The sequence below is a fragment of the Sturnus vulgaris genome, chromosome Z, assembly GCF_052056855.1.
Source record: "Sturnus vulgaris isolate bStuVul1 chromosome Z, bStuVul1.hap1, whole genome shotgun sequence".
In the NCBI taxonomy this organism is placed as follows: domain Eukaryota; kingdom Metazoa; phylum Chordata; class Aves; order Passeriformes; family Sturnidae; genus Sturnus; species Sturnus vulgaris.
Genome location: NC_142283.1, coordinates 58,585,848 through 58,730,026, shown reverse-complemented (window position 1 = coordinate 58,730,026; position 144,179 = coordinate 58,585,848). Strand labels below are relative to the sequence as shown.

At 40.2% G+C, this 144,179-nt stretch overlaps 3 protein-coding genes and 1 long non-coding RNA gene across 8 annotated transcripts in view; 2 read left to right on the top strand and 2 right to left on the bottom strand.

The window, feature by feature from the left end:
• The window catches only part of OTP (orthopedia homeobox), a 5,828-nt gene extending 5,030 nt beyond the window's left edge, over nt 1-798 (top strand). The window contains exon 3 of the mRNA XM_014894436.2: nt 264-798. Within this exon, the coding sequence (XP_014749922.1) occupies nt 264-794 (531 nt within the window). The 3' untranslated portion in view covers nt 795-798. The remainder of the gene's footprint in view (nt 1-263) is intronic.
• Nucleotides 799-29,793: 28,995 nt separating this feature from the next.
• Nucleotides 29,794-43,576, bottom strand: LOC148219861 (uncharacterized). Its single transcript, XR_015799430.1, has 3 exons — nt 43,330-43,576; nt 35,697-35,763; nt 29,794-29,882 (listed from the first exon to the last, which is right to left on the bottom strand). It is a non-coding gene; the product is annotated as an uncharacterized LOC148219861 (long non-coding RNA).
• A 1,769-nt stretch (nt 43,577-45,345) lies between these two features.
• On the top strand, nt 45,346-82,643 carry WDR41 (WD repeat domain 41). 4 transcript variants are annotated; one of them, XR_015799427.1, is made up of 14 exons: nt 45,346-45,492; nt 49,530-49,645; nt 52,484-52,532; nt 54,351-54,482; nt 54,847-54,909; nt 55,360-55,471; nt 56,839-56,901; nt 58,621-58,731; nt 60,018-60,202; nt 61,201-61,322; nt 62,328-62,416; nt 67,402-67,535; nt 78,323-78,387; nt 82,592-82,643. XR_015799427.1 is itself a non-coding variant. In XM_014889277.2 (13 exons), exons 1-13 carry the CDS (start codon nt 45,442-45,444, stop codon nt 69,444-69,446), a joined length of 1,380 nt encoding a protein of 459 aa, XP_014744763.1. In that variant the 5' UTR covers nt 45,346-45,441; the 3' UTR covers nt 69,447-72,527. The 4 variants fall into 4 exon arrangements, 1 of the variants encoding a protein (XP_014744763.1); XR_015799428.1 differs by having other exon boundaries at nt 82,466-82,643; XR_015799429.1 differs by lacking the exon at nt 82,592-82,643 and adding an exon at nt 80,770-81,606.
• PDE8B (phosphodiesterase 8B) lies at nt 73,947-142,776 on the bottom strand. 2 transcript variants are annotated; one of them, XM_014889169.2, is made up of 22 exons: nt 142,430-142,776; nt 113,276-113,335; nt 108,766-108,956; nt 107,399-107,458; nt 105,428-105,485; nt 101,097-101,185; nt 98,387-98,465; nt 97,742-97,882; nt 96,272-96,360; nt 95,798-95,858; nt 89,469-89,520; nt 86,514-86,591; nt 85,602-85,678; nt 83,901-84,065; nt 83,096-83,141; nt 82,530-82,665; nt 81,127-81,325; nt 80,036-80,253; nt 78,933-79,068; nt 76,609-76,776; nt 74,940-75,069; nt 73,947-74,421 (listed from the first exon to the last, which is right to left on the bottom strand). In XM_014889169.2, the coding sequence occupies exons 1-22, from the start codon at nt 142,739-142,741 to the stop codon at nt 74,306-74,308; spliced, it is 2,661 nt and encodes an 886-aa protein (XP_014744655.1). In that variant the 5' UTR covers nt 142,742-142,776; the 3' UTR covers nt 73,947-74,305. The 2 variants fall into 2 exon arrangements, with proteins under 2 accessions (XP_014744655.1, XP_088012501.1); XM_088156375.1 differs by having other exon boundaries at nt 113,276-113,332.
• Nucleotides 142,777-144,179: the final 1,403 nt, after the last annotated feature.

The following is a 144,179-nucleotide window of genomic DNA, read 5'->3' as shown; positions in this document are numbered from 1 at the left end:
TTTTTTTATTTTTTCCGTGGGAAGGCCAGTCTCTTCTCCCTCCCTGGACGGCAAATCGATCACTTTCGTTATAAAAAGTTCAAGCTGTTTCGTCAGCCCGTGACGGGGACTGGCGCGGGGCTGCGGGACGCTGTCAAGAGCTACCGCGGTCGGTGGGGCGAGGCCGGAGGGGGCGGCGGGAGCCGGGGCGGGGGTCCCGCCGGGGCCCCGGCCGCGGGGGGTGGTGGTGCCTAACGGAGCGTGTCGCTGCCCGCCGCCCGCAGGTCTGGTTCCAGAACCGCCGCGCCAAGTGGAAGAAGCGCAAGAAGACCACGAACGTGTTCCGCGCCCCGGGCACGCTGCTGCCGACGCCGGGGCTGCCGCAGTTCCCCTCGGCCGCCGCCGCCGCCGCCGCCGCCATGGGGGACAGCCTGTGCTCCTTCCACGCCAACGACACGCGCTGGGCCGCCGCCGCCATGCCCGGCGTGTCGCAGCTGCCGCTGCCGCCGGCGCTGGGCCGGCAGCAGGCCATGGCGCAGTCCCTGTCCCAGTGCAGCCTGGCGGCCGGCCCGCCGCCCAACTCCATGGGCCTCTCCAACAGCCTGGCGGGCTCCAACGGCGCCGGGCTGCAGTCCCACCTCTACCAGCCCGCCTTTCCCGGCATGGTGCCCGCCTCCCTGCCCGGCCCCAGCAACGTGACGGGCTCGCCCCAGCTCTGCAGCTCCCCGGACAGCAGCGACGTGTGGCGGGGAACCAGCATCGCCTCCCTCCGCCGCAAAGCACTAGAGCACACAGTCTCCATGAGTTTCACCTAATGGCCGGCGCCTCGCCCCGCGCCGCCGCCGCCGCCGCCTCCCCCCGCGCCCCCGCCTCGCCCCGCGCCCCCGCCTTCCCCCACCCGACTTACCAGGGAGTCGACTCAGGATCTGAAATCAGACACCAACAGACTGGTTTGTGGGCCGAGAAACACCCCCGACCCTCCCCAAGCCCCCTCCGCCCCCGCGCATCCCCCGCGCACCCCTGTGCCCCGAGGTCCACCCCGTCCGGCGGCGGGAGGACTCGCGGCCGCCCTGAACCCGGCTCTGCCTCCCTCCGTCGCCACGACCCGGCTGTCCCGCCGTCTGCCTGTCCGGCTTTAGCTTTGCAAAGAAATGCATTTGTTCTGTTTCCGTAATTTTTATGGTTTATTTAGGAGCGGCGACCTGCCGCCGGCTCCTTCCGCTGCGAGGGCGCCGTCGGGGGCCGGCCGGGCGGGTTCGCGAAAAGGCACGGAGACCCCAGAGAGAATCAAATCCATTTTGATTAAGCATTGATGAGCGACAGCGAATGTGATGGGGTAAAAAAAAGAAAAAAATTAAAAGCTTCTTTTTGTAAAAAACAAAGGGGATAAAAGGGGGAAGAAAAAAAGCGCGCAAGAGCGCTTCCCTTTTTCGGATCTTTGATTTCGTGACAGTTGAGTTGCCGATCCTCCCTACCTTTATTTACGCATTTATTTACGTTCCTGCTGCTATTGTCCCTCCGCAGCGCCGGCGGAGGCGCCGCCGCGCCCCCTGCCCCGCCTGGCCTGGCTCGGCCCGGCCCGGCTCGGCCCCGCGGCCCGCCCGCCTGCATGTGCCGGTCACCCCGCCGCAGGGCAGGGCCGCTGGAGGAATGAACAAACGATGTGAAATAGGATGTTTTGTGTAGATAAAGCATTCTTGTTACATACTGGTCGATTCGTGATATGTTTTAACTTATTGTCTGTGCTTATTTATTGAATTTTGGGTTACTTAATAAATGTTTGAGCTAATATAAAACATATTACTTGACTTTTCCGGACACGTTTATATCAAGTTAATGTGAATGGATAAATAAAATCATTTTCAGTATGTGATACGAAGAATTATAGATTTTGATGTGGCGTGTGAGATATGAGAGGTGTCTTCAACTGCAGGCAAAAAAAAAAAAAAGACAGGACTTCCTTCTGTGGTATTCACTGAGTCCTTTGTCACAAGTTTGGGGATAGTTTGCTTGCTTAACTTTGCATTGATGCCTTTCACTTGTCACAATTTTAATACTTCATGATTAATAAACTTTTGTTAATCTTTCTGTGTGGTTGGCCTTTAAACTGCGAGTAACAAGAAGTTCTGTGGTGAAGCAGGGCAGGGGCAAGGGATGAAGGAGAGTGGGTCAGCGGGAGGCCGGGGCAGGCAGACAGTGGAGGGATGATTCGTTTTTTCGGAATGTGAAATGAGGACACGGCTACTGGCAAAGCGAGCTCCACGGAAGAGAGAACTCTTGCTTTACTCACATGCAAACTTTGATATGGTGGGAAAAAGAAATGCAGTACATTGCCAGCATCATACAGTGAGGTTTGGGCTTTTTTTTTTCTTCTTCCCGCCTTGCCATTGCCTTTTATGCAATACACTGAGATCTCTTCTCCTTGTACATCAATTACATACCTCTTAATTACACACCTGAGAGTGCCCGACTCCATAGGCACCCGCAGAAGGGTCCTTGCCCGCTCCAAAGTGCATATTACATATGCATATTTAATTTAAAAGAGAAATAAAAGCAGAATAAATTATTGGTGATCCAGACCACAAGTGAGTCCTCTGGGAGTCACCTGAGGAAACAGCCCTGCTGCAGGAGTCTGCTCCTTCAGGTGCTGAAACAACCGAAGGATGCTCCACCTGAGGTAGTCGAAGATTGGCAAGACAGGTCCCATATCACAATCCATACCACGGTAGCACTTGGGAAAAGACGTCACCATGTTCTGTCTCTCCTTCCAGCCTTCCCTCTTGTGCCTAGCCCAGACTTGGGCAAAGCAGCTGCCCCGCTGCCCCTCTGCGCCCAGGCTTGGCTCTGAGATTTTAGTCCGTGTTCAGTTCAGTCATCAAAGACATGGGCACACAGGGTGCTTGGAGCAGAGCCGGTTAGGATACCTCCAGCTTCCCTATCCAAGGGTGACCCTGCAAGGGGCCAAGGGGAGTGGCAGCCAGCTGGGATGTCCCTTGGTCTTCCCAGTTGCACGGTGTTCTCTTCCCCATAGTGTGGCCTGCCAGGAGGGCAAAAGGTCTCCACTTACATGCAGAAGAGTGCAAATCTCACTCTACTTCTTCCAAATGTATGGAAGGTTGTTTACAAGCACATAATTTTTACAGCTGCTTTATATTGCTATAAGAAGACAGCTTTATGATGTAGGAATGTCGTAAAGTGTGGTATGGAAGATCTTAAAAAAATATGTGCTTTTTAATGGTGGAGAAAAATGCTCTCTCTGGCTGGGAGCAGGGGATTGAGACACAACCTGTAAGATTCAACTCTTGACACTGAACATTGCAGCTCTGTGAAAGGGGCCTTACAAAGGTCCTTCAGCTTAATGCTTGCTCCTAAAACATCCATCATTTCCTCCATATTCTAATGCAACTGTAGTCCTGGTTATGAGCAAAGCTTTTTGATCCTACACCACTTTGATACAAATTTGATTTGTTTCCATAGCAATAGATCCTTGTGTTTTGAGTCCTGGAGATTTTTGAAATTATATGTGCCCTTAGCACCCGCTGAAGCTTTGCAGCATAAAACATCTAAGCTGATGCTCTTATGTGTTTAATGTAGGTGGAAGGAAGGAGACCACAGGCTTCACTCACGTTTGCTACCTGCTTTGTCTGAATTATTTTACTGTAAAGTCTCAATCTTGCTGATGTTAAAAGATAAAAATTAAATAGCACGAACCAGTTCTATCTAACAACATGAACAGCTTTGCTTCATTCACGTAAAGTGATCAAAATAAATGAGTGAATTCCATATAAATTGAGAGGGAATAGTTATGCTGAATAACAATTAGCCTGTTACTGACTAAGTAGGTAATACCAGGCACTGGGGCTGTTACAGGCTGGGCTTATTTGCTTATGCTAAGGTGCATTTTAGCCTTAAGCTGTTCCACCCAGTGTATAAGTAGACTGAGATTTATGTTCTTATGTATGGATTCATTTCCACGTCGGCACATATTCATGTAATTCTACTTTCCTCTAAACACAACATCACCCCTAATGTCTAAGGAATATACATAAAGATAATGTCACTGAACCTTTCATTTGCTCTCTTGATGAAATGCTTTGACACTCTCTCTCTCTCTCCTCTCTTCCTTGCTTAAATCCCCATGGAAGGCTGAATCTGCTCTTACCCGCTGCTGGAGATTGCAATCACTGAGCAATTACTAATATGGGAAGAAAGTTTGTGCAAGGCAAGGGATCAGGTAACATTGCAGCATGGATTATATTATTGTACTAGCAGTAATGATCCCTGCTCTTAGAAATGAAAATGTGGTTTAATTTGTGTTGTGGTATTTAAATTTTCATTTTTCAGAATAAAAATCTCTGCACATGAAAATGTATCTTGCAGTAATGGAGGTATGGCAGTTAACCTGTCAGTTGAAAGTATGTAACCTTCCTTTTCTCCTTTTCATGACAAAGGTAATCTCATCTGAGGGCATTTATGTGAAGAAATAACAGCATGGCATGGTGAAACCACTGGCTCATTAATCCTGGCATCTACTTCCTGCAGGGCTTCTTGATTAGTTAGATTCATTCATCAGGTATTTCAGAGTTTTTGATTTCTCACCACTGGCTAGGTTCACTGAGTTCAGGCTAAATTGAGCCAGAAGCAATGTTTATTAGTAATTTTGTAATACAGACTACTCTAATAATTCACTACAAATATTTCATCTGAAATATATCCATTCACTCTAACACCTAATGCGGTTTGCAGCTGTGTTCAGAGAGAATAGAGAGAACGCAGTGATTTGGCATGTATTTTCTAAATTAACATGAGAGCTAATAATAAGATCTTCTTAATTTCCAGTGCTAGAATTTAGATTCCTTTCATTCTAAAGCAAGCTCTGGCAGGGAGATGACCACCTCTTACCTGCTGTTAAGGCTGAGCTCAGGGTGGTTGGTCTGGGAAGAATGGACTTTCAGCACAAGGATGAAAGGGAGAACAAAGGAATTTTAGATTTTCCCTCATGTGTGTTATGAACATAGGAAAAATCCAAGTGCCACAGAAGGTAATGGGAGAGGAATCCTTGGAAATTAGCAACCTGTAAAGTCACAGATATATTCACTTTCATATATATTTCAGTTTGATAGCTGAAATAGAGTTTCTGCTTGGACAATGGAGACAAAGAAGCCAAGACCCTTATCCTGCAGCCTTTAGAGCCCACACTGACCTGACAGTGAATTCAGCAGATGCATGTGTGCACATTTGCGGGGTCAGGGCTCAAAACTGCTCTGCCACTCAGCTATCTCACAGGGAAAAACTTCCTTTTCTGAAAGAGATAGGGGGGACCACACGTGAATCACGTTTGAGTGTCTGACCACACCCCATGCCACATCAGCTCATCCAGTCATGGAGGAGGTAAGACCCAGGGCTTGGGAGCCAGTTTGACTTCATGAATGCATGTGATATGCCCAAAATTTACTGAACAGCTGATAGCCATGTCTTAACTCAGAGCAGCAGATGTAGAACCCACTGGCTCCTTTTAAACATCATGGACCAATGATTACCCATGCACTGATGGAACTGGGAAAGAATAGCAGAGGCGGCTGTGGTGGTGGAGGGGCACAGTAGGTACAACAGTTTTAATTTTTCACCTGATGGCGAAGTGAATAGAAGCAGGAGTGAAAGGGGATGGTGTTGCCTGAGATATGGCAGGTGATGCTGCTTGATTGACCAGCATCCTTGCATTTAAGCTGTGCTTGAGGGGCTTTATGAAAAGTCATATAAGGCCTTCTGTGAGATTTACTTCTATTCCTCAGATGAAAACTGGTAGGAGGATGTCTCCCTTCCTACTCTTCTCAAATTTGGGGCTCATGCACAGATGACTCTGTCTTTGTCTTTCACCTGGGATGTTGTACAGTGGTATGGGTGAGAGGTCACCTCTCTTGTTTGCCAATAAATTGTGTCTGTTTCAGCTTCTCCCATGACTGTCTTTGAGGATCAAGAGTGCTGCTTCACCTTTATGTTGCATCATTCATCAATGCAAACGCTTAAATACATTTTTCAGAGCTAAAATTATGCTTTTAGAGGCATTGAAATCTGCCAGAGGAGAATCCCTCCCCAGGAGCAAGGAATCCAGGGGCATTTGTGCAGAATTTGTGTTTGGAGGTTATATAACAATTCTGCAGAGATCCTTACCCTCCTTCGAAGGTCGAGAGGAAAAATGCAGAATATGCTTAATACACTGTCTCTGAGGGTGACGGTCTCTCCTGACCCCCATAGACAGTTTGTGCCTTGGAGTATGAAGTTTGATTAGCCTTTTTTCTCAGCACTGGAAGCATCATGGTAGTGATCCAAAAAGTGCTTTGGGAAAAAACAAACTATGGACTTTCTTTCACTGACCTCCTGCTACAGTGAATTTCATAAGCTGACAATGCACCCTGTAAGGACACATTTCTTTTTTACTGGTTTCAATTTATTGCCCTTTAATATAATTTAAGTGGCAGCTATGATTCCCTGTGGCTCCTCTACAAGCTTTTAAGGTTTATTTTTTTGCTAACTTTTTAAAGAGCATTTCTGAATGGCTCTGAGCATCCTCTCCTGGTTTTGGTGTCTAATAATTGACAGGGAGCACCAGTCTCTGTTTCAAGGCATAAACCTTACTTTATAATGAAATTTCTATGTGATGGAAGGCTGTGATCTTGAGCTTCCTGCCTTATACCAAAGTCCAGGCAAAACTTGGTTTGTCTGTAACATAAAGACTCCCTGTGCCATTGAATCTGAGGGATTTGGTTTTGCCATAATCACAGTGCATGTGAGTCAATGGTACACTGGGAGACTAGAAGACACAAGAAGAAGACAGAGTGATCCAGCTGTTTGCCATGGCTAAAGCCATTATAGGGTACTTTTCACTGTCCCCTGGGCCCTAGAGAACAGGATGAACTCCACTCAGGGTGTCTCTGGGAAGGAATAGGCTCTCATTTCATAACATTACCCAGCTTACAGGCTTGTGTGGCTAGGGAGGTATCTACTGAATTCAGATTTATAAACAAGTCCAAGTGTAAAAAGGTATTTCAGCCTCTGCATGGCTACAAAATGTCACCAGAAATTAACCAGCTTTGCTCTTTCAACTGGAGAACAAAATGAGGAGTCTACAGAAGGTCAGACATATAAAAATGCATTGAAATGAAAAGGGAGGAATATTAAATTACTAAATAAAGAATTATACTTGGTACAGTTTGTGGCTCTAATCTTTTTGTCTATTTTAGGCAGTAATTAACACCCACAACTGTATTCCTTGTCAGCTTGTGATTTTCAGGTCTTGGTAGCAAATAAATGACTCATACTTCTCATACTTTATTCTTTAAATTTTAATTACTGTAAGAAATACTTGAAGATAATTCCACTATATTTTATATTATTGTCATTTTGCCCTTTCTGCTTTAACTGTTCTTCAATTTTAAGCTTGTGTTTGCTCAAACTGTGACTGGATAGATCCCTGCCAGTGTGGGAAATGCTGCTGGGCTCTGGGGCACCCTGTCTAGGCAGAGACATCTACAAGGGAGATATTTTCTAAAGGATGCAGGACCCTGTGTTATTAGCTAATTGCTCTGGCCTGCCCTCGTATCTCACACAGGAACCTGCTGCCTCTGGTCCACTCATCACGTGCTTTGTATCCTCACTTCAGTCAGAGCTTTCTCATTTCATTTGAAGACGATTCTCGTCCTGTCTACAATGAATTGCTCCAAGAGTTGTTCAATCATTATCACATCCTCTCGGCTCTTCAGTAGGGTGTAAATCTATAGATTACACCCATGGATTTTATAGTCAATCAATTACATCCAAACCACAAAGTCAGCCATTTTCTTGTTGATGCCTTCCACAGGCATCCTCCTTAGTGCTGTAACTCTGAGGGCACTTGGTTACACTGCTACCTTCTACAGGAAAGCATCCAATGTTGCAGGCACTTGTTTGAAAAACATCTTAAGCGTTTTGGTACCTAAGTCTCCTCTCCAAAGTAAAGTAGGCCGCTAAATTTCATCAGTTTTAATGCTCTTTTTATTTCCACTAGCTTCTTATCAACCACAACTGGTTCATGACTTCTTTCTTTATCAAATAATGTCCTCCCTACTTGCTGTACCTATAATCTATATGAATACACAAATCTTTGCTTTCCATTAACCACAACTGGCCACCTTTAACATTGCAGTTGTCCAGTCATTCCAGAGGTTTTTTCTACCAAGCCACAAAGCCCCATCTGATGTTTAAATCTCATTTTGACCCTTGTATTCTGCCTCTAGCTTCAGACTAAGCTACCAATGCAAAGCACAGCACTGTGAGAGTTTCTGTGGGAAAATGAACTCTGTCAGCCAGACCCACTACAGACCTAAAAGCAGTTTATGACTCCCTGTGTGAAAGATTATCTACCAGCCTACTCCTGCTTTCACTGCTGCCTCTAGGATTTTGACACATCACATACTCTTGTGACTACCTTTGTGAATCACTCCAGGTCAAAAGCAATTTGAAGCACCATTCCTGGCTATGCCTTTTGCCCTCACCTTCAGCTGTCATCATGGGTACCACTCAACTGGTGCATCTCCATGAAATGACTTTGATATATCTAGGTTACATCTAGGTCTTCTCATTTCCAAATTGGCAGAAAAAATTCAAACCATCTGGCACTTGACTCATCAGCAAATTGTTTAGTGGCGAAAGCCTTCCTCCTTCAACTTACTCAGGGCAATTTTAATTGGTCCTGTCTTGTATCAGAATCTGTGCAGCAGTGGAAAATCCCCAAGATGTCCTGTTTGCCTCAGCACATTCTCTAGAGGCTCCCAGGGAAGCAGTTTGACTGGCAAAGGCAGTTGGAGTCCCACCTGCACACAGGTGAGATGTGCTGGACAGAGTAGCTGTGCACAGGGCCAGGCCACGGCTTCCTCAGATTCTGAGAGATGAACATTGTCAGGGAGTGTCTCCATGGGTTGCCTCTGTTTGCTTCTGAATCTGCCCTGCCATGTGCAAGAAAGCAACACATGAAATTTTCTCTCTGCATTCCTGTGGGGGAATATCCATAATGCAACATGCTGCATTTAAGCACAGACAGCTAACATATTGCTTTGACTATTCTTTACAACATTATCTTACAGAACAAGTGGTTCTCACTTACCAAGGCTTTACCAAGGATTATAGCAGCATTCCTACATTTGTAAAAGGCAAGTTTGCCTTTGCACAAATTCACAGTTTATTTGGGTGCCTGCATCAATACAGTTGGGGTTGATTTTTGAGGCAGTGGTTGCTGAAACTCTTCAAGCTGGAGTTATTGGTGCCCAGGCTCTCTGAATATTAGATTTTCAGAGAATATTGTATTCTCAGAAAATCAGAATAGCAGATTGTTACATGAGTCATTGGACCTGGAAAGCATGTAGAAAATCTTCTGATACTCCTAAGTTCATTCTTATGAGCTGAATTTAGACTGTAGTTTATAGACTTTTGGGTAGAGGACAATAGGCACAAGAGGTGGGCAATAGCTTTCACAGCAAGGTGAGGAAAACTTGTTCCTCACAATTTCCTGAGTGGGGGACTAGGCTGCAGCAGCCTTGCTGACTTCAATTTAGGTAGCACAGCACATTCAAATGTCCTAAAGTTCAGCAGTACCCATGCACTCACTCCGGGTGTATCTCTGAGGACTCTAAGGAGTGACAAGGATAAGCCAATAAGAAATAAAACCCACCGTGTTTACACGATGAATTTGGGTTGTCTGTAGACATCTGTGTGTGGCTCAGGCACTGCTATAGGACTTTGTCTTGCCTATTAGGTATCAGTGTTAGGGTTTGGAGTCCAAAATGCAACCCCCTGACATGATTCACTGGCCCAGAGTTGTACTTGGTGAGAAATAATATCAATTGCAGAATCCTACTATGGTTTATTTACTGGTCATATCAGCATATGAACTGATTTACACTGCCACAGAAAACCCTTGCTTGCATATGAATGTTATTACGCTATCAACTGCTTCTGATACCTCACAGATTTTTTTCTATTTTCTCCCTCTTAATCTATTTTTTTAGGCCAACAACCCTGCTTCAATGCCAGCATCTGCCTTTCTAATAATGTAACTATTTACTGCATCGTTGTGCTCTACTCTCATTTCATGTTGTCACACTCTCCATGACAGTATTTGAAAATTGTCAAAACCCTCAGTGAGAAATTTGTACCAGAGGGAAAATGAGAAACACAAGTGGTGCAGCCAGGTTATCATGAAAAGGCACGGAGGCTGTCGTCACGCCATGCCTCTCTTGTGTGACCCCCTTCTGGACTCAGGCTGAGACACTCAGACTGCCTTTGCTAGAAAAACTGATGCTTCATTTATTTTTGGTGTGCTTTCACTAGAAATGCTCTGAGTCCCTCTGGACAGCTCTGTGCTGTGCTTACATCAACATTCTTTGTGTTCTTCAGTCAACAGAGTTCACTACTTTCTTCAGCAACAAACGCCTATGCAGCAATCACTGAATTATTATTAAAACAGGAATTGCTTGTATCGAGTTATATCTTCAAGACTGAGTGAGCCTGACTTAGGCTAAGAAACATTAACTGAAGCAAATGTGCTGGATAAAGGAGAAGCAAAAACAGCTGAGTGAATGCTTGTTATCATCAGGCATCAAATGTTTTCCTGAGCTCAGTCCCCAAGTAACTCTACCTATATATGTCACTGTGGTCCTCAGAAAAAAGAGATCCCTGGGTTTTCCATGCCTTGTCAAAGCCTCCCAGTGTGTGGCTTCTGCAGACTGTGGCAGCCCAGGGTGCACAACAGTCATCATGCTCACAGTAGGGAAAAGAAGGCACTTTAGGAAGAAAGGTACATTTGGGCAATAAAGTGTTTGGGACAGCGTGGCTACACGTTAGTTTGTCTGCACTATGTTGTGCTCTATTTTCATTCTGCTTTTCAACTGCCATCACACATGGCCTGGAGCTCCACCAAAGTTATCTGTGAGTCAGGTGGTGACTGTCCAGCTGCCCCAGTGCAGAGGGATGTACCTGGCATCCACACACCTCCTGCCTCCCCCAGTGCCAGCATGTATCTCAATCTTCGTGAGTGAATGGAAACACTGGTGTTATCCCAGTCCACCCCAGAGGTAAGAAACACTCCTCTTCATGTGTTACACCAGAGTCCTCTGCTTTGTAGGCAGGGATTAACAAGCTACTGCAGAAGATGCTCCCAAGAAGGAGGCAGCTCAACCATTGCCAGGCTGGCTGACACTTGATAGTGTCTGTTTCTCTGGTTAGCTTGTTTGTAGAAATGTGCAATCTCTTTTTCCTTGTCCATGTGCTAGTAGTACATGACACCTCTTCTGTAGCTGGTGGAACAAGGGGTCTCCAAATCAAGATATCCAGAGGTCTACTTTATAACCAAACAATTTAAGAGTGATCCAGACAGAATGTTCCTCATCTGTCCTGCAAGTTTCTGTGTAAAACAAGGTCATTTATTTCTGGAACAAATATCAGAAGGAATGAAGGCTATCTGCTTTTTTTTTTTTTTTTTTTTTTTTTTTTTTAAGAAGTATTTACAGTCTCTTCTCGATAAAGAAGCCAAATACAAAAGAGTACTTAAAAAAAAAAATCACTGTAGACTTACAAGGCACAGAACTTCAGGATGTCTGCATGTCTTACTTCATATAATAAATGTGATACTGTGTCACGCTTTATTTCCTGTGGTTTGAAAACCCACTGTGAAATTATATATTGCCCTATACACACAACATGGTAGTATAGAAGGCCCTTCCCAATGGTGGTAACATGAACATATGCTATTAAAAACAGCACATACACACAAATCCAAACAGAAATACACATTGAGTTACCATAATTTTCAGTCAAAGCAATTATCAGAATGCTTTCAGAATAAAGCTGGTTCTGTTTTCCCAGTTTTGTTTGGCTAGTCCAATGAGGTACAAAATACCACCAAGTATTACGGATGTGAAGTCAAAAAGCTTTCTTTCAGTTCAGCTGTACTGAATGGCAATTACACATTCTGAACAATCATACAACTTCTTTAATCAAATGAAGTAATATGAAATTGGCTAGATTTTCCTCAATACTTTCAACTTCAGTGAAAAATACGATAATTAAACTCTCGGTACAATGACTTTCAAACCTCTGTGCACTCTCAGCCCCCTCTCTTCTTCTCTTTCTGGATAATAAATCCTTATGAAAGCTGCCACCACGACTGAGACAGGTTGTGAAATTGTTTAATAATGTTGATTCAAGCAGTGACATCATTTGGAGACTCTTGCTTGTCTTGCAACATCTTTAAAGACACCTGGAAGCTGGTGGATGTTACAGACCAGACACAGCCCCCTGCAGTAGGAAGGAAGGTGGTTGCTGCAGGGGGAGCTCTATATACCCCATGGGATTGAGGTGAGCCGACTTTAGGGGAGAAAACCCCAGCATTGTCCTCTTCATCCCTTCCTGGTGGTCCTACAAGCCCTTCTTTGAAATCCTTCTCTTGGGAGGGGGACAGACAAGTTAATGCCTCATATTTTGAAGGCCAGGGAGGGTGCCTAAGCAACTTTGTCACCCCAAGCAAAATATTTTAATGTGCCTGGAGAATAAAAAGCCTCAGCTGGAAAGTAAATTCCACAGAGCCAATTGCTCTCCCTGTTCTGAGAAGATCCTGCTGCATCAGATCCTGGCTACTTTCTGAACATGTGTGGGGTCAGCAGTTGGATTCCAGGAACATCTGCTTTACAAAACTGGTAATTTCATCAGGAAAACACAAATCTATTTTAAGAAGAAGAAGAAAAAGAAGATAACTGTGAGGTTTCTTCCCACTGTCAAACGTTTTCATCTGCAAATAACAGTAGCCTAACTCCAGTGAAAATTATCAGGCAGTACACTGGGGGAAAGATCACTTTTGTTGCTCCCTGTATGGGAGGTGTTGTCAATTGGAGCACCCTGGCTCTGGTGTGAGAACCACATCACGTTTCAAAAGGCAGTTCAGCCCCCAGAAAATGTCATAAAATAATAACAAACTTCCCAAATACGTTCTGGTTTTAAAATTAGGTATATATGAAACTTGAACATTATGTGTTTGAATGGATGTAAAATGTCTGTCTTTCAAAAACTAGGCTGCAATTCTAAGGATGCCATGGAAAGAAAAAAAAAATACTAGCTCTAGTAACAGATGTGAAATTACATTAGATAAATATAATCATTAGTTTCAGTCTCACCCTGGTTAATTTGTTTGTGGAAATGTGCAACCCATTATTCATTAGGTAATTTTTCACACATTGATTAGAAAGCCATGTCGAATTGTGACCCCGCACATTGGGGTTTGCCTACCTTGCAGTGAACTATATCGCTTACAATAGTGGAAATGGGGGACAAAATGTTTATCTCAGGCTGATTTTGTGCCAATAAGTAAAGTAAATCAATAGCCAGTGAAGTGTGAACGACATTTCTCTGCTGTATAATATGGTTTTGGGGGCAATTTGACATGCTACAAGGGGAAACAAGGGTCTTGAACAGAAAGGTAATAAAAGCAAATCATGCTGGTAGCTGTTACTGAAGTCTTGTGTTTTTCTCTACATGGGCAGCTTTAAGATGAGAAAAATAATGCATGTAGGAGCTCAAGAACAGAGACACTCCCCAGATTTGTAAACACTGGAGATCAAATCCAGATGTGGTTGAGAGAGGCTCTGTGTTTAGGCAGGCCCCTGGGCTGTGCTGGCAGTGCTGTTCCTTCCCCAGCAGCACTTGCCTCTGCTGACATCTTTCTTCTGGCAGCTTCCTGTCGAGGGGGTTAAATTCTGAGGCTATAAATAGTTTTGCATCAAATCACAGAAGCAGGTATTCCCACATCCCCATGAGACCACTGCAGCATGTAGGCAGCTTATTTTAAGTAGCATTTGCTGCTACTGTAAACCAGCAGAACTTCATCAGCTTCAGATTCTTTATTTGCACAGCAAAGAAGATGAACAGACTCTTCCCAACTGTTAAGTTTGGTGTTTTGCCTTTGTGAATTGCAGATAAGTTAAAGAAAGGAAGAAGGGAAAGTGATGTATTTATGGTTGCTGCTATCAGGTCTGTCTTTTATATCCCTGCACAATTTATTCTTCCCAGAAGACAATTTGGGCAACATAGGTACATGATCAGTGATTTTACACGAGCACTCATTGTGGGATACCTTGTTTCAACCCACTGCTTCTTGAGTCAACCAAAAGTTAATGGGAATAATTTTTTTTTCTTTTTTCGTTGGCATTTCTGCCGCATCACCTGCAATGCCTTGAAAAGACCATCATGGCATTTGCAATGATGCAAAAAAATTTGCAAAATACAGTAATAAATTAGGCCAGGAGAAAAAGCAGTGTAACATAGCCATCCATCCCCGGACAGGAGCCCTTGGGCACTCCTCTGCCCATGACAATTACATCCATTACAATGAATTTTGGCCAGAGCAAGCAGCTATGAAGATGTTGTTCACCCACACATCAAAAAAGTTTGTGCTTTCTAGTTTCTCTCATCCCCATCACCTCAGTCTTGGGAGTGGAAAGTCTTTTTAGGGCCTGGGACAAGCTGGCAGAAAAACTGCTGCAGTAATGAGGTCTTTTTGCCCAGGTGCTCAGTAGTTTAAGGGAAGGCGAGGTGTTTGAGCAGAAGGTTGCAGGAGGGAGACAGGTTGCTCTCGAGAAGCCATTCACATTGAGAAGCTGCCAATCCTATTTCCCTCAGGGTGCTGGAAGTGGCATGTGGCATGGCCCCTCTGAGAATGACTGTTCGAGCATCTGCCTACCACAGAGGGGGCAACACAAAGGCGTTCCTATCCATCTAGGAGTAAAATCCTTCAGTCAAATCACACACTCTGTCGGCTGGAATTAGAAAGACTCCTGATTTATTTTAAAATAAAAAGAAATAATTGATGTAATTTAAAAAATGTATCTTAATATCACTCAGACTTGGCTATTAGTACTGCATTTGGGTTTGCATAAAAATAAGATTAAATTGTCTGAAAGAGACCTGAAAGTCTGAAAAATAATAGAACAACACCTCTATTAAACCCATAGGAGTCTCTTCTAACACCAAAGGGGCAAAAGCAATATATATCTGTCAATTTATAAGGTACCTCTGCCTGGCATTCTAAGCCTCAGATGTGTTCTTTAAAATACAGATTAAAATAACTTGCGTTTTTCCACATAATGCATACTGCATTAAGGCAATTAACATTTAATTAACAGCAGGTTTTCCTCGGCAGGTCAGATTGCAAAGGGCTCACTGTTGTTGCCATAGAAAGTGAAAGGCTGGGCTGTTTGGTTTCCAGAAAAGGAGCAGCTGTTTTTGAGCTATGACCATCTGAAATCATCCTGAGCAGTCTATAATGCTCCAAAGGACAAGGAAAGCAGGAGGAGGTGGCTGCTGGTGGTGTCAGAGAGACCACCTCAGGCTGCTGGGGAATGTCATCTGCTTTATAAATCAGTGTGTGCTGTGTTAGAGTATGTTTTTAATTGAGCTGGCAGTAGAGCTTTAAAACTCCTGTATGCACTCAGTGAGCTAATTTAACTGTTTTTCTCCAATGTGCTTTTCAATTGTGTGAGCAAAGAAGTGCAATTATTTCTCACGCTTTTGCTTTTCATCTATCCTTTTTGTTGTTTCTCTCCTTTCCAGATTCTTCACTCTTCCTCTGGGTAGCCATTTGGGGCTTATTGTGAATATTATCCAAGGATACACATATGCACAAATTTCATTAAGAAATCACATCTGAATTGCTCTGAATTGAAAGCTGGTATCAAGATGGTGAAAGTAGTACTTGTAAAGGGATCTTTTAAAAGGACAGAAATACTGAAATGAAGATAAGATAGATGTAGTAAATCTGTAATAACACAGACTAAGGTCTCCTGGGGAAAATAAAAAAAACCAACAAACCTAAACCAAACAGTCTCAAAGAGAACTTGGAAGAGCATGGGGGCTCCCAGAAGGTGATGGAGTTTGTCTTTTCTCCTCAGTAGGTGTAAGACAAGGCTCTAAATCATAACATCAGTGAAATACAATAGCAACAACAACCAACTGTCATTTTCAATAGTACGATTGAAGGCTTCATGTTGGGGAAGGAGGTTATCTTGGTATGCTCCCAGGCTTTGGTAATTGCAGGCAGAACTGTTCTTACAGTTCAAGGCGGTTTGAGAGAGAATGATTCAGACTAAAAAACATTCAGGAATGGTTTTAGCTTTGATTTTCTTCCTCATTTATTTCAAGAGGAGAGCAAAAGAACAGCTTTCCTTCTTTTGTTAGGTAACAGATTTTTACCATCAAAAATAATCCGTCAGTCCTGGTAAATCTGTCAATCCCCATACTTGCATATGTTTGATAGAGAGATGAACAGGAGAACGGTGGTGCAAGGACAGACTTCAGGGAAAATGTGACACCAGGAATAATATGTACATATATATGCGTGTGTGTATGTAAGTATGATGAATATAGTATATGTATACTCCTAGCAAAGGGTGTGAAACTGGATAACCATTTAAAAACTTGACTCTGTGGATTCTGTTCTTCAGATTATGGAGGATACAGAGACACAAAATACATGAAAGAAACTACTCTGCTGGTGGCACAGGCACGAGCAGCAGCTCTGCCTGCTGTGGGTGCCATGTCCAGCCTGCCCCAGCAGGACTCTCCAACGCTGTTAGCCACCACTGTGGCTACACTGGCCCAGGAAGCCCAAGGCACCTGTCTTAAATAAAGCCAGATGAGAAACCCAGAGATGGAAAGAAGCTGGTGCTCTCTGCCTTCCCGTGCTGATTACAGCAGTGAGGAACTAAACCCAGAGTATGTGGATCCTTTAGGACTGCCCCTCCTTGGGAGCTCTGGGGATCCCTGCAGTGCTGTGGGCTCCAGAGGTGCAGCTCAGAGTCTGGGCAGGAACATTACTGCATTCCTGGAAGGTCTCCAGCTCTTGTCTCTCTGCCTGGGTGGTTCTGTTTGGTGAAAAATACCTCAGTAAAGTAAAGGAGGACCAAAGTGATTTAACACTAAATTTGTCATTAGAAAAAGCATGGGACTTAGGGCAGTTAAGGGTGGTGGTGTCTCTGAGTGCCAGCAAGGATAGGGCTCTCAAACCATGCAAGGAGTACAATGCAGAGAGGGGGATGCAGTAGGTTTATTTTGGTTGTTACTGGGGTAACTGAAAGAAAGCGGGAACCTCTCTTCTTGGGAAAAACAGTGCAAAGTCAGCAGGGAAAGAGTTTCTGGAGCCATAGCTCTCCAATGATCTGTTAGAATATGGACTAGTGCAAGGAAAATATCTTTGATTGCTGTTTGGACAAGGCAAATTATGCCAAAACTACCCCCTTATGGAAACATCCTGTCCAAGGAGGAGCAGGATCAGGGAGGCTTCCTGATAGTTAGATTGCTTAGTCAGAGCAGCACAGGACTTTATGACAGCCTCAGAGGATGCACTCTTGCCTGGGGGCAAACCACTGCAAAAAGAGCAAACTGCTCCTGGACAGGTTGTGCTGCTGCTGAGTTGACTGTGTAGGGCCCAGATGTTGTAAATTGGTTGCCATGCCTTGTCTCCCACCTTCCCATTTTTCTTTTGTTTCACCATTATTATAAAAAATTGCTAGATGGCTAATATTACAAGTCCAGGGCAAAACTACTCATACGTTTAGTGTACGGACATTTAAATATTTAAAGCAGATGGTTCCCAATGACCTTACATGTCTCCTTTATAAATGTATGTACTGTCTTATAGAACCATCTGCATCCCAATATGCAGCTCATATGTTTCCAAGTGTTTCCTCGTTAACCGGCAGAAAACTTCATCTTCCATCTGACGTGAGATAAAGGTTCAAGCTCAGTAACAGTCGTGAAAATCAGCACTCCAGGTGGGAGCAGCATTTACCCCAGGGCAGTGAGGTGTTGGAGCCTTGCATTTTGCATTCCAGGTGGATCAACAAGGCTAGAATTTGCAGGATGCAGGCAAGCTTCCTCACATGACCTAAGCCTGGGAAGTCCGACAGATAATTTGCAAAAGCACAGCCACTGACCATGACAGGCATACATCTTGCCTGATGCACCTGCATCACCTCAGCAAGGCTATCTGTGAAATGCAAACCAGTGCAGAGCAATGCATGATTTCCTTTCCCCCTAGATCAGCCTTGCTCCCCGGTCTTTTCTTGTACAGAAGAGCAGAGCTAAACTAGTAAAAGCAATTTTCCATTCTCCGAGAGACCCAGGGGAAATGAGCTCTGATCTTGTGCTCGTCTCACACTCCCTTGATTCCCTCAACTGGCAGCTTTCCTGTGCTAGTCTCCACTGTGCAGAGCTTCTCTGTCATTAGAGCAGTATGGTTGCCTCACTCCTTTCAAAGACAAATCCTTTAATTTTTAGGACTCACTCTGTGACTGGTCGTGTGCTACCTGCACTTTTTTTTTGGTAGGAAATAATCTAAAAGAATTGTTCATAAAACATATATAAGTGGCAGGTAGATGGAAAGTGGCATGCCTCTAATTTAAATTTCGATTAGAAAAAAATACAGAAATGTATTACATGAGATACTGCTAAGAGTTGTATGGAATATTGTGTTTTAAGACCTACTGTAGATCTATGTCGGTGCCTGTGAAAGAGAGGATAATTAGTGCCCGTACTCTCAGTCATATCAGACTAAAGGTAATGGGGTGTAAGAAATGGTTCATTAGGCTCTCTCAAGTACTTTTACTGTGTCCATACTATTTATACCAGCAGAAAAAATTCAATGTCTTTAAAATCAAGTCAAAGCATTCGCCTTAGATTCCTCAGTTTAAGAAATAACATTGAATGATGATCTCTTAAAGTCAAATGGAAAAAAAATGTTCATAGAAAAAACCCTTAAACCGGTTTTATTAGCATTCTGTGTCACTCCAAGGCAGTCTACATGCCTATGCAAATCCTGCCTCCTTCATTTGTGTTCCCCTCTGTATGCTTAGCCTGCAAGGGGGAAAATTTGTGGCTGGAGGAGCCAAGCAAACAAAAGCATAGCATTTATTTTCAAGAGAAACATGCATTTAGAATACCCTTTGCTTTCTTGTCTGAACAAAAGAGCAAACTGTGTGGAGAAGAGCAACAAATGTGGGTGAGGGAATGGAAAGAATGGCTGAAAAAAAGGGGTTAAACTCACAAAATACATGTAGCTTGACTACACAAGGGAAGAACAGGATGGCATGCCACAAACGTTTGAAGGGTACAGCTATCAAATGAGAGGGGGACAGCTATTTAGGCTGACAAAACAGATATAAGTAGGAGTAATACAGTGAAGTTAACAAACAACAATTTTAGGTTGAAAAATCAGGAAAAACTTCCTGAGAGCAAAATCTATAATACAGCTCTGGAGCAATTTCTCACGGGAAGTAGAGAAGCTCCATCACATGAAGCCCTATGCATTTAAACCTAAATTGAAAAAAGCATGAGAAAATGTAAGGAGAATAAAATATAAGGTACTTTTCTGTGCACTGGAGTCTGGGGTGAATCACCAGGGCTGCTCCCCTGCCCTCTCTTTCCACTTTTTTCTAGTTCTTTGCTAACAATGTGCCACTTGTACTTTCTAGAAAAGTAACTAACACAGCAAGGGTAAATTTGGGAGTCAGTCTATTAGCATAAATTACACTATATATCTACAAGATAATAAGGGCATAGCAAAGACACATTGTACTAATACTGCATACAATTCTGAGTGCACTTCTGAACATACCTTATTCTTTGGTTTGCAGTCTTGGGCACCTCCATTTTGAGAGTTTGGCCCTGGGTAAGTGCTTAACTTGGTGCCTTTGCAGTCTGGCAAGGATTAAATGAGCTGTGTTCACTGTGTAGGTGAAATGGGTGACTTGGCTAACACCAGATGTGGAGCACCCACAGCTCCCACGGTGGCAGATGCTTCCCATGGCTTTTGGGTCAGTGTCTGGTTTTGCACAGGGCTATGGAAATGCAAGCCTAGCAACTTGACCTTGGCATGGCAGGAAAACGTTTCACAGGAAAGAGTAAGTGGGAGTGCAGGACACTACAGTGACCTAAACTTGTGTCCTTTTGCTTTTGGGCACCAGAAAAGAGCAGCATAAATCATTCCAGTTCCCTTGGTTTAATATGCTTTTCAACTGACCTGTCTAGGGCACACACTGGCCCCGTGGCCATATTGTATAAGGACAGGTAGGACACTCAACTCTTTAACATACAGACAATGAACACCAGCACCCAGAGAGAATACACAATTAAGGCATCCTGATTCATCTGATATCACAGAACAGACATACAACAGGAGTAGGCATACCTGAAAGAGGTAAGGAGTAATTACCTACCTATGTAAAATATATGCCATGTACATTTAAGTGCCAACTTCAGCTTGCACTATTGCCACCTGTTCTACAACTGCCGCATGAAAATGTCAGCTTCTAACTCTAAAATACTGTTGGGAGGTTTAGTTACAGTAGCATCGTAATTTATCTTTTCCTACATTTTAGGAAGTGCAGTGCTTGGTCTTAGAAGATTATTTCTTTTTCTTCACATAAAGCTTCTCCAAATTGGCTGAAAATAGTTTGATGTGAAAAAGGGATTATCTCAGAGGTGTTTGTCTTTACGTATACACAAATTGTTGCTAACTTGCAGCCTCTACAAACAAAAGTGTTCATGATTACCTGTGAAAGCACAGGAAACAGCTCACATGTGTCAGATCACCCTGTTCTCCAGAGCTTTTTTGGTGACAGTGACCACCACAAGCATATGTTGGCATTTGTGATGAGGAAGCTCAGTGTGTTTCAGCATTGACCTGGTCTTCCATAGAAAGAATTTTTGTTTATTCTGAGAATTTAGATTTGTTAAAATCAGCCTCTGCAGTCCTTAGGGAAACAGAAGAAATGCTCAAAAGCCACTCGACTTCATCATTAGTTGGATTTCTCTTTCCTGCACTACGACTGCAGGACTGCTCCATAACTACTTTGTGAGCCAAATGCTGAGCTTATAGCTCTCCCTACATCTGATGTTTGCTCCAAGAAGGCAGGCTGAAAAATTTTCTGTATTTGTTTAGAAAGCATCTCTTCAACACAGAATGAAATCTGCCCTCATGTGTTAGCATGAAAAACATATATCAAGTATTTGGTGAAATTCCAGTGTATACTTGCTTTAGCTCAAAAACATTCTATAAATCACTCTGAATTTCAATTAATTTTATGAAAACTACCCGCCTAAATGTGGAAGCATTTAGGAGACCCACAACGAGCCATGATGCTGCCATGCCAGACCCCATGCCAACAGAGAGCTGGAAGATTATGTCTGTATGGAGGAGTTGACACTCTTTACATGTGAGAGTTCTAAATCGTATTACCATTGCATTTACTGCACAGGTTTGGAAACTCTGGGCTAATTCTTGCTGGCACCAGGTTTGGCAAAAGTATGTCAGGTCCCCAGCAAGCTGCAAAAGCAGGGGAAATACCAATTCAGATGCTGCACCCTGTGTGGAGGCACAGCACTTCCCAGGAAACTGCAAGGAGGGCAGCTCTTTTGTGGTCATGTACAGCTGCAACATTACAGGCATCTTCCTCACTCTTCCACAATTCATTTCAGTAAAGCAAGGTACTTCTGCACAAAACCACTTTTTGTAGTAAACTTTCAGACCATTACACAATTTCACACAAGACACCTTTGAAAATAAATCGCTCTTCATCATCTACTTTGTGGCTTTCTCTACTTACATTACCCCACGCCCTCCAAAATTCAGGGGAATTCCAGAACATTTTGCAATTAGTTAAGGATTATATTTCCTTATTTTTATTAATTTTGTGTAAAGTGGGATTTATCAGTGGAGCATTCATTGACACTGACTTCAATTTATTCTGATGAAACTGACTGACATCTGTGTGTGCTGTTCATCAGTCATAATTTAAACCATTCTTAATTGCATTAAATGTAAATTAAGACATTCAATTTCAGCCATTATTTTTCATAAAACACTGTGAACTGAATTTTAGTGGGTCACGAGATCTTACATTCAAAATAAATAGGGTAAATTTGAAACTTACCATTGATGTTCATATTTCACCCTTTGTCGGCTGTATTTCTTTGGTAGCTTACTAGATTGGAACAATTAATTTTCTCTATGAAGGGAACATGAATGGCTAAAGATGATGTAGCTGAGTTTTTTAACAAATTGCTTTATCATTTCTAGAGCTTGCTTGTTACTACAATATATTAAATATATTAAGAGAAAACGCAATTAACCTTTCATCTAAAGCAAATGACAAATTAAAACAGAAAATGTAAACCATGCCAGAATCAGCCCTCTGATTTTGAATTCAGAAGGCTATGCCAATGGATTTATTTGCTGAGCTTCCTCAAGGAGGTTTTGCAAATCAAAATCTGTTCAGCAATGAGGGCTTGGGTCAGCTCATGTTGGAAATAAAGGGAAGACATGCAATGCTGTCTTCACTGTAAAGGAGAGGAATGTTCAGTGAGTGCATTGGGACACTGTCCAGGAAAGGTCAGGTATTCATTTTTGCAAGTTAAAACCAAAGCTCCTGTTTAATCCAGTGGATCTGGTCTCAAATATCTGACACAGCAACTAGCAAAACCCAATGGTGAGGAAGTGAGTTTTTAAAAATTATGTATGTTTTGCTGCAGAATGAGGGATGAACTGAATACTGTGGCTTAGTGGGGAGAACATCCAAGCCAAGCTAACTCCTTCTTTGAGTGCAGCAGAACAGCGTGTCTCCAGCCTAACATACTGACCTTGGCTCATGCCAGGGAAAGCCGTGGTTGCCCTTGGAGCAGCCCTGCCTAGCCCAGCCTGTGCTGGACGGGGCAACCCTCATCCAAGAGGCAGCTTGTGTCCATGGGGCTCACCCTGAGAGGGGCTGGGAGGCCAGTCCTGGTACCTGTGCTGCTGAACTGGCTGGCAGTGTGGGAAAGGCTCTTAGGGAACAGCTGGAGGGATTCTTTCTCTGGTTCCTTGCTGTGGGTTTGGATGCTCAGTTCCCTGCGCGTTTGCCACTTTGCATTCCAGGACTGCTGGTCTGGGAATGGGCGGCTCGTTGGTGTAACTGGAATGTCCACAGTGGCTTAAACCAATGATAGACCCATCTGAGAACTCTCTCCAGCTCAGCTTTAGCATCTGCCTTGTCTCTGCTCTAGACCACTCCATGGAAGGTGCTGGTGTGACGCAGTGCTTACCCCACTTGGAGCCAGCTTTCCTCCCAGCCCCCTGCTAAAGATGTCCCTATTACATGTCCAAAGCTCTGATGTACCCCAAATCAGAACTCTGTTCTGATATTCATCCTTACAATTCACTGAATAAAGGCTACTCCTGTGGCTACAGCACTTCAGGATGATATGCAAAACTTGGCCAACAAAGGGAGAACCACAGGCCTATCCTTACACATGTAGGAAAAATTTATATAAATATTGCTATGACATTTACATTCCCATGCCAGTTCTACTCCTGGAGAATGAAGTGTTACAATAAGTCTGGAGATGGGTAGTGATGCAATCATTCTCCCAGTTTCTTGCTATTAATATATGTCTCTTACTCATTTTTAAAGATAGAGTAAATGAGAGTACTGAATATAAATGGCCTTTGTAAGTCATTGAGGTCAGTGAAGCATGTCATTGTTTGCAACTTGAATTCCATGAAAGCACTGGCTGGCTGAGAGGCACACTATATCCTTTTTTTTTCCTCATAAATAAAAACCACAAACAATATTCAGTATGTGTAATGATAATTATAAAATAATACTGTGTACAATGAGTTTCCAAAGCCAGAACTAGTTGTGAGTGCTTGATAATGTGACCTTACAGTGTCATCTTTAGTGTACGTGATGCCTATAAGCCAGCAATGTATAAATTATTTCTCTGGCTGTACGTTAGCAAACATTTGATTATGATTTATTTTGGGGTTCTCTGAAAGATGAAGTAAGTTCTTTAATATTAGCATTACTAATGATTTTAATGAGGCATTAAAATGTTGCAGTATTGTAGGAACATTTTTCTTTTTTAATATTATTTCATTAATAGTTTACATGAATGTTAATGTTAAATTGATTATGGAACCTGAAAGACTAATCCACAAAATGTCAAAGTGCCATTAGCACAGTGAAAGAGCCCTCCAAAGGCTGGGATCTGGTAAGAGCTAATGAGATATCTCTGTACCACATAACACTGAAGCAGCTTTTTCTAAAATTAAGTCTGAAAATTAGGTTTTAATATCCTTCACTTTGGGACTCTCCAGCCATTTGAGCGACTGAGTGCTCAGCCTCATGCACGCAAAAAGACAGATCAGGCTGTGGGCCCAGAAATTCCCTCAGAATTTGGTCTTACACATGTAAGCCCCAGTTAAAAATCTCAAAAAGCCAACGGCAAAAATATTAAGAAGAAGAAAAAGGTGTTTCATAGGATGAGGTGACTGCATTATCCCTCTATTGACAGCTCTGCAGAGTGGGTCATCCATAGAATCTGCGGTTCACATTCACTATGTACTGTACATGTCACTGTTAAGTTGAACAAGAAAGAGCATGTTGAACTCTTTCTGTAAGTTTTGCAAAGCAAGTTTTTAGATAATGTCCTATTTTCTCAAAATACCAGAGGGCAGGTGTGTTCAGAGGAGTGCTTGGAAATATGCTGCATTAGAAAGCCTAAATGGCAGCAGAGAAGAAGGAGGGCTGGTAAAGGCTCTGACACACACATGTGGGATTCTCTTCTGATTCACAAATTTGGGAGGTAGGAATATTTCAAGAGTATTGTTCCACAGCAGCTCTGCCTTAAACAGCTGGCACTTATGCAGCAGATGAACCAAGGTCTTGCTGACCTTCATAGCTTTACAGGAAAAAGTTAATGTAAAGGTGAAACATTCTCAAATAATGTTATTCACCTGTTAGGTAAATCCATGCTGTCACATGATGTGCATATAGGTCTTGAATTTCCAATGACAATTTTATTGTGGCAAAAAACATTTACATCTTGGAACTGTTATCTTCTTATACCATAAGAATAATGAAGAGGTGAACTAAGTAATTTTATTGTTCCCCTCTAACTTAGTTCCATACTAGGGAATAGATGAGTATCCAGTATTTGTGCAAAACCATCATGTGCACAGCAAAGCAAATATTATCTTTTAAGTATGACCACCAATACACATGCCTGCCTGCAGTCTCCCATCAGCCTGTCAGCAGCTGTGATATTCCACACTACACCTTGACTACTGATGTCCAAGCCTTTCTTGCTGCAGCATTTCCAAGATCCCAATTTTGCCACCAGGACAAACCTTCTCTCAGCACCGCTTAAGCAGACATGTCCAGAAATCCAGGTATGGGGGTCTTGGAACCATGGAGAGAGCCCCAGGGCAAGGTGCAAGGTGCAGGGGAGGACGCACTAGTGTCTTCACAAGTGAGATCCAGGCTTTGGCACAACACAGTACACTTTAACCTACTTGAACTGCATTCTAAGCCCTCTTCTCATGGCAGACGAGACTGAAGAATTGAACTTCTTTCCATGTCTGAGTTTATGCAGAGAGGAGGAATGCAGTGGTCTGGGGTTGCCAGATACTGGCTCCCTTACGGGTGGTGGAGGGAGCTGTGTGCCCAGCTGCAATCTGTGTGTAGGCAGGGGGCCAGCCTGGCAGCTCTGGGCAGTGTATGAATTTACAGCTCCAGGTGTCCCTCTCAAGGTCTTCCAAACCACCACAGTGCTTGAATGAACCCAGGCAGCAGCAGGTGCTGGATGGAAAGCATGGTCCTCCACAGCCTAAAACTGTACTGTGTCACCCTCATGCCTCCAAGACATCTTCCTCTGAGCCAAGGCTCAGGCTGAGGCTCAAGACAGAGCTCAGCCTTAGGTGGACTGCTAGCTTCTCACTCTTGCCCAGATAAGACTTGTTGTAGCCTGATAATGGCAATTAATTAGCACAACAAGACCCTTAGGAACAGAACTTCTCTGTCACAGATGAGGAAACTGAGCCTATGGCCTATAGCCTGGTCCTGCTTGGCCTCTGGCTGTAAAAACCAGTGAAAGTACATTCATGGGCCACATGAGAGGACTATGGGTCCTCTTCTATAGGTCTTTCCCTATAGGCAAAACTCAGTAATGAGAGTACTCATTATTGCTGGAAAAAAAAGGGCTTGGAGAAAATGACAAGAAATCCGTGTATTAAAAAAATTCTATAGTGGATGTTACTCCTTCTACCTTCCCCATAAAAATTCCTTGGTTGATTGAATAATTTATATACTCATAATACATTAATTCAACATCATAGCTTTGCTTGGGTTTTTTTTGTTTGTTTGTTTGTTTTCCATAAGCAAGGGAACTGGATTGAAAAATTACTTGAATAATTTTCTTTTGCTATGGCTTTTTTATACCCCTTTGGTCAAAAAAGTGATTAAATGGTTTCACCCAGAACATAGACTGAAATCAGCAAAGCTGGTCCTGAGCATCACTCCATAGCTAAAGCGCTCCCAGATTACAATTACCCCTTGCTTTTCCATGGGGCAATGGGCAGCAAAATGCACTTTTGAGTAGTCTTGAGAATGCTCTTAACTGTCAAGAGACAGAACAAGGAAGCATGGACCTTTTCCTTTCATCTCCCACCTTAGACATTAGTGATGGCAACTTTACTGATTAAGCCAACAACTTTAAAAAGCAGTTAAGTAGTTAAAATCTAGATAATTTTCCAATTATAAGGAGAGAGGTGATCAGCTGAGAGAGACACACACAGTTCTGGCTTATCAGCAGTATTCCTCATTCCACCTCAAGTCCATTCAAAGTTCTTAATTTTTATTTCACTCAGGGTTCCTTTGCAGAAAATTATGGTGTGATCTGGTTCATTATACTTAAGAGGGCAAGCATTTATTATCCCATTTGTTTGTGTTATCTGAATATTCCAGCTTGTATCTAATATATGGAAACTATAGTGGAGTTCCCCAGGAATTCCTGAGTGTAAGAAATAAATTTCTCCTGAAATACATTTATTTAAGACCTGTTTTGTTAAAAATAAACTGTAAGATTAATATGAGACTAAATAAATACGTAAATAAATAAATAAAATATGAGACTTGCATTACTCCTTATAAGGGGAAGGTTGAGGCAAATAGCCCTTCTCCTCACTCATAGTCAAAGAAACTTCCATCAGTAGGAGATTTTTCCTACACGGTTAGCGTTGTCTTGGCCCTTCATCCAGTCCTAACTTTAGTGAATAAGCAAAGAGTTAATCTGGGATCCTTTGCCATCTGCAATCCAGTGTGCTGGTTTCCTGTGAGGCAGAGCTCAGGGTGAATTCATTCTCAGCTGAATATGTCATTAAGGAACAGGATTTATTAATGACTTATTAATGCAGACAGAGTCAAACTGAACTCTGGTACAAATCCTCTGGTATTCAAAGGAAATAACTGCTTATGAGAAGATGGGCTGCATAGAGCTAGTTCCTGTCTTCAGACGTGAATATATAGGCAATATTAAGTATGCTGTTTAATACTGTACACTTATATTCATTATCACTCAGAATAATAAAAACTTCTCATTTTACAGTGACATTTATTTACTGCTGAACATCAGCTCAGGTGAAAGAACTCCCAGTTCACTCCTGTATATAATCTCAGGTTCTGTCATTCACATGTAGAAAACTCAGCTCTCTATTTAGCACAGTGTTGGTGAAAGATAGACATTTACAGGGCCCCTCTGCCCTTGAGCTGTTCCATTAGTGCATGGAAAGCACCTTGCAGCCTGTGACAAGCGCAGCAGATCGGCACTAAATCAAAAATCAGTGCCAGCCAGGGATCTAAGCCACCATGAAGGTCACAGCCATCAGCTGCATGCCATCTCAATCCAAACAAAACACACTGGATACAGGGGGATTTTCACTACTCACAATAGGAGACAAACACATCATGTTAGAGTAATCTCCTGATAGCAGCAAAATGGGTAACTGACCTTTTAAATACTTTTGAGTATTTAATAAAAGTTTGAAGACAGGGATAAGAGGTATTGGTGATTTTTGGGTGCTTTCTGTAGTGTAACTGAAACATTGGCTCTGTGCCACAGTAACCCAAAATATTAATGAAGAATTTATTTCCCAGAACTGGGAGAGCTCATATGTATTAACAAGCTCATGAATTAATACTCTCTATTATTTTTCCCCTAAATAAATTCTCTTTATTCTAGTGAATGCAAAGAAACTTACTCAAGTAACCTTAAACAGTAGATTAATCAGCAAGAGATTTTAAGTGGAGATAAGTCGTTCACAACATCTTTTTTGAAATTGTGACCTAAAGTGATGTCCAGAGTTGCATACTCTAACAGCAGCACAAAGATACATGAATAACAAATGGAGGGATTGTAGATTAAGGGGTTTAAATAGGGCAGTCAAAACATTGTCCACTGTCAAAGTTGAAAGGAGATGAGGTGAGCTCAAACAGTAGGGCATAAACTGGCCAAGCCATGTGCCATCTCTCAGCCATGCTGTGTGTCCAGGCGAGCTACACATGGACACCCAAACTGGCATGGGCATTTACAGGTCCACTTGGAAATAAAATGACCTGAAGGGGGAAGGTAAAACTGCTTCCCTTTGGAAATCTCCACCTCCTGCTTTGGGAAGGACCATTCCTGATAGAAACATAAGAAAAAAGAAAGGCTCGGAACGGGTAGTATAGAAATAACATTTATGTAATCTACTTGAAGAGATCTATTGATGTGTCATAGCTTATTTTAGTTATGGTATCCAGGCTCTGTCAGACTAATTGACTGCGTCATTAATTATAGAGAAAGCTAATTTAAATAAGATACAAACCAATGCACTAGGTCAGGCTATGGGTTAATCAGTGCCCAGCAGTGGATACATTTTCTTATAAGACTGTAAGAAGCAGGGCACATACAGAAGTAATCCCCCCCATATCACACTTCCATGGCTCATGTACTCTCATGCTTTAATACCAACAATGGACCTACCTTTCAATGACACTGCCTATTTCTTTCTTGACTATTGCAATGTATATTCCTAAATAAAGATGGAAGACTTGCCAACTTGTTTTTGGGACATGAAGATTTCTCTTTGAGGAGAATATCTGTAAATATGAAAAACAGGTTTACATTGTATTGCTGTTCTAAATGCTCATTTTGCTATTAAAAAACCATGCATATCCTCGTACATGTGAGTGATTCATAGATAATTTTATACAGTTTATGTACCTCTGGTTTTGTGTCAAAATTACACTGTATACTTGCAAACACAAACACAAGAGCACGACAACATATTGCCGGGTGTTCCTACTATCAGGTGCCGACTGAAGGCAGCGTATTTGAAAGCCAGCTGCTAAGAGGCCATTGCGAAGTGAAGGAAACCCGGCAGAACTTTCTCCCAGCCCGAGAATTTTCCCGCGAAGGCTGAAAGAAGGAAAAAGCCAGTCCAAAATACGCCTTGGAAATGTGCGTTGTGGGCGGCTGCCACCTGCTGGCACCGGGACGAGCCCGCCGTGGGGACCGGTCCCCGGCTCCGGCCGCGGGCTCCCGCTCCTTCTGCTCACTCCCAGGGTCAGAATTTTGTCTTCCGCGTGCCAGAGCCTTCTGTAAAGCCATGCACATATCTGAATCGAATTATTTTATTTAAATTCCCCTTAATGGCAGTTTTGCACGCTGAAGTACTTGAAAGGACTCGGCATGAAGTGTCCTTCTTTTTCTTTTTCTTTTTCTTTTTCTTTTTCTTTTTCTTTTTCTTTTTCTTTTTCTTTTTCTTTTTCTTTTTCTTTTTCTTTTTCTTTTTCTTTTTCTTTTTCTTTTTCTTTTTCTTTTTCTTTTTCTTTTTCTTTTTCTTTTTCTTTTCATTTTCCTTTTTTTCCTTGATAGTTAATAAAGTTTTTGTATTCATCAATCATCGGGAGTCAGCCTGGGAGTGTGCTCTGTTTAAATGCTCTGGCTTTTCACTTAATGCATCCCATCTGTTTCTGAAATAAATTGCAATAATCCGTGTTTAATGTTAATCAATGTATTACTAAATATGCAAATTATATTAAAAGACGTGGTTTGAAAAAGCTTTCATTTGTAAATATCGTAGCTGAAAACAGGAAGCATATCTAAAAGCCATTTAGATACAGTAGCCTAACTCTAACAGTGTGGCTGATTTATAAAGCGGTTTGCAAGTTGATCTTTCTCCCACAAGGGGATATGTAAAACTGTTGCATATCAGATTTTGTTAACATCTGATGGGTTACTGCTAACAGTGTAAAGGCCTAATATTCACAACCATGTCTCTTATTTAAATTAAAGCAATCTTATTCCAGCTTTCTAATTTTTGTGCTCATCTTAACCTATGAATTTACATGAAGAGTTTATGAATCACAGTGAATGCAATTTGAACAAGCTTTTCAATCAGTGTTACATCTTACTGCCTGATTTAGATAATTCATTGTCTGAGGGCCTCTCATTCTGCCTTCCAGGGGCTCAGTCTATGAAGCTGGCTGTCCCTGCTGGTGTGGCCGTAGTCCCTCCACTCCGGTGGCCCCTTTGCAGGAGGCTCCTGTGCAGGGCCCCGTGGTGCTGCTGCCATCACCAGTGTGGCTCCACACCCCGGCTCACAGAGGCCTTGTGGCATCTCTTGTGCCACTGTGCTAGACAGAGAGGGCCATTTGCACTTGATGACTTTCCACGGGGCAGTGGAAAAGCAAAACAGAGGTGGCTCTTTGTGGTCTCAGCCTAAGGTTACCCACTGCCTCTCGTGCCTCTTTTTTACTTTGTTTTTCTGTTCATGCTCCTGCTACCCTCCGGATGGATTGGGTAATATAACCAACTCTTGCTCATGATGAAGCAGACCTACCTGCAGGACCCAGGTACCACAGGCCAGGTACTACAGGCAAAGGTGGGTAGGAGAGGAGGCTGTGATCACTGCAGCAGTTGCTCATGAAGCAGAGGGGAAGCCCAGGAAGTGATGAAAATGTAAACCATCTTTTGAGATAGTAAGTATCCCTTGGCAGACAGTGTTTTCTCAAGTGTGTGTTTAGTTTGACAGCACTCCTTTCTTTTCCCATGCTGTGTTGTAGAATATCCTTGATGTTTCAGGATGTCAGGATGTAAGGTAAGCTCTAAACAGGATTATTTGAAAGGCAGTTTACTCCTTACCCTGGAGAAGGTCAAGTCATAACCGCTTGAGAGGTAGTTTGTGGTTTGCCTTTCTTTTATATTCTTCTTTTATTTCTTTTCCTTATTGCAGCTTCCTATGAGGCACCCAGTGAAATTTACTGAAATGTACCAGAGTAGAAGGACCAGGAAACTGATCTATCATTAAACTTGTCTGGGCTCAATGTGGATCTCCTGTGTCCTTACATATTTGCTCTAATACACACACCTTTGGGAAATGGGCCAAAATTTTTAATTAATTTTCGAATAAAAAGGACCAAACATGGGGCAGTTTTGACTGTGCCTCTTTCAAATGACCATTTGATTGCATATTATTAAATGTGATGGCTTTGCCACAGTTTCCATGAGAAGGTGAATTAAGTTTTACTCCGACATATTAGATATCCTGAAAATCAAACCTGGTCTACGTGTGTGAACAAACCTCCCAGGAGCTAGAAGTGGGAGCAAGGTTAGCAGAACCCCCGTGAACTGAAACTGCTGGGTTCCACATGGCTCTATATGTGATCAGTGCCAGAGTTCAATAGCCCTGCAACACCACCTATCAGCCAAAGAAAGTGTGAGAACTACTGATGTACTGTCATGCATTTACATTCAAACATATGCAAGCATTTCCTTTTTTTGCCCTATAAACTTAATAGAACTGTTTTGTGAATTCAAAACATGAAACATAAATAAAACCCCCTCATTTACCCTGAAGAAGAGATAGGAGGAACAAGGTTACAAGCAAGGTTTCATGTAGATGTAAGGTTGTAACAGCTGTTGTTCAGTACTGTCCTTGTCTTCATGGCATGGATCTTTGAGAGAAGGCTAAGCTGATGAACTAATTGAGATTTTCCTGTTGGTTCCTTGTGTGTGGTGCTTAGGGGATTGATAACACACAGGTCTAGGTACTCCCACAGATGAGAAAGGTGATAACAGTGTCCTTCATCCCTCTTGATGGGTGGAGGCTTTGCATGAGCTTATCCCAGGAGGCATTTCTCACTGCCACAACCCTAGGAACTGAGTCCCCACTTGTGGATCTGATGTAGCACCTTGGTTTGACTTCTCCTTTGCAAAGTCGTGCTCTTCCCTTATGTCACAAAGCCCTAGAGGTTTGCCCTCAGCACTCTGGGGATTTTGGTGATGGCACTGTGTTTGGTGACTGAGATTGCCCTTATGGAATATTTTTCAATCTTGTCGAGTCAAATCAAAAAAGTGAAAGTAACAACAAGGTCTGGAGTGAAGATTCTGATTCATAGAGGATTTATTGACAGTACCTTTGAAAATACTGTTTAATATGCAAGGTAAACAAATTAAAAATCCCGGCTTGTGGTCCAAGGGCATTCACAAATTAGAAATGACCCCCTGCCTGCCGTGAGAGTGCTAATGAGGTGAAAGCTGAAAGGAAGTGAATCCTCTTGGGAGAAGAGAGTGGGTCAGAGGGGCTTTCGTAATCTACCAATCTGTTTGGCTTTGACAGGCTCTTTGTCTAACATGGGAGATGACAAGAGGAGCTGAAGCGTCTGGCAAAGATGGGAATGTCTGCCTACAAGCTTTATGTATTTTTCATTTTGTCTTCACTCAGTTGTCAGTATGTCTTAGTTGCCTGAACCCAGGGAAAACACTTCCCCTTGCCTGCAGCTAAGGGGAGAGAGCAGCAAGAGCCTCAGTCACCATCACGGAGTATAACGCAACATGGGGTTTAAATCACAGACCCAGTAATTTAGTTTTGTTTCACACCTGATTTAATCACAAAAGGTGCCTTTAATCCAGATCAGAGAGCAAAAAGGTATCCCCAATACCCTGAGTCCAAATCTCACTCCTGGGCTGACGTGGAGAACGGAGAGCGGGTGGTGACAGTGCTTGTATCAACTGCAGCAGCTCATGGGTGTGGTCTGAAGGCAGAGTTGGTGTTAACAAGGACCACGCCTAGGAACCAGTCTTATATACGCACACTGACCCTTAGGAATTCTAATACCTTGCATAAGAAAGCAGAGCTCTGTCTCCAAGGTTGTATACACAATTTTCCTTGACTCTGTGAAGAATCTGAGTGAAGTTCTAAGCCCACTAAAATGAAAAAAAAATTAAAAAAAGAAAGAAAAAAATGCCATGTCATCACCTTCAGATAATGCTAAAATGGATATCCAGATGCATACACAGGTGGATATGCATGGAAGTCCAGATGGATATCTAGCAAATGCAGGCGGGAGATCCTGACTGTTCTTTGGCTATGAAGAAAAATATATCTCTCTGTTGAGAGATACTTTTTGTTTTGCTTAAATAAGCAAGTTTTAAGCAGAATGGGTAACTCAGAATCATAATACTGTGTGATTCAATCTGCTGTTTGCTTGGCTCTACTTGCCCAGCATGAGCAGCTGGATTTGCTGGAGCTCTGGGCTGCAAGCTGTGAACTTTCACCCAGATATGCTGAAGAGAGTTGGTTTGCTTGGTGGCTGGTATGGTGATGTGTTTGGTCTTTAGTTTGGGAAGAATATCAATAACACACTGATGTTTAGTTGTTGCTAAATGGTTTTTATCCCAAGTTTAGGCCTTTTTTCATTACTATGTCCTGACTGATCTAGTGCACAAGAAACAAAAACCAGAAGACAAGGACCTGGCTATGGGGAGACAGAGAAAGAATCCAATAAGGTGTTAGAAGATTCCCAGCTCAAAAATCGCCATTGGACTTGAAATCACATGAAGAGTGTGTGAGGCAAGTGTATAAATCACCAGGGTCTAATTGCCCGGAGGTTTTTTCTTCTGGGTCAGTTTAAGCTGATCTGTTGCCAGATCACTCTATTAAATTATTTATTTTGATAAATCTGATACCATAGGATTCTGCTGCAGAAAACCCAAGACAGAGCTGAAGGAGGAAGTGCACCTGAGAATGAACGTGTGTGCAAGGACTTGAACAGACTCCAGTCCTAGCAGGGAAAGCCTGGGTGGTGTGTGTGACACTCCCTGAATGGTGAGAGAATTCTTGGGCTGTGGCCTCTCCTTTAACAACCTCATCCTTTTCCTTTGCTTCTCTTGAATTCTCACTTGAGCACAGAATTGATGCAGCAAAGGTACCATTTGGATATATACACAGGTACAAGAAAAAAGGGGGTGGTGGTTCCAAGCCCATATTAACAAATAAGCACTTGCAGAAATGGCCATGCTATTTATTCAGCAAGCAAGTCTGTTTTTAAAAGCTGGTGCTGGAGAAGACCTGGATGGCAGTGTAGCAAGCTGCCTGATTAGTGGCACAGCTGCTTCAGCTGCCTTGGAAGTTTACACATTTCAAAAGCTGTTCCTGATTTTTGGCTGTTTAGAACCCCTTGAGTTGTGTTTCCCAGAGGCAGCAAGCACTGATAGCTGCGGGCAGCCTTCCTTTGGTGGGCAGCACTCAGCACTTCTGAAAATGGACCTTAATCCTGGCACTCCCTACCAAAACACCCCTAAATGTGGTCATTCAAGATAGAAGATACTGAGATTTATTCTTCAAAGGTCCTCTGGCACATTTAGACCCAAGGTAGCTCTTGATGGGAAATGTATTTAACGTGTTTCTAGACCAAAGATTTTCCTTTTTCAACTCGTGACCAAGTGAGTCCTTGCCAATTCAGTCTCACCTCCACCCTTCCCCAGCTCATACTCAGGAGGTTATACTTGAGCCTGCCAGGGTGCAGAACATGGTGAAAGCTGCTGGGTCACAGCACCACATCATTTTACCTATTCAAGAGCACCAACTCTTTCTCCATCATTTTTGAAGGTACTCAGAGGCAGGAGAGGAGCAATGGGCCTGGTGTTTCCCCATTCCCTCACATAAGGCAGGAGCTGTGGTTAGCCCCAGGGTAGGAAAATGTATTTTTTGTCCCCTAATTTTTTCAGACAGGCTGAGGCTGCCTATCTGGTGGCTCCTTATAAAAAGCAGCTCTTGCCTGTGAAAAGCAATAACTGGACGTTTTGTCTCTTCAACTGCACGCTGAACGACAAAATGCTAAAATCATCTGTTCTCAAAGCCTACATTTCAGTCGTATCAGAAATTTCAGTTTTTACTTATGCAGGTTCTCTCAATCCTCTCACAAAATTACACATGGTCTCTGGTAGAATCCTCTGATTCTTTATTTAATTAAAGATAAGTAGTGAGAGAAGGTGAGACTATGCCACAGAGTTTGCAGTCTCACAAGTCTATGGACCAAAGAAGAGGTATGAATGGGTTTGCAACCTCACATTGGTATAATAAGGTCAGGAAAGAGACCCCAGACGCTGAGGTGGAGAGCAAGATTGTATCTGGGAAAGAAGGAAAAAGAACAGTTCAGAAGGACAGAAAAGTACATAGGAATACTTTGTTTCTCACTTTGCTGACTTGTCTGGGAATGAACAGATCAGCTATTGAAATCTGGCAGAAAAATACATACCATGATACTTGTCATTGGATGTCACAGTCAGAAAAAAAATCAATATGTTTTTAAACAATTTTAAATAGTGCGGTGAATCCAGCCCTGAAGTAGCTGGACAACATGTGAGCCAGATTTGGTCATGTGAAATCCCTACATGGAGATCATATGCCTTTATGAGGATATGCTGCAGCTGGTGTGGAAACTTGCTATAGAAATGGTTTGGTGAAGTGCTCTGGTTTGTGTTACATGGAAGATATGACTTACCAAACACATTAAGTGGCTCTTTCTGGCTTATTTATTTCTGAAGTGACAGACTTGTTTGGAAGAATGCCTGGCAGAAAAGAAGAGAAAATGTTTAGAAAGGTCTTAAAGCTTATTAAAATACCCCTCAAGCCAGGACACAGTGGTGACAATTCACTACTCAATAAAGTAGTATTGAAAAAGAAGAGACAACTTTGGCCAATGTTGGTATCAACACAGCCTGTCCTATTCTAAGAGGAAGAGGAGACAGGAGGTGTAGTGTAATTTTGAGAGTCCCTGTTTAGTCAGAGAATCCAATTCTCTGAAATCCGTGTTGCTTTTACTCCAGCTTGTTCTGTTCATCAAGGTTCCCGCTATCACTGGCCACTCATTTTAACAGCTTTTGTGCCCTTTTTTACCCTTGCTGTCATGAAAGGTATAAGAGAACAGGCTCTTGTGAATAATTTACACACCTAATGGAAGATTGAAGGTCTCACCCAAATTTTCTTGTTGTCTAGATGCAGCATGTGCTTGTACTTGCTCTGGAAAACAACCACAGCAAGTTTTATCTGGAAGGAGGCAAGGAAAGCCACACAGCAACAGGACAAATGATACAGCTGGTTAGCAGACAGTCAGACACTCAATGCTACATCATCCAGATTCTTCTGCCACAAAATTAGCCTTGAGAACATAATTTCTAAGCTTCTAGCTATACACCGTGCAAGGATTTAACAGATCAATGCCAAAAAAATGGGGACCTCTCCTGACTTACCATACACATTACTTCAAGGGGGAATTTGTATGAAAAGGCAGCAAAGAATACAGCTTATACCACTGCCTTCTTGTTGCATTTCAGTAGTTTCATACAAAGAATGGAGTCAAAATTGGAAAATCATTATACTTACTGACACAGTGTGAATTAGCATAGTAATATTTTTTAACCATGGTATGCATAGAAAGGAACTTTTCCCTAGCTAATCTTCTAAATTATTATGGCTCATCAATTAAAATTTTTGTTTGAACTTATTATGTAAACTTGAATTACATTTTATGGCAAACCCTGCAGGCTGAAATGTGAAAGAAAAAAATCTCAATATCTGGTACGTGTAATCTGTACTTCAGTGTATTTCTTAACTGGAGGCTGGACTTTTGTCTTTTATGACTGAGCCTTTACTACTTCAGATATTTAATGGCCTAATTCCCAGTAAGTTACTTGGAATAAATTAGTAAAATAATATGCTCAAGGATTTAGCTTTATTCTTTTAATCTGAACAGGAAGATTTCTCTTGAATAAGAGAAAGGGTATGAATTCCAGTTATCAGCATGTGGCCCACATAGTGTTCAGGCAGTACTCTAACACACAGACTTTTCAATATTTTGGTGACAATTTTTGGTGACAATTCAGATACTATATATAGCAAATGTGATGGAAATATTTTGCTAGATTGGATCTTGTGAAATGCTAAAATTTCCCTATCACCACCATGTTCAATTCAGAGATCAGAACAAGGTATATGCATCTTTGATACTCATCTAATTATACGTCCCTGCTAGGTACCCTGGCTTTCTGCCAGCCTGGTGCATGATGACAGGACCACAGGAAGGGATTTTCCAGGAAAAACACCACTTCTGTGCATATAGCCCCTTTCTCAGGCTGCCTGTGTGCCATTGTTCAACCCTGTAAGAGCTTCTCTGGCCACAACCTTGCTTTTGACTAAAAATCGTTCCCAATTCCCAGCCTCCTTCTAGTGTCTCCATGATACACAAGGAAGTGCTGCTGTCCCCTTTTCTCTCGTGTTTGGTTGAGCTGAATTTCTGGTGTCATATGATATGATGAGCCTTGGGGTTAAGGTGACTGCTCTGTGCTTATGTGTGAGTGTGAATTAGTGTTCTCCGAGTGGAGAACCAGACTTGCAGCTGACATCAGATCAGGTGCATCAGATCGTGTCTAGCATCCTGTAGGTTGGTCTTTATAAATCTGTACTAGCAGTATCTCACCATTGTAGCTGCAGACATTAGCTGATTTGCATCACACAGCCAGTGTACTCACATGGCCAGGAACTGAGTGTCACCCCAAGGGAATTAAAAAATTGACAGTAGAGGACATTCAATAACTTCTTTGGCAAGATAAGAAGTGACCCATCTTCTCATTGTGATTACTTAATGTGCTGTAGGCATTGAAGGTATTTTGCTGTAGCAGCCAGAGTATTCACTACAGCTAAGACAGTGATGCTTCTTCCATTTTGGACCTCTTTCCTATAGGCATGATACTTTACTGTCATCGGCTGTCAGGCTTTACCTCTCAAGGAGAATTTATTTTTATTTAATTTTTAAAAATTATTAATTTTTTAAAAATTTATTTATTTTTAATTTTTTTTTTTCTTTTCGTGAGGGCAAAGGATTCCCTCAAGCATTTCTGAATTAGGGAAGAAGAGAATATTCTGTGATAAATTTTGGATGTACTGTGAAGGGGACAAGGTGTTAAAATTTTAAGTGTACCCATAGCACTTAAACATATCCATACCTTTATGTCACTAGAAAACTTAGGATGAAAAAATGTGTTTGACAAATGTGAAAATAACTAAACAGAAATGTACAATGTGCACAGTGTAAGACAGCCCAAAATAAGCCTTAGTGAACAAACATACATGGCTTTGTATCAAAATCCATTTGAACTCAAGAAGTTTTACATTTGTCCAGTCCAAAGCCCAGAGATACCACCTGCAAGATGGTATCTTCTATAAATTAAGGCTTGGTCCTTATACTGAAAAATGTACTGGAATAACTTTTCAGAAGGATTGTTGAGAGCTTTAGGGATGAAACACAGCAAAGACAGATGAAGTTTGAATTTAAAATATTCCTTCTGTGCCTTCTGGCTACTTAGAGTCTTACAGTGTGGTAGCAATTTGGGTTTTGTTGCTTTAGGAACTGTGATTGATGATACTCCAACTTAGTGACTCCTCCTAAAGTGCACTCTGAAAGATATTCAGGGCAGCGTGTAGGTCGATTTTTATTTATGACCTATTACATACCGATATATTTTAAGCAGTAATTTAAATTAGCTCAATTTGCTTTATTAAATATGATTACCGTGTATTTGTGCTCCGTATCCCACTGGAATCCTAAAGAAGGACAAAGATTCCATTTGTCCAAGTGTTGCATAAATACAAGTTAAACCACTCTGCCTTTCAAAGAGGTTGTAATCCACATATGAACAGAAGTTGCAAAGAGTTGCAGGTGGGGCAGCCCATGGTGCACATGACTAGCTGACAGTTTTTGTCAGAGTTGTAAGGACAACTTGGAGCACATCAACCCAGCGGTTTCTAAGGAAGTTGTGGGTTTTGTTGCAGAGGAAAGTTGGAAGAAAGGATTTGAGGGATGACTGAAGTTTTTTCTGTGGGCACTTCTCCCACATGAACCAGACAGTGTGAAAGAAAGCACTTAAGTATTCACTAGCAAAATAACATCTAGGTATGAGAGAGCTGAAAGTGCAAAAGTGACACTAAACCCCAGCTTTGAACTGTGAAGCTGGTGGGAAAGAAATGCTTCAGCAGGGAGCAACTCTGCATCAGGGAGCTATGTGAGGTATTCTGAGTAAATCTCTGTGGGAGCCATGCCTCTCCTGGTGAATGAGGGATGAACCATCAGCACCCTTGGTACATAAACAGGGTGCCTAAGACAGGAGATACAAGTTGTGCTCTTTTTTTCAAAGGCTTACCTGGTATCCCTGGAAGGAAATAGAAATCCAACCAGAATCACACTGGCTTCATGTAGTCATAATATTGAATTCTGCCTGGATTTCATTGTAACCCAGCATCAGTTAATATCCATGTGTTGTAAGGTATTAGTCACAATTGGATTTACGCTTTTCTCGTAGATTTGTTGCAAAGTATTTTACTGCAATTCCGATTTTCAGAATTCAAATGGTATCTTTTATTGAATAACTGTTGCAGAACATCTTGTTATGGACTTCAGTATCTGGAATATAGTATAATTTACATCATTCCATCCAACATCTATCAGATTTCAAGCTGGGTTTGAGGCTACTGCATTTGAATCAACAAAACCAGTACAAATTGGAAACCTCAAAAAAACCAAAAAAAAGATCAGCTTATGGCTTTAATTTCTTTGTTCAAATCTACCATGAGGGTGAAGAAAATTTCTTTTTAAACAAAAGAATCAGATCTATTCCTTATGAAAACAAACGATTTAGAAAAACAAGGTTAGAATGCCACCTGGGGGCTTATATTGCCATCACACTCCAGTTTAGATCAGAGCAGCATGCAATTTGTACTGTCAGATAAAAAAAATTGTTCACTCCATTTTCTTCACAAAGTACAGTCAGACTTTGAGGAATTCATGCAGGTGCTATTCCATTTTATGGCACTTGCTTCCATAGACCTTCAGCAAGAATATAATACAAGAAATAGGCACTGAAGAAGCAAACCAATTTGCTTTGGTAAGAAAAACACAGCATTACGCACTGTATGAGGTACTCTATTTTTCACAGATAAATGTAAACCAAACACAAGGAACACAAAAATAAGCTTATCTATTGACAACACATAGAAAAGACTAGATTACATCAGATGGAGAAGGCCACAGTTCATGGAGGTAAAAAAGGGATTTTTCAAGCACAGATAAACATCAAAGCATAAAAATGGAAATGCATAGACAATACCTCTAATCCATTAATCTAGAGTTAAAAAAAAGACTTCCCTCGACTTTAATTTCAGGGATTGTGCCAGTATGACAAAAGTGAGAGCTGATAAGAATCTTTGCCAGAAATTACAACTTAATACAAATGAAGGCTGTTAGTATGTGGATAGGGTAGCATCCCCAGACTACTAATATTCATCTGCAGTTTTGGTGAACTTTTCTGAATCTGACCAGACAGGAGAAATTAATACATGTTTTGTACATTTAGATGTTAAATCTAAAGCCAAGGGGAGAGACGATATTTTCTTGAGAATTTAATCAAATCACCATTTAATCTTCCCTTGGACAGGAACAGTGTGATACCCTTCTCCACTTCTCTGCAGTCTGCTGAAATTCTCCATGAAGGGGTGGATAGGAGCACTGCACTATCTGGCTCCATCTCAGCTTGTATGATGAGCTGCATCATGGTTCTAAGACCCTGAAGCACTCAGGTACCTGCTGATTGATCCTTCCATCTAGTGAGCTGTTCTGGCATCAAGGATCTGGGAACTTGGGTGTCCTTGCAGACCAGGAAGGATGCCTATCTTTAGGGCAGAGTTATTTTGTGTTTGCTCGTATCATGGGTCATTTGATCAACACAGAAATAAGACAGCATGCAAAGATGACCCCAAATAATTGGGCAACGTGAATTTCTACTGTGGTTTCAAGGGCAGCTGAAGCCATTGACTAGAAGGGGTGACAAAGCCCTTTCTTGCAGCAACAAAAATCTAGAAAAATACAGACTATTTATTTTCATTTATGAACTGAACCCATACATTTATTTGGCCTATGAGCAACTTCAGAATTTCACAATGGAAGCAGCTGAACCTTTTGTCAAGTTGGAGAAACATTTCTCTCAGATACAACACCTTGGCTGGAGCTGCAGAGATCCCCTTAGAATAAATGGGGTCAAGTTAATTACCATGCGTGGTTGAACTTCCATTCCCTCACAAGTTCCTGGAGTTTAGATTCAGGCTCACCTACATCAAGATAATATCCCTAGGCCAGGTCTAGTGTAACCAGGGTTCAGGCCAAGAGGAGGAAGTCAATGTGGCCAGGTGGTATTACTAGATGATCTCCTACCCTTCTCCTAAACCTCTAAATGCCGGTGGTTAGTTGGGAGACAGATGATCATGTGAGAAAATGAATTGAATCCTGTAAGGAATGCCGTGAGGGTGCTCCGGTGGCACATTGCGTATCAACAACAGTGCCCTTGAACTGGCAGGAGACACAGGGTTCATTTTTTCTCAGCACTTTTTTGTCCTTCAGTCACAAAGTGAACTGGTTAGACAGCACAGCCTCAAGCACCAGAAAGATGTAAGTGACACTTAGCTGTGTTATCTCTCATCATCCAGGGCCATGCTGCACTTCTAAGAAGGCATACAGAATTGAAGCAGATAATTTCTCTGTAGGAATAACAGATGTCTGAACTTCCATACCACTTACCTGACTTGGGAATGCAAAGTTAGCCATTTGCTGAGGGGATAGATTTAACCAGCATGGAATACAAGGAACAGCAGCATGGACTTTTAAGATATATATGCCAGTTGTAGAGGACTGTAGCACATGTTGTCCACTGAAATATCTTCTGTGAACTGCATCTAACTCTGTTTCTTTGATATGTGAAGTGTTTTGGACTGTATTTGATCTTGGCAGGGTGTGAAATACTTGCAGGCACTTTTCAACTGACCTATTCATTAGGCATAAAGAAAAATACTGTGTGGATTAGGCATGAATTTTGAAACTGAATCACAATTATATCTCAAAAGTATATGGTCTGATTTAGAGAAGCCACCTTTAAAATATTGTCTTCTAGTAATTCCTTTGTAAAAATCTCTCCAAATAATTCTTACAGTAAGATTGATTGTAAATTGTTCACTTGTTCCTAGGAACCCTATTCAATGAATAAAGTCTATGGAAAATTTTGAACTGTGTAACTTGAGGAAACTGTAGTAGGCTTCAGCAATTTATAAGAGGTATACAATTAATGTGACATACTGGAAATGTTAGTTAATAGAGCAAGAGATAACTTAATGACAGTTTCTATGCCTAGTCAATACTGCAGAGGCCAGCATCTCACTCGGGCAAGTTAAAAGGGAAGCCATGGTGCTAGAAGGTGGGAAGAAAAAAGTATTCTTCCATTCAGATACTAAGGCCTGGGAACAATAAATGTCACATTGGTGGAAAAGTGTGCTTGTGTAATCACAACATGTGCTACAAATTTCCTGCAGTGAGTGTTGTCCTCCAACACTCCATCATTTTTGCATAGCTTAAGAGCCTGAGCACAATCCTTTGCCAATGGCTGACAGCAACAAGCCATAAATTGCAGAAAACACTGCACCTTGGCCTAGTAAATGCAATGCTGTGATTGATTGCACACTTTACCCGGGCACCACAACAAACACAGCACCCGTACCAACCACACCGGGGAACAGAGAAGTTGCTTCTGCTTCCTGGAAGTGTAAAGTACATTAGATGTTTGAAATAGTAAAAACAACACTGTTTTTTAAGATTGCAAGAAGGATTAAAAAAAGAACTGTACAGAAATTCATACAACAAACAAAGGCAAAAAAAATGGAAAATTGAGAAAAATTCTGGAAGAAGACACCATTGTTAGTTTAAAGAAGAAATTTAAAAAGGTCCAAAGCGGAATTCTGAAGTCAGTTCTAATTAATGAGACAAAAAGCACTCTCCTGAATTCCATCTGCAGTGGGTTGACCCTGGCTGGATGCCAGGTGCCCATCAAGCTGCTTTATCACTCCCCTTCTCAGCTGGACAGGAGAGAGAAAGGACAACAGAACCCTGACATGGGTCAGGATAAGAACAGGGAGACATCAGCCAGAAATTACCATCAAGAAGAAACAACTTGACTTGGGAAAAAATAAATTTAATTTATTGCAAATCAAACCAGAGTAAATAAGAGAATGAGAAATAAGGGAAGAAAAACATCTTACAATACCTTCTCTCTGTGTCTTACTTCTTTCTGGGCTCAACCTTATTCACAGCTCAACTTTATGCAGATGTGCAGGGGGATGGTGGAAGGAGGTTGTGGTCAGTTCATCTCATGTGGTCATACAATTCATACAACTGTAAGCAGTGCTATGCTGTGCAGTCATTCCTTACAATAAATAAAATGTAACAAAATGACTCAACACTTGCCAGCTTGGAGAATATACGAAATTATTTAGGGACACTGCCAGGGACCAGATTGCTGATGACAAAACTGCTGATTACCATGGAAACCCTGGCAGGTGTATCTACATGCACCAAGTAATTCTACTCTCTGTGCCCTTAGTCTGCAGGAACTGCATCTCTAAGATGGAAATCAGCATGATTGAACTGAAATGAAAAAGCAGAAGTTTGCTAAAGTAGGTAAACAATTGCTTTAAGACTGGTTTATGACTGTTATCAACTTCAGTTGGTTACAGAGCTGCAAAGAATTCACAGCAGTTAACAAATGGCAAAATTCAGGCCACACAACACGAATATTTGTTGAACTTAGGTTACTACAATATAATTTCATCTAGCATCCCAAGCTTTAGACATACAGGCTGATCCATAGCAGATGTTCAGAAGGCGTGGAACACCTCTCCTGTGAAGAAAGGTTGAGAATATTGAGATTGTTGAGGCTGGAGAAGAGAAAGTTCTGAGTCAACCCCCTTGTGGCCTTCTAGTTCCTAAAGGGAGCCTAGAAGAAACATGGAGAGAGTCTTTCTACAAGGGCGTGAAGTGACAGGACGAGAGGGAATGCCTTTGAAATGAAAGAGGGTAGATTTAGATTGGGTATTAGGAAGGAATTCTTTATGATGAGGATGGTGAGGCACTGATACAAGTTGCCCAGAGAAGTTGTGGGTGCTCCACCCCTGGGAGTGTTCAAGTCCAGGCTGGATGGATTTGAGCAACTGGTCAAGTGGAAGATGGTTCTGCCCATAGTAGAGGAGTTGGAACTAGATGAACCCTAAGATCCCTTCCAACCTAAACCACTCAATGATTCTGTGATTTGAAAAAGCACCATAATCTCCCGCCCTATGGGAAATCTCAGGCATCCTGTTGAGTTGTCTGAAAAATTCCATCAGGCAAGTGACCTGTGTATATTCAGATACTCAGGGCAGTGCCTGTTGGACACATCTGTACACCTCCAAGGTTTCCTGTGTCAGGTTAAGAATGAGGTTTGTGTGGCCTTTTGGGATGGGTTTTGTGATCTTGCCCCACATTCATCTAAAACTCAAAAGGCTTCCAAGATTAATGCATCACCTCATCAATGTCTTTAGCAGTCTAAAGAGTGCAAAGAAGATGGATCTAGGCTTTTCTCAGTGGTACTGAGCAATAGAACAAGAGGCAATGGACAGATATTGATGCCCAGGAAGTTCCACCTGGACATGAGGAAGAACTTTGTAACTGTGCAGGTGACCAGGCACTGGGAACAGATTGTCCAGAGAGGCTGTGGAGTCTCCCTCAAGAGCTGCCTGGACACACTCCTGTGCCGTGTGGTCTAGGATGAGCCTCTCGAGCAGGGAGGTTGGGCCAGGTGAGACCCACCGCGGTCCCTTCCAGCCTGACCCATCCTGGGGTTCTGTGATTCCGTGAAGGGCAGCAGAGGGGCAGGGCAGTGAATCAGGTGAGTTTAACCAGATGTGTTGTTTAATCCTGACAGGCGCATCAAAGACCTCGGCGAAGGAGGATGGAAACAGCAATAGCCAAGGGAAATCTGTTACTTAGAAAATATTTTGGTGCTCATTCTTCTTCAAGAAACAGTTGAAGACCGTCACAATAAAATGGCAATAACATAATTGTAACGTGGTAATATGGTAAAAGGTAGTAGCATAAATCTCTGACGTCGGAAGACAGCGAGGTGAAAAGGCCAGTAAATATCTCACTCGCCCGCCGTTCCAAGCCGTGCCGTAACACCCGGGACGCCGCTCCCGGCTCATCCGCTCGGCGATCGACTGCTCGGGCCCCGCCCGGCGGCGGGCGGGTCTCCGCCGGAGCTCGGTTGAGCAGCCTGTCCCTCAGCGCTGCCGCCCCGCCGGTGCCGCAGCAGGGGCCGGGCGCGGGCCCGGGCGCGCTCGCCATGCTGCGCTGGCTCATCGGCGGCGGCCGGGAGCCGCAGGGCTTGGCGGAGGTGAGGCAGCTCTCTGCGGAGCCGAAGGCTTGGGGCGGGTGGTGCCGTGCGCTCGGGATGCGCTGGGCCGTGGCCTTTCTCCCACTGGGTGAATCTGGGCCCCGGCATGGGCCGTGCTCTGGGCCAGGTCTCGGCCTGTGAGGCAGTCGGACTGGTAGAACGTATTATGGGCGTCCTGGAAGAGAAACGGGAGGTGGGAGAGCACGGAGGCGAACCTCGAGGTCTGTGTCCGGCTCTGGGCACTTCAGTTCAAGGGGGACATTGAGGTGCTGGAGCGTGTCGAGAGATGGGCAAGGGAGGTGGTGCAGGGTTTGGACCACAAGACCTCTGTGAAGTAGCTGAGGGAGCTCGGCTGGTTTTATCTTGGGGAAAAGGAGGCTCAGGGGAGCCTTGTCACTCTCTGCAGCTACCTGAGGGTGTAGCCCTGGGATTGGTCTCTTCTCCCAGGCAACCGGTGACAGGACAAGGACACAATCTGGAGCTGCACCAGGGGAGATTCAGGCTGAGCATCAGAAATAGTTTCTTCACAGAAAGAGTGATAAGGTATTGGAATGGAGTGCTCAGGGAGGTAGAGGAATTACCATCCTTCGAGGTGTTTAAAGACTGGACGTGGCCCTCAGTGCCGTGGTCTAGTTGACAAGATGGTGTTTGTCATAGGTTGGGCTCGATCTCAGACATCTTTCCCAACCTAATTAATTCTGTGAAGGGCAGAACGACCGAGCTAAGCTCCTGCTCGGGAGTTATGGTATGTAGCTTACATGCAGTTCTTGCAAGTCCTGCCTTCGGGATTGTGAGGTCGATAAAGTGAGTTATAGGCAGTAAGTTGTTTTTTTATGTGTCACGGTAGTTTGTAGTAGCTTTCCAGCATTTCTTCTTAGTTCCTTATCCACGAAATACGCCTTGTTACGGAGTGCACTATTCCACGGACATCCTTGCTGCTACTCAGATTAAGAGTAATGCTGCTGAGTTAGAGGGAGAAATCTGTGGAATTTTCATGTCTCTAAGAGTCTGCTGAAGTTCTCAGCATGGATTTAACAATAGTTAATTAAAAGTATTGTTGTGCTCCATGCACTCAGTGCTTTTGTAATCTAGGCAAGTATGAGGAAATAATTATTTTTCAGTTGCTGTTCATGAACAAGTTATGCCAATATCATGGTTGACTTCAAAGATCAGTGCTTAATTTGAGTCTGCACCAGGTTGGAATGACGATGTGTGGGAATACCTCTGACTTTTGTCATCCGTCAAAATGCCAGTTGGAATGCAGTCATGTTTGCAGGTTTGTGTGCAGCTGTTTTTAGAAGGAGGATAGGAAATACGATGCAGTTTTCTAAGATGTGCTAGAATTCTATCTTCTTCTGTGTCCCTCTCCAAAGTTTAGACTCTGGCTTTGGTTTATATACTATGTTTTAATAAAGCATGAGCATGTATCAAGGTGTGGCTTGCTTCTTCCATTCTGCCATTCATACCTTGGTTAAATCCAATCCATGGGACTTTTGTTTTCGTTTTGTTCTCACAGAGTTGTGGAATGATAGTAATAATTTTGCTTCTCAGTGGAAAATCTGAAGAACAAGTATTGCTGAGGGTTAGTCCCTAGCTAGTCCCCCCCGCCCCCCCCGCATCATGTAATATTGTTTCCTCTAATAATCTTTGTCACCATTTGTTCTTCAGTAGGTAAGAAAGCCCACAGCAGTGTGTGGGCTGTGGACTTACAGGTTTTTTTTTCCCGTGCTGTGACTTCAGACAGATGTGTTAGGGTGGCATTGCACTGAGTGAATAGAGGAAGCCTCTGGTAAAGCTGTCCTAAGTTTGTGAAATGCAGATTTCTCCGTACCCATTTCCGGGTTTTTTTTGTTTTTTTTTTTTTTTTCCTACCGTGGAATTGGAAGTAATTTACACTTAAGGTCCTGAATCTCTTCACTTGATGGCCAGCCATGGTGTTCATCTTAAGCAGGGTGGCTCTGGTAGTGGGAGCACTTAACTGCAGGAGTATCATGGTCCATAGGAGCTAATCTGTCATGCTCCATGAGCCATAGGTCAGTATTCCTGTGTACTCTTATACTCATGTTTTTCAAGAATTGCTTTTGAAAATCCCACTTTTTAAATGCTTCACATCATGGGGGTTATAGGAAGTTTTGAGGTTGAGATGAACATTTTGTGGGATTGTTTTCTGATTACTGTAGCGTTGCTTACAGGTCATGCATAAAAATAAGCAGGTTGGGAATAGATTACATTGCCATCAGCGTCCAACTTTTACCTCCAAAAACTTGGTGTTGCTACAGGAGAGTCTAGTTAGTAGTTTGTATTAAAAATTAGATTTCTTCAGAGAAAGAACGCTCATGTAACCAGCCCAACACTTGGGCAAATATTAATGAAGATGTAAAGGGAGCATAACTTGTATGACATTTCCGGGGAAAAAGATATTTTTTTCTCATCTATAAGTACTTCTCATCTATCAGCACTTTACCTTTCAGTATTCACAGACATTGTTAGAATTAAGATTAGACATGTTCGAAAGAAATAGCACCATCCTATATTGAATTGGAAACGACATCAGACTGTAGAATTGGGGTGTTAATGATACAAATTTTGAGTTTTTCAGAATGGTATTTAAATTGTTTTCTGAATGCATGTTTTCTAACTGCAGTGTTGCTAATATGCTGGGATTTTCTTAGGAGTTTTAGAACTCTCTTCTTTTAGTAAGGAATATTTTGATTAGCTTTTGATGAGTGAACTCCGAGTTTTTAAATTTGTTATTAGAGCCAGGCAGATTCTACTTGCATTATTTTAAAGGAGAGCTGCTATTCTCATGTGATTGCATAAAATAAGGAACAGTTGCTTCATGAAATGCTTCAGGTAGCACAAAACCAAGATAAAATCACAAGAGCTTCATTTAAAAATTAAGAACTATTCATTTTTAAAATAATCACAGATTTCTTTCATCCATATTTATTAACAATGTCATTCTTAGTTTCTGAAGAAAATTATTATAGTACTAGTATCAAAGTAATAGAAAATAAGTTATTAATCCTGCAGGAAAAAGTTCACGTTTCTGAGAATAACGTGTTTGTCTTTCATGTGGTATTACCTGTTGTGTGCTGGATGTTGTACAGGGTTCTGTAGTTGCAGTTTTTACAATGTACATTCTGTTGAAGTTCTCAAAGAAAGGACAGTCTTGGAAATAGTATGATGTTGACTGTTCTGTAAAATAAATCTAGAAGGAGAGAGTGCTGTCACTGAGTAACTACCGAGTTATTTAGATGTTTTTTTAAAAAAATAATGTCTGACAACAAGCTGTTCCAGAATGTTTAAGACCTTAATTGCAAAAAAGTTGTCTTGAAATAAAATAATGATTGAGATTGGCAGAACTATTCTGCCTTGAAAATGCAGTTCTATGCAGTATTTTATTGACCTGCCTACTGATCAGCTTGCTCCAAGTGATTGATTGTTCTTTTAATTAATAGTCTAGTTGGGGGTAATTGCAGATGCTGTTCTATAAAATGATGAATCATTCTCTATGTTTTTTTAAAGTGGTTTGCTTTGGTATTTTGAGAATAGAGTACCAGTGATTTATATATTATGGAACAGAACAGCATTTGTTCTTATTTGTTTTAAGTATGTTGTCTTAATATAGGATTTTAAAATTGAACAGTAGATGAAAGATATGAGAGGTTCACAGCCATTTTGTAAGAGGTATAATTTAATGAAAAACTGAATGTGTGGTGAATTGAGTCATGAAGCTGGCTTCACATGACAGCTTATAACTGAGCTAGGTTTTCATGTCATTGTATCAGCGATCAAAAGAGTACAAAATGTTTTTATTGAGCAGAAAACGCTATATCATAATTTAAAATGCTATAGAAGGCAATTATTATGTGAAATAACAGGAAATTATATTTTATAATGATTTTCATTAAGGCAAAAGGGCATTTCAGAAACTTCACATGAGTCTGTATGTAGATTGTTAGACATTACAAAGACTTGATGAAAATAATTATGTTGGTACAAAATAAATTTACTTCCTTTTATATGAATTTTAGAAATCCTCTGTACAGACAATTGGTGAAGAGCAAATACAGAATCCTTACACGGAGCTCCTTGTGTTGAAAGGCCATCAAGATATAGTACGATTTCTAGTACAAATAGATGATTGCAGGTATGAAATGCCATGTCAAATTGTTTCACAATGTCCTTGGCAATATGTTTGTAAAAATGTAGTAATGTTTTAATCCTCTCTTTTTACTTTTGAGGGGTGAGGATGGGAAAAGCTGGTATTAAGGCAAGAGATGAATACTCCCTTTTCTTGATATGTTGCTGTATCTTTTGGCTTCTCTTTTAAGGCATACTTTAATGAGAAAATAATGGTGATACTGTTACGTTTCTCAGTACAGATTAATTAGTTTGTAAGAATTGCCTCTAGCTTATTCAGCTGTTCTTTTTCAGTCTGTTCCTGATCTGAGTGTTGCCTTCTGTACAGGTATAGATTGTCCCAGTTCAATATGCAGTACTGTCTGCTGCTGTTCTGATAGGATGAATGTGTTCCATGTTTCTGAATTGAGGATACCTGCTGTTTTATCTTCTGGTTCTGTGAAATAAAGTTATAGATTCCTGCAGATGTGCTGTAGCAAGTGGACATCACATCTTCAACGAGTGTTGCTTTTCCTTTCTTTCTGAACTTTTGTTGCACTTTGTTTTGATGCTATAGTGCTAAATACCCTTGAGCTTTGTTTAATGCAATTTTTTAACTTTTCAAGTTTTAAAATTTTTAGCTACTTTATTCAGAATGACTACTTAGCAAAAGCTACCAAATAATTAACCTCTGCATTACGTGTGTCTTCCAGTTTGATCTGGTTCAACAACTTTGAAACCTGATAGTTCCTTTGCTGCTCTCCTTCAGGTTTCAGCTCTGTGCATCTCTCTGCATATTTCCTGACAATCCCTATCTCTAACTTCTGAAGACTGAGTTATCTATCTTCTGAAGACAGAATTATCTAAAAATCAGAAAACTGGTGAAGAAGATGAAGTTGTATTTACCTTTTCACTTAGGAGGTGTGACTGAGAGAATTAATTATGGTAGTTGTATATTACAACTTAGTTTCTATTCTAGTTTTCTCTAAACTGGCGTTGCATGTTCTTTAACATAATTCTACAAGAGAAGAAGTAATTTTCTGCCTTAAAAGTAAGATTGTGAAGTCTTTATTCAATGATAAATTGTAGTGACTCTTGACTGGTGTGAAGAATTAAATAGAGAATATTTAGTGACGAAGAATGTAGGTAATAGGGAAGAGTAACTCTGTTAAGGAATTGTAGTAATTTATATCTTTTATGGGTTAGACACAGAAGGGAAATTCTGATGTATTCATCAGTACACTGCATGAAGTTAACATGGGCAAGAGTTTGTTTTATATCCTTGCAGTGTACAGCAAGTGTTTTGTGAAGGAAAGTTCTTTCCCTCCCCATGCACATCAATTGGAAGACACCATGCTAGTGGTCTCTTCCAGTTCAGAAATGCCCACAGAATCTTATTTTCTAATATTATGTATATCTATATATATAGATATACATAAATAAAATTTCACAGAAGATTCCATGGAGGATTTTTAGCTTTCCAAATTTTATTTTTAGTGCCATAAATATATATATGTCAGGAAAGTTACATGCGTTAGCATAACATTAATTTTTCTTTGTGGTAGTCCACCAGAAGATTCGTATAAAAATGGAAGAATCTTGTGTGGTTTCTTTAATCCTTTTTTTTCCGCAGACAAGTTATTAAAATAACCCTTTATCAAAGTATATTTTTTTGCAAATATACACTGAATATGTGTAATTCATCTTTGTAGAAACAACACAGTATTCTTAGCTTGCACATGCTGTCTTACACAAAGAAGTCTTTTACCATTTTGGGCATTGTTGTTTGGTGGCAGGTAAATTATTAAAGCTAAAATTATGATAATCATTGTAAAACTAAAGCCTTAGTGGCGATGTTTAAGATAGATTATGAAATAGTGTATGGATAACGAGTGAATTGTATAGCTGGTTAGTATTCTGAGAGTTTGAGGAGTTTAATAGAGTTGTTTCAGTTGTTACTGGACAGAAATTCTAAATTTCATTTATCAAGAATATGGTATTTTCTGTATTATTAAACGCATAATATTTTTCACTTGATTCTTTTCAGTAAGATTAGTATTGTTACTCAGCTTCTGAAATGTTTTTATTTAGTTTCTGCAGCTATTCCATTGTGTGCTTTTTGTCAACTATTGTAAGCCAAGTTTCACGCTTCAGGTCTTTAGATAATATCATCTTAGTGAGAATTTTACAGAAGGATTTTCTTGTTTTCTCAGTGGCTCAGCTAAAACCAGTGAGTGGAAAATTTTCTCAGATTGGTTTTTGAAGATACTAAATAAATCCTCTATGAATGTAACAGAAAGCTGGCTGGGGTTTTTTTTGTTTTTTTTTTCTTCTTTGCTCTTGTACTTTTTGAACATGAAGTAAGGCTCATATTGATTGGAAGATCGCTAAAGAAGGCTAAGCCTCAGCAGGAGTCTTCCAAAAAGTGGACTAAGATAAAATTGCAAGTAATACTCCAGCATTTGACACATTAAATTAAACAGAGTTCATAACACATCTTAAGAATAGATTTTTTTGTTGATCATTTGACCATTTCTTGCTCCGTCAGGAAACAGACAAGGTTATAGATGATGGTGATCATGACTGGAAAAGACTGAGGTGACCCATGAGGACATTATTTTTATGACACTATTGGAATTCTTAAGTCTTGTTCTTACATTAAGTATATGTTGATAATCACCTACTTGAATATACTGTTTCAGTTTAGAAACTGTGATTAGGATTACAAATACGTGCTTATTCTTTAAAGACAGAATCTGATATATCTTATAAGCATTTTTACTTCTGTAAGTATTTACTGCTTTTCCACTACATTATGTTATAATGAAGTCTTTAGTTTGTTATGGTTCTTTGTTTTGTTTTCCAGGTTTGCATCTGCAGGAGATGATGGAATCATATTTCTGTGGAATGCTCAGGTTAGCTGTGTTTCTTAGGGGTGGCTTGTGTGCCCCTGGAAGGGTAGGACTTGTAGAGAAGTGGTAGAAATGTCTAGGAGCAAACAAGCAGAACAAGTGAGAATTGCTGCAGCATTACTGTTTGAAAATGTAAAAGTGGAGGGAATCTGTTAAATCTTAGTTAAATTTACAAGGTAGAGTTAGGAAAGTAGAAGATGGGTGAACCCAAGGGAAGGGGAAGTTTTGAAAGTTAGAGTGTTTTGGGATGACGTAGTGATTTTAGAGAAATGATGGTGTTAAAGGCAGAAGTGTGTGTGAAATTGTGGCTTTAATTACTTTTTGAATGTATGTTCTGTTTTTGTTGTAAATTCCGAAATGCTGATTAGTAATTCAACAAATATGTAGCAAGATCCCGAACCTTCCAGGTTTTTTATATGCACTTAAGATTTAAATACCTTTCAATAACTCTATTAGTAATACCTCTTTAGCATGATTGATTAATGGAGAGCTATCACAAAATCGTATTGGAAAGATACCAAATTCAATAGAAATTAAACATTCCATGCTGTGCAGGAGCAGGCCCTTAATTGATTGCTGTGAAAAAAATCTTACAACTTCTGAAAATCCTATTAAGACATTAGTTTTACCATACAAATAGTGCTCTGTAAGTGTGACACCTGCTGTTTTGCACTTCTACTCTCTTTCTCCATATCATTGACAAAACTTGTAGAGAATGGATGAGCATTAGACTTAGGTTAAGGAAGTCTAGTATATGAGTTACATTGTTTAATAGGAAGTTTGAAGGGGAGACATACTGTACGGTCTACAGTGTATCAAACATTCAGTTGATGAAGAAAAAGATCCCAGACTTTAAATTTTTTTAATATCTTCTAAAAAATTTATATGACATTTATGATGGTGTAATTTTAAAATACAGAAGGAGAAACTTGAAACTTTTCTTTTGAGCAGTTTCTTTTAGTGCTTTGCTGGTTTTGAAGGTCTTTTATAATTTTATAATTCTATAATTTGAAAAAGTAAAGGGATTTGAATATTAAAATCTATGTGTGTGATTATATGTGCCCTGTGTTCTGAGCAGTTTGTGAATATAAAACTCATTTGATTATCCTTCTTTATGAACTGAATTCCATTTTCTTCTTCTGCATGACTTCTGTCGTGTTTGTTAAAGAAAGTCTTTGTACTTTTAATTTAAAACGTTAATCCATATCTGTCAAGAAGTTTGCAGTTAAAATTACCCTGTATTTTAGCTGCATGTTTAAAATACTAGTTTGCTTCCACATGTTTTTGTAGGGTTTTGCCACTTAACTAAAATGTTAGTAGAAGTAGCTGTAGTTGTCTAAAGTACCAGCTTGAATCTATAGATAATGTACATAATAAATAAATCTGACAGCAGGTTGACCATAAATATAGGTCAAGCTTTTCCAATAATTAAAATTTTATAAAACCACATTTTCAAGTAAGGGTTTGTCAACAAATCTGAATTGCAGTCATATTTATTAAGAAGGGCAAATAACCAGTATTTGCCTTAAAATTAAGTGAGTTTAGTACAGAATTTTATCCTTGAGGGCTTTTAGAGGTTTTTTACTCAGATAATAACTTGCATTATGTACTACTTCTTTAAACTTACTCATAGCATGTTACTAATTTGAGATCTTGAACAGTACTGAAGGTAGTAAGTAGCAAATCCTTAAATTACTTTGGGAAGGGAGAGTTTAGACCCGTAGAAATTCTCTCTTCAAAAAGTCATTTAATACCTATATTTTGTGCTACAGTAGGCATTTTCCTATTTTAACCTTAGTTTTCTATATTTTTGTTTTTCAGACTGGAGAAAAACTTCATGAACTTCATGGACACACACACAAAATTACAGCTATAGCACCATTTTCTTCATCAGATGTTACTGAAGAAAAAACTGATTTGATTATAACAGCATCAGCTGATAGAACAGTTATTGTATCCTTTGATCTGGAGAGAATTTAAAATTCTATGGACTTTTAATGGTTTTTACTTTTAAAGATAACACTGACACAGGCTGTAGCCCATCTCAAAACTTAATGTCTACCAATACCCACTAGGTGTAATTGGTTTACACGAGGTTTCAGTAGTTATTGCTCACATGTAGATACAATCCATGCCACAAAAATGAATCCATAACAGGCCTTTATGAATTCATTATTGAGGCCAAACATTGAAAAGACTGTTAGGGTTTAGGAGGCTGTCTTCATACCTCTTTCTTAATCTGTCATTTAGTTACCAACACAGCATTTACATTTATGATACATAGAAACCTTTAATTTTCCTTAATGAATTAAGACAGGTTTGGGACTGCACTAGTGGCAGACAGGTTCACAAAGTGTCATGTTTCCATTCTACTGTAAAGGTACTGAGGAGGCTCTATGAATGTCTGTTGTTTTGTTTTATACATTAAACTATTATGTCTGGCACATGGGTCATGTGGACAAGTGTGTTAGAATGAATGGTGTTGCTTTATTTAAGAAAATGAGTGGCTGAGAAGTGGGCACAATTCTTAATTTGTTTTTGAAACTCTTAGTACTTCAGTTTTCTTTCTGAAAGGATTTAGAACAAAGGTAATGCTGTGACTTGGTTTTATTACTGTGTTGGAAAAGGCAACTTACAACATTTAAAGTTTTTGCACTGTTGATGAAAAATTTAACGTAGTAGTGTGTATTTAAGTATGTATTTCTCTGAGACTTTGATACTGTATTTCATAGCACTTACAGATTTATCTAACTGAAGCTTATGATCATTTCACTGAGAAATTCCCTGAAGAACTTTTGCAGGAGACATATATCTGATTTTTGTTCTGCAGTGTTTGACAGTTCTTCAAAGACTGAATGTATGGTTGTCTGGAGGGAGTGATCTATGTGTTTGGAACCGAAAATTAGATCTCTTGTGTAAGACCAGTCATCTTACTGATGCAGGTAAGAGTGGAAATGACTCATTATAGCTGCTAAAGTGCAAGTAAAATGGATCTGTATAATGATGCAAAACCAACTTGGCAAATTAATTTTAATTCTAATGGTAACATTATGTATTAGAGCCACTTTTTATTTTTTTAAATGTCACATTTAATAGTTTCTGAACTAAGACCACTTTTAATGTTCCATGCTGTGTGAATTTTAGAATAACTCAGATCTCAATAACTGTACATTATCTTGGACTACAAGGCTAGAGCTCAGATGCTGATTTATGTGTTTGCTGTAACATTTACTAGATCTTTGACTGGCTTTTTGAGTAATTGAGTGGGAGTTTTATTATATTTCTAAGTGAAGCTTTGTAATAGTAGAGCAGTAAAATTACTTTTTATTCTTAAGAATCAGTACTTCTGATGTAGGAAATGCATGTTTTGATAGAATATAATAAACGTAATCAGAAATTAATGTCAGTCTACTAGTAATAATATATTAATAATATTATATTATCTGCCCATGTGAAGAAAATTGTTGCATGTTATTGCTGTGCTTTACCAAGGTGCTTACAAACCTGTGAATCACATTCAAAAGTGGAACCAATATTGGCCTTATTTTTGTTATAGAATAGAGTAGTGGTAGGCAAAGCCTTCTGAATCCTTGAGGTTATTAATACTTCTTTTAGTTCAGTATGAAATACCATGCTAAATACCGGTTGAACTGTGGTCCTTAGCATGAAGTGCAATTGAAGCTTCGGTAGGAAGAGTCAATGGAATGTATGGCATGGGCTCTTCCTTGTGTCCTAATCTCTGACTTCCTTTGTGGGGAAAGAGATTACTTATTCCTTGGGAAATTTTCCTCTAATGGTGCTTCAGCACAGGGTGGGGAAATTCTGTGCAGGATGAAGACAGTTGAACAGAAAGCTGGGTATTTTATCATATGCTTTGTTCTTCATCTTACTTTGCACATTATTTTAGAATTCTCCATACTTGAGGTAGTATCAGTATAATTTTGGTATTGTCTATATTTAGAGATGCAATAATTGTCATGATGTTTTTAATACTGTCCAGCATTAGGACATAAATACCTTTATTGTATTTAAAATAAAAAGAGAATTTACTTTCAGCTTCACAACAAGTTTGATGTTCAGAATTCTGCCTGATTCAGGACCAAAACTCCTGACCCTACCTCTGATTGAGATAATCAGTTCATTTCTGATTCCATTTAACTTTCTCTTCAGGCAATACACTTCTGTTTTGATAAGTGGAAAGAAGATTGTTAAGAACTGTATTAATAAGGAATTAGCAGTTTGTTGTGTTTTCTTGTGATCGATTAATATCCTTTTCTCCCTTACCCCCCTTTTTTTTTTCTTTTCAAAGGCATCAGTGCTTTGGTTGAATTGCCCAAAAATTGTGTTGCAGCAGCAGTTGGCAAAGAGCTAAGTGAGTATCTTGCATTTTCCAGTGTTCATGCTCCTCCATAACAGCTGCTTATCAGAGATATGCATGAAGAGCACTCTGCTGGAATTGTATAGGAAAAGTAAATGGAATTAGGGCATGGTCAACTACACGTTTTCTTTTACCACTGACAAAGAGGAGACAATCTTACTCAAGAATTTGTAGAGATACGCATGACATGCAAAACAAAACTTTTCCGTATTTAGAGTCACAGACACTATATTTGGAAAATACCTCTAAGATCATTGAGTCTAAGCTTTGACCAATCACCACCGTGCCAACTAGATGATAGAACTAAGTACCATGTCCAGTCCTTTCTTGAGCACCTTCATGGATGCTGACTCCTCCGCATCCCTGGGCAATGTCTAGCTACCCTTTCAGTGAAGAAATTCTTCCTGATGTCTAACCTGAACCTCCCCTTGAACAGCTTGAGGTCACTTCCTTTTGTCCTGTGACTTGTGGCCTGTGAGAAGTGCCTGCTTTGCCACAATCTCTTCTCAGGTAGTTGTAGGAAGTGATAAGGTCTCCCTCTGCTCCATGCTAAATAACCCAAGTTCTCTTATCATAAGACTTGTGCTCCAGACCCTTCACCAACTCTGTTGGTGTTCTCTGGACACATTCCAGCATCTCAATTCTTGTCATGAGGGACCCATAACTGAACACAGAACTTGAGATGTGGCCTCAAATGGCTCTTGTGGGCCTCACCAGTGTGTAGTACAGGGGAACGATCACTGCCCTGGTCCTGCTGGCCATACTGTCACTGGTACAGGCCGGGATGCTGCTGGCCATCTTGGCATACCCTGGCTCATGTTGGTCAAGCAGGGCCTGTCTTTCTTATACCCATGCTGTCTGGGCCTGATTCCCTGGTTGTCCTGTATGCATTGTGTGATCACACTCAAGGTAATTTGTTCCATAACTTTACCTGGCATTGGCTATGCTGACAGGCCTGTAGTTCCCTCAGTGCTTCTTACAACCAGTCATGTAGATGGGCATCACATTGGTCAACCTCTATTTGACTGGGACCTCCCTGGTTTGTGAGGACTGATGGTAAAAGACAGGGATTGGCTTGATGAGCTCCTCTGCAAGCTCCCTCAGTATTAGTGCCACCTGTCCAGATCTGATTGTGGCAGTTGACATTTGTTCTTCTGGAAAAGGTCTGGAACTGCTTATCTGAGCTGTCAGATACTCAGATTGTCTAGAGCCCCCTTGTCCCAGGATCCAAAGTATGAGTTATTGATGATGTCTTACTATCCAAAGCTATAATGAGTAGCTTTTGTAGTACCCTTGAAATAGAAAAGAAATTCCAAGACTGATTAAAAGAAAATCTTAATTTCTGACAATATTGATTGCCTTACTAGAGGATATTGCATTGTTTTTGAATATTAACTTTTCAGATAGATGAGTCCTCAAGAAACATGTTTCACATTTAATAACTTATCCATAAAGGTGTCTGATACTTTTCATTTCTGATGTTGACCAGTTCTCTAAATTTCAGAGTTACTAGGCTGTATATTTGCTGTGGTTAAGAGGCCTTAGTGGTAACACTGAAAGAAATGCTTCCTTTTTTTTGATGTTATGAGTGATCATAAGTGGCTCTTATATGTTCTCACTTACAATTTTTAATTTGTGTCTGAAAATGTTTTATTTAAGCATAGCTCCATCTTATTCCAAAAGTTTATTTAGAAAATTTTTGTATCTTTGAAGTAATTTTTAGGTTGAGTGCTACTAACCATGAGTCTGAAGGTTGGAATATTGTTGAAGTAAAGCGCCTTGTTGACCATCAGGATAACATTTCATCATTAGTCAGTGTCAATGGTAAGAATAATTTTATAATGTTACTGATTTTGTTAGTTACCAGTGGGATTTTTCACCTATGGAGTTTTTATTTGAACTGAAGTTTTAACTGGAGTGAAACTTACTATCTAGTGGGTATACCTTTTTTGTATAGCTGCGAAGGTAGTGATATGACAAAATATAATTCCTTTGTTTATGGATTAACAGTGAAATGAAACCAGGCAGGTAGTAATATAGAAGAGTCAATGTCATTGATGGAAAAGGAATTCTTGGTCTTGCTGTTCGGGAAGTTAAAAATGCTATTCTTTTTGTCTCGTTCCTTCTTATTCTTAAAATGGGATATGCAATGCCACGTCCCTTGCAGTTGTAGTCCTAAGGTAACTGAAGGTTTGGGTGTGCAGATGTGAGCCTGCATATAGATCCATTATAGAGAGGGTTTGGAAGCTGATACAATCTGTGCTGCTCATTAGGGTAACACTGAACTAATATTTGAAATTCTGTCTGCTCTGCTGCAAGTATCAGTCTCTTCTACTCTTTTCTTCTCTGTCTCTTTTTTTTTTTTTTTTTCATCCTCACAGACCAGGAAAAGGTATTACTGGTGGGATAGAGAGTGTGTATTTGTCCTTGGGTGTATCTGTGTCTGCCTGGTTGGAAGAAAGGGGCTGTGTTACAGAGGTAACAAGAGGCTCGAAAAAAGAAAACTTGGATTCTATGGCACATGTTTCTGAGCTTAACTGTTGCCATTATTTTCTCCTTTTTATTATGAAAGGCAAGCAGTGTTTGGCCTAAAAAGACAAGATGCTACCTTCATTAAATACTGTTGTAGAAGTTCCTTTCCACGTGTGATAACCAAATTCATGAGCAGCTACTTCAATATTTCCATTAACTCATTAATTTAATTTGTGATCAGTACCTCCATTTATGGCAGAAACATACTTTGTGTCTGCGGGTTGTCTATACACATGATTTGCCAAGAAATAGAAGAGCTTTGTATGTAGAAATGAAGTTCTAATATTTGTACGCACTTCTGGTAGTGTTCCTTGCCTTTGCAACTCTGTACTGTGCACTGTGGCCACTGAATGCTCTTCTTCCTAGTTCCAATTTTATAAGAGAGCTCATCTGAGCTATGCTAGGTTATTAGACAAGTATTTACTCAGAGAGGTTTTTGTCCAGTCAGTTATGTACTGCCCATTCTATATAGCTTTACGTATAAATGGGCTGTCTTCCATTTCTAGGGTTGTAACTTCGTGTGAATACATTTTTTTTAAATCATGTGATTTCTATGTGTGGTTTTCTTCCCCCTTCAGATTTTACTTTTGTGACGGGTTCTCACGTAGGTGAGTTAATAGTTTGGGATGCACTTGACTGGACAAAGAAGGCATCTGAGTGCAACTTCTGGGACTCCTCTGTCAATCCAGATGTACAGCCAGAAATAAAGTTATCCCAAAGCCCACATGAAACTTCAGTTCAACACTTAGCATCTGACAAGGAGGTAAAAAGCTTCAGAGTAAATTACTTTAAGTAAGCTAGGATGATCTTACCACAGAAGACCAAGTGGTTTCTGTTTTCAGTTTCCTTGTTCTCATATGAGAGGCTTCTTTTACATGTGCATGACTACTTTATGTGGTCAACAGTTTTTATATAAAATATTGGCTGTTGACCTATATGAAGGGTTTAATGTATTGATGGCATGGAAACTAACATAATGGACTGTCACAATAGCATTTCTTTTTGACCAACAAAGATTTATTTCTTGTTTACAATGCCACTAGAGAAAAAAAAAAATGGCTGTGTATTTTGATGGTGTGCATCTTTCATATTCCAGCTTCTGGAAATACAGTTTTCCCAATAAATCCTCTTTAAGTTCATTGCAGATCATGAAGCTGTCCAGGTCCAAAGATCTCTAAACTGTTTCTGGTGTCTTAGGGTCGTGATGGTTGTGATGGAATGCCTGCACTCTTCTGAAGAACGGCATTGAACGCAAAATGCAGTATTGTGTAATACTTTACTATAAGAAAGTTCCTTTTCAGTATTCAGTAGAATCCAAATGCTTGAGCAAGGCCTCTTTATCCATCTCTATCTTCAGTTAAATTTCAAAAAAATGTCAAAAATGCCAGTTTCCTGTATTCTCAGTCTTTCTTGACAAAACAAGAGTTTTTCAAAACATGGGACATTATTTTACTGTAAGAACATAAGCATTTAATTACAGAAGTGTGTTGATTAGTTGGTATCCTTAGTTTCTGCTTAGACTGTGAGGTCCAGGATGAAAATACAGACATTAAATTACTGCTTAGAGTATATGATTATATCACACATTTACTTTTAAAAAATCCATCTCTTTTATAACTTGCTAATTTCATATGATTGGGATAAAGCAGTAACATGAGGACAGAAACAAGCTAGGTTATAATATCACTGGAAATCCATTATATGCAAGGTGATCCTTCAGTACCTGTTTCTGTAAGTTGTTCTATTGAATTTTCTTTCCAGTATGTGTTTGCTGCTGTGGGGAAAGGCATATACGTATATAATCTTCAAATGAAGCGTGTGATTGCCTGCCAGAGAACTGCTCACGACTCCTCTGTGCTGCACGTTGAGAAGCTTTCAAACAGGTACAAAACATAGTACATTTTGTTACTGCAATAAAGAAAAGCAAAAGTTGGAAGGGTGGCTAGAGACAGACTGCAGAGCTACATTGGTTTTCTAGGGCAGGGACTTGATCTTCAGTTTGAACTTCTTTTATTAGGTAGAGCTTACTTATTTTATTTTGGAAAATTTGTCATTCTAATTCAGTGGGAAAACCTATATTCCAGTATGAGTACACAGGCTGAAAATATCTCGGCTATTTTCAAAATCGGATTTGATGAAACACTTTTTTCTGTATTGTGAAAATATAGATTAATGGCATTTTACTTCTAGGAAGCAAAGGCATATAGCATATTCAAAATATATTTTTACTAGATATTTTAAAACACTTGAAACATTTTAACAAAAGTTAATAACTTGCAGTTTTTGTTTGTTAGTGCAGAATTTCTAGCTCGAACTTGTTTTGACAGCCAACTGGGACAAGTTGCTGTATATATATATATATATATACACATGTATATATATATATATGCTAATAGTTGTGTTTGATCTCAATATATTGTTGTTCAGTGAGGCAAAGTCTGCCAGAAGATAAAAACAGAGGCCTTTGTCTTGTAAATGCATGTGCTCTAAGCTATTCTAAATGTGTCATAAATAGATTACCTTTCCTTTCATTATGTTTCCATAAGAAAAAAATAAGGTTTTGCTTAATGCAAATAAACTTACAGAAACCAATTAGTGGAACTGTGTTTGCAGTTTAGTTGTGTTTTAGTTTACATAGTGGTATGCTTTTAATATGGGGTTGAAAAGTTGTTTTTTTTCCCCCACTTATTCTACAAGTCTATTATAGTTTGTTCTGCTACTAATGAATTTTGTTTTCTGTGGAATATCTGCACACACAGCTACATTTAAGAGTTCTAGTAAACTGGTGTGGAACCTGAGACACTTACTGTCTCTTTCATAGAAACATTGCAAGGTTATATGCACAGGTAAGTATCCATGCTAGTGTTGCTTATCAACTGTTTTTGCAGGCAGCTGATCTCCTGTTCAGAAGATGGCAGTGTGCGCATTTGGGAACTCAGAGAAAAGCAGCAGCTGCCAGCTGAACCAGTTCCGACAGGTTTGCTAGTAGTGGGGAGTGAAAGGAACATTAAAAAACCCAGTATTCGCCATGCAGGAATGCTTTCAGGCATTAAGAATGCTTAGGAGATGTTTTCAGGCTTTGTAAAGAGAGATCATGTCTTGTGTTTAACTGATGGATTACAGGTGTGGGAGGGAAGCTGAAGAGAGTGTGGGTGTACTAGTCTTCCAGTATCTGATATGAGATGTTAGAAGGTCCAGCTGAAGCAACTCTGCCATAAAGCTTACTTAGAGTTTACAGTTGTATGAGCTGGTTTACAAAAATGACCTGACAAACCTTAATGCTTTCCTCCTTGTACCGAACAGTAATGAATTCTATACCATGCAAGAGTAAATAGTTGCAGGACCTTGTGATGAAAGCCTGCAGATAAGCAGCTGGCACCAAAAAAAAGTGTTTTCCACATCTTTGAACTTGGAATGATACTGGGACTTAGTTTGAAGCTGTATCCAAACTCACATACTGCTTCTGGGCACTGCAGTCCTCAGAGCTATTTGATAGTGTTACAGAAAACATTTTCCCCAAGCACAGATGTTCACAGAATCATAGAATGGATAAGGTTGGAAGATATTGCAGTGGGTCATGTGATCCAGCCTCCCTGCTCAAACAGGGTCATCCTGGAGCATATGGCACAGGATTGTGTCCAGATGGTTCTAGAGTATTCCCAGTGAGGGAGACTCCATAACCTCTGGGAAGCCTGTTCTGGTGTTCAGTCACCCACACAGTAAAGAAGTTCTTCCTCCTATTTAGGTGGAACTTCTTGTGCATCGGTGTCTGCCCATTGTCTGTTGTCCTGCTACTCAGCGCCTCTGAGAAGAGCCTGGTCCATTGTCTTGATACCTCACTTCAGATACTGGTGGGCATTGATGAGGTCCCCTTTCAAGGCTGATCAGGCCCAGTTTCCTCAGCCTATCCAGATGCTCCAGTCCTCTCATTTTTTGCAGCCTTCTGCTTGACCTGTTTGCTTAACCTGAGGAGCCCAGAACCGGACACAGCAATCATGGGGAAGCCTCGCTAGGGCTGATTATAGGGGCAGGATCACCTTCCATGACATGTTGGCAATGTTTTTCCTAATGCCCTCCAGGATCCCATTGGATTTCTTGGCCACCAGGACACGCTGCTGGCTCATGGACAGCTTGTTGTCCGCCAGGACCCCCAGGTCCTTCTCTGCAGAGCTGCTCCCCAGCAGGTCAGCCCCAGGCTGTGCTGGTGCCCGGGTTTGTTCCTCCCCAGGTTCAGGACCCTGCTCTTGCCTTTGCTGAATATCACAGGGTTCTTCTTTGTCCATCTCTACAACCTACTGAGGTCCTTCTGAAGAGATGCACAGCACTCTGGGGTGTTGGCCATTCCTCCCAGCTCTGTATCCTCAGTGAATTTGCTGAGGAGGCACATTCCACCTTTTACAAGTCAAGGATGAACAGGCAAAACAGTTCCAGGCCAAGTATTGAACCCTGGGGGACACTGCCAGTCCCCCAAGGACTGGCTCCAACTGTCTGACTGATTTTGACCCTCTGGGCTCTGCTGTTCAGGCAGTTCTCAGTTCACCTCACTGGCCACTCATTCAGTCCACAGCTCTGAGGATGTTGTGAAAGATAGTGTTGAAATCTCTGTGAAAGCCAAGTAGACAATATCCATGTCTTAGTTTTGATTTGCCAATTTAAACATACTCATTTTTCTGTTGTGAGACAGGACCAGGAGCAAAAAAGCAAGGCAGGCCTAAAACTTAAGAGAGTATAAAAAAAAAGAAATTTATGAACTACATAAACAAAGGGGGGGGGAAAAAAACAAATTCAGAATAAGATTTTTTTTCAGGCCACTCCTTCCTTTCCTCTCCCAACCTTCATAACAACAAAACAAACACACAACAACTACTTCAGTCAGTTCCCATTCCCAACTCAGTCTTTTTCAGTTCACTTCCAGAGAGAGAAGCCTCCTCTTGTTGAAGCTGTAGGGATTTTTCCACAAGAAGGAAGAAAACAGTCCTCTTGTGGTTTTATTTTCACGATTTGCATCTGCCCAAGAACCAGCAATCATGACACTCCTCCCAACTCCACAGCCTTCACAAAGCTGTACATGTGGGCCTTGTCTTTCTCATGGGGTATTACTTTTAAGAATGAAATGTTCCACAACAAAGGTTCACTTCATTTCTTTTCTCTCTGTTCATGCTTCATCCTCAGAAAACCAAGATCCCCTTCTTTCCTCGGGGCAAAAGATTCTCAACACAGGTGCTTTTTGGTCAAGTCATCTATCAAATGGAACATCTCCAACCCCCCATGTCTTTCTCCATGGTTTATAGGAATATTCCATACATCAGTTCATCTCTACAATCTTACAAAAGGATTTTCAGCCATCTTGACATCATCTCCTCGTTCTCCTTCCATCTAAAAAAAACTTAGCTCTTGCTTCACTGACTTCAGAAATCTTCTTATTCCCTTTCATATCCAAAGGAAGGCTGGAGGTTTTGCAAATCTTATCTGAGCACTAAAGAGTTAAAGTTTAACACAACTACAAGAGTTGGGCCAGGCTCAGGCTGCACTGGGGGGGTGGCTGAGGTGTCAATCACCCTTTCTGAGGCTGGGCTGTAGCCCCACATTGCCCATGGCTACCCCTGCTCCCCAGACAGGGCCCGACTGCCTGCCCCAGGTGCGTGCCCCAGGCTGGGCAGGCCTGGCCCTTCCGAAACTGCTCCGAGCCAGCAGCAGGAGCTGGCCCCCCCCCAGAGCCACAGGCCCATGGAGGAGGAAACCGTGGAGGTCTCATCAAGGAGCCTCTCCTCCTCCCGGCCATCGGGGTCCCCTGGTTTGCAAATGGGGCCCAAGCGGCCTCCCAAGCCTCCCCTCGCGTAGGCTGGGGAAGCTCAGGTTGGTGTTACCTGCTCAGCCACCGGAAAGACCAAAAGCCTCAGTTCCGGATTACCTCCTTTGAAATGTGTGTTCAAGGAGTGAACTAACTTTCTCACATTGGCTGTTGAAGTTGTCCCAGCCCCCACAGAGGAAGCTCCCTTAGAGAGAACTTCTCTCTGAGTTTCTTCTTCCCAAGTCAACCCATTACAATCCACTACTTCCCCTCATCCATCCAGGTAGTTATGTCATTGTGGAAGGCAATTAGGTTGGTCAAACATGACTTACTTTATTCAACTCATGCTGCCTATTCCTCATCATCATCTTGTCATCCATGTGGATACAGGTGGTCTCTAGAATGAGGTGCTCTGTCACTTTCCCAGGGATTGAGGTGATGCTGAAGGGCTAGTAGTTTCCTAGATCCTCCTTCTTGTCTCTTTTGAAGACCAGGGTGACCTTTGCTTTCTTCCAGTCCTCAGCACCTCTCCTGATCTCCATGACCTTTCAAAGATGATCATGAGAGTCCTTGCAGTGGTATCCACCAGCTCTCTGAGCACTTGTGCATGCATCCCCTCAGGGCTTACGGTCTTGTGAATGTCAGGTTTGCCTAGGTAGCTTCTAACCTAATCCTCCTTGACCAAGGGAAAGTCTTTGTTCCAGCATTCCTTTACCCCGGTCTCCTGTGTCAGAGAATACTGAGGGCTGATCTTGTCATTGAAGACTGAAGAGAAATACCTGACTTCTCTGCATTTTGGTCTACCAGGGTCCTTCCCTGTATTTAGTAACAGGCCCACATTATCCTTAGTTTTCCTTTTGTTACTGATATATTTGAAGAAACCCTTCTTGTTTCCTTTGACATCCTTGGCCAGTTTCAATTCCAGATGGGTCTTGGCCTTCCCTGTCTCATTTTTACTTACTCTGACAGCCTCTCTGTATTTGTTTCAAGTGGCCTGATCCTGCTTTCATCTCCTGTGTATTTCTTGCTTATGCTTGAGTAATGGCAGTTCCTTTGTAGTACTTGCTACTCTTTGACCAAGCTCCCCTGCACACTCGCAGTTGTGGAGTGACAGGTGCTCTGTACGATATAATTAGTATCAAGGACTGGGAACAGCAACAGGCTCTTCTGTAGGAATTCTTATGTTCAAAGTGTGAATAATTTTCTTGATGTATCTTGTCTACCTGGCTGTTCATCTCTTGTTGGTAACTTTTGAAAATATATTTTTGATGCCTGGATTGATTTAGGAATGTTCTGTCTTCAGCATTGCTGATGACAGGCTGATCTACAGAGTGACAAGTGGTATTTGGTTTCCCATTAGAAATTTATAACTTCTATGAATCAAAATTTTGGACAAAACCTCAGGGAGATATTGCTGTTGATTTGCATTATTTTTATTCTAGGGATCCCCTGAGAAGTTGTTCATCTGACCAGTTATCTCCCATGCATCAGGGCCATAGTTTAGCACAGTTCTAGTTCTGTGTGCTGATATGGCTGAGGGAAGGATTGGGAGAGTCTAAATTGCTTTGTGAACAGAGTCCAACCTTCTTACTTGTGTCAGTACTATTACACAGTTCTGGGGCCTGTGACTGTGTACTTTTGTGCAATCTAAATGGAACATGTGGGATACTATCTTTACACTCCACATTGACTGATGGTTCTAAAACTGAAGGAAGGAGGCAGTGAGCCAGCACTTAGATTCTGTAGTGCAGAACATACAGGGGAGAGCTTGGTGCCTCATTTTTGCGCTCTTTGCTCAAGTAACAATTTAGGATGGCAGAGCAAAGACAAATACCACTTGTCCTGCATCTACCTTTGCTGTTCAGTTCATTCTTTTAGGAAGTCTCTGTATTTGTTCCTAAATATATGTATTGTCTCATCCAGGTGTGTAATTCAGCATGCTTTCTAAATTACATTAGGTAGGACAGATAGCTATGTTTCTTTCTTCCCTCAAGATGAATAATCCAGGTGCTAAACGGCTGCATAGTACAATGCTTCCATCTTTTTGCTATACAAATATCCTGCTTTTAGATTTTATGTGACTTTTGTAGTTCTCTCTTTAGCTAGAAGAAATAAATTGTATTTGTGATTTTTGCCAAAATAAGAGATTTTTTTTTTTTTTTCTCTCTTAGGGTTTTTCAACATGTGGGGATTTGGAAGGGCAAACAAGCAGGCAAACCAAGCTGCTAAGAAGATGCAGGAAAATACACCTGTGTATTTCTTGGAGCTGGTTGGTGATTTGATTGGTCATTCATCAGCTGTGCAGGTAGGTCAGCTTTAGTAAGAATGAAAAGAAGTGAATGTTAGTAAGTAAAATAAATTTGACAGCGTTTCTTGAACTGTAACTTTTGACTGTCTGGATCTGGAGCCTAGGAGCACACTGTGTGGTATCTTTAGCGCAGTGTGAAAACAGTAAATACAGTAATGACTTAATATTCTAGTGACAGCTCGCTCACTGACGCCTGAGGACTGTGTTCGCACATATATGCTAATCTGACAGAGTATTTGGCTTCATTTATAAACTGCAGACAATACAGTTGGGAACCAGGTATATGACCCAGATTTCATCTTGAATTCACAATATAAACAAGGGCTTCTACAAAAAAAACAAAACACTCTGAGTAATTTCTTAGCCCTCTGTGCTGTGAGCATTAAGGAGATCTTCTAACTTAAGCAGTACTACCAGTATTATTCCATGCTTCTGTCTACCTAAAATAGTGTGTGTTTTAAATGGCGTGATTCTGGAGTAGCTTTGCTTACAGACATTCATGAGACAGACTGCTTTTCAGAACTGCTGCTGCTAAAACCTGAAAGCTTTTGTTTAATAGCTAAATCCCTTCTGCCAAAGGGATTTCCGCAAGGCTCTCTATCCCTTTCTGCCATCTTTCTTTTGAAAAACTGTTGGGAGGGATCCTGTTATCAACTTGGAAGGTTGCTGTCTAAGAAAGAGGACAGTGTATAATTCAGCAAGGGACACAAAGAAGCTGAGAGGCATATGTTGGGTCTTGGCTGAGATGCAGAGCAAAGGAGTAGTGGAGATGATTGGTGGATATGGTTTCCTGCAATGATCTACATATGGAAATTTTTTATTTTTTTTTTAAACTCTGGGCGGATGGCAGCTGTTGAGGAAGAAAATGTTGAATAGTGATGAAGTGTATGAAATGTTGAATAGTGATGGCCAAGATGAGGGCTTGGGAGCCTATGTCTACTAGAGCCCTCTAGCTAGTAAGTGACCATTCCCAGGGCAGGTAGGCTTTGTCCTGAATGCTTCCCCCCAGACAGGTCCCTTTAACTGAAGGATCCATAAACTGAAGAATCAGGGCATTGTGAGCATACCATAGTATCACTGGTTCCATTGGCTGTCACGTTGAACTGCAGTTAGTGGTTAATTTTAGGCAGTCTTGTAAAGATCTCAGAAGTCAGGGGTTAACTCGTGATTTGTCTGCTCCATTGGTCTTGCAAAATCCTTCCACTGGTGCTGTAGTTCCTTCCATTGTTGTGTTTCTTGCTTGTTTGACTTCCTCTGTGTAACTAGGCATGTGCTGACGCTGTCACAATCGTTTGTTCTTTCATCTTTCCAGGCCTGCAGTAGTACCCTACTGTGTTGTAGAGGGGAGGGGGAACTGTGTTCCCAGAGAACAGAACACTGTGGCTTCTGTTCCCAAGAAACCAGATCAGAATTCTTGCAAGTCATTCACTCTTCTACTGCAAACTTAAAACAACTTGCTTCAGGATTTACAGTCCTTTAGCTTCCCTGTCTCCAAGGCTTTATTGCTTTTTTAGATGGAGGTCTTTCAGTATGAAGTGCCTAAAGAGTTTTTTGTATAGGAATTTTAAAGAGTTGTTTTTATGTAGCAATTTTATGGCATCTCAGACATACAGACAGTATGTACTTTTGTATTCCTGTCTATAAGCAGAGCCATTTCAGATACGTGTATTTGTTTAATCCAGCTGTACACTAAAATATTAAGCAAGTTGACCATCTCATGCAAGCATCATGGTAATGATAGTTGTTTCATTGCAGATGTTCCTGTACTTTGGTGAACTGGGATTGGCTACATGCTCTGCTGACCACCTCATTATTTTGTGGAAGGATGGTGAACGAGAATCTAGCCTCCGCAGTTTAACACTATTTAAAAAATTGGCACAAAATGGTGACTTGCAGCTCAGACTTTAAATTGTTTGAATACAGGCTGCATATATGTAAACTGGATGTGTGTTAAACATGAGTGTAAAGGTACTGAGTTACTGGGAATCTGACTACTAGTAAAGCTTACACTTAATGTCATATGTTATATTGGAACTTGTCTTAGTTGCTACTCTTCTCAAAGGAGAATTTTGCATTTTGGTATGCTCTGTCAGCAGAGATGGTGTTCTCTTGAAAGACTGAAGGTAATGATGACTCATTAAATAGTTTCTAATATTATTCTGAATGTTTAAAATTATCATGGGTGAATGTCAAAATTAAAAATCGTGAAATACATTGGATGGATCATAATTAAAGCAGTTGAGAGTATCCACAATGCAATGTGCAGGAAGAAGGCATGGGAAGAAATCTGCAGCTTCCTGTTTTATATAATGTATTTCTAGAAGCTGAACTTCCCTCACTGATGGTTCAGTTTTGTGTGTAAACAGAAAGCTCCAAAAGAAAGAATTCTCAAATAGAAATTTTGTATTTAAAGTTAATATCCTGCACCAATGGTAAGAAAAAGAAAAAAAGGTAGGTAATGCCAGTTTGTCAGGTTCTAATTTTTGGCAAACTGAGGTATGTTGAAACTTTTTACTAGTAGTAGCTGCAGTTTTACTTGGATGAGCCTATATTACTGGAGTTTATACAGCACCATTACGAAGTCTAGAATGCAGTGTGATTAGTTTAGCTTGATCTTTCTATAATGCATTCATCAAATTAATTTGTGTCTAATAAAAACCATTTGCCTTACCATTTTCAGAATTTTCAGAAAGTAAAATACTTTAAGTAGTAGGAGTTGATATGTTCAATAGTAGTGAAACTGTGTTTTGCCATATGAATACTAAATTATCAGCTGAAGTCTGACTTCAGAGAAAAATTCTACATTAAGTTTGTAAGGGTGAATAGTATTTCAAGTTAAAAAATAAGTATCTAAGCACACAGGTACTAAGAGTCTGAGATACCAGCAGCTAGACAGGAGTAGGGGAAGAAAGGCAAACCAAAACATAAAGCTCAAACCATAGCAACAAGAACACAAAAGCAGAAAACTAATCAACAGACAAACAAGCAAATAATCCCCTCTCTCCCTCCAACAACTAACCAAAAAATGAAGCAAAGTTAAACCTAGAACTGATACAAAGAAGGCGTGAGGAAGGACAAGATAATGAGTGGTACATTACCATTTGGACAGAAAAAAGCTAGGGAGAAGGGAAAGTTTGGGAACTTAGTGGTCATAAAGCTATGTAGAACGGGGTGCCACTGTCCTCAGGTCTGCTCAAAAGAAAATGCACTTAAATGGTGTAGGAATAAGTCTTGTGCAACTTTTCAGAGCCATCTATTCCCTTTGAATCAATGAGAATTGTTTTCGGTACAGGAAACTACATGGCTGAAATTCCAAACTTCAGATACCGTGGTTGCAGTAAGAGCAATTAAAACAAAGGGCTAAGCAGATTCTCGCAAGAGCAGAAACAAAAGGAGAAAGCTCCTAGCTTCCTAGAAGAAACCAAAAAAGCCTTTTAGACTTGCTTTCCCCAGCAGTGGTGGGCACTTCCCTTTCTCCTACCACTCAGAAGCCCACGTTTGCCTCATGAGTCTTATTATGAGACAATAATCTTCTCTGGAAAGCAGGGCAGAGGGGCAGTAAGATTTTGAGTTGTAATTTTGCCCTACGTTAGCCAAGTTTTACAGCTAATCTTACTTGAATATAGAGCTCAAAATAGCATATTTCAAAACCACAAAACAGATGGAGGAATTGTTAAATTACCCTCTCCTTTAAATTCAGGGAGGTTAAATAACTGTTAAATCTTGAGCTCCCTGTTCTTTGCTAAGGCTGGCTATTCTGTTGACCTGAGTAGGAAAGGCATTTGGATTACAGCTAAGGATAACATGCCTTTGAGTATATGGTATTAAACTTGAGAGAGGTAAGCATGTTAAGTCTACATTGCTTCAGCTTGTCTCCATCAGCAGATGTTGCATTTTGAATCTTTTTGAATCTTTTTTCCTTGTTTTAATTGTGAAATAACTATTTGGTTGTATATAAGGCTTGTGTGTACACATTGTTATGACACCTGTACAGTGAAAGCATATAAAACTTAGGTTTTTTGGAGAGCCTCCTGCTGTCATCAGTTATAACTAGAGAGAAGGAAGATCATATTTTTATTCTCTCTTCTTAGAGCATGGGAACAACTATTTCCTTTTTATGTGAGTGCTTTTAAGTGAATACCTGGTAGAGAAACAGACCTATTTAAGCGGTCAGTTCTAATCACAAAACTTGCTGTGCATTTTACACGGATGTAATTCAGCTTTAAATAGTCCTACATGCATGTATGAATATTTATATTTATCAAAAGTGCCATTGTTCTCAGATAGACTACATTGGCAGTAGATCTCCCAAGGGTCTCTTCTTTTAAAGATGGTTGACTTAAAAGTACTGAGTTCTTTGTTTTACAAATGAACTTTGAGTGTAACAAAGAACATAGGTATATATCCTTAGTTAAATGAGAGTTTGTCACTTGCTGTTGGGAGATGCAGTGAGCTGAATTACAGTGACTAGATGAGACTTTTTACATCTAACTGATGTCCAAAATTTTTTCCACCTTACAGTAGCACTGAATTCCGTATGTTCATGTCATGGAAGTAAATATCTTTATCGGACCTATTCTTAATACTTTTACAACTCTGAGGTGGCTATGTTATGTCTGTGCACTGACAACAGCATGAAACAAGCAGCTGTTAGTAAACTGGACTAGTTTAGGAGATCTGACACAACTGGCAATGATGATTAATCAGTGCTGGTTTATTTTGCTTAAAGAGGACCTATATCCACACAATTTTTTTTTTCTTCGTCTGACTGGGAAGAAACACAAGGTCCTACAGCAAATATATTGATTCTGAATTAATTCCTGGGCTTCAGTTCTGGTTCACAAGTAGAACTTTATTTTTTGATGCCTTCCACTGTTGACATTTTGTTCTGTATGACAGAAGTGTGACAAAAATATGAATGAAATGTTTTACATGGATGTGGTCTTACAATGTTGCTATATTTAACAAATTAAATTAACAAAGCTTAAATCTTGGGAAATTCTTTTCTCTAATGCGAACTGCAGTGAATGTTCAGTTATCAGAATAGTTAAAGTACAACCACCAAGAGCACTAGTTCTAAATAAAGAAATGGTAGAAGCAAACAGTATACAGTATTAAAAAACAGAAGTTCAACTTCTCTGAATAAAAATCCACTGAAAAATGTTGCCATAGGTAATAGGAAAGAATGAATAATCATGCTTCACCAGAAACACCATTTTTCAAGTATACACGATGTGGCATTTTAATACACAGCAACTGGCCTTGGCTATGACAAAAGTAAGGATCTGATACAATTCTAACAAAAATATAGCTTCTATATATTTTTCTGCACATACATTTTATGAATGTTGCCTTTTGTTTCAGAACTTGGTACAAAACATACAAAAAAGGTTGGCACATATGTAAGCTACGTGCAGTAAACAGCATTGTTGCTATTCTTCCATAGCAATCTATGCTGTTTGCTTTTTTTTCCCCATTTCCTTTACCCGGTTTGATTTTTGATACAGCACAGGGTAGATGGACTGCTTCTTTAATCGCAGCCACAGCTTTGACAGTCTTGCTTGCAGCCTGGAGTGCACAGTATTAAAAATCAGCAGTTCTGCTAGTAGTTATTTACTGAATAGTCTGAGAATAGTCTAAAATTTAAACTCATGTTCTGCATGTGATTAAAATGAGATGTACAAAAATACGCATTTGTGCTTTGAAAGCCGTAGCATAAATTTCGTATCTTAGAACTAATGAAGAACTATATTTGATTTCCAACTGATTTACACGTTTTGAAGTACTTCTTGCACCACAAAACCAATCAGCATTTTATTAGGAGAATAAAGCAGTACAAATTATAATGCTTTTATAAATTATACTCCGGAAACTTTTTTTTAAAAAAGTGATAGGTTCATCTTAGAACTAGCACAGTAAATGAACTTGTCAGAAAATTTATCAATTTAATAAAAGTGATGACCATGTTTACAAATACTGTTTATATAAAAAAGGATGATGATCAAGTGCCATAATAGTTTTTTGTGTAAAATTTGGTGAAAACCTGTGTTATAACATCTGGAAGATGGCAGAGAACCATGTGGATGGCACTACCTAGACAGAACATACTTATTTTCCTGTATTATATGATCAATTTTAGAGAACATTGACTCCTGTCAAGATTTTATATGGAAAAGAAAGAACAGGTGGTGCTCTGAGAGCCTCTGTAATAAGAAAGTTGTTTTAAAAGGTGTCATGTTTGGGGTTTTTATATATCCCGTTTATTAAGGTTTACTTGTTTTGCTGTGCATGTTCTCTTTATAAGTATGGTTTAGAGAGCTGAAGAACATTGATAGAATTGGAACAAATTTATGCTAGAAAAGTGGGAAGTTTATATCCTTATTTGACAGGCTGTTCTTACTCTCCTGGTGACTAGATTATCCCTGTCTCTGAAAAACAGTTGTGTGAAGCGTTAGTGAATACTGTTGTATCAACTACAAGATTCAACAAGTGCATATTCAGTATTAGAAACTAGTTTCAGAAGTACATTTTCTGCCACAAAATATTATTTCCAAAGAGCACTTAGTCATCTGTGGTTTATATAGCCTCTAAAAACATTTTTCTGTAGAATTCATAGAAGCTTAAAAATGAGTAAAATATTTCCTTCTTGTCACGCAGTCTTAATTTCACTGGAAAAGCAACATTAATCCCCTTTGTAGCCAAGAGTTTCTGTAAGTGATTCACAGTGAAACTGGTAGAGCAAGAGGTCTAGTTTTCTTGACTTAGTGTCAGTTGTTGTTTTCTGATGGGAGCCTGAGACTCTTGCACTTCAAATCATCCAGTGTTTTCCAGTGTTTATAGTTATTAGCCAAGTGTTGCATCAAAACAGGCAGATGTGCAAATGCTGAAAGAACAGGAAAAAGAGTTTTACCATGTTTATAGAATGGGAAGAAGAACAGCCCAGCCTGATCTGAAACTGACATTCTCTTACTCTCTTTTGTTCTTCTAATTCCTTAAAGTAATATTAAAAGGGGAAAGATTTTTTTTTAGTGGTTTCTCTTTCAAGAAAATTCCTTTCCAAATGCTTGGTGACTTCATTAAATTACTCTAGCATGCAGCCATGGTGGTCTTAGTTTCTGCTGCTCAGAAGAAATACAATGCTAAAGGAAAAAAATACATAGATGATAAAAAAGTATAGTTTTAAGCCATTAAGCTTGTCTACATAGATTGCCTGGTAAGTGCGCAGCTTCATAATGTGCAGTGAAACAGGCTTCGGTGTCATGACTGCACAATATCCTGTGCTCTACTTCTTATATATGGGTACTGCCTCTGAAAAAAGTGGACGCAAGGCCACCTTGAGATTAGTAAGTTTGGACTGTAGGAATCTCTGTGTCAGAGCAAGGAAGAAAAATTAGTACTTACCATCCCATGCATCAAACATATCTGTTATAAAATAATCAATGAAGGAAATCTGAGACTTGGGAATGCTGCAGGTGTTTCTGTCAAATACTGGCATTACAACAGGCAGGCCCTGTCTCTTCTCTTCATCAGTCTAAGAAGACAAAACTCCAGTTAGCAACTAGAGCTTTGCTGACTTTCATGGTGGAGTAGCAGAGGTCAGGGCATTAGATGAATTGCAATAGGAGATTTGAGACAAGCCTTAGACCCCCTGAGATGAACTGCCTCTTTTCATGTGTGTTATTTTGTCTGGAACAGGGACTGAAATCAACATCTCTTCCCTTTCACAAGTACCCTTACTACTGCAGCCTTGTGATTGCGCTTAGTTCCAACAAGACAGAATACTGTAATCTCATGATTAGGGTACACCAGCTAAAAATATGGAAAATGGGGTTGTAGAGTCCTTCAGCAGAGAATAGGTTTGATCTCTCGTTTTTCCACATCTGTAATGGATGTTACAAATCATTTGTCTTTTAAATAAGAAGAGATTGTTGCTGAGGCTACTTCCTCTGCTTGTATCAGGTTATAAGATGAATGGAAGTAAAGGTAAGCCCTTTAATTCTGTGTCTCCAACTGGAAGAGGCCTGGTTTTGTTGCACTCACTGTGATGTAAGATCTGTAGCAGTTTCTTAGAATGTAATTCCAAACAACATCCCCTTTTAAATAGTACAGGCAGCAGTTAATACAGAAATTGGCAGCAGAGCGGTCTCCAAAATTAGCAGAGGTGAATAAACAGGAGAACAGCTCTTTGCACCTCACATTGTTGCAAGTAGGCTAGTGCTTAATTTGGGCAGTTTAAAGCTAGTTTATGATACCTTGACTGCTAGGAAGATACAACATAAGTGATCTTTGATCTTTCTTAGGACACGACAGAATTTATTCTCTATGATTAAAATGAAATTCAGACATGTCTCAGGTAGTAGCTACAATTTTCTTTCAGTAGTAACTATCACATATGTGACCTGAATTGAAGGGTAGGCATGCCTGCTTTTCTTTCTGTCTACTCATGGCTTTTATTTCCATACCATTATTGGCAAATTAAAGCTGGTTATTTTATCATTTGTTAATTAAAGAGCTAAAAGAGTTAGGCTCTTTGCATTTCTAGCAGAAAAACTGAACGTGAAGAAAGCAAGCTGAGCTTTCAGTACTATCTGGAGACATCCCATGTGATGTATTTACACTGCCCACATGTCTGCACTACTTTTCTGCCTACAATGATAGTAGTTCAGGTTCCATCTTAAAGGGCAATCCCAGTAGTTCAGCTGAGGTATGGGTCTTCAGGGAAGGTATTGGGACAAGAAGCTAGAGTGCTGACCATCTTAAATTTCAGCCAGTTAAATTGAGTAGGACTAATCAAATCGTTTTGATCAGATAATGAAAGTGTAAAACCTCCCTTCCACTATTCTGTACAGTGAGCTTCATGATAAGCAAACTAGCTAACTGCTTGAGTTGAATTCTTGTGCATGAAATTGAGGGGCCAGTTCTACTAACTGACTACAGTTAGTAGACTACAAACAAAAACCATTCATATGGACTCTGTGGTGACACTAGACAGACCCTGTGTGGAACAGCAGATCAGCCAATGTGCTCTTCCTTACATAATATAATAGTTAAATCATAAAAATATACGTACCTGTGCAAAGTACTCCTCTGAAATCCTGCCTGCCCATTCAATACACAGCTCTAGGGGGCGACATGGATTTGCTACATCTGCACATTTAATCATCATGCGCTTGATCAATGTCTGGTTGTCTGGAAAATTCTTTATGTTGGCTGTACATTCAGTGTTGCTTCCTTCACTCTGTAAAGGAGATTTGGTTACAGGGGCCAGTGGCAGCATTCCCTGCCAACAGGAGCGAGGGCATCATTATCATAGATCACAGATGTATCAGCTGTACTGGACTTAGGCACTAAGCAGGCACCCAATCTGCTGCCTTATAATTTCATGCAGAGCACCAGGAACTTGGAGAAGAAGGTGATGTCTGAGACCTGGAGCCTTGCTAAGTAACTAATGATAACCCAAATACATACTACAGTTGTGGACATTCTCAAAATTAGTATCAAAGTTTGTGAAATGAGGTGCCACAGGCTCTTTATCAGGTAGGATGTTACCTTCTCTGCATCCCACCCTGGCCGTCTTGGAAGAGGACCATGATAGGGGATGCATCCACCAACTGCAAGCTCGTAAACAGTCCACACTTATGAATGTTTAGATGTAGGGGATGTGATGATAGGGAGTTTCTGGACTTAGATTTTTATTCCTAAATGAGAAAACTGAGGCATGCACAGGGGGCTGTTGATTGACTGGCACAACTATTTCTTTTACACACAGAAAAACAGCTCTCTGACATTCAGTTCCAGCATGTTTCCAAGTAGAACTGCTTTCTTTGTGCCAGATTTTGAACTTTCAACCTGGAATAATCTTTGATCTCAGTTGCCAGGGAGGGTGAAATCTTACATAATCTATGAGATTAACAGTAAGAAATCACAGGAGTGGTAGACTGCAGAAATTCTCTGCTTGCTAGACAGTAAAATACCAAACTTCTTACTGACTTCTCTGGAGACGTGGTGGAGGTGACAAGGTAAGTTGTTCCCAGTCTGCTGTGGCATCATATTCTGGGTCTTAAGCAGTTTAGAAAGGCATGGGTATATTATGTAGTAATGAAAGACCTCTTCCTTTGCTCACATGGCATTAATGCAATTCTCAAAATAATAAATTTGCGGGATTTTGGCGTCCCTTCGCTGCTAAATTCAACTCTTGAGTCAAAAACTGAACGTAAGTACTTTTAGCCACCACAACTAAATTTGTATCTTTGTAGCTTGGAAAAGCTTTGAGGAAATACTTTGATGTGACTTTTGCCAATTTAGGCATTTATCTTCTAACTTTATATTTAGCAGTTTATCCTTTTTCAGATGGGTAGCCCAGCAAAGAACTGTCAAGTTAACCCTGTACCTTAACTTGTGTTCAAGACCAAATCCAGAAAGAGCCACTGTTAACACTGAAGAACAGATCAGCCTAATACTGAGGGAAAACAAGAAGTCTGTAGTGGAAGTGGTTCTGTCTTCCATGTTTATTGTGAGATAAATTCAGCAGCATTTGTGATTTCCAGCTGATATTGCTGGGAAAGTGGAGCTCAGCAGTCCCTAGAAGCAGGTAATTTCAGCTGGCAGAATGCTGTCTTTTAAAGTTGTGAATGGTACCCATGACAGTACAAAGTCCAATTTTGGATAGCTAACAGAAAATACTTCTGTTTGGTTTTAGCATTGCTGATCTTGTCTGATTTTTTTTGCATGTTTCCAACAAAGCATTATATTCACTAAGGTGCATTAAGGTAGTCTTTCCTCAGGTAACACTACCCTGAAGAACCTGGTCAGGCCCTGGATTGTCAGCCTCGAGAGGCAGCAAGAGAAGGTAAGAGGGGATGGGAAACTCAGAGGCAGCTTATTAAATAAACCTTGGTGGAGTATTAGGGTTTGTACTGTTATGCAAAAAGGCCTGGACATCTCTTGGTACAATCAGGAGTGTAGAGGTCTCAGGAAGTTATTCTTCAGGGCTTGAAGGCTCCAGATTATACAGAGACAAAACTTCTGAGGAGGTTCCTCAGTTACATCCCTAGGCTCATACAAATCCCACTGGAGACAGGACCATAGGAACAGGTGACAGCCTGGCTCCATGCACAGAATTATCCATGTAAAACAACATCTGTCCATATATTTCCTGAATACAAGATGGCTTTGAACAGAGCTTATAAAATGAAGTGTTTAAATTAGCTAAGAGCAGAAAAGAGAAGAAGCATGTTTTTTCGCACTTAAATGTATGAGACCACAAATCCATTAATGTCATTTGAGCATTGCCACAATGCAAATTAATGCAAGGTGAATGAAAATGATACTTAAGGTTGTCTGGGAAGAATCTCACTGAAATGCCTGAAGACATAAAGTCCTGCAAGCACTTACATGTGGGCTGATCTCCTCAGATGCCATAGGCTTGTTGATACTGTTCACAAATTTGTTCACATGCTCAAAGTGCTTCGTCATCTCTGTTGCCAAAACCATATCAATAATGGCCTGTCGCAATGTTCGGTAGCGATTTCTAGGAAAGAAAGAGTTCTTGCTTACAGGCTTGCCAGACAGAGCTCTGCACTTTCCTCATCCCTGCCCACATAGCACTACAAAACACTGCTCAGGGGCTCAGCCACAAGCTGGTACCTTCAGAGTTAGGAACAGTCTAAGGATGAAGGAATGGACAAGATCATGCCTCTCTTAAGTTCCCCCTGCTCTCTTATTTTTGCCCAATTAAAAATCAATCCTATGAAGTCAACAAAAATTTACATCTCAGTTTCATAATGCTGTAAGACTAAGATAACTTCTCCAGGAATGGCACCAATGCATCCATTGCACTGTATGTTAGTGTGTTAGCTTGGAATGCAAATCTCAGGGTTTTCAAAAACAACAGGGAGGTAGACAGATCAATTACTTCTGGGGTCAGGCTCTTTCCCTTTCAGAGCTCTTTCTCTCACCTTGTCCTTACAAAAACTAGAGTCATGGAATGGGAATTCCTGAGCTACTTGCATGCCCAGCCAACCACGCGGAGCTTCCAGCTCTCCCAGAGCTTCACGTCCTCTGCTACCACCCTTCCCATTCCATGTGAACGGAGTGCTGTGATGCATAGGACCTTGTGCAGACACAACATGCAGCATCTAGCTGCTGGTGTGTAAAACATACCTCAAAAAAGTAATGCCCGGGTTCTTTCAATGAAAAGGCAGTGGGCCAAGATGCAGCCTTGAGGCCGTTAACTGGATGAAGTTAATGTAATTAATGAAAGATTATTAAACATCTCTCTAAGCTTCCAATAATTACAAGTTGGAAGACAGGGCTGGTGAGGGGCAAATGAAAACCTTTTTATAAATCATACCTACATAGGATTCTAGAAGAGATTAAATTTTATTATCTGTATTTAAAGTGTGCATTCTTGTTTAGAAGGAAAGATCTCAATTTGCCCCAAACTAAAACAAATAAGCAGTCCACACGTGGACACTCCCCTTGTCCACTAGACACACCTGTCAATATTCTTGAAAATGTTGTATTTGCTGTCTTTCGTTGTAAGCTGAAATGCCAGTGCTGTGTGGTGACTCTCTAATACAGCTGTATCATTGTAAAGGACAGCTAATTCGCTGCCTGCATTGCACAGGAAGGAGTTGGTCCGTCCAGGATGGTCTACATCATGAATGGTAGCAGCTATTAATGCAGCTACCTCATCTAAATGGTCCAGACTTCCCTACAGGAAGAGAGAAAAAATACAATGTAGCACAAAAACTACAGTAAATATTTTCTAATAACTTCCAGGTACCCACAATTACATAAATGTTAACTTAAACAGGGGTCCTACCTCCTTGCAGTCATTTTCCATTCACTGTGCCCACAGATTACCTACCACAAAATTTCCACTTCTACCCTTATCCAAATGTGCTTTCTTTAGTGAAGCTTTTTACACTGCTGTCACCTGAGCAATATCTTTGCAATATCTTATAGTTTAGTGGATAAATCACCTAGGGGTTTCCTTCCATAGGATAGGATAGACGATTTCACTTGGAAGTGAAACCTACAATGATTATTGGCCAAACTACTTGACCAGGGCTGAATAAAAGTTAAAGCATGTTATTATGGGCATTGTCCAAATGCCCCTTAAACACTGACAGGCTTAGGGCATCAACCACCTCTCTGGGAAGCCTGTTCCAGTATTTAACCACTCAATAAAGAAATGTTTCCTAATGTCCTATCTGAACCTCCTTAGGCACAGCTTTGAACCTTTTCCATGTGACCTGTTGCTGGGTACCAGGGAGAATAGCTCACACCTCCCTCTCCAAAGCTTTTTCGAAGCTTCATTAAGAGCTGTTACTTACAGTCAGTTAAGAAGAGACAGAAGAAGGCCAAGTTCCCTCCCCGCCTCCATCATTGCTACTTAGAAGTGTAAATTTGTATAAACAGTCTTTAGAGAAACTGTGTGGGCCTGCTTGCATCACAGGAATACTTCAAGGACAGAAAGAGTTTATGAAGCCAGGACCATTATTTAAACATCTGACTTTTGGATGACACACATGGCAAACATGCTGAAATCCTAGCCCAAAGAACTCCTAGGTGATGATTCTACCTTAACTCTCTCCTTCCCGAGAAAGAAGGCAGTAGCATGCAGGACATCCGCCGCATGCGTGGAGTTGTGGTATGAGTTGGAGGAATGGTAGTTGGCTTCAATGACCTGCAGCCATGCCCGCAGCGTTGCTTCTGAACAGTTTAAAAACTCCGAAACCCCAAACCGGGCAAAAACTTTTAAGCCCAAATACACTAATGGCCTGAAAAACAATAGAAGAAGAAAGCACTGGTGTGAAATAGGAGTTTGTAATGTTCTGAAAGCGATACATTCAACAAAGAAACCAAGACTTCTAAAAGGGGGTGGGTGAAGTTAAACATTTTTAAATTGTGTATCTATAACCTTTAAAAAGCCTGGCCAAGGTTACAAATGATTGTATCTATCATCCTTTCAGACGTTATTTTAATGTTTTGTAGAAATGGTACAGTTTCATTAGAGTTGCAACAATTGCTGTGGCTTCAGAAAAAACATCTTAAAACCCCATTTTTTTGTGTTTAATATCTGTCAGTGAAACCAAATTCCATTTAATTTTTCCTGAGGGGAAAAAACAGACTTTGAATGTGACATGGGCACATGCCAAAGGCTAAAAAGACCTAAGCCAAAAAAAAGGTCAAACGTCAGTTGTAAGGTGCTCTGTGTGTGTGTGTGTGTGTTTGTGCAATGCTGGGAAGCCCATGTGTGAAACAGTAAACAGAGTAAAACCTCTAATCTTCTTGATTCTTAAATCCAAATCCACTCTGTTGTCTTTTACTCTGTGTTGCCTGTGAGAGAGTCCTATCCATTGGTTATATTTTTCAGTCCTGCAAGATGACCTATATAGCCTCTGAACTGAGAAAGGCGTAACCAAACCCCAGCATCTGCAGATTAAAACCAGGCAAATGCAAATTTCAAAAATGGCCATTTTATGCAAAGAGGGTACAAAAGAACGGGTAGTCTGTTTGATTCTTTGTGTCTTGGAATGAAAACAACTTATCTCTCTGGATGACGTGCTTATTTTTGTGGTCTGCATGACCCCAAAACTACTGACGTCTGTTTTCATTATAAGCTTTAGAATCCCAGTCTGTTGATCCTATCACTGCTTTATCCTCCATCCCATTTTTTTATCCCTATAATCAAAAGCCACAGTTGTCTTAGGTCTTCCCAAATCGTGGGATGGTTTAGGTGAGGAAGGGGAGAGCTTTGCTTTTTCCAGTCTGATCATTTGCACATGAACAAGAAAAAAGGCCATCTGGAGTGCATCCAGCATGTGGCAACATCAGACTGCATTGAACAGTGTCACTTGGACAGAGTGGATGTGAGTCAAGCAAGACAGCTCTCACAGATTTGCTGTGTCTTGCTTCAGTTTTCCAGACCTACAAGCTCCTCAGGAGACTTTCTATGAGCACCCAGGGAAAGGAGTCCAGTACCTTTTATTTGTAACAGCCTCCAACTCAAAAATATTGAAGTCCCAACTTTCCTCGTTATCTAGGAGCTGTGCAATACAAGGTGGAACATCATTGATGGTGTTTGGCACTGGAAGGTGAGTATGGCTCAGGTTCATATCTGTTAAAATGGAATTTGGGAATTAACACATTTCTGGGTTATTCCCTCTACACTACCACAGCCCCTCTTCAGAATTCCATTTAGAAAACAACTCTTTTTCAAGAAAAATAGGTTTTTTTCCTTATATGAAAAAGTCTATAAATGCCTATAATAGAAAGGTTTATTACAGAGCATTTGAACATAAACCAAAAAGATGTGTGAACATTTCTTTGACAATTTGGTTTTTTGCTAACATTTTGAAATGCATTGTTTTAATTATTTGAGTCTGTTTCATCACCAAAATAGAGGCAGCCTAGCACCTGTGCCACAGTCATTTAGACAACCATTTTCAGAGACATATATCCCACTGCAAATTAGCCTGAAGCTGTATGTTAGCAGTATCAACAAAAGAAGTCACATGTGCAAAGGGAGATTTAAAATGGTGGCTTACTCTTAGAAAACACATACTCATTTCCTGACAGTCTTCTCAAGCTATCCTGAAAAAGAAAGCAAGTTTATCTTAGTTTTTTTGCAATCACTAGTTGCAAAAACACTGCATTCACTTTAGGTAATTTTCGTGGGTACTAAAAGCACTGCTCTTTTTGCGGCACTATAGCATAATCCTTGTTTTGAGGTCATTCAAAATAAACACGAAAAGATCCCCAGAACACTGGTATGAGAGCTTCAGAAAAGATATTAAATACACCGTGTATTGCCTTTCTTGACCCTCTCATTTGCACCTGCAGGATTTCATCATTCAAATCAGTCATTATAATTTATTTTTCATTTTCTTTATATTATTTTGGTGGGGATCAGCTCTACTAAAAATGAGTAAATCCATGACAAAATATAAGCAGTCTGTCTTTTGCTGCTGTTAATGGGACCAAAATCAGAGGCTGGTTAAAGCAACCTCACTGATACACTGGACCAGCTATGGAGCAATCCCTCCAAAACCTTGTAAGCTTCTAGAGTTTCTTTAAAGTATCTCCTTCAGTATCTTCTGAGAGATTGGATATAGTTTGTGGTGGCAGGTCTGGTCACTTGTATCTGAGGATGAGTGCCCCCAGCGGACTGAGATGTGGCCATAGCTTACTACATCCTGCATTACTGCTGTAAAGAGGCCAAAACACTTAAATGAAATGGTGATGAATTACAAGTCCCCTTCCCATTGCTTGTGAAATTTTAGCACAGCAGAGCACTGAATTGTGATGTAGGACACTGGTAGCAGCAATTTCATCTTTACTAATTTTACTTACATTCATCAGACCTCCAACAAGATCACTTGTGTGAGGATCTTCATCTTTGGTACCTAGCTGAGGGGAGTAGAGTTCTGTTGTCCGCAGGATTTCTAGGACTCTGTCCAAAGCCTCTGCTACTGTGATTGGGCTGTTTTCCTGGGCAGCATTAATTATGTTAATAACCTGAAAGCAGATTAAGGAGGTAGGAAAAGAAAAGTGAGTGGCATTTTTTTCTTATTACAAAATTTTTATTCTTGTCTTGATTATGCTAATTCTCATCAAATGCAATGTAATTCCCCACAATCCTTGAAGTACAACTCTGAAAATGTAAATTTGTGCTCAGATTTCCTGGTATCCATCTGCTATTTTTAACTGGAAAGCTCCTGGGAAGTGGAAGTAGAATGGTGTGAAGTATCTGAAATAGTTGCTGGTGAGTGGACCAAAAGCTACCAATGTCCCAGACCTTCAGCATATTCAGGTCTGCTCTGAAACAAATTATTCAGTCCCTGGAGGAAAACCCAAACAAACAAGTTCTTGGATGTGACTCAGATATCCTGATATTAGATGTAAAGCCTTAGTTTTCTCCATGTAGAAGTGAAGGGTAGAGAGCAGAAAGAGCTGAACTGTGGGAGAAGAGGATGGCTCTTTGAAACCCACACTGTGCCTCAGCCACAATCCAGAAATGTACCAATGACTGCTCCTGGCTCTGCCAAGAATAACAGGAAGAAAGTCCCAGTGCTGTCTTCTCCAGGAGCCAGAGACTGCTGTACAGCCACTACAAGCCTCCCTGTGGGTATGACTGAGGATCAGGAAAGGAAAAGGAGCCAGTTGCTCTTACAGTCACAGTGGTGCTGGGAAGCAAGAGCTTGATGATAGCAAGAGAAGAAGAGAAAAGAAAAAAGAAGAAAGAAAAGAGAAAAAAGAGAAAAGAAAAGAGGAAAAAGAAAGAAAAAAAAAAAGAGAAAAAAAGAAAAGGAAAGGAAAAAAAGGAGAAAGGAAAGGAAAGGAAAGGAAAGGAAAGGAAAGGAAAGGAAAGGAAAGGAAAGGAAAGGAAAGGAAAGGAAAGGAAAGGAAAGGAAAGGAAAGGAAAGGAAAGGAAAGGAAAGGAAAGGAAAGGAAAGGAAAGGAAAGGAAAGGAAAGGAAAGGAAAGGAAAGGAAAGGAAAGGAAAGGAAAGGAAAGGAGAAAAAAAGCAAAGAGAAAAGAAGAAAAGAAAAAAGGAAGAAAGAAAAAGAAAAGGGGAAAAATTGTTTGAAAGTGGAATATACCTGAGACCCTGGTGTGTTACAAGTGCTTGTGCAGCTGATTTGTGACAACAGAATTTGTATAACACAGTGAAGAAAGGCTGCACAGAAAGTGGGGGAGACAGAAGATGGTGCAGGTGCTCCCTCTTCTGCATGGTAGCAGTGAGAGCAAAGATAAGACTGGAAGAACATCATCCTACTCACTTATGACCCAACAGATCAGTGTCCCCTTTCTGCCAGAAGCTGTGCATCTTGCATGGGCACCCTTCTCCTCTCCTTAATATTCTCCCTTATGACTAGCATTTGGGATACCATGATGAGATGTAGAAAGTGGTAATAAAAAAAACCAAATTATTTACATTACCTTGTTAAATACAAAGTGAAGGAAGCCTCTGCTAGTCCAGAAACTATGTACATTCCTATGAGCTCAACTCAGAACTCTGGAGTATGTGGAAAGGTCAGTCCTTGGGACTCACCTTTGTGATAGGAGCTTCTATTGTCATAGAATGGATGCGTGCCATTGAAGAGTACCGTCGGGTCTGTAAACTTGGAGCTGCCATTAAAGAGAATCAGAGAGTGTGAATCAGATGGCAGCATTTGAAGAGTGCAGACAGCCGGGGCACAGCACAGCAAAATATAGCTTCTTGTCCCATTTCTCCTGCATCTCTCCCCCTGCAAGTTTTTCACTGTTTCATTTCTTGTACTTGTCTGCCTTCTTGGCAGCCACCTCTCATTTTTGTTATCAGATTTTCCATCCAACCTTCACTTCAGAATGGTTCATGTCCTTTGCAATGGATCTCTAGCAGACATTACTCCTCCTGTGTGTGTCCCTCATTTTGATGGTGCAGGTGCTCTGATGAAAACCATGCTGCCCATGAGTGCTTCCCTTGCTACACACATGGGCAGAAAGAAATCTCTGCCACCATTGTCCCACCGCAGTAAGCAGTCACAAATGGGATCAGTAGAAGTACTGCTCTTAAGTAACCAGCAGCAATAGGTTCCTTCATGTTAAACATTAATAAACCAAAAATATGTATTCAGGAGCACAAGCTGCAGCTTTCTAACAGAGGTGGCTCTAATGCAGTCTTTTAGGAAGCTGCTCCTATCCATTGGCACAGTCACTCCTCCTCCCTATGAAGGCATTCAGTGCTGCCATGCATTTTATAGCAATGCTGGTACTTATGCCGGGGCACTGCTTTGCAAATCAGAAAGAAATTTTACAGCTGTTATAAAGAAATGGAGTAATCTCTGTTTAGTCTGTGAATCTGTCTAGTTGTTCTTTTGTTCAGCAGTTTTACTGCCTAAGCCAAGTCTGTTCTTTCTTTATTTATTTATAAATATATATTCATGTATATTTATAGTATTGTACATACAGTTTGCGTTCTTACCATCACTACTTTGAGATGTTATTGATTTAACATCAGCTGAGTCTTTCCTTCTATTCTTGCACTTGTAAGAACCGGATTCTGTAAGTACAAAACAAAAGCTTAAAAATGCATCAAGTAAAAACTCTACAAAATATCCATCTAAAATTTTGGAAGTTTAATTAAGTGATCGTAACAATATCACATAAGGGGGGGAAGTATTGCAATTTCTGCACATTAGAACAAGGAGCTCAGTGTCTATCAATTTAAAGCAACTTGTCTGAAGTCACCTGGAAGGGTGTCTTGCAAGGAAGTCAAGATGCTGTATGGAACAGGAGACTTGCTTCACGTAACTTAGCTCCCTAAAAGCAGCAGTCTTGCGGGCTGTCATCATCTAAGGTTATCAGAGATGCTGCTTCAGGAGAGATGTCTCAGGCAGGTGGGCTGAACTCTGCGAGTTCTTTTTTTTCTCCTCTGACCACTGAACAAGCCTGAGTTTAACTCCCTAAAACCTTAGCCAGTTGAGAAGAGTCTCATCTCAGGCTACACTCTTAAAGCCAAAGCATAGTTTGGACTCAGACAACTTTTGCTTTTATTTGCAATAATTACTTGTACCCTGTGTTTAAGGAAAATCCAACATGCTGAGAATGATTAAACCATCCATTTATTTCTTTTGAATATTAGCCATGCAACAAACTGTTGTTCTTGAAACTGCTGTTTGCTAAAGCAAGAGAAATTATCCCATGCAGTTAAATGCAAAAGCTGGATGTAATGCCAGGAAAGAGTAAAAAAAAAAAATTCGGATGAAATTTCATTTTTCTCCAAAATATTAAGGTCTGCACTCTCCCTTATGTTTGAAAACAGCAATCGTGCATCTATTCATCACTTCCCAAGAGTCTCTGTAGTACCTATTCCCAGTAGTACCTATGCCACTTAAGGAACAGAGACCTTAGCAGGCTTTCAAAATCAGATAAAACCATTTGAAGAATCAGAAGTATCATGACTTTGATATTCTTGACATAAAGACCAATTTTCATGATGATGTCACAAGACAGGACATATGCAGCCTCTTTGTAGAAAAATCAAATGTTAACATAAAATTCTCTAGAACTAGGTCACCCGTCCTAAAAATTACTGAAATAGTTTCTGTCTCAAGCCTCTTTTTCTACCACAGACTTATAAGACAGCTTGGGTCTTCTTTGTTGTAGTCTGAACAGGAGAAATTGAAAGCATTTTCCTCTATTGACACCTAAGAGCAGGGCATAACTAATGCATGTTGAATCATTTCATTTATTTATTTGATAGTACTCCTCTTACAAACCCCATTCTTGCACTAACATTTGGATGTGTTTATCATAAGGCACTTGAGTGGGAGCAAGTGTTTACACATAAACATAGCTGTGAGTAGCTATAGCTGACAAAACAACACTCCTTGTGTTGAATACCAACTAGCATGTCAGAAACTTTGCCAGTACCACCCAGAGAGTCACAGGTGCATAAAAGCTACTCTCTGCCATACTGTGGTTTCATCTGTAAATATTTAAATGCCCACGTAAAAATTTTCCTTCACCTGGTGAGCAGAAAAATATTATCATCCAGATTTTTCTGAATCACACCACTGCAAACAGCACGATACACATGGATTACTTTTCTCTCCTTGTCACATACTGATATATGCCCATGGCTCTGAAAATTTACTCTTGGAGCACAGCCATGGACTGCAGGGAAAGATAACCTACATCACATGCTCTGAGACTGCTTACTTTCACTGCACTGTAATCATCAATGTGTTGTTGTAGGATGGAGCTTCCCAGTCTTGCTGAAACTTGTCACAATAATGAGCAAACCTAAAACATTAGTAAGCGAATATAAATGTGTTAATTAATAACAAGTGTCCTGCTTAATTTATGGGCTTTCTCACCTTCCTGTTTGCAGGAAAGAAACAGTGAGAAGAAAATCTGCTTTTATTACAGGGATACAGGAGCAAATGATTTAATATACTGTGGATCCATTCTGGTGGCAGCAATGGGAATGAAAGCAGCCAATTTCATATTGTCTCTTCTTCCTCCTGCCCACTGTTATTTGGCATCACAAAGCTCTAAGATGTTTGTATGTATTCTTAGGCTTCTTGAAAGAGCAGGGGATGTCAAGGAGTCATGTCCCATGCTTTTATTATCTTATATCCTCCTCCCATGTGAGTGCCTGAAGTTGCACAGCAGCGTTGTCTCACCTTTCATTGCAGGAAAGGCCTCAGATCCCAGAAGGTAACAAGGCATGAGAACCTTTTCACTCATAAGACATCAGTCTGGCTGAGACCATTGGAGTCACAAGCTTAAAATTGGCCTTAAGTACCTCCTTCCTCAGAGAAAAGTGGTATTCCAAATGCTACCTAGCATCACAGGAAGGGATTATTCCCTTATGCTCCACACTTGTAGTCAAAAGCTCTCTGCAAAATTCAAGGAAGGCTGGAGTGTGCTGTCTGCTAGTAAACAAACCTACCTGAGACACATGACAAGGGTTGCAGACATGCTGCAGCAATTCAGTGCTGACTGGAACTGAGTTACTCAGGCCTGGACATCTTGGACAACTGTCTTAGCCTGTGCTGGGGCCAAACCAATGGCCTGCTGGCAGGTCCTAAACTTGGAAACACTGTGGCAGGTGTGCTGGCACAAATCAGCACATTCCATATTTCAAACACAAAGAGGTGCCAAGGTTCACCAGCCGTGGGATCACACTGTTTTAATACAACAAAGAGCAATGCATCTGAACTTCAAATGTACAGCAAGAGGTCTTCACAGGTGACTCAATTATTGATGATTACAAGTCCAATCCATGGTGTGATATCAGAGGCAGCTGGCATCTGTCCTTGGCCATCAGCGCTGACCAGACAGGGAGAAGAGACAACAATTCACAGCAGCAGAGAACCCTGACACCACCTCCAGCACAGAGGAATGTGGAGGTAAATGATAATATTCTCACCTGACTGGGAATTGTCTCCTGTGTTCTTATCCTCACGATGACTCTTGTAGAGCTGGAGGTAAGAGTAAAATATATATGTAAGAAAAACAATACAAAAAACCCTTTAAACAGTACATTCAATACTGCCCATATCCAGCACTTTCCATTTAGCTATTTTAAAAAAATTGTTTGGCAAAGACTCTTCTTCAGGTGTAATTACATGTAGAGAAATTATATGAGAGGAAACACATGTGCCATGCAGAAAATCACAGATACAAGTGCTTGTATGTACTGACGCCAGTGTTTACAAGAGAACTGATACTCATTTAGGCAGTGTTTAACTGCAAATTACATATGAACCTGAAAGAATAAAATAAAAAAATCCTACAACATTACTTTTTGTACTTTAAAAATCATTTTCCTGGAACTATTGAAGCTGATTTTCACTGCATCTTTTCATGGGTCACTGATAAACTGGACTTGAAAAAACTCAGTTATAAAAAACTACTCTCCAGGAAATAAGGGGTAGAGGTATATGTCATTCATCAAACCTTTATTTCCAAGTACTTTTTAATAATTCTCATTAATGGAAAATGAAACACAAAATCTTAATTCTTTTTGCTTCTGAAACATCTTAGGTAGCTCCAACAGTAGGTCTTTCAAGTTTTCTTAGAGTTTAGATAGGATATTTCCATCAATTACAATTTATGGCATTGCTTGGTCTGCAATAACACAGATTAAATGTTCCTCTGTTTTTTCATTCTTCTCAAAAACAAAAGTACTGTCCAGTTCATGACAGTTTAATACCTGCTAATTACCTCACCCCTTTCCTTTGTTATATGATTAGAAGAAAGCACTTTGCTGTTAATAGGAAAACTGACCAGAAATGGCAGTTTCTCAAGTTATCCCTTGAAAATTGGTGTGTGATGTAAGTATAGCTAACAGAGTCACATAGAAAGACTAGGAATAATGCATTACTTTTATTACTGTAGTTACTAGAGAAGATACACATACTCTCTGACTTCAGGTGAATAATTGTCAGTGCTTAACACTGTAATTACACATTATTCTGTACACATAGTATTTAGGAGTCCATTGCTGTCATATGGTGACTGGTTCCTCTGACCAAATCCATCACCTCCCTGTGCAAAGCACTAGATTGCATGGAAGCATGAAAACCATGAATGCAACCTGTCAGTTAAAAGGAGAGTATGACAAAGTAGTACTTGTGTGCTCTTAGTGTCTGTATCAGTTTGTGACAGTGCATGCTGCAGGGCCCTCATGGGGATTATTCAGGAAAGAAAGGGAGGGAATGATATAAATTCTCTTTTCTGTCATTCTTGCACACCTTTCATTTTTTTCCTTTCTGCTGTTGGGGGGAGGCAGGTAAAGAGGGTGAAAGGAAAAGAGAAGAAAATGGAAAGGAATAAAAACCCGCAAAACTGAGACATGGCTTTTTGTAATGAATTAAAAAACAGGAAAGGGAAACCCTTTGCTCATGCTTCATATAAATCTTGTTCAGGGGAGTGTAAGATGTGGCTCTTCATCCAAAAAAATTTTGAAAGCTTGAACACCTCTCTTGTAACCACATGGAAACTCTGAGAGAAATAATCTCATCCAAACAGAGTGAGGTTAAGGAAATCTCATCAAATATGAGATACAAGGCATCTGAATGGCTTGTTCCAGACTTAGCCTGGAGCTTCTCTTAAAGCCAATGGATATATCTTTCGTCCTCCAAATGCTTTACTAAAAAATAAACCACATTTCTGTTCTGAATACTTCTCTTCCCCTTCTGCAGGCATGACCTGAAAGAGCCATGTAAGGTAAGTTATGAGGGTAGTTACACAGTTAATCTTGGGTCAATATGTTCTTGAAAGAAACAACACATCTCTTGTAAATTTATGAATGTGAAAACACTGGACTCTATCCTGCCAGGTCTCAAATTGACAATGGCAGCATTAATAATTACCTAGGCTCAGCATATATGAATAGTCACATGAAAGTCAATCCCCATTCATAAATTTTCACTGTAAGAATGCTTAATGTTCTTTTTTTTCCATGCATGAATTTAACATGCTAGGTTTCTCTGTGTGATAAATCTGGCATGGAAGTACATGAATGTTCCAGTGGTCTCTTATATCCCTTACAGAGGCTGTTGGTACTGGCAAAAAACACATATACATTTTTTAAGGTGAAACAGTGTATAATGATGTAAGGATGTTTTGAAGTCAACATATATTGTCTGCTGAGATCAAGCTATTTAAAATTATGTTGATGCAGTGAAAAATTAGACATTTGCATCAAAATTTGAATTATGACAGCTTTTACTGCTCTGTAACTTAAGTAAATATTCCATTTGGTTTCCTTTTATCCTTCCATAAAGATTTATCTGTTACTTGAAAAAGAACCTTATTTTTTTAGTGTAAGGAAAAATTCTACTGCTGCAAGTATTAAGGCATGGATATTAGGAAAACTGCATTATCCAGGATCTCCTACAGGCATGAGATATTTCTGTGACAGAGGTGAAACAGAACAATTACATAATTCTGTCAGATACACTTTGATTTTCCCCAGGGGACCTTTAATCTCCACAGACCATATGTTCTGTTAGGCTGTGGTCTTTGACCTTTGTGGCAGACCTCTGTGTCTGTGGAGAATCTTGTGAAGGCCGTATTCTCTAGGATCACCAAGTGTGTAAAGTTCCCCAGGTCTGTAGTGCTTAAGTAGCTTCTTGTGGACCAATACTAAAAAGACAGGAATGAGTGAGCAGTACAGGAGAATATGAATGTTGCCTTGGACACAAGTCCTTAAATAAGATTTGTTCCTTAACTACCCTTTTTCTCACTAACAAAGAGAGGCTTATGGGGCACGTGAAGTTCAAGGGCAGCCTGGGATGCAGCAATCTTGAAATGGAGGAGTAGAAGATCCTCAGGGCATTGATGAGGGCACACAGTAAACTCACTACTGTGCACCTCCGGAGAGCAGACTTGGGCTTCTACACAAAGCTGCATGGTAGAGTTCCATGGAATAAAGCCATGGAGGGAAGAGGGGCCCAAGAAACCTGGTTAATATTCAAGGATCACCTCTTCCAAGTTGAGGAGTGATGCTTCACAACAAAGAGAAGTCATGCAGAAATGCCAGGAGGCCTGTGTGGATGGACAAAGAACTTGTTGACAAACTCAAACAAATGAAGGAAGCCTACAGAGGGTGGAAGCAAGGACTGGTATCCTGGGACTAATATAGAGAATGTCTGAAGACCCAGGGATCATGTTAGGAAATTTAAAGCCTTATAGATTAAATCGGCCCAGAGATGTAAAGGACAACAAGGAAAGCTTCTACAGGTACCTTGGTGAATTAAAGAAAGATTAGGGAAAATGTGGTCCCTCTCTGGAAGGAAACAGGGGATATGGTTACCTGGCACACATAGAAAGCTGAAGTATTCTCTGACTTTTTTGCCTTGGTCTTCACCAGCAAGTGTTCCAGACATATATATACTGCCTGAGTCACAGGAGGTAAAGGCAGGGACTGGGAAAATGAAAACCACCTTCTGTAGGAGATCAGGTTTGGGAACATCCAAGGAACTTGAAGGTGCACCAGATCACAGGACCTGATTGGCATTTGTGAGTCCTGAAGGAGTTGGGGAAGGAAGTGGCTAAGCCACTGTCCATCAGATTTGAGAAGTCATGGCAGTCCAGTGAAGTTTCCAGTGACTGGAAATAGGGAAACTTACTTAACTGTCATTTCTAAAGATTAAAAAAGAAAAACCCAGGGAATGACAGGCCAGTCTCATCTCTGTGCTCTGCAATTCATGGAGCAGATTCGCCTGGAAACTCTACTAAAGCACATGGAAAATAAGGTGACAACAAGCACAGTTTCACTAAGGGCAAATAATGCCTGACATATTTGATGGCCTACTGCAACAGGTGGATAAAGGAGTGTCATCTAACTGGACCTGTGCAAAGCATTTGATGCTTCCATGTATACCCTTGACTATACAGTGGAGAGACCTGGATTTGACAGGTGGATCACTCAGTGGGTAAGGAATTCCTGAATGGTCTTGATCAAAGAGTTGTGGCCAATGTCCAGGAGTCTGGATCGAGAGGAGTGATGAGTGGTGCTCCTCGGGGCTCTGCACTAGGGCCAGTGTTACATAACAACTTTGTCAGGGACACAGACGGGCATCAGGAGCAGGAGCAGATTGGCTGATGACACCAAGCTTCGTGGTGTTAAGTGCTTGAGGGTCCAGAACAGGCTGGAGGGGCCTCCAGCATAAGACATGAACCTGCTGGAGCAGATCCAGAGAAGGGCCACAGAACTGACCAGAGAGCTGTAGCACCTCTCGTGAAAAGGATGAGACAGTTGGGGCTGCTCAGTCTGCGGACGAGAAGACTCTGGAAGGTCTTTTAGCACCTTCCAATTACTAAAGTGGCCTACAAGAAAATGAGAGGAAATTTTCCAAGGGTGTGTAGTCATAGGACAAGCGAGAATAGTTTTAAACTGAAAGAGAGTACGTTTAAACTAGCTATAAGGAAGACGTTCTTTACTGTGAGGATGGTGAGACAGTGGAACAGGTTCCACAGAGGAGTTGTGGATGCCCTGTCCCAGGAAATTCAAGACCAGGTAGGGTGAGGCTTTGAACAACCTGGTCTAGCAGAAGGTGATCCTGCCTGTGACAAGGGGGTTGGAACTAGTTGATCTTTAAGGTGCCATTCCAGCCAAATCAATCTATGATTCTATGATTCTTACTGGTTTAAGCAGCCCAATCTACAGGGCAAAGGAGAATGAAGGACTCTGTATATTCCTACTGCTGTTTTTTACATATGGGTACAAGTTTGTAATACTTACTATCTTGTATTAAGAATGTCATGTATAGCCCTCCCTGTACCAGTCTTTCATCTGTGTGTATAATATAGAAAAAGCCATCTGATTATGTCTTATTTTAAAGTCAACATCAAAGCAGTTATAAATGAAGCAACAGTAATGAGGTTTAAACAATGAATTAAAAAGAAATACATGTGACTTTATCACTGCTTTTATTATAAAACTCTGTTGCACTCTATTCTGAGCATTTTAAAACATCCAATGACTGTAAATGATACTTGGCCTCAAATACTAAAATACATGTTTTAGTTCAAAGATGAAGTCAGTTTAAAATACTATGAGTCTTATTTTTCAGTGATAAACATGCAAAGTTCTTCCAAGACTTATGCAGAGTTCTCCTTGATTTGTTACTACCTACCTCCACGAAAACTTGTTAAAGTAGGATGGTTTCAACAGTCAAATGTTACCATCTATGAAATTCTTTTAGCAGTAGTGGTTTTCCAATAATGTGTTAATAGTCAGTATTGTTCTACTCAAGAATGGGCAACTAGACATAAATTATAAATTTGACTTTTTAAATACTTTTCCTGCCCAAGTGTCTTTACCTGCATCACAGGTAAAAGCACACAAAATTCTAAATAAAACAAGATACAAAACCCCTCCCCTAAACAACATGGAAACATATCCTATTTTCAGGGCACATGTTTGGTCTAAAATGTTTCCAGCCACTTGCTATGCTTCCCACTTCCTATCTCATCCCTAGAGACCACGTGCTGAAGACAGGCTTCACTCTTTTGCTCACACAAGTGCAGACTTCTTTACAGGGCACTTACTAGAGTGTTTTTGGGGCAAAGTATGTGATATAATCATTTGCCTCAGACACTGTCAGAGGGAGGAAACCAGGAGAAGATGACAGCAGACGGCTCCCTACACCACCAGGTTTGTTGCAGGAGCAGCTGGTGTGGATTTGTGTCTGGTCTGTAGAGACCCAGCTCTGCCACTGCTGGTTTACTCAGGTCATGAGTAACACCCTTGAGTAACACCCTCAGGTTGAGTTACACCCCTCCACAACACCTGTTCTGGCAAGTGTGTGAAGTCTCAGGGCCAGCATGAGGGCTATACTTCATGTAGGTACCACACATTGTCAAACCTTGGGACCACTGAGCACAGGCCATTCGTTGACGTAAGTACACCAGATCAGACTGGCAAAAACAGCTCTACAGAAAAGGGCTGGCAAAAACAGCTCTACAGAAAAGGGCTGAACTCCCTTTGAATTGTGGTCTGTGTTGCTCCACAGTATCATGGACTCAACTGTCATATCCATGCTCCAGAAAATGAAAGATGGTCTTCCTCTACTCCAGAGGAATGCTCAGAGACTAATGCATACAAATGTTGAAGTTTTCTTGCTTGCTCCAGCAATCAGTGAGAATCTAATTGACATTACAGATCACATGGTCTTGGAAAAATTTATAAACCAAAAAATACCAGTTCAGTTAAAAGCTATGAAAATTATCACATGAAAGAAATACCTGTTTGTTGTTTTCATTGGTACAATGCAGCCTTTTGAGGGACACAAAGTGTCTTATTTTCCTAGCAACAGAAACAATAATTTGTTACCATATCAAATTGCAAAGAGAGAAGTGAAGTGATACATTACTATTTTCTAAAGCAGAGATCTCCAAGCCTCAGGAAAACAGATACCAAGCCCAACAACAGCAAGACAACTGGGTGACAAGCACTCCTTAAACATAACATGGAGATTTTTGTCCCAGGACACCTGATCCTTCTGTTGGTCCAAGAACTCTCGCGCACAGCTGGGAGCTGAATTTGGCAGTGTGTCCATTCTATATTGCGAAGGTGGGAACATGTACAAGCACACACACAAACATGGGGGTTGCCCAGTTGCTAAATACATGGAGGTTCGTGTCAAACTTACAGATGCAGAAAGCAGAGAGAAGGCCCTAAAACCCAGAAAGCAATTATGTTCCGGACAAGTTAGTTACCCTCCTTGACCAACCACAGGTGTTATCTTCACGTGCTGCTGGATACTGTCTCCTGATTTTCTTCTTGCGTAGTAAACTCCTTGCCATTCCTAAAGAAACGTACAAAACAGAGACAGCATCTGAGCATACTGCAAGCTATTGCAGTCAACTATTTGTTTATTACTGCATAGTCGTTATGTACTGAATTATTATTTTTATTTCATGGTTGCCTTTTAAAAATGGTATAAAATTAATGTACTCTGAAGTATAACACAGAGAGAGAGACAGAGCGAGCTTCAACTGTTCACCCAATGGAGAGCAGCACCTTTAACTAACATAAGGACAGTATAATTATGTCCCACTTGGGAGAAGTTATTTTTCTACAAGAATCTTTATAATTTTACAAGGAACTTTAGGTATCATCTACTTAAAGAGGTGACAAACATTCTTGCTAGGTGCCACCCTAAGGAGCAATGGCTGTAACATATCCAGAGGATTTCCCTTGGCACCAGCAAAAATTAGCCCTGTGCCAAGCACTGTTTGGCTTTGAAGTTGTCAGTTGTCATGCGATATATATGCTAAATTTCAGAAGTCCTTGATCTAAAGATGTCCTTCAACTAACTCAAAGAGGAAAGATCTTAAGGAAGGAACTACCTGGCAGCAGGGTGGCATGAAGTTGGAAAATGAGTAGAAGATACCTTTGAGCAGACAGTGCTAGCTGCTGGGCAGCCCATATAAATGAGAAGGAGAACAGCAGGAGTGTCTTGTAGGTATTGCTAATGAGCCAAGGTGAACCAGCAAACAACTCCAGACAATGACTCACAAAGCTCAGATCATTGCTGGATGTGACTCAAAGGTTCAAGAACTCCCCAAAGGTCTTGAAGCAGAACGTGAGACAGGGAAGGGCAACAGGTACTTCTGCAGCCCAGGGGAGATGGGATAAGAGACTGTTGCATGTGTTAGGGGAACGTTTTGCTAGGCCCATCACTGCAAGGACAGGAGTTCACAGAGCACTGCAGATATTCTAACTATACTTGTTAGGAAAGCAGTTGGCACCCAACTGGGTGCCCATACATTTTGGTCCTTCAAGTATGCAGTTTGTGAAGGCTCGACTGTTTGACAGAAGTTACAATTTTGGTTGGATGATTCAGCCACCTGAGAGACTGACTGAGGGACAAATTGTTACATTCCAACTAACAAAAGCTCCATGGGCTCTAAGCAAAACAGAAACAGAAAACATTCTGATACTGATCTTAAGCCAGCAAATCAGCAGGAGTTCAGTCAGATCCTAAAAGCAAAGCTAATGAAATGTAGTCACTTTTCTGTGGCATGGGCTGTTGTGCTTAGACATCGACATCTGAGAAACAGAATTCTGGTCTTACATGTGTACTCATGAAGAACACAACTTGTGTTCTTAAACCTACAGCAATAAAAGACAAATCAGAATAGAACTCTATAGCAATTTCACATGAGTTTGTTTTATTTACCTACCTTTCCTTTTTTAATAAACGTGTTTATGTTGTCCAAAAGATCTGCAGAGTTTTTGTCACTTTTAGGTAGTTCAGTGAGCTCCTTGCCGATAAGTTCTCCCTTGCAATACCCCATCATCCGTTCAAAGGCTGGATTAACATACTGCCAAAACAAAGGTACATTAGGACAATATCAAGAAGAACTTATTTATAGGCTAGTAAGTTATATATAAGTATAAAAGTGTGACAAGTTATATGCTAAAGCCCCAACCACACACTCACACAATTCAGTGTTTCTCATATAAAAATACTATGTAATAGTGAAACGTTTTATTCAAGTAAGAAGCTGGACAAAGAAGGCAATATGTACGCTCTCAGAAGTCCCAGAAAGAGAACTAATGCAGGTTTTACCAGAAACAACGTTACTGAAAAATATAATCTAAATGAAGGAAAGTCTTAAAGGAAAGTCTTCCTTACAGAAAGAAAAGTCTTAAAAATTCACCAGGCTTCTGTGTGCAGCAACCAGAAATTAAGCAGTTCATTGCAGAAGGCTTTTTAATGGGCAGCAAAACTAAAATACTGATATATAACAGGAACTACTGAGCCAAGATCTCTTTGAGGTTCCTCTTTTCAAATTCTGTAAAATAGTTAACATTTCCTCCCCTACCTGAATGACATGATCTTCACTGGTTATTTCTACAGCTTCCTGGCAATGGTCTAATGCTGTAAACACTGCATTACAAGCCCTGAAAGTAGCAAATGATTAGCACATTAGTTTTATTGTTAGAACATTTTCTTCGCTATAAATACGTGATTAAATTGACTTATTGATAGGTGAACCACAAAGTAGCAGTTGTTTTGACTAGACCATGTCACTATCTTTATTACGACTTTTTCAAAACATCCAGCTTCAGACATCCCTGTTATTAATGTGCTTTTACTGCAGATTACATTGTAAAAGTGCTCATAGGTACTGCAGCATCTTAAGAGAATGCTTGTATCTACTCACATGCTCTGAACAGCAGGAGCTAACAATTAGCAGTAAAAATAGCAATTACTCTTACATCAGAAAGTTTCGTGATCGTTTAAGGTTGGGAACACAAAAATCATGACAGCAGATATATACAAAGTTTTCAATACAGCAAAGGGATTGGCGCTACCAAAGAAACTGTAATACAACACAGTTAAAGGAGACAGTTAAAGTTAAATTTGAGCCATCTCAAAATTCTAGTTAAAAAAATATAAATTTTCCTTCTCCCAAGTAATAAGTGACTTGATTTCTGTACATCCTGATCTTTCAGGACCCAGATGATCTTTTTACCCTTTTTTTTTCAGGGCTGTCCTTGAACTAAAGCAGGAAAATAAAAGCTTTACTTTCTTGATGTAGAATTCGAATTGCTTAAATTATGATTCACACAGGATGGCAATAATGTTAATATTGGCTTCTAATAGTGGGGAAAATTTATATCTCATAGAATCATAGGTTGATTTGGGTTGGAAAGAACATGAAGATCATGTAGTTCCAAGACCCTACTATGGCCTGGAAGAATGAATACTAGAAGAAACAACTCAAGCATACTTGCTTTGATAGATGTCAGTACCTCATCTTTGGTCTAAAGACAACCTAATTATCTTTTATATAACTACCATTGCAGGGAGCAAAAATGCACCATGCATAAACATTCTTGTACAGTTATTACCTTAAAGGAACATCTTCCTTTGAGGCTGCATCTTAAGGTTTGAGTTAGTGCCACTGACTAGAGAATTAAGAAATTCAGGACATTGCTACTTCTGCTTATTGTGGAAGCAACTCAAAACGAAGAGACATACAAAGGAACACAGACATGCTGCCATGTGAATGAAGATTTGTAGGAAAAAAGTATTTTATACAGAAGATGACAGAAGTGCTTCTGCTCATATAATAAAAGGAGCTCAGAGTGTAATTTTATATGTGATTTTCTAGCAATTCAAGCTAGTTCCCAAGTGTGATTTTGTGCTGTGTGAAGGAACTAATTTGTCTCAGTGATAGATGCCTGTCTGGTACATCAGCTGCTAACAAATGTAATTGCATCGACTTTCTGTAAGAAAACACACAGTTATGTTTGCACTATTCAAGCCTTAGTATTTTCATTTGATCTGGCAAGCAAGCCAGCAAAATTACAAGTTTAAATGGCCCATATCCCCTTTAATGAGCACACAGATGTCCAACCAAGTTTCAAACCAGAACCAGTTGGGTGGAAAAGCAGAGTCTGTGCTAGGAATGGAAAGCCACTTGTGACCACTGACATGACCTCATCTACTGCTCTCTGGGGCTGGTGCTACTTTTTCATCACATTTCTCTTGTGTTTGAACATGTAACATATCCTGAGTTTAATTCTATCAACTAAATTTCTGCATTCTCTTCCCTTTCACTTTTACAGAGCTGTATACATTAGGTCTGCAACAAGCAGCACAGACGTGCAGGGCAACACTTTTCCCCACTTAATTAAACCACACAAATGAAAAAAAAAATTATACCTGAATGTCATACCTGAATGTATCAGTTCTGATTAGTTTTTAATGGCATCTGCCTAATAAGACAGAGGTAAGGGGAAGACATTCCTGCTGAGTTTAGGAAAACAACTATTAAAACTGTATAAATGAAAATTCAATTTTTTCCCTGAAATTTTACTGTAATTGCAGTTTGCAAATATGCAGTCATTCAAAATGTGAAGCCACTTTGTATCAGTTTGCAAAAAAAATCTTAGGAAAAAATCAACTTCTTGAACAGAGACACTGAAACCTATAGAAATGTGATAGTATTTTCTGTAGATGGAACTGGAATTAATTTATGCCACAGAGATAACAGCTCCTTCTCTGCATTTCTTTCCTAGAGTTTCATATGGTTTCATTGCAAAAATATCCATGTACCTGCAAAAGCACCTGTATTAAATATAGAATTAGTCACATTAAAGAAAAAGTGTATGTGGGAATGAACATAATTTAACTTCTCAGAAACATAAAACTGCTCCTGGTCTGCCAAGTCTTGGCCAAGCAAGAAAATAAAAACTCAGAGCTGAATCAAGATTGCATTCAGTTCAAGCCTTCAAATATGAAGGCTCAGACACATGAGATCAAGAATGACTTTGTAAAGTTTTACCATCACGTAAATTTGCAGCCCACACCTACACTGACCGAGATTTCTCAGGGTACCAGTTACTTAAAGTACTGAGTTCGTCCTTTACAAAATATCAGAAGGAGGAAATATAGAAGTATGGTACAGTAAAAATATGGATGCAAGGCACACATAAGCATAACTTGGAAGAGGCAGAAAGTAACATGATACAATTATTTACCCCAAGAGGCTGATGTTTGCAGTTTCTCACACTTCTACATACCGTAATTTGAACTGAGATCGTACTTCCCCATGTTCTATTTGAACCAGTTCATTGTAACAAGCAGTAACGCTGCTGTTCTCCATGAATTGCTGGAAGACAAATCAAAAGTGCATGAAATAGGCTGGAATAGTTTTAAACTGTTATTTCTATTTCTGCATCTAAACTTCAACTTCTTAAAGAGAGCTGGCGTGAGGTCAGCAAAGACCTACAAGGGTGATTAAGCTTCTCTGCTGTGAGACAGCCAAGAGAGCTGGGACTTTTCAGCCTGAAAAGGAGAATGCTGAAGTGGAGAACATATAAAGGTATATAAATATCTGAAGGGGGACTGTAAGAAGACACAGCCAGCTTCTAGCCAGTGGAGCCCAGTGACAGAAGCAGAGGCAATGGGCACAAATAGGAGCAAAGGAGTTTCAGGGAGCCTGAACATTAGGTAGCTTTATTTTACTGTGAGGGTGACTTGGGCACAAGTTGTCCAGAGAGGTTGCAGAATCTCCATCCTTGGAGATGTTCAAAAGCTGTGTGGCATGGTCCTGGACAACTTGCTCTTTGAACAGGGAGGTTGGGCAAGATGACTTCTAGAAGTCCCTTCCAACCTCAACCATACTTTCTTTTGTACCTTTTGTGTTGTTAATAATGATCTTTTCCTCAGGAATGAGTTTCTCGTTTTTAAGACAACACAAATACCTAAATACAAAGCAAGTATAAAAATATGCTAAATCCTTTACTGAATTTTCCCATTTGGTTTAGCAACACAACAGATACTCTCAAAAACCTCCAAACACAGTCTCACAAAAAACAAAATATTGCCTTGATGTTTCATTTTGAACATCTATCCTTAATTCAAAATGGAAATGGAAAACCTTAGAGACATAAAAGATACATACTAAAAAAAAAAGGAAGAAAGAAAAATATATTTGGCATTTGTTTCCAAGCAAGTACTGCAGCTAAAGCTCTGAAAGTGAAGTAACTTTGCTTCACAAGTAATCTCACTGAGCTGTCACTGTGCATTCAGAAGTGCACAAAAGTATATAAAGTAAGAAGCATCTGACCACAGTGAAAAAAAAAATTACGCCAGACAGGAGAGAATATTCTTTCTCTGTTAGATCTGAAAGGTCTTGTGTTTTGTCCTGCTGAAATCAGAAATTTTATGTCGCTACAAAAGAAGCAGATTCTCTGACCTCAGTTAGTGTGTTGATCAATCACATGCACTGACTTTAGTTATCATAGGAAATGCCCTGTGTTGTCACTAGTTCTCAGAGCACAGCTGCATGCATAGTACAGAGCAGCATGCAAACCTCCAAAGAATAGCTTTCAAGAAATCTCTGCTTCTGTCCTGTATGAAAAACTGTGTTTTGAAGACCAATGGCTTAATTCCAAGTTGTGAGCAAAATGTAAAAAAAAGTTAGGTTAAAAACAACTGTTGGCATGGGTCTGTTCCACTCCTTAATGTTAAGATCTTAAAATATTTCTGGAACTTTCACTTCACATGCTACAGAATACATGGGAAAACAAAAGGTACAATATCAAGTTGGCAGAAGCAAAGGTGCAAACAATGTTGTGTTTTTGCATATCAAAACCTGCAAACGAACTTCTCTTCTACAGCAGTGTAGACTTAGATTTTCAGTTTTAGGGTGCTCTTTTAAATATTCAAATACATGTGTGCTAAATTTAAAACAATATGAACAAATCTATCAATCATATAAAATTTATCCATAATGGCAACCTATTATATATTATGAAATAGACTTACTAGAATATACTAAGACTCTTTATAAACGGAGTTTTATTGTAGTGTGTCTTACTGAAAAAAATTAAGCACTGATGTTCACTGATAACACTCTTGGCACTAATCTTTTGCTAAGAGTCAAGAATTGCAGCTTATCGAAGTGCTAACCAAGCTCTTAACTGTTGTGTAGTCTTCTGCAGATGTACAGAATCACTTTATCTAAGTTCATAGTGCTGATGCTGGTCATTTGCTTGCTGACTCAAAACTGAGAAATCAACTGGGACACGAAAACAGCAGGAAACGTTTCTTTTTCTAATATCCTCTTCTAATGTGACACAGGAATAAGAAGATCTCTGAACTCTCAGGTATTAGAAGGCAAACAAAACACTTTCTTTTAAAAAAAGTTTTGTATTTATGCAGTACATTTTGATTTAAGTAACACATACTCTTAAATTATTTTTTACTTCATTATAATGGGATGCCACTGTTGTTCTATACAGAACTTAGTACAAGCCACAAGAGTTATAAGCTAGCAGGAATGCATCCTTCTTTTTGCTTAGCAAAAATAATTAGTTTTAATATGAAAGGCTTCTTTTATTACAATCCAGAAGGTTTTAGTAGTATCTGGTCAATAAGAATCACCATTTGTTTAGGAAAATAAGTTCAAAATACAAGACAAGGTTGTAATTCAGTAACTGCAAACATTAAGTCCCATTTGCCGATTTAAATCATAGCTAAAAATCAGTCAGGAAGCTAAATCGCTTATTCAAATTAGCCCATCCTAAGTAGGCCACCACTATTAGATTTATGAGGCTGAGAGAAAAAAACTCAGCGTAATTAATGTACTGGATTAGCAACAGGATTAATACATAAATACAAAAGCTATTAATGATATAGAGGGAAAATCAGATGTAATGAAGTAGACTTTCTTGAGAAGAAGGAAGAAAAACCAGAAATGAGTCAACATAAAGAAACATTTATGATTTAAACAGGTACAGTTTTTCCAACAGTAAATTTCATTTTTGCTGAGGAAGAGACTCCCTGCAAATACCACCTCTCTGTTTGAAGAGGCATATTTTTAAATCTTCATGTGATAATGGATTTAGTCCCTACTGATCCCCATCCAAGCAAAAAGAATTCCTATGTCCACCCCACAGCAAAAATAGAAACTTTCACATCAGATGTGTTTTAAAGTCTTGAAAATAATTCCAGTAGGGAATCATTACATTATGCAGGCTCTGATAAATTTGGGACAGTAGGAGAGAGTAGTTAGCGCAGCTGTCAGGTGCAAAAAGATTTTTCCTTCCAAGTCAGAGAGTACCACTGAGCCATGTATCACAGCCACTGAGTCTCCTCGGATTTCACTTGGTACTACACCTACAATTTTAATCTAGCTCACAAAACACATTGCTCTGCATTGTGTTCAAATGAAACACTAGACCTGAGAAGTAATAAACTTTTCTTTGAAAAATATTAAAGCCGGAGAAAAAGAGAGAGAGAGAGACAGAGGGAAACCACGCTAATAAAGCACTGGCATTCTTGGGCTGACCTTTCTCTTAGACTCACATTTCCAATTTTCAGAGCATCTAAGTGCTTTAGAAATGCATTGCCCCTACAAAACCCTTACAGTAGAGGCAAGATCTTACACCTCTTTTTTTGGGAGATCATCTGAAAATGGTAATTCTGGTTCATGTTCTGCTATATAAATAAACTTGGGCTGAATGTGAGTTAGCTCAGACACTGGACTCAGTATGAGCATAGGAGAATGAGATTTTGGATTTTGCCTGGGTTAATTCCATTTCTTCCTATATATATATATATATATATATATAAATAAAAGAAAATATATACAGTTAATTCTAACTGCAGATATGGTTCTTTTGCTTCCTTTTGAATGGCTAACTTAAGATGTGCAGCTGGTTTATTTTAGACTAACATAACATTAATATCCATCCAAAGCCACTCACACAAAGACTGGGAGAGGGTAAGGAAACTAGGTTTTCAGAGCTGAGAACTCCTGCCTTTCTACTCTCTCCTGCAAAGCCCTTTGAGGAACAGTATGAACAGTTCTCTTCTGCTGCTTGTACAGGAGAGTCTCTAACTGTACTGAGAAGAAATGGTGCATACCAACAAAACAGACATAACGGGGGAAAAAATTCATCTTCACATCACAGGCCGGGCCAGGTTTATAGTCCCTTTAGAAGAGAAATCCCAGCAGCCTGAGACACACAGAGGGGCCCCAGTGATGAGCCAGCATGCTGCAATATGTTAATCAGAGTCTCCAACCCTTGTTTCTTAGTGCAGTCATAAAAAAACCCCACCAACTATCCAGCCAGACCAAACAAAGGTAATCTCAGTACAGCTGCTATTCTGAAAGGACTAGCTAGATCACAGAACTCCTCATTTCATGTGGATGAAAACTTCCAGAAACTTCTTGTTTCTGGAATACACTCTTGAAAATGAAACTAAATCAACTGCCGCTGGTTTCTTATCATTAGATTTCTGACAGAAGAGGATGTGTAATTTTCAATTTGAGGAAGCAGACATGCCTGTAATTTATGAAGTTAACTATGTTTTCTATATTACATAGGCAATTTATACATACCCTATCAAAGCCTGCATCAAGAAGGGGTAGAACAGAACTCTCTTCTTGGTCAGCAGATCTACAAAACAAAATCGCAGAACCACAGAATTATTCAGGTTGGAAAATACTAAGATCATTGAGTTCAGCCTTTAACCTAGCAGTTCTAAACCCACCAGTGAACCACTTCCCAAGTGCTACATCCACAGATCTTTTAAATACCTCGAGGGACGGTGATTCCACTGTCCCAGGCAGCCTGTTCCAATGCTTGCAACTCTTTCAGGGAAGAAATTTTTTTCCTAATGCCCAATCAAAACCTCTCTTAATACAGCCTGAGGGCATTTTCTCTTGTCAGATCTCTTGCTACTTGGAAGAAAACACTGACCTGGGTATACCATCCTTTCAGGTACTTGTACAGGGCAACAAAGTCTCCCTGAGGCTCCTTTTTTCCTGGCTAAACAACCCCAGCTCCCTCACCTACTCCTCATAGGACTTGTGCTCCAAACCCTTCCCCAGCTCTGTTGTCCTTCTCTCGACTCATTCCAGCCCCTCAATGTCGTTCATGTTATGAGGGGCCAAAAACTGGGCACAGGATTTGAGGTCTGGCCTCAGCAGTGCCCAGCACAGGGGGACAATCCCTGCCCTGCTCCTGCTGGCCACACTATTGCTGATCCAACCCAGGATGCCATTGGCCTTCTTGGCCACCTGGGCACACCCTGGCTCATGGTCAGTCACTGTCACCAGATCCCCCAGGTCCTTTCCAGCCACTCTGTCCCAGCCTGTGGCACTGCCTGGGGTTGTTGTGACCCAAGGGCAGGACCCAGCACTGGGTCTTGTTGAACCTCACACCATTGGCCTCAGCCATGATCCAGCCTGCCCAGATCCCTCTGCAGAGCCTCCCTGCCCTCCAGCAGATCAATAACCCACCCAGCTTGGAGCCACCTGCAAACTGACTGAGGCTGCACTCAACCCCTGGTTCAGGTAATTGATACAGATATTAAACAGGGCTGGTATATTATTTACTATAAGAGGACACAACACTTAAGGCACTAGATGGCATGAATCTCATATAGGTCTCTAAACATAATGAATTCAGTGAGAAGAGTTTTTAAATACATACATAAAATAATACTGTTACAGAAGTTGGTGTTACAGTCTTCTATTTTAGGTATTTGCAGTTTTTATACAGCTTGATAGTTACTCCTACAGTAAACCTGACAGATCCTCCAGAGAAGTCCTCTATCTCTTTACATACACAGAAGGGGATTGCAAAAAAGTGATGAAGAAAAGACATTCTGTGATATCCTATGAAAAATAATCTCAGAACATGTTATTAAGATAACGCTGGAGCTAAGTTGTAAAATCTTGTTCAGCAGCAAATTTAGTTGATTTTCAAATCATTCAGTAATAGTCGTCCTGCCACTCTATTTCCTAATATTTTAATTGGTCTAGGAAATGAGTAAAAATTTAATAGTATGTAGGAGTTCTAACTAGGGTATTTGAAGGTATTTGAGAAATGTATAAGTCAGTAAGAATTCCTCCTAAATGCATGGGTTATGAATTACTGAATAAGGGTTTAACGACAACATTCTGGTGAATTTAGCATCAACAGGATTGAAGTTTACCCCATCACCCAGTTCAGTAAACAACAGTTTGGTTTTTTATCTAGTTATTTCCTTTAGAAAGTCATACACAACTTTCTGGTTTGGATTTTTATTTTCCTTTTCTTTTAGTAAAAACACATATCTGTCTGACTTTCTTACTATCCAATCTGTCATAAAGGTGATGAGGATAATACTTGTTGGCACTAAAAGAAAGTTATCATACACTCAAATAAAACATAAAACATCACTAGCCCATTTCAGGTGAAAAATACTACATTTACTCTGTAAGAATTGCTAGTAAGATACTTTCTGTTATTGAATAACTTTTATAGATTAAATAGCTGTTCATATGAAGTAAAATAAAAATCTTTCAAAAACCAGTAATACTTACGTGCGTGGAACCACAGCAAGTATTACAGAGTGCTCTGATAGCTCTGTGGCACGAATAGACCTGAGGAAACAAGAATTTCTCTGTTACACTGAACGCTTTCTCAATATTGCTCTGAGTACCTTCACTGAAATTGTAAATGAAAGCCAGGACTGAAAGACAGCGCTGGGGCTAGACAATATGATAGTGCACTGTCAAACCTAACTATCCCCATTTAGACAAACCATTTTCATTTTGCCACCAGATTTATCATTTTGCTCTAAGCAGGTAAGAAGGCAAAAGCTCCAAAACCACAGAGGACTAACATCAGCTTTTCAGACCCACTCTTATGACTTAGCAAAGGTTTCCCCTGTGTACTGAGCTTATCTGGGGCAGACTGCCCTGAATGCGTGAGTCAAGAAAGGTCAGTCCATGCAAAGCATCTTCAACGCCCTTGACTAATTTAAACAACAATCTCTATCCCCTCTCATATTTACCACTGTCCTTCTAGACATTGCAGAATTTTGTTTAGAGGGTGGGAAGTGCTTTCAAGGCATGAAAGCAAGAAAAGCGGGCATAGCAAATTACGAAAGATTATTGTTTATTAAGTACTGAATAAACAAAATGTTACCATGTTGCATATTATTGAGAAACCAAAAAAGATATGACCAGCTATCAGACGAACATTCTGTTTGTGTTTTACTGGCTAATGATAAGGTTTTTTCACTCACATCACACTGTTCGGAATAAACAATCTTTATGTTTATCTGTTGCCCTTTCAGAAGAACTTAGACCAGCACAAGTATATGAGCTTTAAAATGCCCCTTGTCATAAACATGACAAATTTCATGGCAGAAGCACAGTATGGTGCAAAATGTGTGCTTCAATTGAAACAGTATATTTTAGCAAAGGATCCCAATACTGACCACTTGTAATCTTAAAGCAGCTTAGACACAACCATGTGGACTAGAAGATTGATGCAAACTGTTGCAAAGAACTGGCAGTGCCTGACCTTGTGGACAAACAAACACATTCCTTTGAAGTCTGCAGCTTCAGATTTTGCTGCAGCAGTAAACCAGGAAAGAAGCTGCACCCACAGCAGGGAATAGTTTCACAACAGCTTTGGCTTATGCTCTGATAGAAGCCCCATGACCTACAGTTCAGCTTTTGCATAGTGTAGTTTTCATATTGTTATTCTCTTACAGATGTATGCAAACCTCCTGTCCTCAGTCCCCAAAATCGTAGTCCATTTTACTACAATTTTAGGCGCTTATTTTTTGTTGGTTGTTTTTATCATTTTTTCCCCCTATTTTTTGGTTCAAAATTATTGTGGTTTGGTTTCATACAGTATATTCTGAAGCTTAAGAGAAGCCTAAGGTGCTTCAGGTTACCTGCAGATATCTTCTGCATCAAAGTATTTGGAGTTCCTGTGATCTATAACAATTATTTCCTGGTGCTTATCCAGGAAACATTCAAGTGCTGACTCCAGAGTCCAGGCAACATTGCACCTGTATCCTGCTCTGTCACAAGCCCACCAGAAACCATTGCTTTGGTTGTCTTCTTTTGCAAAGATCAGCAGAACCTGCAGGGGATGGAAAACAGCAGCACCATATTAAGCACATAAAGTAGTCCTCTGCATGGAGTATTTATTAAAAAATACTTCTGCCCTTTGGAAGATTGAATCTGCTTTAAAAGTGGCAAACTTGAATCACAGGTTGTAAAACAACCAATGCAGTAGTAAATGTTTCTGAAGGCATACAGTGGTCATCAATAGATAATCAATAGTTAATGTTTTAAACAAGAACTGGGATTTAGGACAAAACCATCTTGCCACACGATGATTTTTTCCTAGCTCCTGTTCCAATTCAATCAGCAACCAGTCAGAGTGTTCAAACATCATTGCCACTCTCATCAGGCCCTCTCAGCTACACACACTTTTGATTGCCATGAGCTGTCTGAAAAGCAGCTGCCTTAATTATCACTTATCATCCCTGAAGACATGGGCAAAATTTAACACAGTTTTATTTGTTCTTTCTTCTTTAATGATAAAAAATGGCACTAACCAATATTATTTTAAAGCTGAAAATAACAATAGGCAAGCATGTATGCACAGGAGAAAAAATATTCAAATGTGAGAATTTTTTACCAAATAAATTGTACGAAATTGTCCCTAAGCATATAAAGTAGTTTAGACAATTTCAACTGAACACTTAAGGAACTGTTCACACAAGATCAGATAGGAAGTGTATTGAGGTGCCACTCTAAAGATCAAGGAGATGCTGTAGGAAGCTTGTTTGCAAGCTGGCACACAGAATAGAAGCTGAAAACAGCTGTATTTCTGTGCCTCTCATTTAAGAGAAAATGTTTTTTCAGAGAGAATAAATTTTTTGTCCTTGACCCATAATACACAATTTATCAGCGCCGATTTATTCATCCAAGTCATGCAGACATTCCCCATTACAGCTGCACATATTTACCATAGTGACTGATAACTAACCATGCTGCCCTGTGTCAGATGAAGAAAAAGGCTAATTCAGTGCAAATATGCTGTGAAAAAGAAGGCCTCAAAAAGTCAAAAGTTTATCTACAGCTATTAAAATTGCACAAAAAGTCATCAGCCAGAGACTAGTCATGTATAAAGCATAATTGCGTTAACTTAACAAATAAAAGTCATCCCCTGATTTTACTGATACAACCTGTTCAAGAAAAATAGCAACATTTTGCTCCAAATGCCTGTAGGAAAGCTCAATAACCTTTATCCACCTTGCTTTATGCAGCTGTGGTGTCAGCCCATGAATTTCAGCACCATCAGTCTAGAAGCTAGAAAAGGTGACAATAGCTTTCCTCTTATCTTTAGCTGTCTGGATTGTTGAATTCTAAACAATTTAAAAAATCAATCATTGTTACTGTGACAGGACAACCAGTCAGAGTTTCATTAAACAATGGAAGAAAATTATATGCTCAGAATTTCTGTAAATATTAAGAATGTAAAAGTTTAAATGTATTGGAAGGTTTTTGATTGCAGTTATCAATAAGCAGATTTGATCTGTTGACACTTAACATCCAAGGTAATGGTTGTCATTCTTCCTAATCTCTGGGTTTTTTCCCAGCCATCAAAATGCTGGAAAGCAGTGATGCAGCCAAACTGTAGATTTTCTGATTCCTGAGTGAAATCCCTACTCTGACAAAATCTTCTGTTTGGTTCCAACTACCATTAGTTTTATTTTGTTCCTAGTTTGAAACATTATGTGGAAAGAAAATTTGAGGGGGGAGGGGGTGATGCATTTTTTGCTATCTTCCTTCTCTTAGCGCTCCCAGTTTGGAAATAAAGGAGGACAAAATGCTGTAAAATAATGGAGCTTAATTAAACCATCCAATCTCTCACTGGTAGCTAATTATCAGTGCACAAATCCTTCCGAGAATATTAACTTTAAAAGTTGTTTTAAAGTATTACTACTATGTTTTCTCATTAACATTCCTATGGAGCTTACTATAAATGAACAAAACATAATGTAACTATATTTGAACAATCCTGTCAAAGTCAAGGCAAAAATATAACAATCCACATAAACAACACGATCAAGGAAATACTTAAGTTCAATCTGTGTTTCTTGACAAAAAACTTCGTATAGGTTTCTTTTTGCTGCATGAAGGCTACCAAATGAAAAAAGAAAGTTACAGCAACTTAAGAAGTTACTTAATTATTTTCAAATCGTCCTATCCCAGCAAGAGACTTCCAAGGCGGAAAAGACATAGTGTCTCTGAGTAAAGTTGCAGAGGGGCTGCTGGTAAATCGGTGTGAGGGAGCAGCAAAATGCTGTGCATCATCGTGCTTCAGTTGCAGCTCATCAGGGAAGATCACAGTGTCAACGCTTTGAAAGAGATAATAGCAAATAAATGTCCCAAAAAGGTGAAAAAGTGCAGCATTTGAATAGGAACACATTCAAACATTTATGAGTAAATATTTCTGCAAGAGGATCCAATACCTTTTTTACGTGCACTAATTGTTTATAATAACCATATTTTCGTGTACTTCGGTAATTTCTGAAAATGGTCATTTCTGAAATCAAACCATTCCTATTTACAAGCCTTGGTACAAAGTTGAGGCAATTGTACAAGCTGTATATGGAATGCTTGGAGTGTTGGGAGCTGGCTGTGTTGCTTTGGACTCTTCCCTTTGCCTCTTAAGGCCAGGAGCACCTGGGTCACAATTGTGTACGAACTAAACCAGATTTTTACTCTGACATACATGGTCATGAAGTCCAGTGGGGAACCTATTAAATGATTTATGGCAGGTCACAGGCACAAGTGAGGTCACTTCTCAGAGAAAAAATATGTGCCATTTTGAGGTTGGCACAGGTGTCCCATAACAGCACGGAACACACCAGAATAAAATGAACTTCACTAAGAAAAGCCCCAGTGGCAATTGCTGTAACAAACGAAGCTTAACTTCTCAGACAATTGTAAACATGATAAATCATCCACGATTAGACATTTAAAATGTGATATTCAGTAGCTGTTTGCACTGTACAGAGAAACACATGATTGTATTGTCAAAATGGAATAAAAGATTAGCACACATTTTTTAAATGTGTGGATGTATGCTTTATTTGCCGAATTATCTGAGGTAATGTGACTTGTTCCACAAACAAGGGAGGTGGGTTTACATAAAGTGTTCTACTTCACTGTAAATAATTTGATGTATGGCAACATCTTTAAGGAAAATGCTTCAGTTAATGATTTTACTTAATAATTTCTGCTTAAGACAGATTATTTTCTTACACAGATTCTCAGTTGTGAAATGTAAGGACAAAATAACACCCCCATCTGATGAAAAGATACCAAGACGAATGTCAGTTTTTAAAAACAACAGAAATCCAACTATCCCTTCGGCAAATACAATTTCTACGAAGTAATATCCTGACAAAAGCCCTGAGAGTATTTGCGGTTGTTGAATATCAGCTTGATAATCTTTCTGAAGATGAACATGATCTAAAAACATTTTTCTGTGAAAAGTTCCACACTTCTATCTTAAAATTCTCTGCAAAAGCGAAGATGGTTCTACTGAACCTGAAGCCACTCTTCCACAGCCTTATTACAATATAAACAAGCAATTTCATCAGATCAAGTCATCATTAAGACTGATTGTAAAGACATAAAAAAAGAAAGCTTTATGATGCCTTTCTTCCACACATAGGCTTTTCATAGAAAGGGTAACTGGTCACTAAATGTCTCTGTATTTTACAGAATTAACTGACCCATAAATTAATTCAGATGAATTATGTATCACTAAAACTATGCTAAAGGCTAACATGATTTAATTTCCTATAATCTGAGAGTTTCAACATCCACTATAGGGTGAAAAAAATAACTTGACATCTGGTACTGTCACAGGAACAAAGCATAGAGAAAAAGAAGCACGTATGGATGAGAGTTGTTGCTACTTAGCTGAATCTGAACCTGTCTTGTTGGAGGTCATGTGATTTCTTGGATTGGTGGTCTGTAAAACAATTCTCTGTCCTGTTGTGCAAAACCCAGCAAAACTGAACATATACGTAAATTTCATAATGCTCTCAGCTTTGGTATAGCAAAACTGAACAGTTTCCAATATCCACAGAGGCATCTCTTTTCCTGGTTGATGCACATACACACACACGCTCCTACTGGCAGGACAGATACAAGGACTGAGGGGATGTTAATGGAGATCTAAAGGTCTTATTTACCAAGTTAATTTACTTGTAGTTCTCTTCTCAAGCAATCAGATACACAAAACATACATTATCTATCTCACAGTTCTTGTACAAGTGAAATTAAAGTATACTTAACTGTAGAGGCTGAACCTTAATTTCTTCACCTATTAACACTGAATTGGCTCTCTCAGAAACTGAAGGAGCATCTTACCTGAATTGGGTATTGTGTCAATCTCATGGGTCCAACTTGTACTTCTGTAGTTGAAGCCTGCTTAAGAAGAGAAATACAGATTTTTTTTTCAGTCTGATTCTTAAGAAGATAGCACTTTACATACAAGAATTAAAGATCAAACAGAACCATGAAAGATGCTAAAAGGCACGCTGGCATATGACTAGCAGCCTTAATTTAGTTGCTTTTAAGTGCATCTTACATGACTATCTTTATCAAATTCCTATTTTTGTTTTACTTGCCTTATAAGTTAAATATGGTAGGGTTTTAAATAAGGAATACGGCAAGAAATACACATTTCCCTCTTTCCCCAACAGAGTACCTAGGTTACATAGAAGGACTTGCTTTTGCTGGAGACTACAGAAAGCTATTTGTCTCTGGCCAAAAGTTATGAATTTGAATGTAATACAGAACTTTTAGTAAACTTTTTTAAAACTTTTTTTTTAATTGACTTGTGATATTTTGTAAATAATAATGTTTTACTAATAGGATTGTTAATGAAAGAAGTGACTTTTCAGAAACGGGAACTTGTTTGGGTTGCAGATTTAAAGTTGTTTTCCAGAGCCATAGCCTTCAGTTTTCAGGTAAAAATATCACTACCATGTGAGCCATGACATTTTCAGAAGACATAAGAGCACATCATAATTCAAACCTGCTGCAAGAAAGCCAGTACATGTGGGCTGTGGCTGCTTTGTTTGTTATACTTCTTAGGAACTGGACTACGTTAGTACTTTTTGTGTCTTGATACATTTCAGTACACTTCTCCTGTGCACTACTGATTTGTTTCACTTCAGATCATTAGCTACAGAAGGTTGTTAAGCAACAGAACAATACATATGTCCTCACGCAGGTGCACATACTTAACGAGAAGAGTCTTTAAACCCTGAAAACGTTCATACATATGGAGAATTAGCTGCAATTTACCAATCTCCAAAAGGACAGATTCTTTGCTTTCCTGGTTACTGGAATTGCAGGTGTCCCAGGTGTAGGCGAGCTAAAGCAATTACCCTGCAAGACATGTAATCTGACCAAAACCCTAATAGTAGGCAGATTTCCAAAGCCATTCCCTGGCTCATAGGAATTCTGGAGCCCTATTTCTGTGGCATTTTTCTCTGTGGTGCTCATTAATTTGAGCCTTCTATACAGGCAATACTTAATCCTTTAAAAATGTATTTTTCAAAGGAATGTGTATAAACATTTAAAAGATATGAAGTTCCCGGTATTCTACTCTTTTCTTCAGAGAATACAATACTGTGTTAAGCATTAACAGCCTTGCCTGCATGTGAGACAGTGGCATTATGTATCGCTACAATTGACACGTTGGGCTTTCATGCACCACTGCGCATCGATTCTTCTCAGCCCTACAACGTACGTCAGAAGGTGGTAACGGGCACTACTCCAAAAGATTAAACTACAAAGCCTGCCACTGTTTTCCAAAGCAAAAACTGCCCCCAATATAAGTGTAGTTAACCTCTCCTTTTCTCAGAGAAAACTTCACTTCTGAGCTCCTGCTGTAGCAGAATGTAGCTTAGTTCCAGTAAGCACAACTGAACAGAAATGGAAGTTAGCACTCATCATTACCATGAGTTAGGAGTAAGTTAAAGAAACAGTCCTCTGAAAGCTCACAACTCCTATTCCCCCCAACCAAAAGAGAAAAACAGCACATTCCCACTCCAATGGTACTCAATAGGAAACTCTTAAATAAATCTTTTATCATCATATATTTTGATTTAAAAAGAAGTTTTGAGGTAATCTCATTAGACAAATCTATAAGACTACATAGCAGACTTCAGTCTGTCTCAGAGCGAAAACATATTTTTTGACAATACATAGCTCAATCTGTCTCAGAGTGTGTGGATCAAGAGCATGAGATTCTTCAACAAAAGAAGAATACAGACACATCCATGTGTGTTTAGACACAGATATTTATTTTACTATCCATTTATTAATGCCAGGGAAATATCAGGGAAGTCACATTTTAAATGAATGCCTTTCACTTTCTACCACCTCAGAAGACATCCAGTGTTAGTCATTCTGTTTTTTCAAAAATGGAATAACTGTGTCCAAGACAGAGATCAATGCAGGCAAGTCTATCAAGTTCTTTACAGAGATTACTTTATAGATTAGCCACTTTTCTTATCCTGTTTATTTTAAAACAACAGCAACAAAATAATCCACTCACTCTGACTCAGAGTTTTTCTCCCGGCTGTTTCTGTGTCAGCCTCATGGATAGAGAGCACTTGAATAGAAGGACAAAAAACCCCAAGCTCTTTCTCTCTTTTCCTCCCTTCCTTCCAGATTCAGGGTGCTCCTGCCTGTCCTAACAGCTGGGAAACCAGGTGAAAATTAGAAAATCGGAGACCCTTGATGTAGATGAAAGTGTCCGTGTCCTGCTCAGTGCAGACATGATAGGGTCAGAACCACAGAGAAATGCAGAATAGGTGCTGTTATACCTGAAAAATTGCTATGTGTACTCTTTAAGTTCCTAAAGTGCTCAACTTCATTACTTACATAAGGCATGGAAACAGATGGGACTGTCAAATTAAGACTGGTAATGAACCTGAGTATGGGAAGGATAAATAAACCTTCTCATTAGATACAGCAAGAACTGTGTCTGACATCCTCCTTTCTGGTCTTTAAGTTCTGAGTCTTGTTTTACAACCTGAATCAGACCCTTGGATTTATATGCCCAAACTGCTGTGGATATAAATGACTGACTCACTTTTCTCTGTCAAAATTCAGCTAAAGGAGGCAGCAAAAATTATGACATGTGTGCCTGGCCTTCACAAATGTCCTACGATCTCTCGCTTGCCTGAAGGAACTCACTCCACGTGTTCTGAACTCCCAGAAGAATCTGACCATGTGGACATTGAGTATTAGTGATACCATGACCATACCTCTGTTCATTTCCTCACTTAAGTAAATATCACATTGCTGATGATTTCCAATTTAAATAAAGCTCTCGTTATTTGACTGACTGCCAGGAAGGACTGCTAATAGATCTGCAACCTAAATCAATTAGTGTAGTAGCTCATAACAGACTTTTCTGGTAAAACATGCAGAGACAAGCCTGATTCCAAAGAGGCCAGTGGGAAAATCCCCAATTTCAGTGAGCAGAGGAAGAGACACTGTGTTATAAGCAAAGAAATAACTACCTAGAAATAATAAAAGCTTAAAAACAGTGAAAAAATGTTTGTCTTAACATTTTTAACTCCCCAATATTATTTTCAGTATCATTGTAATCTCCTAAGCGATCTCCACAGGAATCAGCTATGAAACAAATAATTAGAAAAAGTCAATAGCACTTTCTTAGCTCTTATGCTTTGGTGTTAATCAGTGATTACCAATTACCTTACTATTGTAGCAGTGCCATTAGGCAAAATAGCACTTACTACTTCATTGAATTTTCACCTTTCTAAATCACCAGTACAAAAGTCTTTATGCCATTATGGCTGCAAACTTACAGCCCTTGCAGTTTATGAATCATCGATAATTATCAAAACGCCACTGTAATTAGTGTTGACTAATTAGGACAGCAAAATCTTCTTGCATAATTCTGTGCTGCTTCAGAGCAACAATAGCAACTAGAGCCAACCAAGCAGTGAAGCAAAGGTGTTGGTGAATTCAGCCTCCTGAAAAGGCTCAGGATGGATGTGCCAGTTGAGAAGCAACACACAGATGCCAGGGTCCCTTTGGACATCCTTTAGCACTGAAGACTCCCTGCCCTTCCCTTTCCCTTCCACTAGTGCATCCCTCTCTTCAGCTTTGTAGTGTTTTCAGACATCTGCCCCTTTGGTTTTGCAAGCAGGTAACAAGAATCTCTTTTTGACCCAGCATTCCCCTCAGCCTTGTGTTTCCCCGGCCACATTTCCACATCTTTGCCAGAGCTCTTTTGCACTTCCCTCCAGCTCAGTTTCCTCGATCCACACCACTGGTAAAGATTGACACTTCAGCCTCTTCCTTGGCTACCACCATTTCCATGTTTGATTGTACCGGTATTTTCAGCCTCACATCCCGTTTATTTTTTTTCCCTGGCCAAACTGCAGTCCACAGTGGTGCATGATTTCAACCCTGGCCTTAGTTTTGCATGAATTCCCTTATGAGACACAGGACCAAGAGCTGCTGTCTAACACCCTTGGCCTGGAGCTGGTGTCCTGCACCTCTGCCTGCTTCAGCACACCAGACAAATGTGCCCAGTTCCTCTTCCACTGTTCAGCAAAGCTACACTCCTCTGTTTTTCACCTTTCTTTCTTTTGTCCTGTCTTCCTTAGTAGAACTATATCACAATCTTTCTCTTCTTTTAGTTTTTTATCTCTTCTGGTCCACTCTACTCAAATCCATGGGCATTTTTGTATAGTTTAAAACTCAGCCACTCTTTCTCAGTTTGGTTTCCCCCTTTCTTTGTCAGCTTCGACTCTTACAGAGTATCACTTGACCCGTTTAGCAATTTGTGTTAGAAAGGGCAGATTTACCAGAGAAAACTGAAGAGCTCTTTTCACCTGTGAGTCAAAAAGCCCCAAAATGATAATTTGGCAAAGGCTGGGAGATTAAGTAGGATGAATCACTCCTACAGTACATACTCATACTGCTGGAGACTTGGTCCTGAGCTAGATGGGTATTGGTCTGACCTCCCCAGCTCTTTCAGACACCATTTTCCCTACCTCACTCATTTGGCTGACTGCTTCTTCATCCTCTCCACCCACCAGTATGGCTACAGCAACTCTCTTTCAGCAAAGACTGCTCTCTGCCACCTTGTTGTCAAATTCTGTTGGGTTCTGTAGTTGCTGTTGTTTTGTTGCTATTTTTTTTTTCCTGTCAAATCCTCTTTCCTGTGGTTTCCAGTTGACTTTTACACCTGCTTCCTGAGCTGCTGGTGCCCTTCATTTTTCTCACCCCCACTAGAGGGCTGCCAGCTCACTCTGCTCCACCAGCTGCTCCCCCCTTGCTAGCCGACTGCCACTTTTCCATGGAGTACAGAGGAGCATTAGACAGCTGGATAGCTCAACTCCAAAGTTATTGCAAGGTCATGCTGTTTTATTTCCTGGAAACAATTATCAAACACACGTATTACTTACAAGAAATAAAGTTTTGTCACTGCTGGTGCAGCCACTGCAGTCTCTGCAAGCACTCCCAGCAGAAGCCTGACCCACGAGGTAGATACACAGGTAAAAAATACACACATGCATTTGGAAATGGTGGCCCGTTAGCAACATATGTGACAATATACGCTGAGGCATGCAGCATCAAAATACTAGATCCACAGGACTCCAAATCCACAAGATATGTAGGTTCGGCAGGGTCTGTGTAGCTCAAGGGTAATGTTCATAACCTGCATCTGATTCTTTTGCCTCTCAAAAGCAAGAAGAATTGAGCTGAGGCCATATCAATACCCCCAGTTAAAGCTATGTCACTGCACACAAGATAATTAGAAATTTACAAGAGAGGAGAACAAAGTCAAGGGGAAGAGCCTTTCCTTCCATGACTGCTTTCACCTCTGGGCAATGAAATCCAGCTCCTGTTGTGTACTCCCACCCATGACCTTTGAGCTCCTTTTCTGCAGTGACCTGTGTCTGTAAAGGAGCATTAAGCCTTTACTTTCTTTCCTACCTCCTTCTTCCCCACCAACCTTGCCTTCACCTGGTGGGAAAACACTCATTTGGCAGTGAAGCATTTGAAACCAAGCATGTCTAGGCATAGAATATCCCATATGAGATCCACCAGCCCAATGCAATCCCTGCATTTCTCCTGTGCTCTGAATACCAGACCGACTGGCTTCCTCAAGGGACCTGCCTTAGAGATGCCTCTGGCTGCAAACTCCACATGTTCTTCAGTGTGAGCCATGTGCCAAGACTTGATATCTTAGTAGAGATAAGATGGGTACCAGTTCTAGAGATAAACAGAAATCCTCATTAAAAAAAAAAAAAGTAAGGATCAAATGCCTAAAATTGAATTTCTGTGCATTTTGCACTTGATGACATATTGAATGTCTAAGTTGTTTGGGGTCTTTTTGTGTTTCGGTCTCAGAATCTGCTTCAGCTCCTTTTGTGTAAAGCTGAAAAGTTCTGTCTCAGAATCAGCTTCAGGAACAGATGTTAAGATTTCTTGCTTCCTTCGTTCTCATTCCTCTCAATTTGTTTTCCTGGCTTGTGTTTCAAATAAGAAATTAGAAAAATAAGTAGTGAAAACCACAGATCCGTTTCTTCTCTATTTCTCACTCCTTTTTTTTCTGCCCAGGACATGAGTCATCCATTTTTAAGCAACTAGAGTCTGTAGTGATCATATAATCTTGCTGTTTCGATTTAAAATCAGTGGTAAGGGAAGAAAAGTAAACCAGGGGGATGCAGGGAAACCTCTGAAAGACATGGGGAAGAGAGAGGGAAACAAAAGGCAGTTAGCACCAATAGGTCACAAGTAGTGGATCCTCCTCAGGAAAGCAAAAATTGAGAAAGAAATATCAGTGTCAAGTTGATACAGATTTTAGATAACTTCTTGAACAAGCAAGTTGACACTTGTGAAATAATCCTATGAGGTCTAAGATAATAAAAGTGTATCTGATAAAAATGATACCTGAAGAAAGAATATTATTTAAGGACTTTTTACATTCTGTTCACAGTTTGCTATCAGCTTCCTTGTGAATACATTATCATAATAGGACAACAGGACAAACAAGTGGAAAAGACACTAGTTCAGCCATTATGGTGCTACATTTGGCATACACACTACTGTTGTTGAGCAGTCCTCAATTCTGCTCACAGCAGCAGCTGCTTTGAGACCTTTCAAGGCTGCAAAAGACTCGGAAACCCTCAATCCGAAGAGGGTAGTCCACATCCCATTTATTCCTGTAATTTGCAGATTAGGGCTTTCAACAACATTTGGAAGCAGTCCTGCAGTTTGTACACATAGCTTCTCACCATGCAGATTTTTCTTACGGATCATGATCTACCATTAGAACCACTACCAAAATTCTGGTTCTTGATGTCAGCATAGAATAAATTTGGTGTTCGAGATACAGTTGGTTGAACACATATGAGTAGGATGCTCCTTAATAAAAACCAAAAAATCTCTAGGGGGATTTCTAAACACATTCACATTTTTAAAAAAAACTGTGAGGAACAATCAAAAAATCAGTCAAACCAACCAACCTTGTTCCAACATCCTGTCTTCAGAAGTTGCCAAAAGCAGATGGAACGCTGGAAAATGCAAAACCAGGGCAAGTGCAGAGTGACACTGTCCCTTACACTCCCTAACCTTTGCACCCCCTAACATTTATAGCTCATCTTAACTTACACTTTTCTGCTCACAAAGCAGCAGGGCGTGTAAATTAAGATCAGCCCTTTCTTCACTGACCATGTAGAGCATCTCAAAATTCACAGCACTGGGAAACTTCGTCCCCTTCCCCCAGATACTCAGACCACGAATAAGAAGGCTTTGGCTAATGGTTTAAGATGTTCACTGAAACACCAATGAATAAAGAATCGCAAAACTTTTGGCTTGAAGGGACCCCTGAAGGCCATCTAGTCCCTCCAAATGATGCTATTGCAATGCTTGACACAGGTCAGCCATGGCTTTGCTTATCCCTTGTCAGCATGGCTACTGCTCGGCAATCACGTTCCAGCCTGTACTGACAAGAGAGAAATTAAAACCCATTTACTGCACAAGTGCTGCAATTTCCAAATTACTGTGTTCTTAGATTTTTGGAAGGAAAACCAACTACAGAATGCATCAAGTTTATTTTGAATATTTTTGACTTTATCAACAGAAGATTCTCTGAAAGTATATTTATTTTGTTAGCACACAAATTTCACTTCACTAAATATGCATGGCAGGTAAGTTATGTTAATGCCCTCACAGTGTGAAAAGGTGAAGGGAAAACAAACTTTTCCAAATATCTGTCAAAGTGAACAGAATATGTACAGACTGATGGATTTTGGCGTGGTGAGACTTCTTTCTGCAAATCCTTCTGTCATTACTGTCCATTCTCAACTTCACAGAAGCATGAGTCACACACATTACTGAGGAATCTGATCAAATCTCTTTACATCAACCTAAAGGAAAAACACACCAACAGAGACCGACCTGTTTCAAAATCATGCACTGATGTCTGGGACAGAGGAAAATCCAAGACTATAGATAGAGAAAGATATGAAAATTAATCATATTTTCATCTTTGTATGTTGAGGTAGTCGAAGAAGCAACCAATGTGAGGATAAGAACAAAGATCCTAACAAAACAACTTTATACTACCACATAAATTTATGGTGAACCAACACTTTCAATATTATATGTAATCTTTTGCTTTCCTTGAGATAAATTAAGGAAAACTAGAAAAATTAAAGAGAAAACAACAAGAATAATAATGAAATTTCAACATATCTTTGGATAACTAAGAAGACTAGGCTGCTGCTTCTAGGAAGAGAGCTTCCTAAGGAACTGAATAGGTATCTGTGAAATCAGAAGTAGTGTAGAGCAGAAAGAAGAATGACTCACCAAGAGTATTCCCAATGCAAGAAATTTGATGCTTGCACTTAGAATAGGCCACTGGAAGGGGCATTGTTAAAAGAGCAGTTGAAGAAAACTTGCCAAAGGTAGGTCCCTGTGCTGCTGCAGAGCACATCAGTAGGAACATAACCTCAACTCACAGGCCCTTCAGTTATAAGTTAAAAGAGGCCCAGGGAGTAATCCCTCTCCATCTGCCCTCTTTTCTCTCTGTTGCCTAAGGCTCCTTACACTTGCCCAAGACAAGATAACAGGCTGACAGGCCTGTGGTTTAATATGGTAGATCAATTCTTGGGCATGGCTATTAAAATTGATACAAAAACCCCAAGAAGTGAATTTCAATACAGGAAATTCCTGGTAATACAATCATAGAAATATAAACAGAAAAGGCTAGAACATAATATTGCAGGAAGAGATTAGCTAAATTGTCATGATAGTCTTCCAACACCTCCTGGCCTAGGCAATACTCATAACTTGTGAAGCATACTGCTAGTCTGCAATCAAACAATCATCTTAAAACGTAATATTTACTTTGACTTCCAAATATTGATTAAGAAAAAGCATCTGGAAATTACCTATATACACCTGAGTTATTTGTCTCAATTAATTTGACCTTACTCTTCCAGTAGTAGATAACCTGAAAAATGTACATGTCTTGGCTTCCACTGTTTAGCATAAACTGTATATAGCCTTTTACTGAATGTAAAGAAAATTACTAAGATTATGCCCCTCAACAGTCTGAGAACAGTCAAAAGCAGCACCTGAAATCTTGGTGTGCAAGTGCAATTATGGACTATACTATAAAGGTTAAAAGGAAAAAAAAAATATTTTGACTCAAGGTATGTGTCGTGGTGTCATGGTTTGACACTGGCCAGGCACCCATGAAAACCTCTCACTCACCCTCCCTGGTACAGCTGGACAGAGGAGAGAAAATTTCATGAAGAGCTCATGAGTTGAGATAAGGACTGGGAGAAAGCACTCCAAGGGCAAAATAGTCTAAAATTAACGATACTGAGTTTATTACTAACAGAATCAGAGAAAGATAATAAGAAGTAAAATGAGCCCTCAAAGAACACCTTTTCCCCCCAAGCCTTCCTTCCTTCCCACCAACAGCACAGGGAGACAGGGTGTGGGGATTTTGGTCAGTTCCTTGCCCATGGTTTTCTTCTGCTGCTCAAGCAGAGGAGTCCTCCCCTGTAAGACCACGGACCACAAGACACAGATCTCCATGAACTTCCCAGCATGGTTCCAATCTCATGAGCAGCACTCCTCCCAAAACTGCTGCAATGAGACCCTCCTACAGGCAGAATTAAAAGTGTGTCACTACTTTTGTTTTGATTTTCTTCCTAAATATGTTACATTACCAACATCTGTAATTGGCCCAGACTTGGCCAGCAGCATGTCCATCCTCAGAACCATCAGGGATTGGCTCTGCCAGACATGGTGGAAGCCTCCAGCATCTTCTCACAGAAGCCACCTCTATGGCCCCCCCTGCTAACAAAAACCAGGCTGTGCAAAACCAATACCTGTGGTTTTGCTCTACCATTTCTCCAACACTATTTATTGTAGATACTGCTTGCTTTCAACCTCAGCCCTAGACTGCAGTGGTTACCAGCCTGCTTCTTCAGAGATGCATGATGGATGTCACCATTGGAATGCTGGCTTTGTATACCTCCTCTTACTTCTCTTGAGTGGGCATTGCTGGAAGGAATTTTTTCCTGGTTCAGGGAGGTCTGTTCCTATCTTATTTTGTCAACTCCTGAAAGCCTAAAACATACTATCTCAGCCTAAAACCTCCATAAAACGCTATATTCCAGCTGGAATTAAGAAGAAAAAAAGCAAAAAAATCCCAACAAAACCCAGAACAAGCATGCTCTGATGAGAGTGAGTCATTTACTCAAGTTTTCTGAATTGTCTTGCAGTTAGAAAAAAACCTCAGCATTGAACTTTGATCTACATTTTACAAAAGTACTAAAATAAACTCCAGTAAAGAACAGGGTATTGTACCTAAAGGACAGACATGTACATATGTCCTTTGAAAACATAATGTTCTCTCGTCCCTGCTCCTTCACACCGTCAGATAGCACTTGTTTTGCAACACTTCTGTTTTGACTGTTGAATTTGGGAGCAGGCAGTGGAAAACAACTAATTTGGCTTTTGATTAAAACTTTAGCATCTACAAGATATGTCTTAGATATATGCCTAGGAACTTTATTGAAAAAAATCCCACAAAAATACAAAGACCAACAACACTCCAAATTGCAAATTCACAGTACAAACATCAATAAAAGAAAAATTAAATCTTTCCAATTTTATAGGATAACAGACACCTATGGACACTTCTCCCATTACAAAGTCTAACATTGACTTTAAAATCCAAAAATAGTATTTAAATATATGTCAAAATTAACTATTTTGCCATTGATCCTTTTGTTAGAAACCCACAAATAGAATTATTCCCAGAGCAGAACCTACCATCTCAGGTATCACGAGTGATGCTGTCTCCTGTAACAAAGCCTACAGCTTAGCACTGTCTGTTATTGTAAAACTACAAATTATCAACATGAAAGTCTGTACCATGTCTCACACTAAAAACTGTGCATACAACGAAAATCAAAGCCAAATTCTAATCAAAATAAACAGCTCCAAGGCTCTCACGCTGACTGAATAATTCATGATCACATTTAATTCAGTTCAAGTTTCTATTTTAGTTTTGAAAAAGCCACTGCAGCTAATCCAGACAGCAGCAGTCATGTCTCAAATACTCCAGGACTGATATCTGGATATCACACTCCGTGATATGCACAGTGCCTTGCCCACTCATGAGTCATCCAAGCCACACAGACGTTACACAAACCCTGCATTTCCACTCTCTGTGTTTTGTTGTTCAAGACTACAGCGTTCACCAAGGTTGTCTCCCTTATTTTACAATTCTCAAAGACCAAGATCATCTCTCACTTTTACAATAGGGCATATGGACTGACTGATCCTGTAAGCCCTACCCAAAGAGGGATGAGAGTAAGGAAGAGTAGAAGGAGAATTTGTGCAAGGCAGATATAAGTGGTACAGATGAAGTGGTAGAGAAAAGGAAAGCTCTGATTCAGAGGAAAAGAGAAACAGGTGTTAGATTTACCTGAAGAATTCATACCTCGCAAAAGAGAGAAGTACTGTGATGAAACTTATTTACCCAGCCTTACAAACTTGAATGCAGTCATGAAAATTTGACTGCCATTATTCTATTCATATAAATGCAGGTAGGATCAGCATCTGATTTTAGGATTTAACTTTTGCAGGCAGTTGCAATCCAAATAAGCTCTGCAAAAGCATGGAAAGAAGGTATACAATAGACCTTCACCTGGTCTACTGAACCAGTACAAATTATTACTTACAGAATAAGGAATAATAATTTTGGTATTACTCATCCCTACTTACACAGAGTGTGTGTGTGTGTGAAATTAAAAGCTTTCTGGAAAAAGTATTTTTTTGGACACTTTGTTCCAGTCTTACCAAGGAGAAGCACCATTAAATTAAGTGCCACGGTTCAGAGCCAGCACTACAAGACTCATGTAAATGTTCTACAGAGACCTCTGGTTTTTACGTACTGACATCTCTTTCAACTAAATATAGTCATTTTTGTCCACCATTAGGATTGTCCATCACGAGGATGTAATTATGCAACTTACTACAACACATTACTGAGAAGATAAAAAAATTGCACTGTTACACTCTGCACACAGAGTGAAGCATAACCCTCTTGCAAATGTCTTGGCAATCAATTTTCTCCCATGGCTTCTGCACATGCACACTGTGAACTTCCACCTATGAGAATTAAAAGCAGAAGTTCTGCCTGCTGGGTGCAATGTTAACTGCCAAGCTTTCTCTCCCCAAAGAAGAGCTGAAATTGCCCAGTTTCAACGCACCTGATATTGCAGAAGCTGAACTCAGCTTAGCAGTTGTTTAATTCTATTTTATGAGCAAGATTTCTGGTGACAAAAAGAACTTGTAAAGTTAAAGGCAGCATAGCCCAAATGTTCAGGACTTCACTGAATTAAGCCCTTATTAAACAACAGGAGCTATGTAAGTATCTTGAACTATGGAAGAGTATTCTCCTCTCCAAGAGATCACACGGATATTAAAAGTCTGACACTTTCCAACCACCCTTATTAAGAAATCTAGTCTCTGAAAGCCATAAAATATTTTAGTTTCAATTCACAGACAAACATTTTCACCAACACAGATTTTATAAGATGTGATATCTTTACATCATGGATTAGACCTTGTATCAAGTACAACTCCAATGAGTAGCTGCTTGTGCATAAATTATTCACAGCTACACTACAGCCCATGAAATTACAACAGAAAAATCTATTGCTGAGTTTTCTGTTAAATATCTCTCTCATATATCTCTTTATTTTACAGCTGTCTTTGGAGGCACTCTGCAGGGAAATATATTGTATTTCCTGTTAATATTGTACTTATTACAAGTGCATGTCACAAGACAGGAAAGAGTAGCTTCTGTAAGTTTCTCACTGGGTCCAATTCAGTTTTCAAAGAAGTTAAGAAATATTCGATTGTTATAAACTGGAGGAAACAAGATGCCAAGAGAGCAGGTAAAGTGGTCTGGGCATTCAGGCCACTTGTGTTGCTGTACGTCACTCTGTGACAGAGCTCCGAACAAAAACATTGAGTTATATTGAACAAAAGATGCATTACAATATCATTTTATAAACATATGAGGTCACTCTAAAATGAGTGCAGATAAAACCATATTTAAATATTTATACAAATATATAAAAATATAAAACATATAAAATCATAAATGTGATTTTCAAGAGAAAGGAAATTTAATAAACTTGTCCTGCTCAAAACTGCTGTAAAGGGTTTGTTGGAATGCCACAGGCAAAGCTATTTAAAAAACTGGAGAAAAAAAAACAACTGTTAGATAGGTAGGGTAGCAGAGAGCCTTGACTGCAGGAGTCATCAAAATGAGGTGAAATTCAAACAATACAAAGAGCTATGTTTCTATATGTTAAAAGCTTCTTAGCTGAGTACGTCAGAAAAAGCAGAGATTACAGCTTAGGACTCCCCTCAGTAAATCAGAGAATATCAGAAATAAACTTTTTCAAGGCTTTGATGAAACTGAAGGAGTTACAGGAGGTTGCTTCTGACAATTGAAAGGGCCAGATCTCTGACCCAAGAGCCCAGAAATTACATTTTACTTCACATAGCAAATTACTGTTAAAGATCAAATACTTTCCCAGAAGCAAATAAGAGACATCGGGCTGGGAGGCCTCCTCCTCTGTAATAAAATGTCTGTAATTGTTATAGTCAAGGAATATAAAAAGTTGATTTCTGGGCACATGTAGAACACTGACTTGCTCACTAGTCCCACCTGTAGAAACCCTGTGATAAAGTGGTAATGCAGATTGCTGGATCCTCACACTGACTAACACAAGGGCACCCCACACCCTTTCAGTTATGGCATTTCAAATATAGACCTCAAGTCTTCAGATCCATGTAAAATTACTAAAACAATGAATTTTCACACATGCAGTTCTTGGAGAAACCCCACTTGTTCCTTTTAGACCTTAATGGCATGGAGCTAACCAACTGCTCCAAATTTTGCTGCCAGACACGGGTCATAACCACCCCAAGGCTGTTTTAGACTTCTTCTGGGTGCAATGACCCTGCGAAAATGTTCAGTCAAACGGGTGCTCTGGTTTTTCCAGTCAAGCTGGATGGTTCTACTTGTGCTCTTAGATATTTTGCTAAGTCAGGCTTCAATGAAGATCAGGATTGCAAAGACATAACAGCTGCAGAGGGTCATATCAAGCCACCAAACTAACATCATATCTCTGAGAATAGTCAACACAAGATAATTTGTACCAGACCAGTGTAACCACGTGTGACACCTACCAGAACCATTCCATGGGCAAAGCCTTAGACATTTCCAAAATACACATGAGCAATTTTTTATTTATTAGTCCTCCCAAAAACGCTCTTTACTTATTTTTGTACTGTTGTTGGGAACTCGTGCTATGTGCACCACGGAACACTACCTCCTTTTTTGTATATAGCTGAGGAGCACAGCACAGTCTGACACATTCTGTAATTTGCAGTCATTATGTTTTTCATGTAACAGATACAGATTATTCAGAAAACTTTCATTAAAAATAAAGCAAAGACATTTTTAAGTCCTCTAGGTAGGTATAGCCATATTTTCAAAGCTGGTGTGAATCAACATACCCTGTATCCACAGTAGGTCTGAGACAACAGCTCTGATAGTCTTAAAGGCAATTTTACAGTCAGCATGGTGGACTTAGCGTGCAGAGAGATCTGTTCTGAAATGGGAATTTGCCTTGTGTACTCTAAAAAACAAGTGGCCTTGACACACTCCTGCAGTAGGTAAGAATCTGCAGTAGGTCTGAGACAACAGCTCTGATAGACTTAAAGGCAATTTTACAGCCAGCATGGTGTACTTTCCATGCAGAGAGATCTGTTCTGAGGTGGGGATTTGCCTTGTGTACTCTAGAAGACAAATGGACGTCTCAGGAAAAGAGCCCCCAGAAAAGTTAGGAGAAAGATGAGAAAGAAGGTGAGAAGTAATTTTGCTAGTGATAAGAGCTATGGGGAGTTTATAGAAGCATGCACTGCTGACCCATTTCAGCATTAATTTTTAAAAAAATGTGTACTGAATACAAACAAAATACCGAGAAATTGCCATTTCCCAATAAAAGTCCGAAGGGCTGGCTTATGCTTAATATTTTATGTTATAGAAGTTTATTGTGTTTCAATTCCTCTTCCAGCAGACACACACACTAACGTGCATATACAATTTGTCTCATAAAAGTTTCAATTAAATGCATTTGTATTAATTGGATTTTTAATATTTTACTTCATTAAAACAACCCCCCAAAAATATACTTTGCTTTTAGAAATAAAAACTAAAAGAAAAGTCATTCTCTAATTTTGTATTTTAATTTCAATCATGATGTATGCAGAGGTATCTTTAAATTATTCAATCACTTTTACCACATTCAAAATATGATTGCCTCAAAATACCATGAGTAAGCTAAGAAACATGTATTTTGAAGTTTACAAAGGCAAGCTAAAAGCAAGTCTAGGCACAGTTCCCATTTTTTTGGGGAGTGGGATCTTCATCAGTGCATTGGAAACTACCCTTCCAGCCAAGGGAGTCTGTTCCCACTTGGGCGCACTGAGACCACCTGTGTGGTGTTGCAGGAATCCTCATCCCAAAGCAGAAACTGTCTCCACAGACAGTGTTCTCTGGGGAGGGAAAAGCCACAGCATGAAAGGCCACCTCAGAGCTTGGGACACTGAAATTTCAAACTTTTCCTATATCAGATCATAAAAGACTTTACCCTATTTCTGTATGTAATAAAATGCAATAATTTTGTAGTTATTGATCATGTTACCACATTAGGAAAATGAAGAAGCTTTATCTATGTTCACAGCCAATAAAAACTATGCCTGCATTTCTCATGCATGCCAGTTACCTCAAATTTTCTTTGTTGCATGAGACACTTACCAAAAAGTGCACTATTTACACAGGTTTAGACATAGGTTTGCACAGTCTTTACACAGGTTCAAATAACTAGATTATACTATGAACACAGTAATTTCACTGGTACCTACCACAAATTATTCTATTGCCTTTGGAAGACAAGTGAAAAGGCTGTGACTTTACAGGTAGGATAAATACACTCTGATGCAAAAGGATTTATAAGCATGCTTTACTACTACTTTAAAGACTGATTCTGGGAAACTGAAACAGCTGCAAGAGTACTCATCTTACTTAAAATGGCTTGGTTTAATGGTTGTCTGTGCTGCCCCTGACAGGTAGACTTGCAAGTGTTGCTGCCTGAGATTATTACTTTTCACTGAAATGTATACAGCATAAAGCAGCACAGAATGAAGTTCATGAATTTATATGTACAGCAGAACATATAAGACCCACTCTCATATACTTTACCCTTCAGTTGCAGTCAGCAATATCAGGAAAGCTTTTAATTCATGTGCTGCCTCATATGAGGTTTTCAAGGTTCTCCTCGAAAAGAAGCATGACAACAGAACCAGCAACAGCCTGCTCATCCACCTTGCTTAGTTTCTTTTGACTGATTTGGGATCAAAAACAAATCAAATAAGAAACCACATTTATTTAAAGATTGTTAGATTCTTCACCTTAGTGCTCCACTGCATCTTTTTCTTCAAAAGGGAATGAACTTCCACTTCCATATGTGCTCACTGTGCACATCTGCAAGCATTAAACACACAGTGGAGCCAAATCTGTAACTACATAGAAGATGTTATGACTGGTGGTGAGATGAATAAATAATCACTCATTTTATTTTTCACCCTGAATATTGATCTAACAGTGCAACTTCTAGCGAAGATGTGAAGTACGTCATCACGAAAAGTAAAAAAACCCACGTCAGTTATCAAACAAGGAGGAGGAGCAGTAAGCACTGCAATTCCATTTGGGGAGACTCTGGGCCTTTTTAGATCTGACCTAGTTGTTCAAGGCCACCTGCCTCTCCCTTGTAATAATGGCACAACTGAGGTGCTTATGCACCAGTCAGGTCCCCTAGTACAAGAGGGGCAGTGCCCCAGGAAGAGCTGTAAGGTCTCAGTCCTATGCTTCCAGCCTTAGAAAGGAACATCACTGGGGTGTAGTTAGGTGTAGTCAGTGCAGTCAGCTGCTGAAGCATATATCCAGCCTGACAGTGTGCATTCGGCAGCTGATGTTGCAGTAATCATTAGCACTCAAGCTTTAGTAACCTAAAGTTGGTTTAAAACTACTGTGGGTATCTCTATGGTAACATGCCTTTGGACCTCCGCACTGCAGCATCAAGTGAAGTTAGCAGTACCAGAGAGTGAGAAATTTTTCAGCTGGATCCTCCCAGCTAATAGAAGATATTACTGTATTAGAAATAAAGCCTTTTGAAGAAGCAGTAAATCAGGTGAACATTTTTATCAAAGTGTAACCAGAATCTCAAATTGACTATAGTAAGTTCTAAGTAAGTACATGAAACATTTTTCCAGAATTTTTTCCTTGAAATATTTCTCTTGTTAAAATGAAATTTTCTAATAAACAGAAAATCCCTAACTTCCCATTAACATGCAAGTCAATTGCCAAGTGAATTTTCAAGCAGACAAGCAGGAAAAGTTTGAAAGGAGGTTAGAGAAGATGCACAGAAGGTTCTTCCCTGTTTTATGCTTAATCCTGTGATAGGCAGCATGAAGATACTTTTTTGTGGCACGCATTTTTGCCATGATTTTTTTCCGTGTCCTATGGCATGCGTATTGATAGTAAAAAAGAAGCTATCCCTACATTGTTGAATACTAATCAGTTTAGACAATACTTGGAATACACAAAGAACAGCTCTCCTTCAGAGTGAGGAAGAATGATTGAAGATAGCAGCTGGCTGAAGCAGGCTCTGAACTGTGACCAAACAGGAACCAAGAAATCCACACATCTAAATGCATCCTTCTTTGATCCCATTTTCAGTAACTGCAATACTTATGCAACTGTTCTAAAGGGCAAGGAGAGGGGCAAAAAAATAAATGAAACGTATTTTGGCGATAAAATCAACCAAAACTGGAGGAAAGATGCCAGCAGATGGCTCACCGAACCTGCAGATAACAATACAGCAAGTATATGTACAAACATACAAAAGAATGTCCCATTGTTCAAAGAAGGCTGACTATCTTCTTCCTATGTGATCACTTCCTCAGTGATTCTATGCTGAAAGAACAGGTGAAAAACAAAAATCCTGTGACAGGGAGAGTGGCAGATCAACTAAAGGAAGCAGTACTGACATCTCCAAGTGATGCAAATCTTGTATGCTGCACCAATGCCCTGCCACTACCTCCTTCACCCACCAAGAAATGTTGAACAGTTATCGGGGAGCATTAGGAACAAGCCATTTGGAAGAGCAGCAGTGCCCAGTCCAACTACAGCTAAAATAGCTAAGGGCTGTGTAGGAGGTATAATGCCAGCTGTTTAGACCCCTATTAGTCCCTTAGACACAGGAGAATGTATCATGGCACGGTCATTCATTTCTATTGAGTTAAAAATAAAATTAGGGAAAATTTTCAGAAAATTTGAATAGTCTTTTGCCCACTGCCAATCTACAAAGAGCCAGATCTTCATCCTAGTGATGTTACTGGGAGTCTTTCCAGATGCAAGATTTGCATTCTAACATATGGACTTCTGAATTTGTACTACTGGAGTGTATGTATGCATTTCACATTTCTGCACTGGGGCTGGAAGTGCAAAATTATCCCAAGTTTTTATGTTGTATCATTAAACACTCTCTTGTACAGTAAACACTATATTTTAAGCTTGCTCATTAGATTTTGAAATAAAATGCTTCTCTTTCTTCAGTGCTAGGAAATGGTATGCAAAAAATTCATATGATTAAGGGTCATCCTTTGATGGGCAATTGTCATCAACCATGCAGGAAAACAGTATTTCTCTGACAAGACTTCACATGTGAGCACCAGAAATATAGAGCCCTTTTCAGTTTAAAACTATCTAACTACAGATCTACAGATATTTGCAACTAAATGAAAAATAAAAATAAAGCAAACATGAAAGAACCGCCTTAAAGGAGTTACTTCCAGCACAGCAGACTTTTCAAATCTAAGGTAGAAGTCGCAGATGTCTTATCGCTCCAAAGGGACAAAAAAATCCTTCATCTAAAAATAGTCTCTTGTATAAATGCAGCAGAATCCATGAAAAAGGTTCCCTTCTTTGAAGACAGTTCATTACTGAACTCTTTGAACTGTATAGATAGTCTCTAAGCCACTAAAATGCCAGAGGGCCAAGAGAGATGTGTGTGTGCAACAGCTGTTCTTGCTAGTGTGTATCTGCAAACAGACACCCATTCTGGTAGAGTGTAATACTCATCTGGTTGAGTGTAATACTCATCAGTCCCACTAGTTTTTCTGTTCTTGATAATTTTATATTTTGCTTTCATAAACCTGAAAGAAAAAGTCTTACATCTCTACTACTAAGATGCATAGAATTGAACTTAAAATTATGACATTTAAAATATATATCATCTTCAAGACTTACATAACTCTTGTCTTGAGTGTGAGCCTTAAGTAAATCTATCAAACACACAGTTTTTAACCCACTAATGGTGTGAGGAAAAAAAAACAACCCAGGTCTGTTGCTCAGTCCAACCGCACCTGAAGGATTAGAGTAGTAAAATTTCTGTCACTCTGAAAAGAAAAAGATCCCAGAATGTACCAAAGAATCTGTTGCACCAAACAAAATGACAACATTTATACAAAGTCACTTTTGAAAGAAAAAACTACCATTAAGTTTAAATTATTCCCACGCACCAGACTCACACATTGTGTGAACTCTCTCCTAATTGGGATGGCAATACAGGACTGCATGCTGCCATTTAACAAGTTATCACAGAAGTTATACCAAAACCAGTTATACCAGCAGTATCACCATACCAGAAAAAATTTGATTCTTAGCGTTCACTCATTTTGCTTTGTTGTTATATTGTTGTTGTAATTTTGGTTTTGGGAAGAATACCTTTGCCTCTCTTTTGTCAAAGCTTTCTTCAGAAAGCAGATGGTTAGTGATCTTCAGTTTGTCTAGACAAATATTAAATACTTCTCTCGTGTTTTCCAATGTTTAATTATAAGATGTAGAAGGAGTCCTCTGCTATTGTGATGGGGTCATTAATAAAACGGAGACAAGCACAGACTATCAAGTGACTTTAGGCAGCAGTGGATACATTACTACAGTTTTGTACACAGAACATCATCTAGGCAATTCCTGTTGCAGCAGTACTGAGAGGTAAGACACATTTTTGTTGTGCAGCTCTAAGATTTGGACAGAAATCTCTAGATTTGGACATCACATCTCCTCAAGACTCCCAAGTGTCTAAGACATCCTGTGCCACCAAGAAAATACTTTTATTTCCCCCCAGAACACCTCTCTACCCACATGTCCCTTAAGCCCCATTCCCTTTGGCATGTCTCTGCCCTGACCTCCTTCAGCCCCTAACACAGGACCCATCCACAACCACCTCAGCTTAGGCTTTCACTGTTCACTCTTTTCCTGCTTGAGCAATGATATCTCACCTGCTTAGCCCATCTCAGATCTTTATCTTTTTCTTCTCTAAACATCCACGACACCATCACAGTACTCCAGCCGACCTTTCTGATGTCTTTAGAACAAAGGCAGCCAAAGATTTCCCAGGTTTCCATCAGTACACTGCCATCCAGAGCTCCAAGGGGAAGGAGCGCTGTCCAGCAGCTGCAGACCAGTACACCATGACCACGAGAATGCAAGAAATCTAAACTTTTTTGTCATGCTATCCTAGTCTCCTTCACATTTCAATTTGAGGTAAAATGAAGCAGCCTGAAACAAGGCCATGGCAAGGTGCTTGGCATGGCAGTTTCTGACTTCTTCCATGAGCCACAACACTGCTTGGAACATTAAGACAGCCCTAAACATGTAACACACGTGAATGGATTTATTCTGAAATGTAATATAACCACCCTTTCTGAAATCTTGTGGTTTTTTCACAATATAACTAAACAGCTGTTTAAGAAAGATTTGTCTTTGTGACAAGGAGGAAGTAGCAATTCATCAGGCAGGACTCTTTGGAAGGCATGGATTTCAGGGAAGCAATCTTAAAAGCAAGAGAAATAGAAACCCACAATAGCCAACAGTCCAGGAAGAGTACTCACTCACATGGGAGAACCTTTTTAAGACTCTTGTGAAACAGAGACTTGAGCTTGGGTGTCTCTGCAGAAAACACCTGAGTCATCACATTAACACCTATTCTGGGGTCTCAGAAGAAAGTTGATTAACTTTGGAAAAGAACACACACAAAAAGATAAAGCCTAATTTTCTCTCTCCTTTTCTAAAAGAGGTTTCTTGGTTTTCTGGCTAGCACAATGGTTTGATAAATTGCATTTCATAATGGACATGATAACTGCAGAACAATGACCATTGACAATGTTCAATTCCACAGTGCTCTCAGACAGCCTTCCAAATCAGCAACAGGAGAACAGGAAAGCCTCTCCCACTCTCCTTTTGGCAAAACAGCTAACCTAAGAAAAAAGGGAAAATTGACTGCTGGAAGCAGCTCCCAAGCTAACACCAGAGACCTCATGTCCAATTCCACATTCAATTACACTGATTTTAAAATTTTTTTTTTACAGCACTGATGATATTCCACCTGTAACTATATCACTATTTGATGAAAACATGCATATAACAAGATAGGAATCAGACCTCACTCCTCCAAATATAAACAAATGAATTGTAATTAAACCTGACAGGCTGAAGCTCTATATGCAAACTGGCTGTGAGCAATTTCTCCTAGGCTTGCATACAGATGCTGAATAGCTTGATTTTTAATACCTATATTGCTTCATGACTCCATTCTGCCCATTTCATCAGTGGATGTTACTGGCCCTACAGATGCAGTCTCTCAGCTATCCATCGTTCCTTTGGAATTCTTATTTAAATGCGGTTTAATGATATCTATACACTTGTTCAGCCTTGGCTGCATTGTCTGTGAATTCTGTGTGCTGGAGTCCAGGTGGCCCAGATCTTGGCAATTCCTGCTCCATTCTTCCATGCTATGAAACCAACTGCGTTACTCAGTTTTTCCCATCCTTTGGGAACAAAAGCTGCCTCTTCAGATGCAATCTGAATCCAGGGCAAAAGGTCAACGAATTGTAAATCTACTTCAAAAATAGATATGCATTTTCAGAGCGAATAACTCACATTATTAAGAATTTAATATTGAGACAGTTTCTGAAATAGCACCATTTCTGAAGTAGCACCATGAGGAGTTTCTTAGCATAAATCTATTCCAAGATGTGAAATATTTGGTGTTGGATAGCCAAGCCAGAGATATACAGGGTAGAGATACACAGGGATTTTAAAAAACTATTCTCCAGAGTACCTCGCTATTCAAAGAGTCAGAGGTAATACAAAGGAACAGCATGTCTCTAATGCATTTTGTTCTATTACAGCTGACAACACGGGTGAGAAAGACATTTATAAATAATTGGATGCAGAAGGATGGGGCTGTGGTTGACACAAATGGCTGAATGAAAGGGAAAAATAAAGTTCACCAAATGGATTAATGGTCCTCTCATATGAAGAAAGTTACGTGGAGTAGACACTGCCACCAAAAAGCTGTACAGAATGTCACCTTAACTCAGAATTAATAATGTATATTTGGACAGCGTTTCTTCCTCACATAGAGGGATAGGTGACTCAAGCTTCATAAGCCAAAAGCACTGGCACCTGGGGGAGCTGTGGAAGCTCCTGCAGAATGAGCTCATTCTACATCATGTCCTGTGAGACTGCCCCAGAGAAGATGCCCTCAGACGAAGCAAGGGGATGGCCAAGTGCTGTGTTGCTGCCCTGCAAGGCTGGTTACTTTCTGGGCTAGAAATGCACCTACTGATCTGTGCCAGAGGGAGACTACACAAGGGATCATCAGATGGCAGTTTTTACTGTAAGCTCATGTCCTCAAATACTTCAAACACACAGGCTGCTTGTCATAATGCTCTGTACTTTCATCTTCACATGAGTAAATGTGATTGCTGTTTTCCTTAAGCTGCAATCCTGGGTTTGACAAGACTCACCAAAAAGAGGTAAACTGCTGCATCAAAAAACACTTTACTTGCTATTTTCCAGCAGCCAAACAGGTACATCCAGCAGGTACATCACTAAAGGGACTTCTAGAAAAGTTACAATAATGAAAATGTCAAAAGATTCACACCCAAGCTCCTCAAAAGATAAAACCTCAGTCTCATTTTGTGCATAGCAAACAGTAAAAGGTGGAAAACAGAGGCTGCTAGTAGTCAGTTTAAAACCACTTGATGTTTTGGGCACTGAAAGCCAAAGTTCATAAAAAATACATTTTTACTGAAGGATTTAGAGGGGTCTTGGACCCGTTGAGTTCTAATTATGAAATGATTGAGGCTCATTGTTCTCTTACAAGCTTTCAGCAATTCCCTTTTCTTATACACGTGTGCCTATGCACACGTGCTCATTTTATATTTGGTGGCATAAATGCGTATCATCCAGAGGAGTTTTGGAAGTCCAGAATGTTGTGTGGCTCAGTGTGAAGTCATTCATCAGGCTTCTCTTTGCCACATGGTTTAATATTTTCTGAAGAAATGGTTTTATCTGTTCTGTAACAGTGCTTCTGTCTAGCATTGCTTAAGGGCATAACTACAGTGCTTGCCAAAGTTTACCTGCATCATTTGAAGGAAGAATGGAAAGGTCAGAGACAGAGCAGCAAAAGTCCTTTCACTGCATTAATTTAAGATGTCTAGGCTTAGTCACAGAAGAGCACTTCTATACTAGCAATTTTCTTTATGGTAAGAGCTACTCAGGCCAGCACCTCTCAGAGAACAGCTGGCCTAAATTAACAAGGTCCTGCACTGTAACATATTTCAACAATTTTTGGTCTGCTCATTTTTTTAAGCCAACTCTGCAGACCTCAGCTATGTTCAAGAGGTGCCTTATATCTCAGAGGTCCTACTGAGTAATAAAATGGACCTTCATCACACTAAGTTACAGAGTTGGGAGTTTTATTTTCCAAGTTTACACTACATCTGGCATGTTCCACATGCCACAGAACTTACTAGCAGCCGGTTAAACCATAGTACACTTCAAACAAAGCCAGAAGTGCAAGTTGTACACTGAGTTTTCTTACACGTGGTACTGCTTGGAAGACAACTGTATCTGAAATCAAGGCAATACTTATGACTGCATTTCTACAGGACCTATGGACCTGATGCAACTCTCTCAGTGGCTGGATTTCTCCGTCTTTTCCACTTTGTATTTGGCAGCTGAAGTTTTGACTTATTCTCCCACATTAAAAAAACCTAACCAAACAAAAAAAAACAACCAAAACCAACAACAACAACAAACGAAAAAAAGCACCAAAAACATTCTAAAAGCTAGGTCCTTGTAATTTTGAGGAGAAGAATATAAGGATATGTCCCAACACTTCCACCCTGGAACTTAACACAGACCAACACTGATAAGAGATAGTGTCCACCATGTTTTTGCTTATCTATGAGCTTTGCTTCTAATAATTACTTTGCTACAGAAAAGCCTGAAAACTATTAAAGCCTATTCCTACTGTGACTGATCAAGAGAGGTTCATAAACAGGTCTTTCTTTTCCACAATGAACACAGAATAAGAAGAACCAAATCATTACACCTGCTGTTCCTGTAATTTCAAGAAGAAAAATATGACAAAGTAATCAATGGAAGACTTAAAGTTGTTTGGAGGTTTTTTCCATCTAGTTAATATGTTAGCAACATGAGCTTTGAAACTTGTCTGTTGCTATAAAGTTTCGTTAATACTGAGGTCACAAGCTATTCAAAAAACCAGAACTATTCACAACTTCTGCTTAAGATTTATCCATAATTAAAAGATGTAAACGTATATAAGGTAAGGGTTTTTTTTCATTTTCAAATTCCCAAGGAAGTGTCCAAAAAACTGTTTACTTCTTGCTAAACAGCCGGTACTGTTGCACTTCAGAACCAGCAATAACTGAGCAATGGGTCGAGCAGCCATTATACAGTCAGCAACTTCTCAGCTCATTAATATGCTTCCGTGATGGAAGCTAAATGCTTTGTATCTTCATACAAATCTGATGGAGCATTTGAGATGTTAGCACTCTTTCTTTTCATGATACTGTTCAGCTTTGTTAAGGAGGGTACAAGAGGAAGGAATGTCTGGTTTTTTCAACGGAGTGCTTCTGCCCAAGTACCTTAATAAGAGAGCATATGGCTGGGCACCAGACACTGTGTGTCTTCTCCCAAATTAAGGTACAGATGCGTCTTCTAACTCTTAACAAGTCCAGCTGAGACCTTTGTCAGGCAACATGTAGATAATTGTTTACCAAGCTTTCAAGATCGAAAGAAACACACCCACCCACCAAAACTGCTGAAGAGTTACTCGTGAACAGTGGGAGTGGGATGGGACCAACACATCTCAACGCCCTGAACGGTTCAGAACTTTTAATTAAGGAAAGGAGAAGAAAAGAAAACAAGAAAAAAATTATCTTTTATAATTCTGATCTCAAATGAATAGAGATCAAATAGACTTTGAAAGTAAGGTTTAGATAAGCCATACATTTTAAGTGACATGAGATCAGTTTTGTTTGGTTCACTTTTATTTTATTTTTTATTTGAACTGAATAGGGTTGAAAATATTACAGATTGATTTATTTTAAAGCTAGTTTCATACCATAGTGTGGATGAGTTTTAAAACATTGCATAAAGGCAGGATCAGATGCAAATAGTGCAATACTTGATTATGTAAACAACTAAAGAGCGATTTAAAACACAAAATGAAGACACATCAAGCAAAAGGGTTTAAGTGGTTTGAGCAGTTACACAACCGGAAATTATTTTAATATATAATAGTGCTAATAGCCATTTGACCAGTATATTGGTTTTGTCCCCTAATACATTTAGAGGGGATTTTGTGGTGGTTTAACCCCAGATGGCAACTAAGCCCCAGGCTCACTCACTGCCCACAGGATGGGGAGAGAATCTGAAGAGTAAAAGTGAAATTACTCATGAATTTTGACACTTTAGTAGGCAAAGAAAGAGGTGTACACATGAGCAAAGCAAAACAGGGAATTAAGTCACCACTTCCCATGGGCAGGCAGTAAAGTAAAATCACCCCCAGGAGAGCAGGGCCCATCATGTGCAGTGGCTACTTGGGAAGACAAGCACCATCTCTCCAAATGTCCCCTCCCTTGCTCCTTCTTTCCCTGAGTGTGATGCCATATGATGGGGAATACCCAATACAGCTAATACATGCAACCAAGCACTACAGCAGCTAAAACCATGTGGTATTGCTAGACACTCTTTCCATACCAAAATAAATAATATTTTTCTTCACTTTTGAGCTTTTATGGAAATAAATATTGGAATCATATTCTACTACATCTTTCCACACTTTCCAGTTCTTACAATCCATCAAGTATAGCATGCTATTTTGCCTTGATGATACTTCTGTAATAATCCAACTCTGTTTTAGTCAATACTTTAGTGTGATGTACAAAAAACAATTACAGATCTTAATTCTTATAAGAATGGAAATATTTCTACATATACTTGAAACAGTTGTCAAATAACTTAAAAAATCTCAGACACATAATAAACTCATAATTTGTTAAAAGAAGTGAAGCTATCAGAAATAATCACTGAACCACAGAATTATTTAGAAAAGATTGGATGTGGCACTTAGTGCCATGGTCTAGTTGACAAGGTGATGTTATGTCGTAAGTTGGACTTGATGATCTCAAAAGTCTTTTCCAACCTAGTTAACTCTGTGATTCTGTGAAAAGATGTCCAAGACTGAATCCAATCTTTGACCAATCACCACTGTATCAATGAGACCATGGCACAAAGTGTCACATCCAGTCATTTCTTGAGCAATTCCAGAGATGATGACTTTATCACTTTCCTGGGCAGTCTCTTCCAAATGCTTTATGTGAAGAAATACTTCCTTATGTCCCACCCGAACCTCCTCTGGAGCAGTTTGAGGCTGTTACCTCTCATCCTGTCTCTTGTTGACTGGGAGGAGATACTAACCCCCACCAGGCTTCACCCACCTATCAGGCAGTTGTAGAGAGTGAGAAGGTCCCCTCTGAGCTTCCTTTTCTCAAGGCTAGACACCCCCAGGTCCCTCAGCTGTTCTTCACAGGACTTGTGCTCCAGACCCTTCACCAGCTCTGTTTCCTTTCTCTGGAATCATTCTGCCCCTCAATGTCTTGTAGTGAAGAGCCCAAAACTGGACACAGGATTTGAGGTCTGGCCTCAGCAGTGCCCAGCACAGGGGGACAATCCCTGCCCTTCTCCTGCTGGCCACACTATTGCTGATCCAGCCCAGGATGCCATTGGCCTTCTTGGCCACCTGGGCACACCCTGGTTCATGGTCAGTCACTGTCACCAGCACCCCCAGGTCCTTTCCAGCCACTCTGTGCCAGCCTGTGGCACTGCCTGGGGATGTTGTGACCCGAGGGCAGGACCCGGCACTGGGCCTTGTTGAAACCATAACATTACAAATACTAAGCAGAAGGTTCAAAAACATCTGAAATACATTCAGTTTTAATAACTAGAAAGTTGGGAAATATATTTGTTTCTAACAGCACATCACGTAATAACATATAATAAACAACTATCAAGAACCAAGTTGTGACTCTAAAAACCTTTTTTTTTCCAATTCTTTCAATTTTTTTTTCAATTCTCAACTTAAAACAATCGTGAAAGTGTTTTAATTTTGCTCTCCTCTACATTAAAAAAAGAAATCATATTTTGACTTAAGTATTTTACTCTGACAAATAAAAATAAAAGAAATCTATAAGTTCAAGAAATACAAGAATTGTTTTACTCCAGTTATGCTTGAATTTTGTCCCAGTTGTTGATGATGCAGGCTCTTCATCTGAATGATCAAAACAGTCAATGTGACCACAGGCAATTCTACAAGTTTCTCAGCATTTGAACTAACAAACTGACAATGGGCTGTGAGGGTGTCTCCCACTTATGTTTTCCTTAAGATAACTTCTGAATTTTAAAATATTAAGGAACATTTTATAACGTTGTTAGAATATGAATAAGAAATTCCAAAATACTATGATTGCTTTGTGCCATGATAGCATGTTTTCTTAGTACAACAGAAAAGTAACCTAAGGTGCAGCTAAGATCATGACACTGGTTTGTTGTTTTCTTATTTTATTAATAAACTTTGGAAGAGAGCAACAAAGTAAAATTTAATTTCTAGAAAGCTTTCAGGGAAGTTACCTATTCTGATACTAAAAAAACAAAGCAAAACAAAAACAAAAACAATCAAGAAACCAAACAAACTTCATGGAAAAAAAAAATCCGGCGCAATGATCTCTTTTCAAGTGCTAGACTTAAGTGAAGACGTTGACAGGCAGGTTGCAGCAGAGCCTGCCTTAGCCTCTGAGAGGGGGACCCAAGCCTTCCAGGTACCCTACAGACAGACAGAGCCCCCGCCCGCTCCGCCAGGAGCATCTCCACAGCCCTACACCAGCAAGGTGCATTAGTGAGCATACGTGAGCAGATCCGAGCGGTTCGGGTCTCAGCCCAACATCCATGCCTAGGAGCAACAGTTCATTTTAACCAGATACGGCGGGAAGGAAAAGGGATGAAGTAAAGCCAGCACCAAGTACTCTCTGGCATCAGTTACAGAGATGGAAGCAAGCCCTTTCCCTGCTCGCTGTGTGTGCGTGAGCGATCCCAACACAGGGCGCCCCGGAGCGGCACCAAGGCTGCGGGCTCGGGGAAGAGAAAGCCCGAGGGGCCGGCGGCCGCTGCTCCCCCCGGCGAGCTCCAGGCCAGGCGGCCCCCCCGCAGCAGTGCCAGCCCGGCCCGGCCCGGCCGCCGCAGCTGCGGTGAGTCAGTGGGCACCAGGGCACCGCTCCTGCCAGCTGCATCCCGCCCGCCGAGCATCCTCCGGCGGGGGAGGCGCTGGCTCCGCGCAGCGTCCTCCCTCCGCCGCGGCCGGCGGGGACCCGCACCAGCGCCGCCGGAGATCCCTCCGGAGCGGCGACTTGGCTTACCTTGGCGCTGGAGCTGCTGGTCTGGGTCTCCGCCTCGACGCTGCAGCAGTGGGGCGTCCTGGACCGGGCGGAGGCGCCGCCGGACTCCCTGCGCTCCTTGCGGCGGGGGCCGGCGGAGGGCGGCGGCTGCCGGCTCTGGTAGGCGAGGACGGAGGGGATGGAGTCGGCCGCGTCTGTCTTAACGAAGAGGCCGTGCAGGGTGGTGGTGCCCTGCGAGATCGCGGTGGTCTGGTGGGGGGAGTTGGACTCCTCCGAGTCCCGGCAGTATATCACACCGCTATGCGAGACGTGGATGCTGGGTGCGCAGCCCATCCCTTCCCTTCCCTTCCCAGCCACCCCGCCCCGCAGCACCGCCGCTCCGCTCCCACCTGCCGCCCGCCCGGGCTGCGGGGCCGCCGCCCCTGCGCCGCGCACCCCGCGCCGCCGGCACCGGCGCCTCCCCCCGCCGCTGGCGCTGCCCCGGCCGCTCCCGCCCCTGCGGCGCCTCCCCGTCACCCCCGCCCGCTCCCCGCGCTGCCTCCGGGCCCCCCAGACCTGCCAAACCCCTTCCCCTCCTCGGCAGCGTCTTACGAAGCGCCTGCCACCACCGACCGGGCTGTGTCCACCTGGGGTGGGGGAAAGCGGAGGAGGATGAGGAGAAGGATGAGGAGAAGGATCATTATCGGTGGTGCAGCCCGCTCGTGACCCAGGCAGAGGGTCTGCTTTCAAGCCTCCCGTATGGACAACATTGCACACACACATCCCCAGCAACCCCAGCTGGCACTAAATACTTTTTAAAAAAAGTTACAGGTACTTATTTTCACGGTCAAAATGTGCCCTAGTAATGGGTGAGCAAATCTCACCCACTGCAGTTAGGGGAAAAAAGGCCAGAATTGTTTCACAATTCTTAATGCTGCTTTTCAATTAAGCCAATATTCAATGACACAAGTTGCCATTTTACCCTAGGTGTCTATAGCTGCCAATCCCTGTTTCCAGTCCCTGGTGAGATAATCAAGAAAAATGTTTAATGCTACAGAGATTTACACACCTTCTTAGCTTTCCACAGTGAATAGTTTCATTGACCTCAGTGAAACTATGTAGGAGGTGTAAAGCTAAACATGGAGGTTTTAAGCCTTTGCAAGATTTTAGTTTAAATCTCTCTATTTTAAATGGCACATAATAAATCTATCAAGAATGGGTAATGTCTCCCAAGCAGTATGCTTCCTGCCTAATAAAGCATTTATCTGAAGCCCAGTCACCAAGGAACACTTGTGTATATACCTTTTATTTCTCTTGGAATATTACCTGATGCTTGACTACTGTTTCTCTACCTGGTTTTAGTGAGTGATGCAAAAATACTAGGAACTTGAAGCATGGTTGGTGCAAGGATTGTGATGTTGTATGACAAAATGGTCTGAATATGTTATTTTTGGTTCTTTTGCTTTTGAAGCTTTTTTTCTGAATGCTTTTGAAGCACTTCATTGAATTAGATTTCAGTTTATTCATAAGTGATGGTTTCACAGCTAAAATGCCTCAGTTTAGGGAGACTTTGAGCCTCAGCCTCTGTCTCTCTTGGTGCAGTTCATGGGTCGTTGCAATTATGGCAATATAGACAGGCACTAATCCATCAAGAAACTGAACTGAGATCATCGATCTTTTGATCATCAATTCTTTGACAAAGAATTTTTAGTTTTCCAGTTACCACAGTGAGCTCTGGCAATGACAATTTTCTAGGTTACTGTTTTCCCCACTAGTTGTCACTGTTCACAAA

Coding starts and splice junctions, on each gene's coding strand:
- WDR41 (XM_014889277.2), top strand. CDS start 45,442: ATGCTGCGCTGGCTCATCGGCGGCGGCCGGGAGCCGCAGGGCTTGGCG. Junction 49,646..52,483: donor GTACAAATAGATGATTGCAG/GTATGAAATGCC, acceptor TTTGTTTTCCAG/GTTTGCATCTGCAGGAGATG. Junction 58,732..60,017: donor ATCATTAGTCAGTGTCAATG/GTAAGAATAATT, acceptor TTCCCCCTTCAG/ATTTTACTTTTGTGACGGGT.
- PDE8B (XM_014889169.2), bottom strand. CDS start 142,741: ATGGGCTGCGCACCCAGCATCCACGTCTCGCATAGCGGTGTGATATAC. Junction 101,186..105,427: donor TTGATGCAGGCTTTGATAGG/GTATGTATAAAT, acceptor TTTGTCTTCCAG/CAATTCATGGAGAACAGCAG. Junction 79,069..80,035: donor ATTTTCAAGAATATTGACAG/GTGTGTCTAGTG, acceptor TTTCTTTCCTAG/AAATCGCTACCGAACATTGC.